This window comes from Pseudophryne corroboree, chromosome 3, assembly GCF_028390025.1.
Source record: "Pseudophryne corroboree isolate aPseCor3 chromosome 3, aPseCor3.hap2, whole genome shotgun sequence".
Taxonomy (NCBI): domain Eukaryota; kingdom Metazoa; phylum Chordata; class Amphibia; order Anura; family Myobatrachidae; genus Pseudophryne; species Pseudophryne corroboree.
Window position 1 is genome coordinate 76,813,301 of NC_086446.1, and position 144,179 is coordinate 76,957,479.

The 144,179-nt window shown below is 47.5% G+C and overlaps 3 protein-coding genes across 4 annotated transcripts in view; 2 read left to right on the forward strand and 1 right to left on the reverse strand.

Moving 5' to 3' along the window:
* Positions 1–15,259: 15,259 nt before the first annotated feature.
* On the forward strand, positions 15,260–85,136 carry LOC135054793 (dentin sialophosphoprotein-like). Its single transcript, XM_063958129.1, has 21 exons — positions 15,260–15,275; positions 18,663–18,747; positions 38,596–38,748; positions 43,124–43,246; positions 46,156–46,266; positions 46,403–46,519; positions 63,290–63,403; positions 63,630–63,743; positions 64,570–64,686; positions 64,951–65,070; positions 67,464–67,577; positions 68,341–68,457; positions 69,693–69,809; positions 73,359–73,475; positions 74,432–74,548; positions 75,362–75,484; positions 76,091–76,201; positions 78,611–78,679; positions 80,967–81,021; positions 83,577–83,625; positions 84,895–85,136. Exons 2-21 carry the CDS (start codon positions 18,719–18,721, stop codon positions 84,909–84,911), a joined length of 2,004 nt encoding a protein of 667 aa, XP_063814199.1. The 5' UTR covers positions 15,260–15,275; positions 18,663–18,718; the 3' UTR covers positions 84,912–85,136.
* A 24,647-nt stretch (positions 85,137–109,783) lies between these two features.
* On the reverse strand, positions 109,784–127,764 carry LOC135054795 (zinc finger protein 12-like). The gene is made up of 5 exons (XM_063958131.1): positions 127,226–127,764; positions 120,139–120,233; positions 119,411–119,602; positions 118,482–118,605; positions 109,784–117,702 (listed from the first exon to the last, which is right to left on the reverse strand). The coding sequence occupies exons 2-5, from the start codon at positions 120,214–120,216 to the stop codon at positions 116,108–116,110; spliced, it is 1,989 nt and encodes a 662-aa protein (XP_063814201.1). The 5' UTR covers positions 120,217–120,233; positions 127,226–127,764; the 3' UTR covers positions 109,784–116,107.
* Positions 127,765–138,133: 10,369 nt separating this feature from the next.
* LOC135054790 (oocyte zinc finger protein XlCOF29-like) overlaps positions 138,134–144,179 on the forward strand; it is a 9,549-nt gene continuing 3,503 nt past the window's right edge. For both annotated transcript variants that reach the window (XM_063958119.1, XM_063958120.1), the window contains exons 1-3: positions 138,134–138,220; positions 141,565–141,948; positions 143,582–143,746. In XM_063958119.1, the coding sequence (XP_063814189.1) occupies positions 141,571–141,948; positions 143,582–143,746 (543 nt within the window). In that variant the 5' untranslated portion in view covers positions 138,134–138,220; positions 141,565–141,570. The remainder of the gene's footprint in view (positions 138,221–141,564; positions 141,949–143,581; positions 143,747–144,179) is intronic.

Consider the following 144,179-nt stretch of genomic DNA (forward strand, 5'->3'; position numbering starts at 1 on the left):
CCTCCTCGCATTATAACAAAAGGTCATAGGTTGATTCATACAGGTGGGCTGTGACGATTTCCAACTGCTCAGGTGGGTGGGAAACTAGGTTTCCCGCCGCATGGATAAGTAAGTGCAAATAATAGTAAATGGACATAAACTTCTTATGTCCATAACTATTCGCACGAGCGATTAATTCGCTTCAAACCAACACCGGAATATTGCTAATTAAATACTCTTCCGATGGATACTAAACACCACTGTATTACTCCTGTCTGACCCTTCGTATCAAACAAAGAGGGATTTCTCCGTACATGAACATTCTACATTAACCAAACTTTCAGATTCTATCAAAGGGACCATAATCTACAAAATACATTATATAGTAAAAATATGTAACGAAAGAGTCGCCCGCTAGACGCATACAATCTCTACTGTAAATGCGCATACCGTGCGCCTGCGGGTGCCCGCAACAGCGAGTATGCGCACGCACGGGAGAGCGCACGCATGCGCAGCAGGGACACATATGAGGTGCAAATATGGCAGTGTGCATCGTGATATTTTTCTGACTTTGACACAACCATCTGAGATAGTGGGCGTTTATGAGACCCTGACGGCCTCTGAGTCGCCTGGGCAGGCCCGGGTTGAGACCCCGGCTGTCCCAAGGCTGCAGCGTCATCAAACCTTTTATGCAAGGAGCTTACATTATCATTTAAGACCTTCCACATATCCATCCAATCAGGTGTCGGCCCCGACGGCGGCGACACCACATTTATCCGCACTTGCTCCGCCTCCACGTAACCCTCCTCATCAAACATGTCGACACAGCCGTACCGACACACAGCAGACACACAGGGAATGCTCTGACTGAGGACAGGACCCCACAAAGGCCTTTGGGGAGACAGAGAGAGAGTATGCCAGCACACACCACAGCGCTATATAACCCAGGGATATTCACTATAATAAGTGATTACCCAATAGCTGCCGATTTTATGTCTTTTGCGCCCAAATTTATGTGCCCCCCCTCTCTTTTTTACCCTTCTTGTACCTGGATACTGCAGGGGAGAGCCTGGGGAGCGTCCTTTCAGCGGAGCTGTGAAGAGAAAATGGCGCTGGTGTGCTGAGGAAGAAGGCCCCGCCCCCTCAGCGGCGGGCTTCTGTCCCGCTTCTGTGTGAAAAAAATGGCGGGGTTTTTTACATATATACAGTGCCTGACTGTATATATGTATGTTATGCCAAAAAGGTACTTCACTTGCTGCCCAGGGCGCCCCCCCCCCCCCCCCCCCCCAGCGCCCTGCACCCTGCAGTGACCGGAGTGTGAAAGTGTGCTGGGAGCAATGGCGCACAGCTGCGGTGCTGTGCGCTACCTTAAATGAAGACAGGAGTCTTCAGCCGCCGTTTTCGCCGTCTTCAAGCTTCTGTTCTTCTGGCTCTGTGAGGGGGACGGCGGCGCGGCTCCGGGAACGGACGATCGAGGACAGATGCCTGTGTTTGAACCCTCTGGAGCTAATGGTGACCAGTAGCCTATGAAGCACAAGCTAGCTGCAAGCAGGTAGGTTTGCTTCTCTCCCCTCAGTCCCTCGTAGCAGTGAGTCTGTTGCCAGCAGTAGCTCTCTGAAAATAAAAAAACCTAACAAATACTTTCTTTTACTAGCAGGCTCAGGAGAGCCCACTAGGAGCACCCAGCTCTGGCCGGGCACAGATACTAACTGAGGTCTGGAGGAGGGGCATAGAGGGAGGAGCCAGTGCACACCAGATAGTACCTAATCTTTCTTTAGAGTGCCCAGTCTCCTGCGGAGCCTGTCTACTCCCCATGGTCTTTATGGAGTCCCCAGCATCCACTAGGACGTTAGAGAAACCTGGTTTGTTACGGTGGTATGAGGACCGAGTTTGTGAGCCACTGCATTAGTGCATGGATTAACTGTATCTGCAGTACCACATTAGCTCAGTAGGTGGTGCTGGGTACTGTCTAGACATCCTAGCAATTCTATACACACCTGATAGACACAGCCAGCTATCTTAAGGCCCATACAAACTTGCCGATAAAATGAGCGGCGTCGCTCATTTTCCCCCTCCCTGAGTGACGTCGCTCATTTTATCGGCAAGTGTGTATGCCGCCAGCGACCAATGATGCGCGGCCCCGCAGGTCTGTAACGATCGTCGCTGTCAGCAATGCATGCATGCTCTATCTGGACGGTCGTCCAGGAGCTGCATGCACGGCCGGCGGAGGCGTGACGTCACTGAGCGATATGAGCGGTCATATCGCTCAGTGTGTACAGGCGGCCACCGGCCGGGCTGGGAAGGGGAAACACTGCACGACGTCGCTCACAGAGCGACATCGTCTAATGTGTATGGACCTTTACAGAACAAGCTTCATAAAACAACCGATGGAGCACGCTAAGGGGCTCATTAATCAACAAGTGATAAAACTCATTGTGAATGATACAACGGGTTGAGTATAATAGATGGTGTTCCAGCCAATCAGCTCCTAACTGTCATGTGTTAGAAAAAAGAGTTGGGAGCTGATTGGCTGGAGCACCATTTCTCATTCACAACGAGTTTTATCACTTGTTGATAAATTACCCCTTAAGCCTGTTATCATCACACTTTGTCACCACCAAGTTCCAGCGCCAAAATGCCATATTCTAGGGAAAGACAGATCTGGCCAAGTAGTGTCCAATTCAGTATAGGACGGACACCGTTTGCGTTCGTATTAAGAGATCCATCCTCAGAATAAGGCCCATAGGGGGTCATTCCGAGTTTTTCGTTCGCTAGCAGTTTTTAGCAGCCGTGCAAATGCTAAGCCGCCACCCTCTAGGAGTGTATTTTAGCTTAGCAGAAGTGCGAATGAAAAATGTGCAGTTTCAGAGTAGCTCGAGACTTACTCCTAGCTAGCGATCACTTCAGGCTGTTTCGTTCCTGGTTTGACGTCACAAACGCGCCCTGCGTTCGTCCAGCCATGCCTACGTTTCCCCAGCCACTCCTGCGTTTTTATCCGACACGACTGCGTTTTTACACACACTCCCCGAAAATGGTCAGTTACCACCCAGAAACACCCACTTCCTGTCAATCATTCTGCGGCCAGCAGTGCGACTGAAAAGCGTCGCTAGACCTTGTGTGAAACTACATCGGCTTTTGTGAAAGTACGACGCGCATGCGCACTGCGCACCATACGCATGCGCAGAAGTGCCGCTTTTTCACCTAATCGCTGTGCTGCGAACGAAAGCAGCTAGCAATCAACTCGGAATGAGGGCCATAGTCCCTAACACTACATTACATCAACCGGTAATGGTAGGTGCAGTATATTTATAGCTCCAACAAAGTAAAAGACTTGGTAGCTTTTAATGTGCCATGGGGGGTCATTCCGAGTTGTTCGCTCGTTAGTTTTTTTCGCAACGGAGCGATTGGTCGCAAACTGCACATGCGCAATGTTCGCAGTGCGCCTGCGCCAAGCAAATTAGCACAAAAGTTTGGTATTTTACTCACGGCGTAACAAAGTTTTTTAATCGTTCTGATGATCGTAGTGTGATTGACAGGAAGTGGGTGTTTCTGGGCGGAAACTGACCGTTTTCTGGGAGTGTGCGGAAAAATGCTGGCGTTTCTGGGAAAAACGCGGGAGTGTCTGAAGAAACGGGGGAGTGTCTGGGCGAATGCAGGGCGTGTTTGTGACGTCAAACCAGGAACGAAACTGACTGAACTGATCGCTATGTGTGAGTAAGTCACGAGCTACTCAGAAACTGCTAAGAAATTTCTATTCGCAATTCTGCTAATCTTTCGTTCGCAATTCTGCTATGCTAAGATACACTCCCAGAGGGCGGCGGCTTAGCGTGTGCAATGCTGCTAAAAGCAGCTAGCGAGCGAACAACTCGGAATGAGGGCCATGGTTAGTTGACTTGCTATATAAACTTGTATAAAAATGTGGCAGCTGTCCAAGGTACCTGCTGCTTTCCCACGAATAATAGATCTGTGAATATAAATGCAAGGGGTTGGCGTACATCCAGTGCTGTATTGCTTAGGCCATGCAGCCAAATGACTACACACTAAATAATGATAAATATAATTCTGATATTAGAAACACAATTGACCTAGACAGTCTTCATATACTCCTGGATAGAGCAGCAATATAACAAAATATAAACGTCATGTTGCAACAACAAAAAAAAGATTAGTGTTAACTGTAGGTAAATGTACCGGCAATTGCTTATATAAGTGCTGAGCAAATGGCCAACCTCCTTGGATTAATTCCCAGTCTAGTAGCAGTTTTGCGAAAGCCTCAATAAGCAATAATCCTGGCCTTCCTCCCATAGGCTATCCTTAACCCACCCACTAGTGCATGACGCTGGCCTCCCTCCCATAGGCTATCCTTAACCCTCCCACTAGTGCATGACGCTGGCCTCCCTCCCATAGGTTATCCTTAACCCTCCCACTAGTGCATGACGCTGGCCTCCCTCCCATAGGCTATCCTTAACCCTCCCACTAGTGCATGACGCTGGCCTCCCTCCCATAGGTTATCCTTAACCCTCCCACTAGTGCATGACGCTGGCCTCCCTCCCATAGGTTATCCTTAACCCTACCACTAGTGCATGACACTGGCCTCCCTCCCATAGGCTATCCTTAACCCTCCCACTAGTGCATGATCCTGGCCTCCCTCCCATAGGCTATCATTAACCCTCCTCTAGTGCCTAACCCTGGCTTCCCTCCCATAAGCTATCCTTAACCCTCCCCTAGTGCCTAACCCTGGTCACCCTCCCATAGGCTATCATTAACCCTCCCACTAGTGCATGACCCTGGTCCCCTTCCCATTGGATATCCTTAACCCTCCCCTAATGCCTAACCCTGGTCTCCCTCCCATAGGCTAGCCTTAACCCTCCCCCTAGTGCCTAACCCTGGTCTCCCTCCCATTGGATATCCTTAACCCTCCCCTAATGCCTAACCCTGGTCTCCCTCCCATAGGCTATCCTTAACCCTCTCCTAGTGCATAACCCTGGCCTCCCTCCCATAGGCTATCCTTAACCCTCCCCTAGTGCCTAACCCTGGCCTCCCTCCCATAGGCTATCCTTAACCCTCCCACTAGTGCATGACCCTGGCCTCCAAGTCTACGGCGGGGGACACTCCCTAAGCCAGCCCAACCAAACCACCCCAAGGCACCACATTAATGAGAGATAGCAAGTGAAGTTTTAAAGAGTGTTCTCTTAATTTCTAAGCAATCTGAGAAGATTGCTTACAAATTTAGAACACATCGCTCAGTGTGTAGGGGTGCCGGCGACAGCGATCGCCGGTGCTAGTTTGGCCTGGGTGAAATGAGTGCCCCCCCCTCACTCAGCTCACATCGCTCTGTGCTGGGCGGGATGAAAGATGTATGCTGAGAGGTCTGTGCTCACCCACCACGACATGGTAACCTCATCATCGGATAAGTCCCTAACATTCTAAGGGTTCAAGTCTAGAGTGTAGGACACCCCTAAACCAGCTTTTTCAGAGCATGAAATCTTTTTTCCTTATGCACTTATAGGAAAAAGGGGGTGACTTGGTCTGCACACCTTAATTTTAAACATAAGAGGTGCTACCGTGCTTATTTTAGAATTGTCTGTTCATCTAGGCTTTTGGCATAACACTGATGGAATGGGATCTGAAAAGGCTGCACCATACATATTAAAGATCAGCTGATTTATAACGCTTTACTAATGTATGTTATCTTTGACTGATCTACCTGGAAATCCAAGATATGAAAACTATATTCCTGAAAAGAGGAGTTTTATTGGTTTTCTCTGTATTTAGGCGTCTTTTTATTTTCATAATATCGTGCTGAGTTTTCATGACAAATTCTCTTTAATGAAATCACCAACACAAAGTTTAGATACCTGGATTGATGCCAAGATTGTGTTTGGGAGCTGCCAGTTCTTGTTTTTGGCTGTTTGGGAGGTCCGACCTAACCAGTTCTCTATTTCCATCTCTTTGCTCCGAGCCAAGTTTCACACTATATATTATTAACATACCTTTCATTCTCTCTATTCTCATACTAGGATCCACCACCTTCACTCTTCCTCTCTTTGGAACTTCACCCATTCCCGGTGACTGCTAAGACCCAGGTAAGACAAAAGTCCAGTCAGGATAATTGGAGATATGGACAAACTAGAAGATATATAATAGGTATATTCACTGTATGTGGTTAATAATATATGTGTTAATATGCAGTATAGATGCATGTTACTCTGTCCACTGCTCACCCCAATATCAGCATAAGTGTCAGTGTCTTGCAGGTTTCCTAAGGAGAGATGTGGAAGATATTATGCTGTGCAGCCCTCTTTGGGGTCTTTGTCCCACCGATCAGCACACAGAAATGGGACCTGGATAACATGACACGATGTGAGTCATTAATATTGGGCACTATACTCTATATGTACATCAGGGTAATTACATTTAGACTTGGAGTCTTGGTCTTCAATAAGACCAATTTTATACAGCTAAACTAATGACCTTAACATGAACAATGTGGAATACCATAGCCGGGATTACTAGCTGGTGGAGGCTCTGAAAAATGTGGGATACCATAGCCGGGATTACTATCTGATGGAGTCCCTGAATGGTGTGGGATACCATAGCTGGTGGAGCCCTAGTGTGGGATACCATAGGCAGGAATACTATCTGGTAGAGCCCGTAAATGGTGTAGAATAGCATAGCCAGGATTACTATTTGATGGAGACATTGAGTGGTGTGGGATACCATAGCTGAGATTACTAGCTGGTGGAGTCTGTGAACAGTGTGGGATACCATAGTTGGGATTGCTAGCTGGTGGAGTCCCTGAGGGGTTTGGGATACCACTGTTGGGATGACTAAATGGTGGAGCCCTAATGTGGGATACCATAGCCGTAATTACTAGCTGGTGGAGCCCCAGTGTTGGATACCATAGTTAGGAATACTATCTGATGGAGGCTAGCCCCTGAGTGGTGTGGAATAGCATAGCCAGGATTACTTTCTGGTGGAGCCGCTGAGTGGTGTGGAATACCATATCTGGGATTGCTATCTGATGGAGCCACTGAATGGTGTGGGATACCATAGCCGGGATTACTAGCTGGTGCAGCCCTAGTGTGGGACACCATAGCCGGGATTATTATCTGGTGGATCCCCTGAGTGGTGTGGGATACCATAGCCGGGATTACTAGCTGGTGGAGCTGCTGAGTGGTGTGGAATTGCATAGCCGGGATTACTATCTGGTGGAGCCTGTGAATAGTGTGGGATACCATAGCTGGGATTACTAGTTGATGCAGTCCCTGAATGGTGTGTGATACCAAAGCCGGGATAACTATCTGGAGGAGCCCGAGCGGTGTGGGATACCATAGCCGGGATTAATAGCTAGTGCAGCCCTAGTGAGGGATACCATAGCCGGGACTATTATCTGGTGGAGCCCTAGTGTGGGATACCACAGCCAGGATTATTATCTGGTGGAGCCCCTGAGTGGTGTGGAATACCATATCTGGGATTACTAGTTGGTGGAACCCCTGAGTGATGTGGGATAGCATAGCCGGGATCAGGGCCTGATTAAGGGTTCCAGCTGCCCTAGGCTAATACAGAAGTGGCGGCCCCCACTTCCCCACCACCAATTTATTTTGCTCACGTTCAGCTAAGAATCTGTAACAGATTTGAGCCTCACCTCCATTCATATTGCCACTTAACACCCTAGCAGTGCTGGCAACTATGGCAGTGGCATCAATCACAGCCTCGGAGACGGAGTTAGATGCAGAGGAGACAGGATCCCCTCTTCCTAGCGTTCCTGCCTCGGTGACGCTGGCAATCACAGCAGGCACCGCTGCTCCCACAGTTCTCAGGAGAGATCTCATGAGACCTTGCTCAGCCCCAACTCCAGCGGCATCAGGAAGCGCTCCCATCCCAGCGCAATTTATTGTGCCGGTGCTGTGCCCCCCCCCCTCCCCCCAGGACCCAGCACTCCAAGCTGCAGCCTAATCAGCCTATTGGTTAATCAGGCACTGGCCGGGATTACTATCTGGTGGAGCCGCTAAGTGGTGTGGGATACCATAGCCGGGATTACTAGCTGATGGAGCCCCTGAATGGTGTGGGATAGCATAGCCGGGATTACTAGCTGGTGGAGCCCTAGTGTGGGATACCATAGCCAAGATTATTATCTGGTGGAGCCCCTGAGTGGTGTGGGACACCACAGCAGGAATTACTATCTGGTGGAGCCTATGAATGGTGTGGGATAGCATAGCCAGGAATACTAGCAGGTGGAGCCCTAGTGTGGGATACCATAGCTGGGAATATTATCTGATGGAGCCCCTGAATGGTGTGGGACACCATAGCCGGGATTATTATTTGGTGGAGCCCCTGAGTGGTGTGGGATACGATAGCCGGGATTACTAGCTGATGGAGCCATAGTGTGGGATACCATAGCTGAGATTATTATCTGATGGAGCCCCTGAATGGTGTGGGACACCATAGCTGGGACTATTATTTGGTGGAGCTCCTGAGTGGTGTGGGATACCACAGCAGGGATTACTATCTGCTGGAGCCTGTGAATGGTGTGGGATAGCATAGCCGGGATAACTAGCTGGTCATAGGCAAACGCAGGGGGGGGGGGGGGGGGTTCCGGTTGCACCGAAACCCCCTCCTCTTGGCAAGTGGCTCAAAGTATGACAACAATAGCAATGGTATATAATACTATTACTAGAGCTGCCACCACTTCATGCAGTGTAAGGGACAGAGCAGAGCTGCTGCACATGCCCAGTGGTAGCAGCTTCTTCTACCAAGTTTGCTGTGTGTGTGGATCTGAGTCCTCAATCAGTGCACTGGACAAGAGAGAGCAGCTTCCAGGAAGAAGAGACAGGAGCCTTATCATGAGGTGGGGAATGTGTGATTAGAAAGTGCAGAACTGGTTCTATTTAGAGATGTGCACCGGACATTTTTCGGGTTTTGTGTTTTGGCTTTGGATTCGGTTCCGCGGCCGTGTTTTGGATTCGTACGTGTTTTGGCAAAACCTCCCTGAATTTTTTTGTCGGATTTGGATGTGTTTTGGATTCGTGGTTTTTTTTCAAAAACCCCTCAAAAACAGCTTAAATCATAGAATTTGGGGGTCATTTTGATCCCATAGTACTATTAACCTCAATAACCATAATTTCCACTGATTTCCAGTCCATTCTGAACACCTCACACCTCACAATATTATATTTAGTTCTAAAATTTGCTCCGAGGTCGCTGGATGACTAAGCTAAGCGACCCAAGTGGGCGGCACAAACACCTGGCCCATCAAGGAGTGGCACTGCAGTGTCAGGCAGGATGGTACTTACAAAAATTAGCCCCAAACATCACATGATGCAGAGATAAATAAATAAAAAAAGAGGTGCAAGATGGAATTGTCCTTGGGCCCTCCCACCCACTCTTATGTTGTATAAACAGGACATGCACACTTTAACAAACCCATCATTTCAGCGACAGAGTCTGCCACACGACTGTGACTGAAATGACTGGTTGGTTTGGGCCCCCACCAAAAAAGAAGCAATCAATCTCTCCTTGCACAAACTGGCTCTACAGAGGCAAGATGTCCACCTCCTCCTCATCGTCCGATTCATCACCCCTTTCACTGTGTACATCCCCCTCCTCACAGAGTATTAATTCCTCCCCACTGGAATCCACCATCTCAGGTCCCTGTGTACTTTCTTGAGGCAATTGCTGGTGAATGTCTCCACGGAGGAATTGATTATAATTCATTTTGATGAACATCATCTTCTCCACATTTTCTGGAAGTAACCTCGTACGCCGATTGCTGACAAGGTGACCGGCTGCACTAAACACTCTTTCGGAGTACACACTGGAGGGGGGGCAACTTAGGTAAAATAAAGCCAGTTTGTGCAAGGGCCTCCAAATTGCCTCTTTTTCCTGCCAGTATACGTACGGACTGTCTGACGTGCCTACTTGGATGCGGTCACTCATATAATCCTCCACCATTCTTTCAATGGTGACAGAATCATATGCAGTGACAGTAGACGATATGTCAGTAATCGTTGGCAGTTCCTTCAGTCCGGACCAGATGTCAGCTCTCGCTCCAGACTGCCCTGCATCACCGCCAGCGGGTGGGCTCGGAATTCTTAGCCTTTTCCTCGCAGCCCCAGTTGCGGGAGAATGTGAAGAAGGAGCTGTTGACGGGTCACGTTCCGCTTAACTTGACAAGTGTCTCACCAGCAGGTCTTTGAACATGTGCAGACTTGTGTCTGCCGGAAAGAGAGATACAACGTAGGCTTTAAACCTAGGATCGAGCACGGTGGCCAAAATGTAGTGCTCTGATTTCAACAGATTGACCACCCGTGAATCCTGGTTAAGCGAATTAAGGGCTCCATCCACAAGTCCCACATGCCTAGCGGAATCGCTCCATTTTAGCTCCTCCTTCAATCTCTGCAGCTGCTTCTGCAAAAGCCTGATGAGGGGAACGGCCTGACTCAGGCTGGCAGTGTCTGAACTGACTTCACGTGTGGCAAGTTCAAAGGGTTGCAGAACCTTGCACAACGTTGAAATCATTCTCCACTGCGCTTGAGTTAGGTGCATTCCCCCTCCTTTGCCTATATCGTAGGCAGATGTATAGGCTTGAATGGCCTTTTGCTGCTCCTCCATCCTCTGAAGCATATAGAGTGTTGAATTCCACCTCGTTACCACCTCTTGCTTCAGATGATGGCGGGACAGGTTCAGGAGTGTTTGCTGGTGCTCCAGTCTTCGGCACGCGGTGACTGAATGTCGAAAGTGGCCCACAATTCTTCGGGCCACCGACAGCATCTCTTGCACGCTCCTGTCGTTTTTTTTTAAATTCTGCACCACCAAATTCAATGTATTTGCAAAACATGGGACGTGCTGGAATTTGCCCACATGTAATGCACGTACAATATTGGTGGCGTTGTCCGATGTCACAAATCCCCAGGAGAGTCCAATTGGGGTAAGCCATTCTGCGATGATGTTCCTCAGTTTCCGTAAGAGGTTGTCAGCTCTGTGCCTCTTATGGAAAGCGGTGATACAAAGCGTAGCCTGCCTAGGAACGAGTTGGCATTTACGAGATGCTGCTACTGGTGCCGCCACTGCTGTTCTTGCTGCGGGAGGCAATACATTTACCCAGTAGGCTGTCACAGTCATATAGTCCTGAGTCTGCCCTGCTCCACTTGTCCACATGTCCGTGGTTAAGTGGACATTGGGTACAACTGCATTTTTTCGGACACTGGTGACTCTTTTTCTGACGCGGGTGTACATTCTCGGTATCGCCTGCCTAGAGAAGTGGAACCTGGATGGTATTTGGTACCGGGGACACACTACCTCAAGAAATTCTCTAATTCCCTGTGAATTAACGGTGGATACCGGACACACATTTAACACTAACACAGCTGCCAAGGCTTTGCAGCAGGATGACTGCTGTGATATTTCATCTTCTTCGCAAAGGACTGTTGGACAGTCAATTGCTTACTGGAAGTAGTACAAGTGGTCTTCCGACTTCCCCTCTGGGATGACAATCGACTCCCAGCAGCAACAACAGCAGCGCCAGCAGCAGTAGGCGTTACACTCAAGGATCCATCGGAGGAATCCCAGTAAGGAGAGGACTCGTCAGACTTGCCAGTGACATGGCCTGCAGGACTATTGGCGTTCCTGACTAAGGAGGAAATTGACACTGAGGGAGTTGGTGGTGTGGTTTGCAGGAGCTTGGGTACAAGAGGAAGGGATTTAGTTGTCAGTGGACTGCTTCCGCTGTCACCCAAAGTTTTTGAACTTGTCAATGACTTCTGATGAATGCACTCCAGGTGACGTATAAGGGAGGATGTTCCTAGGTGGTTAACGTCCTTACCCCTACTTATTACAGCTTGACAAAGGCAACACACGGCTTGACACCTGTTGTACGCATTTCTGTTCAAATAATTCCACACCGAAGAGGTGATTTTTTTTGTAATTTGACCAAGCATGTCAATGGCCATATTTATCCCACGGACAGCAGGTGTCTCCCCGGGTGCCTGTCTTAAACAAACCACCTCACCATCAGAATCCTCCTTGTCAATTTCCTCCTCAGCGCCAGCAACACCCATATCCTCATCCTGGTGTACTTCAACAGTGACATCTTCAATTTGACTATCAGGATCTGGACTGTGGGTGCTCCTTTCAGCACTTGCAGGGGGCGTGCAAATGGTGGAAGGCGCCACCTCTTCCCGTCCAGTGTTGGGAAGGTCAGGCATCGCAACCGACACAATTGAACTCTCCTTGGGGATTTGTGATTTAGAAGAACGCACAGTTCTTTGCTGTGCTTTTGCCAGCTTACGTCTTTTCTTTTTTCTAGCTGGAGGATGAGTGCTTCCATCCTCATGTGAAGCTGAACCACTAGCCATGAACATAGGCCAGGGCCTCAGCCGTTCCTTGCCACTCCGTGTCGTAAATGGCATATTGGCAAGTTTACGCTTCTCCTCAGACGCTTTTAATATAGATTTTTGGGTCATTTTACTGAAATTACATGCTCTCTACTATGATATTGGGCATCGGCTTTGGCAGACGACGTTGATGGCATTTCATCGTCTCGGCCATGACTAGTGGCAGCAGCTTTAGCACAAGGTGGAAGTGGATCTTGATCTTTCCCTATTTTTTTAACCTCCACATTTTTGTTCTCCATTTTTTAATGTGTGGAATTATATGCCAGTAATATATCAATAGCAATGGCCTACTGTAATGTACTATATATGTATACTGCTGGTCAACAAAATGCTGCACTGTCCTACTATATACTGCTCACAATAATGCAGCACAGAGATAGTATACTTGACACAGAGCTGCAAGATACAGCAATGGCCTACTGTACTGTACTATATATGTATACTGCTGGTCACCAAAATGCTGCACTGTCCTACTATATACTGCTCACAATAATGCAGCACAGATATGGATAGTATACTTGACACAGAGCTGCAAGATACAGCAATGGCCTACTGTACTGTACTATATAGGTATACTGCTGGTCACCAAAATGCTGCACTGTCCTACTATATACTGCTCACAATAATACAGCACAGATATAGTATACTTGACACAGAGCTGCAAGATACAGCAATGGCCTGCTGTACTGTACTATATATGTATACTGCTAGTCACCAAAATGCTGCACTGTCCTACTATATACTGCTCACAATAATGCAGCACAGATATGGATAGTATACTTGACACAGAGCTGCAAGATACAGCAATGGCCTACTGTACTGTACTATATATGTATACTGCTGGTCACCAAAATGCTGCACTGTCCTACTATATACTGCTCACAATAATGCAGCACAGAGATAGTATACTTGACACAGAGCTGCAAGATACAGCAATGGCCTACTGTACTGTACTATATATGTATACTGCTGGTCACCAAAATGCTGCACTGTCCTACTATATACTGCTCACAATAATGCAGCACAGAGATGGTATACTTGACACAGAGCTGCAAGATACAGCAATGGTCTACTGTACTATACTACTATAATTATATACTGGTGGTCCCCAGTCCCCACAATGCAGCACACAGAGCACAGATATTTGCAGCACACTGAGCACATATATGGAGCGTTTTCAGGCAGAGAACGTAGATATTTGCAGCACACTGAGCACAGATATGGAGCGTTTTCAGGCAGAGAACGTAGATATTTTCAGCACACTGAGCACAGATATTTGCAGCACACTGAGCACAGATATTTGCAGTACACTGAGCACAGATATTTGCAGTACACTGAGCACAGATATGGAGCATTTTCAGGCAGAGAACGTAGATCTTTTCAGCATACGAAGCACAGATATTTGCAGCAAACTGAGCACAGATATTTGCAGCACACTGAGCACAGATATGGAGCGTTTTCAGGCAGAAAACGTAGATATTTTCAGCACACTGAGCACAGATATTTGCAGCACACTGAGCACAGATATGGAGTGTTTTCAGGCAGAGAATGAAGATATTTACAGCACACTGAGCACAGATATTTGCAGCACACTGAGCACAGATTACGGAGCTTTTCAGGGTGAGAATGCAGCCACGTCCTCTCCGTTCAATCTCCAATGCACGAGTGAAAATGGCGGCGACACGCGGCTCTTTATATAGAATATGAATCTCGCGAGAATCCGACAGCGGGATGATGACGTTCGGGCGCGTTCGGGTTAACCGAGCAAGGCGGGAAGATCCGAGGCTGCCTCGGAACTGTGTAAAATAGGTGAAGTTCGGGGGGGTTCGGATCTCGGAGAACCAAACCCGCTCATCTCTAGTTCTATTATGTTTGTGTATTTATTTATTATGGTATGTTAAACCTTTTCTTGACCACTTCTCTTATTTAAATATATTTGATACAGCCTATACCCTAGTTAGAAATGAATACTGTACTCCATACAGTGTCCAGTATATAAAAAGTCCAATGTTTACATTAATGTCCAGGGTTATTAATATTACCAGGTTCTTCTAACACTCCCCCAGACTCCCGCACTTGCTCCAACGTTCCACAGAGTGGGAGATTGTGGATTGCATTTGGAAATCCCCCTCTAGAAATCCTGCGTTTGTCACTGCTGGTGGATCCCTAGTGTGGGATGCCATAGCCGCGATTATTATCTGGTGGAGCTCCTGTGTGGTGTGGGATACCATAGCTGGGATTATTATCTGGTGGAGCCCCTGTGTGGTGTGGAATACCATAGCCGGGATTATTATCTGGTGGAGCCCCTGTGTGGTGTGGGATATCATAGCTGGGATTACTATATGGTGGAGCCCTAGTGTGGGATACTGTGCATAATGGACACAGTGGAGAAACATATGAGGTGATATGTAGGGGTGCCGGCAACAACGATGCGCGGCCCAGCGCATCGCTATCGCTGGTGCTAGATTGGCCTGCATGTAGGCACAATCTAGCAGGTTGCTCATTTCACCGATGGGTGAAATGAGCGGACCCCCGTGTCCGTTTCCCCTCTCGCTCAGCACACATCGCGCTGTGCTGAGCGGGGGGAGAGATGTGTGCTGAGCGGTCTGTGCTAGACTGCTCAGTCAGAACACATCTCTGGGGAAATCTCCCTGTCAGCACAGACACATCTCTGGGGAAATCTCCCTGTCAGCACAGACACATCTCTGGGGAAATCTCCCTGTCAGCACAGACACATCTCTGAGGAAATCTCCCTGTCAGCACAGACACATCTCTGAGGAAATCTCCCTGTCAGCACGGCCCTTTAGAGGGAAATGTGTGTTATTCCTAAATAGCATACACAGGATAAATGTGCATATACACCCATATGCAGGCATGTATACAAGATTTGTCTACAAACAGGTATATTTTCACTCACATACAACTCTGCCTAGCCTGCATTCCTGTGGTCATGCCCTCACTGATCAGCCTATGTGAAAATAATATAAACCAGCCAGTTAATTTGATGTTTTTGCTTATTGTTTTTGTGTGTTTTTTGTGTTTTTGTTTGTGTGGGTTTTTTTATTCTGTTTCTCTTTTGAGGTTTTTTTTCCCTCTTGTGGGAGGCTAGAATTAGATTAGAGAGTAGGATGAGATGATGAAAGGGTTTCTATGTACTAATGAAGATAAAGCAGCTTTGTTTACGATAGCGGAGGAAGGCAATGGTACTGGGGAAGGTGATTGAGGGAGAGTTAAGGGGGGTACACATGGAGAGATCCGTGCTTAATTTTAGATTGCTTAGAAATTAAGCACGGATCTTTCCGTGTGTATGCCCCAAGCGATAGCGATGCGCGGTCCCGCGCAACACTATCGCCGGAACTAGATTGGCACAATCTAGTGTCATCGCTCATTTCACTGCTGGGTGAAATGAGCGTTCCCCTGCCCCCCCTCCCCTTTCCCTCCCTCAGCACACATTGTGCTGTGTGCTGAGGGGGGGAGAGATGTGTGTGGAGCGTTCGTGCTAGATCGCTCAGCACACATCTCTGGGAGAAATCTCCCCATCTGTACGGCCCTTTAGGCAGGTCAGCCCAGGGCCGGCTCGAGGCATGTTCGACTCGAGCGGCCGCGCAGGGCGCCACCCTTAAAGAGCGCCGCGCGCTGGCGCCGCCATGTCGGAGCCTGGAGCCGGCCCTGATCTCCCCTGCTGTCCTCCCGGCTCCCGCTGTGTGCGCCGCCGCTGTGTGCGCTGTATGGCGCCGGCGTCTGATGTCAGACACCGGCGCCGCACAGCGCGCACAGACAGCGGCGCGCACAGCAGCACTACCAGCAGCACTCCCCCTCCCTCGGCACAGCAGGTACTGGGGGCATATGTGACACTGTGGGGGGCATTTATCTGGCACTGTGGGGGGCATTCATTTATCTGGCACTGTGGGGGGCATTCATTTATCTGGCACTGCGGGGGGGGGGGGACATTTATCTGTGCACTGTGAGGGGGCATTAATGTATCTGGCACTGTGGGGGCATTTCTGGCACTGTGGGGGCATATCTGCGCTGTGGGGGCATTTCTGTATCTGGCACTGTGGGGGCATTTCTGTATCTGGCACTGTGGGGGCATATCGGCACTGTGGGGGCATTTATGTATCTGGCACTGTGGTGGTATATCTGCACTGTGGGGGCACTTATTTATCTGGCACTGTGGGGGCATTTATTTATCTGGCACTGTGGGGGGCATTTATTTATCTGGCACTGTGGGGGGCATTTATTTATCTGGCACTGTGGGGGGCATTTATTTATCTGGCACTGTGGGGGCATATCTGGCACTGGGGGGCATTTAATGTATCTGGCACTGTGGGGGCAAATCTGGCACTGGGGGCATTAAGGTATCTCTCACTGTGGGGGCATATCTGGCACTGGGGGCATTAAGGTATCTGGCACTGTGGGGGCATATCTGGCACTGTGGGGGAATATCTGGCACTGGGGGGGCATATCTGGCACTGGGGGCATTAATGTATCTGACACTGTGGGGGGCAATAATGTATCTGACACTGTGTGTACACTTAAGCATCTGGCACTGGGGGCATTTATGCATCTGGCAATGTGTGGGCATTTATGTATCTGGCACTGGGGGCATTTATGTATCTGGCCCTGTGGGGGCATATCTGGCACTGTGGGGGCATTTTTATATCTGGCACTGTGGGGGCATTTTTATATCTGGCACTGTGGGGACATATCTGGCACTGTGTGGGCATTTTTATATCTGGCACTGTGGGGGCACTTATGTATCTGGCACTGTGTGGGCACTTATGTATCTGGCACTGTGGGGGCATTTATGTATCTGGCACTGTGGGGGGCATATCTGCACTGTGGGGGCATTTATGTATCTGGCACTTTGGGGGCATTTATGTATCTGAACTGTGGGTGCATATCTGGCACTGTGTGGCCATTTATGTAGCTGGCACTGCTGGGGGGCATGTCACGTGTAGCTGGCACTGCTGGGGGGCATGTCACGTGTAGCTGGCACTGCTGGGGGGCATGTCACGTGTAGCTGGCACTGCTGGGGGGCATGTCACGTGTAGCTGGCACTGCTGGGGAGCATGTCACGTGTTGCTGGCACTGCTGGGGGGCATGTCACGTGTAGCTGGCACTGCTGGGGGTCATGTCATGTAGTGTTCCCGCTAGGCGTCTGTGGCTAGGCAATGTGTCTCAGTGCTCTCCCTGGTGCAATGTGTCTCAGTGCTGTGCCTGGCGCAAAGTGTATAGGAGGTTCTACCTGGTGCAGTGTGTATTAGCTGCACTACTGTGTGGTGTAATGCAAATTGCCACTATTATGTAGCCACGTACCTTCCCCACGAAGTAACTCCCCTTAATTTTTGCTGCGCGCCTTCGGCGCGCACTGTCCATGCTTTGACATATAGGTATGGGAACAACAAGCAGTATGTACATCATTTTGCCGTCCTAACTTAAAAATGTGCCCTCCCTGTGATCAGCACCATGCCCTAAAAAGTGAACACTATCATGTGTAGCTGGCACTGCTGCGGGGCATGTCATGTGTAGCTGGCACTGCTGCGGGGCATGTCATGTGTAGCTGGCACTGCTGCGGGGCATGTCATGTGTAGCTGGCACTGCTGGGGGGCATGTCATGTCTATCTGGCACTGCACATTATGTGTATCTGGACCTATACTGGAGACATTGTGTGTAAGGAACACTACTGTGGCTATGTGTAAGGCTGCTAATTGTGTGAAAATATATTTATAGTTTGATGATATGAAGTTACGAGGCCACGCCCACTTTTCAAGAGGCCACACCCACTTTTCCGGGAGCGCGCGCACCTTCGGCGCGCGCATGCGGGGGGGGGGCGCTTTTACATTTTCTCGCTCAGGGTGCTAGTAGGCCTGGAGCCGGCCCTGGGTCAGCCATCAGGGGGGCTGCGGGGACTGGAGTCCCGGGCCCTTACAGAGAGGGGGGCCCAACCCTGGTTCCTACCACTGATACCTGGAGATCTACACCAGGCTGCGCAACATCATCTTAAAACAAGCCTTCCCTGTGCATCAGCTCTCTGTGAATCATTCCTGTATATCCGCAACTCTCTACCTATATGTAACGTCACGATGTGTGACATCACATGGGGGGGAGCAGTGCGGCAGAATCTTTTTTCTTTACTTTTTTGGGTGGGGGGTGTGGGGCCTGTCTATTTTGACAGTCCCGGGTACCACAATTTCTGATGGCAGCCCTGGAGGTAGGTGGCCGCCGTGAGGTAAATATTGGCTATCTTTTGTGGTTCACCTAATTTTACAGGCTTTATCTTCCAGGTTCATGTGCAGATGACGCGATACGAAGCTTCTCCGCATCGGTGGCCAACAGTACTATGAAAAAATACAATGGGCAGAAATCCCAGTAAGTACCAACGGGAATGTGTGACCAAGTGTGAGCAATCATAATATCTCTATTGAGGAGGCGCTTAGGGCGGCAGATCTGGGGGTAAGAAGAGTTTAGAGGACGGAATAAAACTAGTCTAAGAGCATTCTATCTACCGGGTTATGCCTACTTTTACTCATAATCACTATTTTAAATATATAACAAATAAAAGTTAATTTTTAAACTTGATAACATGTGACATGTTCACCTAGATTATATCCGCCACAGAGAGCAGGCGGCGCCTGGTGTACGAGAAAGCTCCTACACTACTTATTACCGAATCATTTTGAAATAAACATAATTAAATGAAAAATTTAGTAATATATATATATATATATATATATATATATAGATATAGATATATATATATAGATAGATAGATGTGGTTCAGTAGCTCTACAGTAAAAAGATAGACAGTCATTAGGTTGACCCCAAATGGTCAACATGCAAAAGGTCGAGATGAAAATTAATGGAAATGTGTACCCTCGCTTTGCTCCCCACGCTTTGGGCAAGATGCCTTGCTGCTCTTGGCACGGGTTACTATTCCCATTTGTAGTCCACGTGGATGGTAAATAATGACAACAATTAAAAAACTTGTGTCGACTATACAGTATGTGTCAACTATTGTCATGTCAACCTTTTGAAACTGTCGACCTTTTGTACTTGTCGACCTTAAGCACTGTGTACATTTAACCTGGCGACCTTTTGACCCTGTCGACCATGTGGGGTCGTGGGGACGACCTATTTACTGTTTATCATTTTACTGTTGTTTAAAATTTAAATTTTAGTACACCCTATAATAACATGACATATGTATAAAATATTGCAATTTTATTTCAACCATTTTCATAAAACGTATAATTCCGTACAATACACAATCACTTTCTCATACGTCCTAGAGGATGCTGGGGTCATCATAGAACCATGGGGTATAGACGGGATCCGCAGGAGACATGGGCACTTTAAGACTTTGAAAGGGTGTGAACTGGCTCCTCCCTCTATGCCCCTCCTCCAGACTCCAGTTTTAGAATTGTGCCCAGTGAGACTGGACGCACTACAGGGAGCTCTACTGAGTTTCTCTGAAAAAAACTTTTTTGTTAGGTTTTTTTATGTTCAGGGAGGCTGCTGGCAACAGTCTCCCTGCTTCGTGGGACTTAGGGGAGAGAAGTATGACCCACTTCCAGTGAGTTCAAGGGCTCTGCTTCTGGCTACAGGACACCATTAGCTCCTGAGGGTGCTGATCGCTGGGTACGCCTAGATGCTCACTCCCGCAGCCGGCCGTCACCCTCTTTCAGAGCCAGAAGTCAGAAAACAGGTGAGTAACCGAAGAAAAGAAGACTTCAGCTTCACTGACGGCATTTTCTGAGGTACCGCGCAGCGGGCAGACGCTCCGCGCCGAGCTCCCACACACAGCACTACAGGGTGCAGGGCGCGGGGGGGAGGGGTGCCCTGGGCAGCTAAAATCATCCTCATTATTCCACTGGCAAGAGGGGACATTAGTGCCACGGCACTGTCCTAACCCCCCGCCAGTATAAATATCAGAAAAAGCGGGACAGAAGCGTGCCATTAAGGGGGTGGAGCTTCTTCCTCACAGCTCACAGCGCCATTTTCTCTCCGCAGGCTGCAGAAACGCTGGTCCTCCTCACACTGACAAGTACCAGGGGTACAAAACGGGGGGGAGGCAGGTCAATTGGTGCAATATATATGTGATTGTAAAAGCGCTTTAGGTCTGAGGCAAATTCTTGGTGATTTCAGACCCATTGATTTAGCGCTGGGTTGTGAGTTGGCAAATCCCTTCTGTGTCTCTCTGACAGACTTTACTGTGGGTCTGTCCCCTATATGCCAGGTGTGTCTGTGGGTGTTTGGTGCACGTGTGTTGACATGTCTGAGGCTGAAGGCTCTTCCCAGGAGGAGGCTGTATTAGGGACACAAACGGCTGCGGGGGTGACCCATTCGGCACCGCCGACGCCGGATTGGGTAAATGTGTTGAACGCCTTGAATGCTAATGTGGCTCTTATTAGTAAGAAGCTAGATAAGTCTGAGTCTCAGACCCAGGCATGGAAGAAATCTGTAGAAGATATGTTATTGCAAAGTCAGGTCCCCTCAGGGTCGCAGAAACGTACGCTGGCCCAGTTGGCAGACACTGATACCGACACGGACTCTGATTCCAGTGTCGACTACAGCGATTCCAGACTAGATCCAAAATTGGCAAAGAGCATTCAGTACATGATTGTGGCGGTTAAAGAGGTATTACATATCACTGAGGACCCGGCTTTCCCTGATAAAAGGGTCTGTATGTATAAGGAAAGGAAACCTGAGGTGACGTTTCCTCCCTCTCATGAACTGAACACGCTATTTGAAAAAGTCTGGGAAGGACCTTACAAAAAGTTTCAGATTCCCAAAAGAATTACAGTAGCTTATCCGTTTCCCTTGGCGGATAGGGAAAAGTGGGAGTCACCCCCCACTGTAGACAAGGCCCTGTCACGTTTGTCTAAAAAGGTGGCTCTCCCGTCACCTGACACGGCGGCCCTTAAGGATCCTGTGGATCGTAAACAAGAAACTACGTTAAAGTTCATTTATGCGACCACAGGTACGCTACTCAGACCTGTCATTGCGTCTGCGTGGGTGAGTAGTGCTATCGAAAAGTGGGCAGACAACTTGTCTTCTGAAATAGATAACCTAGATAGGGATAGCATCCTATTAACGCTGGGTTATATCAAGGACGCTGCAGCATACCTTAAGGAAGCTGCGAGAGATATTGGTCTTTTGGGATCAAAGGCCAATGCCATGGCAGTCTCAGCTAGACGAGCGTTGTGGAGTCACCAATGGAATGCTGATGCTGATTCCAAGAAAAGTATGGAGTCTCTACCATATAAAGGTAAGTCCTTATTTGGTGACGGCCTTGATGATTTGGTATCTACAGCTACCGCGGGTAAGTCATCCTTTTTGCCTTATGTTCCTCCACAACAAAAGAAAATGCATCACTATCCCATGCAGTACTTTCGGCCCAATAAATACAGAAAGGGCCGAGGTTCTTCCTTCCTTGCTACTAGAGGAAGGGGAAGAGGTAAACGATCACCAGCCTTGTCAGGCTCCCAGGAGCAGAAGTCCTCCCAGGCTTCAGCCAATTCCACCGCATGACGTTGGGGCTCCTATGCGGGAGTCCGCACCGGTGGGGGCACGTCTCAAACTCTTCAGTCAGTTTTGGGTTCATTCGGACCTAGACCCATGGGTTTTACAAATATTATCCCAAGGGTACAAGCTGGAGTTTCAAGACGTTCCCCCTCGCCAGTTTTTCAAATCGGCCTTACCAGCTTCTCTTCCGGACAGGGAGGTAGTTTGCGACGCAATACAAAAGTTGTGTCAAAATCAAGTTATCGTCATGGTTCCCCAGTCACAACAGGGAGAAGGTTTTTATTCGAGCCTGTTTGTGGTCCCGAAGCCGGACGGCTCGGTCAGACCAATTCTAAACCTGAAATACCTAAATTTCTACCTAAAGAAATTCAAATTCAAGATGGAGTCTCTCCGAGCAGTGATCTCCAGTCTGGAGGAAGGGGATTTTATGGTGTAAGTGGACATAAAGGATGCCTACTTACATGTTCCCATTTATCCTCCGCATCAGGCTTACCTGAGGCTTGCAATTCAGGATTGTCATTACCAATTTCAAACGTTGCCGTTTGGTCTGTCCACGACTCCGAGGATTTTCACCAAAGTGATGGCGGAGATGATGGTTCTCCTTCGCAAGGAAGGAGTCATGATTATCCCATACTTGGACGATCTCCTGATAAAGGCGAGATCCAGGGACCAGTTGGTGCAAAACGTTGCACTCTCCCTGACGGTTCTTCAGCTACATGGTTGGCACCTAAACTTGCCAAAATCACAGTTGATTCCGACGACGCGGTTGTCGTTTTGGGAATGATATTGGACACAGAACTACAGAGAGTCTTTCTTCCAGTGGACAAGACTCTGGAACTTCAGAGTCTGGTCAAACAAATTTTGAAACCAGAAAGAGTGTTAATACATCAATGCATTCGGTTGCTGGGGAAGATGGTAGCGGCCTACGAGGCCATTCAGTTTGGCAGGTTACATGCCAGAGTGTTCCAGTGGGACCTGTTGGACAAGTGGTCCGGGTCCCACCTACACATGCACCGGAGGATAATCCTGTCTTCCAAGACCAGGGTATCACTCCTGTGGTGGCTGCACAGCTCTCACCTCCTAGAGGGGCGCAGGTTCGGGATACAGGACTGGATCCTGCTGACCACGGATGCAAGCCTCCGAGGCTGGGGGGCAGTCACAATGGGAGAAAACTTCCAAGGAAACTTGTCTCCACATAAATGTTCTGGAGTTAAGGGCCATTTACAACGGCCTTCTGCAAGCGGAACATCTTCTTCGAGATCTGCCTGTGTGTTAGGATCTCCTGTTCTGTACTGCCACGTCGCCATGGCAACCGGGAGGCAAGTGTTAGCGAAGTAACCTGAGCGCAGCTGATACTCCGGTCTGGGTTTTTACTGTGTAGTGGTTACAGGCTCTGTGCACGGCAGGGAATCCGGCGCTGGTTTTGTGCTCACAGTCTGTGAGGTCTGAGTGGGGCGTGGACAGCACCTGCTATATAAACCATCCTCTCAGGCTAGGCAAATGCTGCTGAATCTTTGTTTGTTAGTCAGTTCCAGAGAGTAGCTAGTATTGTGTGACTTTGTATTTACTTGTTGCTTACTGCGAATAGGCCTTGGGATTCGGTACTTCATTCTGCCAATCCGGACCTAGCAGTAAGACTGGAGTAAGTTGTTTAACCTGCTGGGGTTCTTTTGCTATTCTGTGAACCCAGCAGGTTTGCGGCTGTACTCTCAGACCTGCTTGCTTAATCCTCCCTCACTGTGCAGGGCGTCCAGGTGTCAGTTTAGTGGCAGTAAGCTGAACCTGTGCCCTGCAAGTGGGGGTTAGGATTGTGGATACTCTCCTTGTGTCTATATTTCTATCTCTGACCAAGGAGTTTATTCCCACACCCGTTGGTAACCCTTTGGGGTTTTTCCTGTTGCTCTTAGCAACATCATTTTGGGTGCTCCACATGTTAAATCACTACATCTCGCTTCATTGTCCGCTCCATTCCATCTGAGCATTCCTGACACTAGGGAGACACCCAATTCCTGAGCCTTTGGGCTTCCCCGTTCATTTTGTGTTTATTAGTTATTCCATTACCTCCTGTGTATGTTGTGTTATACTGTCTGTGAGTTCGTTTTGCCTCGCATCCCTCTCTGTTCATACACCAGTATACTCCTGTTAGCACTGGTGTGCGTAACATATTCAGCAGCCCTACTCCTGTTGAAATTTTGTGGGAATATGGAGCATACCCCTCAAAATACTTTGCAACAGGTGGTCGATCAGGTGCAGGTCCTGACTCGACAATTTAATGAGATGTCCATTAAAATGAACACCCCGCAGGCCGCTAGCGGAGCTCCTGCAGCAGCAGCGGCAAGTTTAGGGGTTAAGGAGCTGAAAGTAAATCTCCCGGATCGTTTTTCTGGAGATCGCTCGCAGTTTTTTTGTTTCAAGGAGAGCTGTAAGCTATATTTCAGGCTTAGGCCCCAGTCTTCTGGGTCGGAGATTCAGCGGGTGGGCATGGTGATTTCCTTGCTACAAGGAGACCCACAGGTCTGGGCATATGGGTTGCAGCCTGACTGTCCGTCGCTTAAAAGTGTTGATGCTTTTTTTACGGCACTGGGCATTTTGTATGATGACCCTGACAAGATGGCTTCAGCCGAGGCTCAGATTACGGTCCTAAAGCAAGGGCGACGGCCAGCTGAGGTTTATAGTACGGAGTTTCGGAGGTTGGCTCATGATACCCAGTGGAATGACCCAGCCCTGAGAAACCAGTACCGAAGGGGCCTTTCTGACCAGATAAAGGACCAACTGGTACAATATCCCTCGCCTGATAGCTTAGATCAGCTCATGCAGTTATCCATCCGGGTGGATAGACGGCTGAGAGAGCGTAGGCTTGAAAGGGAGACCGCAGTTTCCTTTTTTCCCAAGGGTACCTCAGACTCTGAGGAATATTCCGAGGAGCCTATGCAGATTGGGGCTACCCGCCTCTCCTCGCGTGAGAAAACGCGGAGGAGACAGCAGGGTTTGTGTTTGTACTGTGGGAATAAAGGTCATGTCGTAGTATCATGCCCAGAAAAGCCGGAAAACTTCAGGGCCCGAGGGTGATGGGAAATATCCTGTCAGGCCAGAAGTCAGATTTTCCCAAAAAGACTTTTCTCATTCCGGTGACTTTGGAGATCCTCGGTCAAACTGTTAAGACTGAGGCCTTTGTTGACAGTGGGGCCGATGGGGTTTTCATGGACCGTCAATTCGCCCTGGAACACTCTGTTCCCTCAGTACCTTTGGCATCAGAGATTGAGATCTGTGGGTTAAACGGGGAACCATTGTCCCAGGGTAAAATTACCTCCTGCACCAGCCAAATTCCTTTGTTTATTGGAGCCACACACTCTGAAAAATTGTCTGTTATGAGCCACGGCTGTGGCTCATTCCTGTTTTGCAGTTTTGTTCTGTATTTCATGTTATACTTTTGTTTATGTTCCCCGTGGGTGTCATGGGGTGCTCGGAGCTCACCCTTAAGGAGGGGATACTGTTATGAACCACAGGTAGTGGTTCATTCCTATTTTATGTTTATTTAGTTGTCTTGCATGCCAGGATTTCCCATTGCTCTGTTTTGGATTACTCTTGTCTGCTGCCGCTGGTGAGTCTGTGCAATTGCAGCTTGTTCCCATGTGTTCAGCCTCATCTGGCTGCTGATTGCATCTTGTCAGCTTAGTCGTGCAGCAGGCCAGCTGCTAGAGATAATTAATTAGGCCTCTCTGATATATGCTGGCTCACGGCAGTTAGCAGATGCTGATGATATTCCTTGGTTTGCAGTCTGCTTTAAGTTTGAGCTGGTTCTTGTCAGTCCCTGTGTGGATTCCTGTGTCAGTCCCTGTGTGGATTCCTGTGTCAGTCCCTGTGTCTGATCCCGTGTCCTACCCTGAGTTCCAGTGGATTCTGCCTGTCCTCCAGTTCTGAAAGTCGGTGTCGGCAGCTTCCTGTTTGCCTGTATCTGTTGCAGAGAGTGTTTCCAGTCCTGCTCTATTCGGTTGTTCCTGTCCTCAGAGATCCTGTACTCGGAAGTTACCATCTGTTCCTGGAGTCTGACCGAGCACCTTTAACATCTGGTGGTGTTCGTGAGTCGCGGCGCAGCCGTGTGTTGCGGCTTGTCCGCTTCTGTTTATTATTTTGTTTAATTGTGTTCTGGAGCTTTGCGGAGGATTCCGCTTCCACAGATCCACTCTGGTGTCCGGCGGTGCCGGATAGGAGTGTCGGATCAGTGGATCCTTGGTTGTCCTTTTTCCTGGCGGCTAGTCCGCACATACCTTTTGATTTAGTTAGTTAGCTTGTAACCCCTGGCCTGGTTGCTTAGTCAGAGGGCCCCTTGTTATCACCCTGTCTCGGACTTCCCCTTGTCTCCCATTAAGACCTGCGGGGGCATCGGGGTTGGGCAGACATAATCCGCCCTTCGAACGCGGCTGCCATGGGCTCAAGCAACCATAGTCTCGCAGGGGATTTCTGATAACACGGGCGAGACAACGGAGTTAGGGCGCCAGGGGTTACTAGGCTATCCAGCTCCCACAACCAGCTTATTTTCCTGTACTCAGATCCCTGCCATAAGATCTCCTCCGGTCTGGAGTACAGGAATCATAACATTATCATCAGCCATACCACAAAAAAGAAATAAAACTTTTTTTTTCTTTTTTGGCCCAGTCCAGTGTCTAGTTTAGAATCCAGTCCTGTCTAGAATTCGGTGTTTAGAATCCAGTCCGGTGTTTAGAATCCAGTCCGGTGTTTAAAAAAAAAAAAAAAAAAGTCTTGTTTTGTTTAGCAAAATTTAGCCTTGCCTTGCCTTGCCTTGCCTTGCCTTGCCTTGCCTTGCCTTGCCTTGCCTTGCCTTGCCTTGCCTTGTCTTGCCTTGTCTTGTCTTGTCTCGTCTAGTTTTAAATCCTCCTATGTCTACTATGCATGCCCTGCAGGCATCTCTCGCAGCTCTGAACTCTGTATTCAGTGCTTTGAGACCAGAGCGACTAGAAGTTTTGCAGCAATCCCTAAAGCAACTGCAAAACCTTCTGACTAAAATCTTGCTCATTTTGCCAGAAGTCGTTGAGAGTACATCTATCTCTAAAGAGACTCTTGCTCACAGTATGGTGACAAGAGAATCCTCTGGTCTAATTGAAGAGAAAAGGTTTAAAAGTTTTCTGCGGCCCAGGCTCTCAGAAGAGGAGCGTCTGCGTCGCAGAAACTTAAACTTATGCCTATATTGTGGGGGTTTAGGCCATTATCTGCAGACCTGTGAGTTGCGCAAGCCAAAGTGTGGTGACGAGTCTTGCCCTCTGGCCAAGTTGAGTCATGATACAAGACCTACTCCTGTCTCTACTGTGGCAGAGGTACTTGTCACACAACCCACACAAAAAAGCTCTCTGTCCTATAATTGGGGTCCTTGGGCAAGGGAGCCCCATTATAGATTCAGGAATCAAAAGAGAATGTTTCTCTCCTCTCTTGAGGTTCCTGTGGAAGCGGAGTTGCAAGTCCCTGGAGTGGTGCCCGTAGCCCAGGGTCCTGGAGTGGTGCCCGTAGCCCAGGGTCCTGGAGTGGTGCCCGTAGCCCAGGGTCCTGGAGTGGTGCCCGTAGCCCAGGGTCCTGGAGTGGTGCCCGTAGCCCAGGGTCCTGGAGTGGTGCCCGTAGCCCAGGGTCCTGGAGCGGTGCCCGTAGCCCAGGGTCCTGGAGCGGTGCCCGATGCCCAGAGTGCTGGAGCGGTACCCGATGCCCAGAGTGCTGGAGCGGTACCCGATGCCCAGAGTGCTGGAGCGGTACCCGATGCCCAGAGTGCTGGAGCGGTACCCGATGCCCAGAGTGCTGGAGCGGTACCCGATGCCCAGAGTGCTGGAGCGGTACCCGATGCCCAGAGTGCTGGAGCGGTACCCGATGCCCAAGCTTATAGAGGGACATCAAATATTGTAGCTCAGGTTTCCATACCAGATGGGGTCTCAGAAGCTGTTACCCCAGGTAGGGATTTGAAAAGCGCAATCCCAGAAAGGGTATCTAAAACCATAGTTCTTGAAGGGAACTCGAGAAGCAAAACCCCAGAAGGGATCTTTGAAGTAATATCCCCAAGTGGGGTCTCGAGAGACGCAGCCCCAAAGAAGGGTCTAGAAGTCGCTTCCCCAGGAAAGAACTTAAGAAGCATAGCATTAGTGGAGGATCTGAACGTTATTGCTTCAGCAAAAGTCCCGGAAGTCATAGTCCCGGGAGAACTTTCGATAATTATCGACTCAGAGAGGGAGGCCGATGGCCCGATCCCAGTCAGGGAGGCCAACGGCCCGGTCCCAGTAAAAGAATCCGAGGTGCTGACCCCAGCGGGGTTCCCGGAGGCCACTGCCCCAGCGGGGTTCCCGGAGGCCACTGCCCCAGCGGGGTTCCCGGAGGCCACTGCCCCAGGTGGGGTTCAGAAAGCCACTGCCCCAGGTGGGGTTCAGAAAGTCACTGCCCCGGGTGGGGTTCAGAAAGTCACTGCCCCGGGTGGGGTTCAGAAAGTCACTGCCCCGGGTGGGGTTCAGAAAGTCACTGCCCCGGGTGGGGTTCAGAAAGTCACTACCCCAGGTGGGGTTCAGAAAGTCACTGCCCCGTGTGGGGTTCAGAAAGTCACTGCCCCGTGTGGGGTTCAGAAAGTCACTGCCCCGTGTGGGGTTCAGAAAGTCACTGCCCCGTGTGGGGTTCAGAAAGTCACTGCCCCGTGTGGGGTTCAGAAAGTCACTGCCCCGGGTGGGGTTCAGAAAGTCACTGCCCCGGGTGGGGTTCAGAGAGTCTCAGCCTCAAGTAAGGGCAATAGTGACCAGGTCCTAGCAAAGCACTTCAGTCAGTCAGATGGGAAGGAAACAGATCCTGACTCTGATATCTCAACATCCATAATCTTTGATGGGGACTTAGCCCAATTTCTGGCGCTTTACAAACACTATTACATTATTATGTTGTCTAGACCATTTCTGGGCATCACTCCAGAGAACATTGTGCTCTATCTTATTTATTCTTTTAAAGGAGAGCCTTTTGAGTGGGCGACCAGCCTAATGAAAGCTGAAGATCCCATTCTTCAGGATCCCCCAGCATTCAGTGATGCAATTATTAAAAGATATGGTTCCAAAGAAATTGGTTCAAGTTCCTCTAAATCACCCGTCTTGTCTGCTGAGAGTCCACAAAATACTGTAAACTCGGCACAGGAGTCTCAGCCCGTTGTTGTGACTGCAGGATGTGCTTTTCTGACTACTTCTTCTAATAATAGTACTTTACCGGAAAGTTCAGCTCCCAAGGGTAAGAGACCTGTCTCTGATTTGAACGCAGCCTTGCTGGGTGGTACCATCAGTTCAGACAATGTTTGGGGAATTACCTTGGTCAGACCTAAAGAGCCTTGTAAAAAGAAGAAGAAGAAAAAGAAATTAATTTTTTGACTCTTGCCTTGATAAAAAAAAAAAAAAGATTTTTTTTCCCTTGTCTTGTGTCCAGTGGCCACCATCAAGGGGAGGGCACTGTTACAAGCTGTGGTTGCAGCTTGTTTCTGTTTTCGTGTCTGTTAGACCAATGTGTCAGTTTTTTTTTTTTTTTTTTTTTTTGTATCCCTTGTTCTGGATAGTCTGAATTTTGGGGTCTTTTGACCCCTCCTCAAGGGGGGGGTACTGTTATGAGCCACGGCTGTGGCTCATTCCTGTTTTGCAGTTTTGTTCTGTATTTCATGTTATACTTTTGTTTATGTTCCCCGTGGGTGTCATGGGGTGCTCGGAGCTCACCCTTAAGGAGGGGATACTGTTATGAACCACAGGTAGTGGTTCATTCCTATTTTATGTTTATTTAGTTGTCTTGCATGCCAGGATTTCCCATTGCTCTGTTTTGGATTACTCTTGTCTGCTGCCGCTGGTGAGTCTGTGCAATTGCAGCTTGTTCCCATGTGTTCAGCCTCATCTGGCTGCTGATTGCATCTTGTCAGCTTAGTCGTGCAGCAGGCCAGCTGCTAGAGATAATTAATTAGGCCTCTCTGATATATGCTGGCTCACGGCAGTTAGCAGATGCTGATGATATTCCTTGGTTTGCAGTCTGCTTTAAGTTTGAGCTGGTTCTTGTCAGTCCCTGTGTGGATTCCTGTGTCAGTCCCTGTGTGGATTCCTGTGTCAGTCCCTGTGTCTGATCCCGTGTCCTACCCTGAGTTCCAGTGGATTCTGCCTGTCCTCCAGTTCTGAAAGTCGGTGTCGGCAGCTTCCTGTTTGCCTGTATCTGTTGCAGAGAGTGTTTCCAGTCCTGCTCTATTCGGTTGTTCCTGTCCTCAGAGATCCTGTACTCGGAAGTTACCATCTGTTCCTGGAGTCTGACCGAGCACCTTTAACATCTGGTGGTGTTCGTGAGTCGCGGCGCAGCCGTGTGTTGCGGCTTGTCCGCTTCTGTTTATTATTTTGTTTAATTGTGTTCTGGAGCTTTGCGGAGGATTCCGCTTCCACAGATCCACTCTGGTGTCCGGCGGTGCCGGATAGGAGTGTCGGATCAGTGGATCCTTGGTTGTCCTTTTTCCTGGCGGCTAGTCCGCACATACCTTTTGATTTAGTTAGTTAGCTTGTAACCCCTGGCCTGGTTGCTTAGTCAGAGGGCCCCTTGTTATCACCCTGTCTCGGACTTCCCCTTGTCTCCCATTAAGACCTGCGGGGGCATCGGGGTTGGGCAGACATAATCCGCCCTTCGAACGCGGCTGCCATGGGCTCAAGCAACCATAGTCTCGCAGGGGATTTCTGATAACACGGGCGAGACAACGGAGTTAGGGCGCCAGGGGTTACTAGGCTATCCAGCTCCCACAACCAGCTTATTTTCCTGTACTCAGATCCCTGCCATAAGATCTCCTCCGGTCTGGAGTACAGGAATCATAACATTGTCTTTCTATGTGACTGTCTGTTCTTTTGCCCCATTGGTTTTGGGGTTACCCTGGTTAAGGGCCCATAACCCTCAATTTAACTGGGTCTCTGGGGAGATTCTTAGTTGGGGTAGTGATTGTTTCAGGAGTTGCTTGAGCCTTCCAGTCAGGCTCTCGCAGCTAAGTTTGCCAGGATTGCCAGGATGTTATGCAGATTTTGCGGATGTGTTCTCCAAAAAAGTTGCGGAGGTACTACCTCCCCATCGCCCCTATGACTGTGCCATTGATTTGTTGCCGGATGCTAAGCTTCCCAAGAGCAGGTTGTACTCCCTGTCACGTCCTGAGACTCAGGCTATGGCAGAGTACATTCAGGAGAACTTGGCTAAGGGATTTATCAGACCCTCACAGTCCCCAGTTGGGTCGGGGTTCTTCTTCGTGGGTAAAAAGGACGGTTCGTTGCGACCCTGCATCGACTTCAGGGAATTGAACCGTATCACGATTAAAAACTCGTACCCACTGCCTCTCATTTCGGTTTTGTTTGACCAGCTTCGTACTGCCACCATTTTTTCTAAGATTGACCTACGCGGTGCTTACAATCTAATCCGAATAAGAGAGGGGGATGAATGGAAGACTGCCTTTAATACCCACTCAGGGCATTATGAATATTTGGTGATGCCTTTTGGGCTCTCTAACGCCCCGGCAGTCTTCCAGGAATTCATGAACGATGTGCTCAGGGAATATTTGGATAGATTTTTAGTTGTTTATCTAGATGACATCCTAATCTTCTCCCATTCCCTGGAGGAACATCGGAAGCATGTACGCTTAGTCCTCCAGAAACTCAGAGACCACCAGCTTGGGGCGAAGCTGGAGAAGTGCGAATTTGAAGTCCAGCAAATCGCATTTCTAGGGTATATTATCTCCTCAGAAGGTTTCCAAATGGAGGGTTCTAAGGTACAGGCAGTCCTGGATTGGGTGCAGCCCACTAGTTTGAAGGCGCTTCAGCGTTTTCTGGGCTTTGCGAATTTTTATAGACGGTTCATCGCTGGATTTTCGTCTATAGTGGCCCACTTGGTGGCACTCACTAAGAAAGGGGCGGATGTTGCTCACTGGTCTTGTGAGGCCAAGGCGGCCTTTGCCCATCTCAAAAGGGCATTTGTCTCGGCCAAGGTGCTGCGACACCCAGATCCAGAGCGTCCTTTTGTGGTAGAAGTGGATGCCTCTGAGATAGGTATTGGGGCAGTGCTCTCTCAGATGGGTCTGATAATCGCCTTCATCCCTGTGCTTACTTTTCCCGTAAATTTTCGTCTGCCGAGATGAATTATGATGTGGGTAACCGGGAATTGTTGGCTATAAAGGATGCACTCGGGGAGTGGAGACACTGGCTTGAGGGGGCTAAGTTTGTGGTCTCAATTCTCACCTACCATAAGAATCTGGCATATTTAGAGTCAGCGAAGCGGCTCAATGCCAGGCAAGCACGATGGGCTTTGTTTTTTGCTTGCTTTAATTTTTTGATAACATATCGCCCTGGGTCAAAAAACATCAAGGCTGATGCGCTCTCGCTGAATTTTGCTCCAGTCCAAGAGACCACCGAGGAGCCATTGCCCATTGTGTCCCCATCATGTATTAAAGTGGGCATTACCCAGGACCTCTTGTCATTAGTCCTTAGAGCACAGGAGCAGGCTCCTCCAGACCTTCCGGTAGGTCTCTTGTTTGTGCCTCCTAGGTTAAGACAGCGAGTGTTCCTGGAATTCCATGCCAAGAGGTCGGCAGGGCATCCGGGTATTGCCAGAACTCGGGAGTTGCTGTCTAGGGCGGTGTGGTGGCCCTCGGTGGCTAGGGATGTGGATCAGTGGGTTCGGGCATGTGACGTTTGTGCCCGAAATAAAACTCCTAGAGGGGTTCCTGTCGGTCCATTACATCCACTCTCTATTCCATCTAAGCCATGGACCCACATTTCCATGGATTTTGTGGTGGACTTGCCCAAATCCTCGGGGATGACAGCCATTTGGGTTGTCGTTGACAGGTTTTCGAAGATGGCGCATTTCGTTCCACTGGTTGGGTTGCCATCGGCCAGACGCCTGTCTGAGTTATTTATGCAGCATGTTGTGCGCCTCCACGGGTTGCCACTTGATGTGGTCTCTGACCGTGGATCCCAGTTTGTGGCCAAATTCTGGAGGGCATTTTGTTCTGATCTCCAGATTTCTGTGAGCTTGTCGTCAGGCTACCATCCACAGTCTAATGGGCAGACTGAGAGGGTGAACCAGTCCTTGGAGCAGTTCCTCAGGTGTTATGTCTCCAAGTGTCATACTGACTGGGTTGCTCATCTGTCCATGGCGGAGTTTGCCTATAACAACGCGGCTCACTCTGCTACAGGGATCTCTCCCTTCCTTTGTGTGTATGGGCATCATCCTAAGGCCAATTCTTTTGACCCCCTGGATTCCACGCCTGGTGGTTCCTCTGTGGTTTCGGCCCTTAGGGGTATTTGGAGGAAAGTTAAGAAAGCCCTTGTGTCTGTGTCATTAGTGACCAAAAGGGTTTTTGATAAGCGGAGAAGACCCTGCAGCTTTAAATTAGGAGACTTCGTCTGTTTGTCCACCAAGAATTTGAAGTTGAGACAGCCATCTCATAAGTTAGGCCCCCGGTTCATCGGCCCTTATAAGATCACCAGGGTTATCAATCCGGTGGCATTTCAGTTAGATCTGATCCGTTCATTGGGTATCAATAAAACATTTCATTGTTCCCTTTTAAAACTGGCGGTTAGTAATCCTTCTTCCAGTGGAAGACCTTCTCCTCTTCTGATACGGGGTCAGAGGGAGTTTGTGGTTGAAAGGATTCTTGACTCCAAGATGGTACGGGGTCGGCTGTAATTTTTGGTGCACTGGAAGGGGTATGGCACGGAGGAGCGGTCGTGGGTGCGCGGTTGTGATCTTCATGCCCCCAGACTGATACGCTCTTTCTTCTCGCAGTTCCCCGATAAACCCGGTGGTAGGGGTTCTTTGACCCCTCGTCAGAGGGGGGGTACTGTTAGGATCTCCTGTTCTGTACTGCCACATCGCCATGTCAACCGGGAGGCAAGTGTTAGCGAAGTAACCTGAGCGCAGCTGATACTCCGGTCCGGGTTTTTACTGTGTAGTGGTTACAGGCTCTGTGCACGGCAGGGAATCCGGCGCTGGTTTTGTGCTCACAGTCTGTGAGGTCTGAGTGGGGCGTGGACAGCACCTGCTATATAAACCATCCTCTCAGGCTAGGCAAGTGCTGCTGAATCTTTGTTTGTTAGTCAGTTCCAGAGAGTTAGCTAGTATTGTGTGACTTTGTATTTACTTGTTGCTTACTGCGAATAGGCCTTGGGATTCGGTACTTCATTCTGCCAATCCGGACCTAGCAGTAAGACTGGAGTCAGTTGTTTAACCTGCTGGGGTTCTTTTGCTATTCTGTGAACCCAGCAGGTTTGCGGCTGTACTCTCAGACCTGCTTGCTTAATCCTCCCTCACTGTGCAGGGCGTCCAGGTGTCAGTTTAGTGGCAGTAAGCTGAACCTGTGCCCTGCAAGTGGGGGTTAGGATTGTGGATACTCTCCTTGTGTCTATATTTCTATCTCTGACCAAGGAGTTTATTCCCACACCCGTTGGTAACCCTTTGGGGTTTTTCCTGTTGCTCTTAGCAACATCATTTTGGGTGCTCCACATGTTAAATCACTACATCTCGCTTCATTGTCCGCTCTATTCCATCTGAGCATTCCTGACACTAGGGAGACACCCAATTCCTGAGCCTTTGGGCTTCCCCGTTCATTTTGTATTTATTAGTTATTCCATCACCTCCTGTGTATGTTGTGTTATACTGTCTGTGAGTTCGTTTTGCCTCGCATCCCTCTCTGTTCATACACCGGTATACTCCTGTTAGCACTGGTGTGCGTAACATAGTGCTGATCCAGTCGGACAATGTAACAGCAGTAGCATACATAAACCGTCAAGGCAGAACGAAAAGCAGAGCGGCAAAGGCAGAAGCCACAAGGATTTTCTGCTGGGCGGAAAAGCATACAAGTGCTCTGTCAGCGATCTTCATTCCAGGAGTGGACAACTGGGAAGCAGACTTCCTCAGCAGGCACGATCTCCATCCAAGAGAGTGGGGCCTCCACCAAGAAGTCTTCGCAGAGGTGACAAGTCGTTGGGGAGTTCCTCAAGTAGACATGATGGCATCTCGTCTCAACAAGAAACTTCAGAGATATTGTTCCAGGTCAAGGGACCCTCAAGCAATTGCAGTGGATGCACTGGTGACACCGTGGGTGTTTCAGTCGGTGTATGTATTCCCTCAACTTCCTCTCATTCCAAAGGTTCTAAAGATCATAATAAAAACAAAGATCCGGGCGATCCTCATTGTCCCAGACTGGCTAAGGAGGGCTTGGTATCCAGATCTTCAGGAATTACTCATAGGAGAACCCTGGCCTCTTCCTCTGCGCGAGGACCTGTTACAACAGGGGCCGTGCGTGTATCAGGACTTACCGCGGCTACGTTTGACGGCATGGCGGTTGAGCACAAAATCCTAGCCCGTAAGGGTATTCCCAGTGAAGTCATTCCCACACTTATTCAGGCCAGAAAAGGGGTAACGTCTACGGTATTTTCACTGTATTTGGAGAAAATATGTTTCTTGGTGTGAATCCAAGGGGGCTCCTATGGAAGAGTTTCGGCTAGGACGTTTTCTACATTTTCTACAAGCAGGTGTGAATGCGGGCGTAAAGTTGGGCTCAATTAAGGTACAGATTTCGGCCTTATCGGTTTTCTTTCAGAAACAATTGGCCTCCCTTCCAGAAGTTCAGACTTTCGTGAAAGGCGTGTTGCACACCCAACCTCCGTTTGTGCCTCCAGTGGCACCATGGGATCTTAATGTGGTGTTGCAGTTCCTTCAATCACATTGGTTTGAACCTTTACGGACGGTGGAGATGAAATTCCTCACTTGGAAAGTGGTCATCCTGTTGGCCTTGGCATCTGCAAGGCGGGTGTCTGAGTTAGCGGCCTTGTCTCACAAGAGCCCTTATTTGATCTTCCATGAAGATAGAGCTGAATTGAGGAAACGTCAACAATTTCTACCGAAGGTGGTTTCCTCTTTCCACATGAACCAACCTATTGTGGTGCCTGTGGCTACTGACGCCTTCGCTGAGTCAAAATCTCTGGATGTGGTCAGAGCTTTGAAGATTTATGTCGCCAGAACGGCTCAGATTAGGAAAACAGAGGCTCTGTTTGTCCTGTATGCTCCCAACAAGGTTGGGTGTCCTGCTTCCAAGCAGATCATTGCACGCTGGATCTGTAACACGATTCAGCATACTCATTCCACGGCTGGATTGCCGTTGCCAGAATCGGTGAAGGCCCATTCTACTAGAAAGGTGGGCTCATCCTGGGCGGCTGCCCGGGGGGTCTCGGCATTGCAACTTTGCCGAGCAGCTACTTGGTCTGGGTCAAAAACATTTGCAAAGTTCTACAAGTTTTACACCTTGGCCGATGAAGACCTTAAGTTTGGTCAATCGGTGTTGCAGAGTCATCCGCACTCTCCCGCCCGTTCTAGAGCTTTGGTATAACCCCATGGTTCTATGATGACCCCAGCATCCTCTAGGACGTATGAGAAAATAGGATTTTAATACCTACCAGTAAATCCTTTTCTCTTAGTCCGTAGAGGATGCTGGGCGCCCGTCCCAGTGCGTACTGTATCTGCAGTTATTAGTTGTGGTTACACACATGTTGTGTTACGGTTTTGATCAGCCTGTTGCTGAAATTGTTCATGCCGTTGGCTTGTGTTCTGTTGAATGCCACGTTCTGCGGCATGCTTGAGGTGCGAGCTGGTATGAATCTCACCTTAGTTTAACAATAAATCCTTTCCTTTAAATGTCCGTCTCCCTGGGCACAGTTCCTATAACTGGAGTCTGGAGGAGGGGCATAGAGGGAGGAACCAGTTCACACCCTTTCAAAGTCTTAAAGTGCCCATGTCTCCTGCGGATCCCGTCTATACCCCATGGTTCTATGATGACCCCAGCATCCTATACGGACTAAGAGAAAAGGATTTACCGACAGGTATTAAAATCCTATTTTTTCTTGATTCTTTGCACTAAATTGCTGGAGTCCTATGGGGTAAATTTACTAAGATGGGAGTTCTATTTAAGATGAGATATTGCCCATAGCAGCCAATCACATTCCAGGTATTATCTTCTAGAAGGTGCTAGATAAATGAGACTTAGAATCTGATTGGCTGCTATGGGCAATAAATAGAACTCTCATCTTAGTAAATTTACCCCCTAGTGTCATTTCATCTGTCAGAGGAATAATGCATAATTCTTATACTTTTGAGGTCCTAGAAATCTCTGCCTTAAGTCATTATTACATATTGGGCAGTAAATTCTAAGAAGATGAGGGCTTATGTGCAGCGCCCGTCCTACGCACGCGCCCATCCTGCACATGCACCCGCATTTTCTGTGGGGGGCCGCAGAAACTGCGATCTCAGGCAGAGGCGGCCGCGGGGTGGGGGTGGGCAACGCTCCTTTTCCAGGGAGGAGACGGAGCATTGTGGGGGGCGGTTCGGCGTGAACGGGGAGAGAGGTGGCCAAATGGGGGGGTGTCGGGGGCATGATCACGGCGGCTGCTTGACGACACAGGCAGCTGCCGCGATCAAGAACATGGCGGTCAGACTCCTGCGGGCGTAGCTAAGCTGCGCCGGCAGGAAGCTTCCTCAGTTTCTGCTAACAAGCAGAAATTGCGATGCGTTTGCAATTTCTGCTTGTTCAACCGGGGGAGGTGGCGGTCAGTATGCTGGGCGGCCTTGCCCAGCGATGGGCGGCCCCCAGCATGCGCTCCGAAGGATTGCAAATTCTGCTAATTAGCAGAATTTGCAATCCTTACTGGATTAGGCCCATTATTCAGTTAATCTATGTCTGCCAACACTATGGGGGAGATGTATTAAGCCGGGAGACGTGATAAAGCAGTGATAAGTGGAAGGTGATAACGCACCAGCCAATCATTACGGGTTTAAAAAATGACAGGAGCTGATTGGGTGGTGCGTTATCACCTTCAACTTATCACTTCTTTATCACTGCTTTATCACTTCTCCAGGCGTAATACATCTGCCCCATTGTGCTATAGTGATTGCCTATATTTCATTGTGAGGCTTTAGTAATCTCCACCTTATCACCCTGATCAGAGTGGCAGATTTCCCCCTAGGCTAGTGAGGCATGTGCCTAAAGGCAATGCTTGCTTGGGGGTGGCAATGCAGGACCCCCGCATCAGAGTCCTGGTGGGTTGCTGGACTGATGGGGACGCCCGGAGGCATTTTGTTTTAGTTTTTTTGGGTTTCTGTCAATATAACTTAATTTTTTATTTTGCAACCAGCAGGAAGTGGGGTGTCGCAGGCACTGAGTTATGGTGCAAGAGGTAGAGGGTGAGGTTAGGACTCCCTGCAACGGGACCAACACCATTATAAACAGGCAGAGCTGGCAGTGATATGAGGTTGGGGTGGTGGGGGAGGGGCATTGTGTGTGTGTTCAGGGTATGGCCAATAATGTTGTGCCTAGTGGCAGCCTAACGCCTACATCCGCCCATTACTTATTACATTCAACTCGGTGTGTACCACCACATACCAGGTTACAGGCATATATACTGTACTGTAGGTGCCAAGTGGTTTATGCCTTTGACCTGCAATGAGTAAGTTCCCGTAAGTTGCTTACAGGGAATCAGGAGGGGATTCCGGAGTCAACCACTGTTGAACCCTGCTGGCATCTACAGCCTGGAGAGGGAACACAACACAGGTGGAGGAATCGCATATAGGAACATAAGTAAAGGTGCAATTACCCTAACAGTGAGGTTTGTTTCCCCCTCTCCCTACCAGGTGTAATGAGACACTCGACGGTGCAGGGGCTACATACAAGCTAAGTTTAATGCAAGGAAGACGTGAAGACTGCAATACTTTCATTCAGAATGGCTCACCAGGGAAAATATATATTTATATGAATTATTTTGGAGAGCTAAACAATGGCTACCCGTAAGTGAGATTGATTTTGTTTTATATGTAATATTGTGCTTTAACTTACAAGATAAGACATTTCAGCAAATACTGGGGCCCAGTGATTGATGTGGAAGGCTGTGTATTACTGATCCATATAATATAATATACATGAAACAGTTGGAATGTTTATACTTACCTAAACATTCCCACCATGGTGCCATAGAATGATTGACACCTTGGCAGAATTGCACTGTATGGATTGGTTGATTCATACACAGGGGTGGAGCCAGTGACTTCACAATGACTCATACGCCCTTCAGGCTCATTTTCATGACCTGTATCAGATTCCAATAGGACATATGATATGGGAGGATCATATGTGTGGTATGTGATAAGTTTACATAGAAGGCTTTGGAGAGGCTTTGGGGAGTTTTTAGGGTTTAGATTTGTTTTTTTGGTAATTTTCACCATCTCTATTTAAAAACTTACTATGGGTAAACTAGGTTCCCCCAATAGGCATTATAACCTGGTGATTCGTACTATCACCAGGCATTAACCACTACACTACAGGAACATCATGAAGTCCAGGGATGGGAGCATCTAGTTGTAGATACTTATACTAGGAAGGTGCTGGTGCAGGCCATATGGGATTCACAGGTCAGTATCTCAAATGAAAATGGTTAAAGTGATGGGAGGTAAAGCAAATGCTTGAGGGTAAAGAAGGTTCAATGTCTAGGCAGAGATATGAGCAAATGGCTATCAAAAGAATGGTCAGGGTTTCAGGTAAAGATCAGGGCACGTACCTAGCAATAGAATGCTCGGGTACAAGCCAGGGTCAGGGCAGGCAAATAGCAATATAATGGTCAGGTCCAAGAGGAGCTCAAGCTGGGCAGCTAATTATTAAACTATCAGGGTTCAGGCAAAGGTCAGATCAAAAGACTAACAGTAAAATTGTCAGGGTCCCAACAGTAGGCTTGTGGAAGAGCCATGAATAATGCAAGACCACTGAGCACAGTATACTGAGATTATCATTGGAAAGGTACAGCTTCCTGCACAAATGTAGGTGCAGTCGGACAAACAGTGCTCCATTACATGATCATTCATTGAAATCACCTGACAGGCCACCCAGAAACCTCCTTAGTTACCAAATGACCAGTTGAAGGAACAACACCAAGCAATGGAATGCCCCTGTGCCCACTGTTCCTGCCACCCTATATCTCCAGTTATGAAAGGGTTCTTTACGGTCAGAGCAGTGAAACTATAGTATGCTCTCCCAAAACAAATGGTATTGGCAGGCACTGTAGATAAATGTAAGATTGAACATTTTTGAACATAATATGTAGAGTACTGGCTTTGGTTATACCAAAAATGATGTTAATTTGGGGTATTGCTAAAATAATATCAGGCAGAAAAATGAATTACCCCTTTAATAAGGTATAGCAGACTCTGCCTGTAAGGGGGTTATACTATTTCTGGTAAATTAATTTAGATTAGGAAATTTATATTTCTGTATCTCAAAAGCAAGCATAACATATTATTTGCCATTCATAATTTGATACAACATAAGGTCATTAAGGAGTAAAATATATCTAGTTAATAAGATAAAGGGGGACTCCGCTATCGGATAATTCCACTGTCCGGGTGGATCTGTTTAGTCTGAATACTAATATACAAGAAGTGATCAGCTCAGTCTACGTATTGGATACAGTCTTCTCTTCATAGTAGATCTAGAGTCATATGAAATGGCAGTAACAAAACAATAAAATACATTAATGTAGGTTCAGCACCTTTATTTTTACATAGTTTTCTGTTGACCTTTTAATATGCTTTATTCTACGGAGTAGTAATATGAAGCCTTGTAGCATACATGCCGACATCCTGGCTTCTCTCTCCGGGAGAGAGCAGCCAGGTCGGCTCAGCAGGGGGGCGGGGTTATGACACGGATAGGCGGGGCGGAGGCAAAACAGGGGCGGGCGGAGGCGGAACAGGAGAGGGGTTATCGCAGCACTTCATTTAAGCCACGCCCCCTGCTATGTAATGCCGCGATTACCGGCATTATACAGCAGGGGGCGTTGCTACGATGACGCGATTCAGCAAGAATCGCGTCATCGACTGCCCGGACCGCCCACTTTACTCACTAAGTGGGCGGCCGGGCAGGGGGGCCCCTAAAAAATCGGGAGACTTGCCTGCTCTTCCGGGGGGGCGGGAGGGTCACCCGATTTTCGGGAGCCTCCCGCCCATTCCGGGAGAGTAGGCAAGTATGCCTTGTAGTAATCCTTGACTCCTCTCTCTCCTCCAAGCCGCACAATCAGTACCTTTTACAGTCCTGCCATTTCCCTCTCAAATATATTTCTAAGATCAGACCCTTTCTCACCATGGATGCTAATAAGACCCTCATCCACTCACTGGTCATCTCCAGATTGGACTACTGTAACCTACTCCTATCTGGTCTACTGCTCCCTTCCTCCTCCATTTACATCTCTGACCTTGGGGGTAATTCAGATCTAATGCTGCTGTGCTGTTTTCGCACAGCGGGCGATCAGATCTGAACTGCGCATACATATGCACCGCACTGCGCCGACGCGTCGCACGGCTGCAACGGGCATTGGAGCCCTGCGATGGAATGTTGCGAAGAATCTATTCGCATGGTCGTTCACAAGGAGATTGACAGGAAGAGGCCGTTTGTAGGGGGCAACTGACCATTTCCAGGGAGTGTCCGGAAATATGCAGGTGGGTCCAAGCGTTTTCAGGGAGGGTGTTTGATGTCAAATCCGGTCCAATCAGCCTGATGTGATCACACTGTAGGATTAAGTCTGTGATCACACTGTAGGATTAAGTCCTGGGCTGCGCAGAGACTGCACAAAATCAGTTTGTGCAGCTCTGCTACACATGCGATCGCACACTTGCACGGTGAAAATACACTCCCCCTGTAGGCGGCAACTATCTGATCGCAGGGCAGCAAAAATCGCTGCCTAGCGATCAGATCTGAATTACCACCCTTATCTCCCTTCACACTCCCACCCACCCTCTTCAAATGATTTTGCCCATGCTGCTCCCTACCTCTGGAATTCTCTACCTCTTCCCATCAGACTCTCCACCTCTCTACAAAACTTCATACGGGCTCTCAAGACCCATTTTTTCATCAGAGCCAGCCATCTCTCATCCTAACCCTCTGTCCCATGCTCACTGTGTACCCCATCTGTGTCACCCCATTCTGTCTGCCAATCCCCTTTAGAATGTAAGCTCTCTCGAGCAGGGCCCTCTTCCCTCATGTGCTTTTCCTTTTCTTACGTAGACCATCATCTACTCCATACTCCCTACAACAGCACCCAAACCCCTGGTTGCTGCCGCCTTGGTGCTTATTCATGTGTTGTTGTTTTTTTTTTTTTACTTTTCTTTTTATTGAAGCAATAAAAGTGAAGTACAACAAATATATGTGTATAATTGTAAATCCATTAAACACAAGAATAAAGTACATCAGAGAGTTCAATACAATATATGTAGAGAGAAGAAATCAAATATTGTAGATATTATACATATAATATATTATGTAGATGAAAGGTCAAAATAAGTATAGTAAATATATGTGCGGTAAGAGGAACCAGAGACCACGGAAATGCAATCAATCTTATCAAATAGTGATAGGAGGGTCCCGAAGGAAGACATGAGTTTCATACCATATGGTGTCACGAAAGCATTTAACAATGGTTTCTTTAGTGGATATAGGAAGAACCTCAATGAAACTCTCCCAAGTAACAAAATAACTTTCAGTACGGGTTTCTTTTTGGAGAGAAGCCTCTAACCAGTCCATGTGACAAATAAAAAATAGTTTATCTGTAAACATGTCTAAAGTTGGTGTCGAACTTTGTATCCACATATGTAGGATTGATTTACGGGCTGCAGATGATATTGCCAATAATAATTTCTTAACCGGTTTGGATACTCGAATGTTTGGTGGTAATAGACCAAATATTGCCCACTCCTATTCATGTGTTGTTAATGCTGATGTAGCTGTTTATATACTATGTACTTATCCTGTGTTGTCTTAGGCTCGTAGGGCGCTTGCCACATGTTCTATTCCCACTCTATGGGTGTCATGGTCACCCACAAGTGGGAATAGAGCCTGTGGGTCGGCATTCCATCGGCCGGCATTTTGAACGCTCAGGATTCCAGCGTCGGCATGGTGACTGCCGGGATCCAAGCAGCGGTCACATGACCACATCCCATTGTCTTGTATTGTAAGTCACTGTTTTCTTGTTCTGCTCATATGTACTTTGTTAGGCGCTGAGGAACCTTGTGGCGCTATATAAATAATAATAATAATAATAATAATAATAATAATAGCAGACTTTAGCACAGCAGTGCAGGTACTTGTATATTATACAATGCTAATGGTTTTATATGTCTCTAGGTCACAAGTTCAGGCTGACACGAAGACAGGGAAGAATAAGCAAAACTCGGCTAATTTGGAATACACCTATACACTGGATGTGAGCACAGGCATACTCACTGAGACCTCAGCCCCTATTGCACAGTGAGTATTGGAGATTATACATATCAAAGTGTAAAACTTAGATAGGCATTATAGCTATAATTGATTGGTAATTAGACACTAACGCTCCCCTCTCAGCAGCTGATTTAAAGGTGGACGCTGTGCAAGGTTATGTTACAGCCGCAGGAGGCTTCTTAAGTAAAAAGACGCAACTGATGTCTTCTCTAATAAGCTGCGACATCTGGGAACGCAGCATCGGATGAACTGCGTGACCATCGGACATGTGACTACTCAGGATGTCCGGACACATCACACTTGTGGGTCAGTGAAGCTGCGTCCCAAGGATGCTAGTGCAACCACTGTCTTCGGTGCGCCCAGAAAACGGGGACAGCGCACCCCCATTTTCTGGAATGCCAGCAGCATATCAATTATGCTGCATCCCTTCAGGCACTGCAAGTGACATGGCATCCCCAGATCTGCGTATATAATGTCTATAGCTTCCACCTCTAAATCAGCCCCAAAGACAATTATACCAAAACAGTGGCTTAAAGCTGGATATACACTGCCCGATTTGTCACGCAACCATGGTACCTACGTCCATTCTGCACTCCCATTGTGTAGTATGTACAGAATTTATCGTTTGATGAATTGCGTGGTTGCAACAGTCCATCTGGCGGGCTGCACATCAGGTGGGAAGATGATGAGGTGTAGTTGCATTAAACATGTAACGATACATCGCATTGTTGCATCGCTGGGTCTCCGGATCGATGAGGTGTGTACCCAATTGTACCTACTCTGTGCTGCTCAGCCACACTTAAGAGGTGCCCTGCCTCCTCCTCACATAACATAAACTAATGGGGCATGTGTGCGTTGCTTCAGCACCAGCTGATGGTGTATCAGGTGAGAGATTAAAAGGTGTTGTATGCGGAACCTTAGGCAGGAGGAGGTGAGCGATTGTGATGAAGCAAGATTGTAGGCTTGGGGGGAGGGAGAATGAAGGGGGGGAGGGATTGAAAAAGAGGGGTTATTATTACTATATAATGCTATACATTTATTTTCTTCATATATTTTTATTTAATTTTTTAAAGGATGTTGTCACATAGAAAGCATGTAGTAATCAAAACTCCCCTTTAGTACATCATTGAAAAGACTGAAAAAAGAACAAGTTAGGAAGCTGTCTGGGGACCATGATAGCACAGAACCAACATGAGGATAAAGCGAAGGGATAAGACAAGAGAACAGACTGTACCAGGTGAAAGAGAAGAGGAAGAGACATGGGGGCAGATGTACTAAGCCTTGAAAAGAGATAAATGTCACAGTGATAAAGAACCAGCCAATCAGCACCTAACTTTCATGTTATAGGCTGGGTTTGAAAATTGCCAATTAGTAGCTGATTGGCTGGTACTTTATCACTGTGAAATTTATCATTTTTCAAGGCTTAGTACATCTGGCCCATGGAAAGAGGGAATGTTAGAAGAGGAAAGGGCAGAGAGGAGCCTGCTGGAAACCGGTGTGAGATGTAGGGTCACATAGAGTGGTATATCAGTGTTGGAGTCAGGTGGTGACCTCGTAATGGAAGACCTGGGGAGCCCAGATGTTATGAAACCTGTTGTAGCATTCACAGAGTAAGTATACTAGTGCAGTCACCCTTATATTTCTGCATCCAGCACCAAAACCCAATAGAGGACAGACCTTTCAATTGGCCAGATGGATAGGGTCAACAGCTTTACCGGTGATAACAGCTTGGCCACCTTGGGTGAAACCCACTTGGCTGAAAACAATGTGCAAATGACCCGGGATAGCCTGGAGGCTAGAGTTTTAGCAAAAAATGTTTAACCTAGATTCGAAATCAGATTGGTCTATAGATATAGGCAGTGTAACATATTAATGACAATCTCCCCTTTGTCAGTGGCCTTATCAAACTTGCAGTTATAAAGAATCACATTAAATAGATTGCAGAGAATTGGGATGAAGTTTCCATAGAATAAGGCAATAAAGCCACCGGGGCTCCCAGCTGAGGAGGACTTAATGGATTTCATTGCTGACTCCAGTTATTCACGACAGTTCTGTTTATTCAGGTCTGGGAATCTGTTTGAGATCACTTGGGGGTCATACAATAAGGAACCATTAGAATCCTTGAGAGGTAAGGTCCTGTTTCTGGTGCACCTGGACCTGAGTTTTCAGTTCAAGTTGGTGTCTGCCTTGTCACCTTGTCCATAATAGTGCTGTATGAGTCACCTAAAGGTGCAGGTGGCCTTAGAGGAAAAAAGATAATTAAGTTGACTTCCAAAGACTTGGATCTGGTGAAGGAACTTACGTTTAGGGAAACGTTAACACTTCGTAGTCAGTTAAGCAATGCATTTTTCATGAGATTCAACATCTAGTCTTTTAGCTGTCTTTGTGGGGGCAGAAAGCTGGATGAAGGTACCCCAGGGTGTAGCTGATTAGTTGCGATGGGGCTGCTTGTCCACTCTTTTCACTGCTTGATACATCAATTCCCAGTGTTTCTTGAAGAAGTGTTTTAGGTAATATGGACTTGTTGACTTTTAAGATATTGGAGTGACATGCTAATGGGCAGAGTTGAGGCCACTATTGTTTAAGGAAATTAATTAAACAGCTATGGGAGACTGAACATCTGAGAGTTTCAGAAGAAATGAGGGAGCCTAATATTGTAGGGTACCAGCAGGGGAGGAAGAGTGGAGAGTGGAGGAGAACTAATGAGAGACAAGGAAGAGAGGGAGATGGAGAGAAAAGATGAGGGAAAGAAAGGAAAAAGAAAAAGAAAGGGAACAGTCAAGTATGTGCTGAAGGCCGGTAGGTGAGTGAAAGATACTGGTATTCGAGAGGTTCACAGCTCCAAGATCCTTAGTTAATTGGTGCAGGGACAGTATAATATAAATCAGTAGAAAAAATCTCCGCCGATGTGGTTAGATTTCTATATATGTCTCCAGGTCAGAAGATCTCTACGGCACGAAAACTGTAAATAAGGACACAAACACTGTTAATACGGATAACTCCTACATACTGAATGCGATCAGAGGAACCATTGCCCCACCTGCACAGTGAGTACTGGAGATTATACATATAAAGGTCTAAGACTGAGGAGAGAGAATGAAGGGTGGGGGCCAGAGAAGGAGAAGGAAAGAGGGGAGGGTCAAGTATTATAACTGTAATGTGACTGTGATCATGTATCTCTAGGTCAGATGGTCTTGATGACACGGAGACAGGAAATGAGGACACAGACGCAACTGATGTGGAAATTTCTTACCATGAATTGGATATGGAGTTAACACTGAAAGACAACACAGCCCAAGAGTGAGTACTGGAGATTATACATGTAAAAGTCTAAAACTTTGATAGGTATGGGCAACTGTTATATATTCACATGAGCAGTCTGGGGATAATCGCCCCGTTTCATGATAATCAGCCATTGCGTACAAACATGACTAAGGCCCGCAGTTCCCAGCCAGACAAATGAGGTGTCCTGCATGCTCACGTTATATAAACGCATGCGTATGTGTGTGATGAGTCAGGAGAGAGACCAGCAGGTGTTGTATGGGTGACCCTCGACTGGAACGTCTAAAACTGGTATAGGCACGGACAACCAGAGTCGTAAGTAGACATTTTGGAGCCCTGTGCAGAAAGACACAGCAGTCAGTGTCTCCTTACTGTATCCAATGGGAGTCTCGGGGGCGGCGGGCAGATACAGGAGATACACCTTGCTTGTGGGAAGTGGGTCCCTCCTCCACGGCCGGCGCCATCTTCCCAGTGAAATTTGGGATGATGGCGCATGTGCACTAGAGAGTAAAAACAGTGCCAGAGTCTTTGCTTTCAATGTGTGGGGGCCATCTTCCCGAAGATATCACTGGAAAGATGGTGCCGGCCTTAAGTATAGGTATACCCGGGAGGGGGGGGGACCAACGTACACTGGTAATAGATAATAAATATTGGTGTTTTAGGCACTAACACTCACAGACAATCAGAGCCGTAGCTAGAGTTTATGGTGCCCTGTGCCAATTTTTTCAATAGGGACATAAGGTGAATGACAGAATTGATTCCAGAGAAAGCCCATGCTATGATAGCCCCTTCCCACATTTTTATATATATATATATATATATATATATATATATATACAGTATATAAACACCACAATAATCATCCTATATTGCGCAGATTACTATATGATCTCCATAATAAGCGTATGTCCCAGAATGTTCTGTGCAGCTCTCCTCTTTATGGCCCTTCCAGCAGACACATCTATAAACTAACAACACAAAACAGAGGAGGCGCACAATGGTGAAGTACGTTTTAAAACCAAAGCTTTACTTCAAAGGATTAAAAATCACTCACATAGGTATTTGTGATATAACCAAATATCACAAACAGCGCATATTATAATAAGAACCTTTTGGTCCAAGCATATCCACCGGCACCACTGGTGTCCGCACCGCGTCTGTGAAACTCGCTTCTGAGTCCTTATGATGTCACCACGTCCCAGCGTCAGCTGGCCCCGCCCATATGCGTTTTGTCACCGGTAGACACCCACTGATGGCGGATATGCTAGGTCCTTTTATAATATGTGCTGTTTGTATATATATCTATATATGTTATACACACACATGTATAGACCACTGCAAGAAAATGTATTTGGACACAAATCCTCTTTAAACCACATGTATGCACTTAACTTGAGAGCTCGTTTGTTATTCAGTTACAATACCCTTTATTAAATAACACATTTCAATATACTGCCATACCCAGGATTCAAACCCATAACCTGTTGAACTCCAGTCAAGCACCCTACTCATTGAGCTATCTGATGAAGCTAGTTGCACTTTGTAAAAAAAATAAATCAGCATTGCAATTCAGAAGATCTATGTGCAGCCACACATCCAGTCCCTTGCAGCCACACACTACATAGATCTGCTCAGTTACAATGCTGATCATTTTTTTACAAAGTACTGTACATGGTAAGCTTCAAATATTTAAAATTCTCTAGCTTTCTGTGTAAGGGCAGATAGCTGAATGAGTGTCTGACTGCAATGCCACAGGTGATGGGTTAAAGTCTGATAATGTCAAATATTACCTTAAAACATGAAGCTATATACCAATACCGTGGAGCCGTTATGGCCGCTAGACCACGTGCACGTGCTACGCACTTTGTACGCTATTTGTGTACAGAGTCCCGCACGTGGTACGCATTACACACAGCGGGCGCACACACAGTGGATAACCTTTAAACCTTGCTAATAAAACACAGTGAGAATATACTTATACTTTAAACCTTAATAACTAAGTACCGAAAAGCAATTGAGTCACTAAGAAAAGCCTTTTGCAATAAACAGTGAAAACACAAGACCTGGTTTGTATTTAAAACCGCAGAAGTTCTAACACTGCCGTGGATTATTTAGAGAAAAAGGGGAAACACAATACAAGTTATACACTACAAACTAACAGGGAAATCTAAACAGAATAACAGAATACACATGAACAATAGCAAACGATCGCAAACAAGAGCGGACAGAATGAGAACACAATGAGAACAAATGGCGAACAAAATGGATAACAAAATGGCTACAGAGAATAATACATACGTGGGGATGATTCGCAAGCGCGTCCTGGATCCAGCCCTCAGCATTCAGAGAGAAAGCCTTCAGAGAGAGTGAGTGACTGGACAGGCAATGGTGGTCTTTATATACACAACGTATATTCACAATACAATGGTCCCTACAATCTCATTGTTCATTGGACACAGGAATGTGTCTCCACATTATAGCAAAGGTCATAGGTGGATTTGAACAGGTGGGCTGTGTCTTTCTCCAACTGCTCTGGTGGGAGGTATCCTCAGGATTCCCGCCGCATGTGTAATTTACAGCAAATACAATATATGTTCATAAATTACTTTCGCACATAACTATACGCAGGAGCGAGCGATCCTTTCCTAACTAGCATTGGAATGTTACTCATAAAATACCCTACAGCTGGATACTAAACACCACCTTTCAACCTTTGTCTGACCCTTCCTATCATACAAAAAGGAATCTCTCTGTCCAGGAACAGTTTAAACTAAACATACTTGCTGACATTGTCTAGGGGAATATTTACTACAATATACGCTATTTGGGTTAAATATGCTATGATCGAGTCGCACGCTAGACGTTTACAAACTCTACCGTAAATGCGCATACACCGCGCGTGATCGCCGGAGCGATCTTACGCAAATTGCGGATATGTGCACGCACGGCAGAGCGTGTGCACGTGCAGCGGGCATGTGCATGAGGGGTTAGTACAAGGCATATGTATCAGGATATTTTTCGACTTTGACAAGTCCCAGGTATGTCAGCATCTTGAAATATAATAAAGGACAGTGTGACTGAATTACAAAGAGCTGTAAGTTGAATGTTGTATAGGTATTAGGAAGGGGTGGGGGTAGGAGACAGGGGCGGTCAGGAGATGCTGGGCTTCAAAAAGGGGGGAAGCCACAGGTGAAAGTAATTAAAACAGATAATTGACGAACTCCTGGCCTGCTGCATCTGGGGTGCTGTCTGCCTGCCTGAGGCCCGGGACTGTTGGCTGTGAGTGCGGGGACCCGTGTGCTCTTGGAGCTCCCTGTTGCTGAGTGTGCGGCTGGTGGCCCCTGCTACCTGAGCACTGCACCACTCCTGTACAAGCTGACACCCACGAGGGCTCCCGCTGACTGAGGCCTTATACAGACACCTGAGAGCGAGGGGACCCGCGTACATCGCTGCTGGAGAGCCCCGCTGCCGACTGCTGGCATCTAAGATGAGGAGAAGCTATTCAGTGGCCCCTGCTTTAGACCCTGGGCCCCCTTCTTCACTCCCCACACTACCCACCAAGCTATTTCTATTGGACACATTAACACAGACATTGCCGGCATTTACTGTTTATGAAAGATAGCATGGCTATACTTCATCTCTCATCTATACACCTTGCTTAGAGGTTACGCCGCCCTAAGTCCATCCACTCTGGACAATTTCTGCAGTGTCTCTACCTACCCCTGGGTTTATCTCCAGCCCAGTCCCTCCACTACCAACTACAGACCGTGAATATATCATAAGTACAGCCCTGCAGCAGTTACTTTATACTTACTTCACCGGTTAAGCTTTGGAGCCTTATTTAATCTACTATACTGCTATCACTGCAGCCGCATTATAAAGCAGTCTGTCCGGTGACCAGGCATACTCTTTCTACATTAATCCCGACAGACCCTCATGCTCTACTGAGCACGCCTCAACCCTGCCCTCCAGTGGTCCTTTCTCTGGCCATCTTGCCTGTTCATTCACACCAACTATTCCAGCGTTTTGTTTAACCTTTTCTATTCTGACCAAACTGCCGGGGTGCAACCATGTCTAAATCCTCCACGAATGCCAGAGAGCTTGCTGGAATGGACATTTCCCAACACTTCACTAAAACTGACAAAAGTGACAAACCCTCTTAACTCTCGGGCCCTCCTTCACCTAGCTTATCCTCATCGGATAAGGATGACCCGTCTTCCTCACCCGCCCTATCGACCAAAGAAGATATCCTGGCCTTGAAATCGCTCATTATGGACTTTAAAGAATCACTGGAGTCCAAGTTGGACAGAGCGGTCACCTCAATCAGGTCGGACGTTTCCTCTTTGTTCTCTCGAACCTCCAAATTGGAATCCACACAAGACACTCTTCAAAAGGAACAAAACGAGACTATCAGAGATATCGACCATCTTATCCAAGACATATCGGAACTACGCGCCAAGAACGAAGATTTGGAAAATCGTGAAAGGAGAAATAATCTCAGAATACGTAATATCCCACAGTCTATTCCTCCAGCGGCCCTTGAGGCCTACCTGCATAAGCTCTTTTCTACCTTAGTGCCGAATCTAGGACTTCGGGAAATGCCCTTGGAAAGAGCTCACAGGGCCCTCAGACCCAGACCACGTGACAGTGCCCCGCCCCCCCCCAGAGATGTTATTATGCGCATCCTCAACTTCAAGGACAAAGAACTGGTTCTTCATCCGACCCGTGGCAAACCGTACATATTATTGGAAAATTCCAAGCTGCAGTTTTTCCAGTACCTGGCTCCCTCTACAATAATTAAAAGAAGAGAACTCAGGGATTTAATCTCCGCACTTCGTACGCGCGGGATCCGATATCGCTGGGGATTTCCTTTCAAGTTGATGGTCGATTACAATGGTAAAACGGTTGTTATCAAGGATCCAAGAGAGGGTGGGGACTTTTTGTCGCATTTGGAGGACTCTGACCCCCCATCCGGGGCAACTCCCGACCCCCGACCAGCCTAACCGCTCCCGATTCTGAGGTTATTTGTACTTTCTTCTCGTTGTCATGTTCTAGATACCACACAGATCGTTTGAACTGTTCCAGTCTGCTATTCTTGTTATTGTTGAATGCCTACCATATATTGTCTGCCCCCCCCCCCTTTTTATTTTGTTATTTTTTCTATCAGACTGTTTTCCTTGTTTTACGCATTATATTCTCTTGACTGTGTCCATCTTAATGGTATCACTTAGACAAGTCGCTGCAATTAGTTCATCCATATTTCTAAACAAGTTGTGTACTATTTTTCTCCCTATTCTGGTCCTAGATGTCTCGTTGCGGATGTCTTGGTCATTTTGATCTCACGGTACTTAATGTTGCACTGTCACTGTTATTGTACTGTTCTTTTATATGCTATATTTACGTATATAACCCAGGATGCCTCGATGAGACTTATGGTAACTTTCCTGTTAATCTTACTACAGTATTACTATTAATGCTACCAATGTTGGGCTCCTCCCACTAGATTGACATATGTCCAGTCGCTTTTGACACTATTGTTTTCTTACTCTCACAATTACTACTCTTTTCTACTCTGTGTCTTCTACCCCTTGGCCATTACCAATAAATTTGTATACATCACCACTGGAGGGACGCGTTCCCCCATTACCTTCTCCTACTCCACAAATTCGCATTATTGATCTTTAGGGGTGGTATTCATGTGACCGCCGGTCAGCTGACCGACAGTCACATGACCTCCTCCGTGAGCCCGACGGCTCACTATCCGAATGGTCGGCATGCCGACCAACAGGGACTATTTCCACTCGTGGGTGTCCATGACACCCATAGAGTGGAAATAGAACCCGTGGCGACCGCAGGTCGCCACCGAGTCCGCAGCGTGGCGAGTGCAGCGAGCCCGCAAGGGGCTTTCTGCACTCGCCCCTCCCCGCCGGGATCCCGGCGTCGGTATGCTGCCGGGATCCCGGCGTCGGTAAGGTGACCGGCGGTCAGGAGACCGCCGGTCACCAGTACTACACCCGATCTTTAGACATTAAGCCCGTTCCTCCACCATTTTCCTTCCTTAGAGGGAGTGCGGTTGACACCCAACACTCCCCCACCTTGGATCAGTTGATCCTAATTTCTGTGCCTGTTCCTCTTCGCTGGCCGTGAGGAACCCCTGCACAGACCCCTCCCCTTCCTAACACTCCCTCTCCGTACCTGTCTCCCTCTTTTCTTTTCTCTCCCCTCTGACGAGTCGGGGTCCTCTCCTCATTTCCTTTCCCCCGCCTCTTTAATTAATACTCACGATGCCCCTGGGAAGCACATAAAGCTGTTATAAAAGGACACATCATTAGCTACGCCTCACATAGAAACAGGGAACATAAAACGAGTTTTATGGTAAGAACTTACCTTTGTTAAAACTCTTTCTGCGAGGTACACTGGGCTCCACAAGGAATGGACAATGGGGTGTAGAGTAGGATCTTGATCCGAGGCACCAACAGGCTCAAAGCTTTGACTGTTCCCAGAATGCATAGCGCCGCCTCCTATATCACGCCGCCTCCCTGCACAGGATCTCAGTTTTTAGTTAACCAGTCCAATGCAGTAGCAGGAAAAGAGACGACAACGGTTAGTAGCCACAACACCGCATTCTCACGACAGGAGACGTGTCAGCGGCTAATGCCATACCAACCCAAAGAAGCTAAGTGCATCAGGGTGGGCGCCTTGTGGAGCCCAGTGTACCTCGCAGAAAGAGTTTTAACAAAGGTAAGTTCTTACCATAAAACTCGTTTTCTGCTGCGGGGTACACTGGGCTCCACAAGGAATGGACAATGGGGATGTCCTAAAGCAGTTCCTTATGGGAGGGGACGCACTGTAGCGGGCACAAGAACCCGGCGTCCAAAGGAAGCATCCTGGGAAGCGGCAGTATCGAAGGCATAGAATCTTATGAACGTATTCACGGAGGACCACGTAGCCGCCTTGCACAATTGTTCAAGGGTCGCACCACGTTGGGCCGCCCAAGAAGGTCCAACAGACCGAGTAGAATAGGCCTTAATGTGATCAGGAGCAGAGAGACCAGCCTTCACATAAGCATGTGCAATCACCATTCTAATCCATCTGGCCAGAGTTTGCTTGTGAGCAGGCCAGCCACGTTTGTGAAACCTAAACACAACAAAAAGAGAATCAGATTTCCTAATAGGAGCAGTTCTCTTCACATAGATACGGAGAGCCCGTACCACATCCAAAGACCGCTCTTTGGGAGACAGATCAGGAGAAACAAGTGCCGGAACTACAATCTCCTGGTTAAGGTGGAACGAAGAAACCACCTTAGGTAGATAGCCGGGACGAGTTCTAAGAACCGCCCGGTCACGGTGAAAAATCAGATATGGGGAGCTACAGGACAAAGCACCCAAATCCGACACACGTCTAGCTGAAGCAATAGCCAGCAGAAACACCACCTTAAGGGAAAGCCACTTAAGGTCAGCTGAACCAAGAGGTTCAAACGGAGACTTTTGCAACGCCTCCAAAACCACTGACAAGTCCCAAGGAGCCACAGGCGGGACATAGGGAGGTTGGATACGCAACACACCCTGAGTAAAGGTATACACATCAGGTAAGGTCGCAATTTTTCTCTGAAACCACACCGACAAGGCAGATATTTGAACCTTGAGGGAGGCCAGACGCAGGCCTAATTCCAGGCCCTGTTGAAGAAAGGCCAACAACTTGGCTATACTAAATTTGGAAGCGTCATAATCGTTAGATGCGCACCAAACAAAGTAAGAATGCCAGACCCTATAGTAAATCCGAGCCGAAGCCGGTTTCCGGGCCCGCAACATTGTTTGAATTACCGCCTCAGAAAACCCTTTAGCCCTTAAGACAGAAGCTTCAAGAGCCACGCCGTCAAAGACAGCCCGGGCTAGGTCCTGGTAGACACAGGGGCCCTGAACGAGGAGGTCTGGGCGTTGTGGAAGTAGAATTGGACGCTCTGACGATAGGTCTTGCAGGTCTGAGAACCAGTGCCGTCTGGGCCACGCTGGAGCTATGAGAAGCAGAATTCCTTTTTCTTGCTTGAACTTCCGAATTACCCTGGGCAGGAGTGACACCGGAGGGAACACGTACGGCAGCTGAAACCTCCACGGTACCGCCAGCGCATCCACGAATGCTGCTTGAGGATCCCTTGTCCTTGCTCCGAAGACCGGAACCTTGTGATTGTGTCGAGACGCCATCAGATCTACGACTGGAAGGCCCCACCTTTCCACTAGGAGTTGAAACATTTCTGGATGGAGGCCCCACTCGCCGGCATGTACGTCCTGACGACTGAGAAAGTCCGCTTCCCAATTCAGGACTCCCGGAATGAATATTGCCGAAATGGCCGGTAGATGGCGTTCTGCCCACTGTAGAATCCGTGAGACTTCCTCCATTGCTAGGCAGCTTCGAGTGCCGCCTTGATGATTTATGTAAGCCACTGTGGTGGCGTTGTCCGACTGTACTTGAACAGGACGGTTCTGAATTAAATGCTGGGCTAGGTTCAATGCATTGAAGACCGCCCGCAACTCCAGAATATTGATCGAGAGGAGGGACTCCTCCTTGGTCCACCGCCCCTGAAGGGAGTGTTGCTCCAGCACCGCGCCCCAACCTCTTAGACTGGCATCTGTCGTCAACAGGACCCAGTTGGATATCCAGAACGGACGGCCCCTGCACAGTTGTTGGTCCCGGAGCCACCAGAGCAGCGACAGACGGACCTCCGGAGTCAATGAGATCATTTGAGACCTGATCCGGTGAGGCAGGCCGTCCCATTTGGCTAGAATCAGCCTCTGGAGAGGGCGAGAGTGAAATTGAGCGTACTCCACCATGTCGAATGCTGACACCATGAGGCCCAGCACCTGCATCGCCGAATGTATCGACACTTGCGGACGAGATAGGAAGCAACGAATCCTGTCCTGAAGTTTCAGGACTTTCTCCTGAGACAGGAACAACCGCTGGTTGTGAGTGTCCAATAGTGCTCCCAGATGCACCATGCTCTGAGCAGGGATCAGGGATGGCTTCTTCCAGTTGATGAGCCACCCGTGGGCTTGCAGAAAACCGGACCGTCACATCTAGATGACGCAGGAGAAGTTCTGGGGAATTTGCCAGGATTAACAAGTCGTCCAAATACGGCAGTATCCTGACCCCTTGACGGCGAAGTACCACTGTCATCACCGCCATGACTTTTGTAAAGACTCGCGAAGCCGTTGTTAAACCAAAAGGTAACACCCGAAACTGGTAATGGCAGTTGCCAATCGCAAATCTCAGGTATTGCTGATGAGACACTGCTATAGGAATATGCAGGTAAGCATCCTGTATATCCAGGGAGACCATGAAGTCCCCAGGTTCCAAGGCCAGAACTATAGCGCGAAGGGTTTCCATCCGGAACTTGGAAACCTTCACAAACCTGTTCAATGCCTTGAGGTTGAGAATGGGCCGGGAGGACCCATTCGGTTTCGGGACTAGAAACAGCGGAGAATAGTACCCCCGGCCCCTCTGAGCAAGGGGCACCTGTACTACGACTCCTGTATCCAGGAGGGTCTGTACCACCGAATGTAGAGTGTTTGCCTTTGTATTGTCCAACGGGACATCTGTCTGGCAAAATCGATGAGGGGGTCGGTATTTGAAGGCTATGGTGTAACCTCGAGTGACGACTTCCCATACCCAGGCATCTGAAGTGGTCTTCAACCATTCCTGGGTATACCCTAGAAGCCGGCCCCCCACCCTGGGATCCCCCAGAGGGAGGCCCATCCCGTCATGCGGCCGGCTTATCTGTCTTGGAAGCTGGCTGATGGGCCGCCCAGGCTCTTTTGGGCTTAGGCTTACCAGGTTTGGAAGTGCGGGCCTGCTTGTTATACGCCTGACCTTTTGCTTTACCTGATGGACGAAAGGGGCGAAAGGAAGTACCTTTAGCCTTCGACACAGAAGGAGCAGTACTTGGCAGACAGGCAGTTTTGGCAGTAGCCAAGTCAACCACAATCTTATTTAAATCCTCCCCAAACAGAATATCTCCCTTAAAAGGGAGTACCTCCAGGGTTTTTCTAGAGTCCAGATCCACAGACCAGGATCTCAGCCACAATATCCGGCGAGCCAGGACTGACGTAGTAGAGGCCTTGGCTGCCAGGATACCAGCATCAGAAGCCGCCTCTTTAATATAACGAGAAGCTGTGACAATATAAGACAAGCATTGTCTAGCATGGTCAGAGGAGATTTCAGTATCTAACTCCAAGGCCCATGCTTCAATGGCCTCAGCAGCCCAAGTAGCTGCAATAGTGGGCCTTTGTACAGCACCCATGAGGGTGTAAATCACTTTAAGACGTTTATCCGTAGGCTCTTTTAGAGACGTGACGGTAGTGACCGGTAGAGCTGAGGAAACCACCATCCTAGCCACATGTGAGTCCACTGGAGGAGGCATTTCCCAATTCTTAGACAGCTCCGGCGCGAGGGGATAGCGAGCCAGCATCTTCTTTTGAGGCACAAACTTCGTACCCGGGTTTTCCCAGGGTTCCTGACGTATATCAATTAGGTGAGGTAAAACTTGTTTAATCACCTTCTGACGCTTGAACCTATCTGGTTTTTTAGGAGGAACGGATGGCTCGGGATCATCCGTAATCTGTAAAATTAACTTAATAGCCTCCAAAAGATCAGGAACATCCACACGTGAACCACCCTCCCCATCAGCCGTATCTGAGTCAGAACCTGTGGGGTCAGTGTAAGTGCCGTCTTCATCCGACGTAGCTGCAGGGACCACAAACGGTTGTACCGGCATTGGGTGTCCCATAGGGGGTGTTAGTTTATGAACTAGCGTATGCAGAAGCGTGGAAAAAGCAGCCCACGGCGGGTCATTATTTGCCCCCGTTGCCACCGTCCCACTGGGGGGCAAGGAGCCCCCAGAACCAGAGCCCAAAGCTGCTATATTCTCCTCATAGGTATCTGCGGCTTCAGCAACACCAACAGTGTGTTCAGCCCCAGAACCGTTACCCTCAGAAGCAGACATGATATAACTAGCAGTATCAGGTAACACAGTACAATTATTAGCAGCACTATATCCCTAAACCCAAACCCCTGCGCAGTGTAGTCAGCACCAGCAGAGATAAAGGAGAGATATGGTGACTAAATCACAGAGAAAAATACGTAATACAGTATATCTTTGTGAAAATCCTATATCAGATAAAACCTGACGCACCAAGCCCCCTCAGGTTATAGAATATAGGAATAGCAGGTTGAGTGAAAGACACAAAATGGACATCACTCAGCTATCAAATGCACACACAAATAGTCACAGTTTGTACAATGCAGAGGTTATTACTAACAATAATACTGCACTGGACTAGCTTACACAGCTATATAACAATAGATATAACAGTACACAGTAAGAACTGGATGTATATCACAGGGTAATTGTACTAGGAAACCCTGACTAAATGCACTCTTTCTTAACTAACACTGACTAAAAAGGCAGGTAGAATACTTAAGTGTCTTGTAAAGTCACAGCACTGGCAACCAGGCGGCTTTACACAGTAGGATTTGCCCAAGCATTCCCAGGAACAGTGAGCTGAGAGATAATGGCGCTGCAGACACTGCCAGGGAGTGAGGGAGAGACAGATATGCAGCTCCAGGGCGGGAACATTTGCAGAAAATGGCGCCCTGGGGCTGGGCGAGGGGCTTCAGGTCCAAGCTCTATCCCCCTGCTGGCAAAATCACCGGGTACTGCGGGCTCTAATAAAACGGTTTATAGAGAAAACCTGACCTGTCCTATGCCCTGGTGATCTAGTGGGATCGCCTATACTGCCACAGTGTCCACCGCCAGCGCGCGCGGCCCGCCTCCCACTAACCACGACGGATCGCGATAAAAACTGGGTCCCGCAAGCGGGACCCACTTACCACCTCCCGAAGCGCGGCCACGCGATCCCGGAGAGCCCCCGTCGTGTGTGCCTGACAAGAAGAAAAGCGGAGCCTCCTGCTGTAGTTACCCGGCAACCAGGGCTCGGGAGTGTACAGCGCCACTGGGGAGAGCCGGAGCTGCAGCCGTGAATGTCCACTGACATGTAACACTGCTGTTGCCCTTGAAGTCTTCACTTTTTTTCCTCAGAAAAAAAAGCTCTTCTTAGGGCTGCCTGGAGCAGCCCCTCTGTTAAGTGCCTGCTACTGCAGCACCAACTACAAAACTGAGATCCTGTGCAGGGAGGCGGCGTGATATAGGAGGCGGCGCTATGCATTCTGGGAACAGTCAAAGCTTTGAGCCTGTTGGTGCCTCGGATCAAGATCCTACTCTACACCCCATTGTCCATTCCTTGTGGAGCCCAGTGTACCCCGCAGCAGAAACAAAAGTTATCATCCCTTACAGACGAAGTCCACACTCTGGAAACCCAACAAAAAAAACGCTCTCTATATACCCAACTCACAACCACTAGGGCGGCCTTGAACGCTTTATTAGCCGAAAAAACTGAGTACTGTTGGTTAAAACAAAAATTCTATGAAAAAGAGTAACAAAGCTGACACACTATTAGCCAATAGACTGAAAGCTCGGAAAGCGCAAACTGCTATACCGGCTATAAAAGATGAAAACGGCTCCCTCCAATATAACCATGCCGCTATTAATTTTCTTTTTAAGACTTATTACGAGCGGCTTTACAATCTACGTGAAGTCCTGCTTCCTTTAAACATGACCCACCCAACAACCTCTGATTATCTAACATCCTCTGATCTACCTCGTATAGACTCAAACACCTCTTCGGACCTCGATAGACCTATTACCGACGAAGAAATCGATCTTGCCATCAAATGTCAGAAACCGTCTAAAGCACCAGGCCCGGACGGCTTCCCGATGTCTTATTATAAAACTTTTCAACCCTCACTACTTCCCCACCTCACAACAGTATTTATTTAATCATATATTAGACGCTTCTCCCTTTTACTCCCAAACCACTAAAGCTATTGTTACTGTGCTTCCAAAACCCAACAAAGATCCTCAACTAATCTCTAACTATCGGCCTATATCACTTCTGAATTCCGATCTGAAAATTTTCGCTAAAATACTGGCTAATAGACTTAATCCTATCCTTCCCTCACTAATACACCCTGATCAGGTGGGCTTTGTCCCGTCCAGACAGGCGCTTGACAACATCAGACGCATTGTCGATATCATTCATCACATTAATCTTAAAAAAATCCCATCTCTGGCGCTTGCTCTGGACGCGGAGAAGGCCTTCGACAGGGTCTCCTGGCCTTTCATGCTACAAACTCTGCAGCGCTTTGGCTTTCAAGGTAAATTTCTTCAGGTCATTCAGGCCCTATACCATAACCCTTCAGCATCGGTACATTCTAACGGCTTATTGTCAGACCCCTTCCCTATTTCTAACGGAACCCGACAAGGATTCCCGTTTTCTCCTCTCATCTTCGCACTTGTAATTGAACCCCTCGCAAGTCGCATTCGGGCCAACCTTGACATCTCTGGGGTCTCTATCAACCGCCCCCAATACACCATTTCCCTATTCGTTGACGACATTCTCCTTACATTGACGAACCCGACTATTTCCCTTCCGAATCTCTTTCGAGAATTATCCATATACGGCAATATCTCGGGATATAAAATTAATCAGACGAAATCCGAGGCCATATCCCTACATATCCCCAAACACGCTAAGTCTCAACTACAAACAAATTTTGAATTCTCCTGGTGTAGACATTCGCTCAAATATTTAGGGGTCTTCATCACTAAATCCTACAGCTCTCTCTATCAAACTAACTATCCTCCGATCATTAACTCTATCCTCAAAGATGTCCATCAATGGGAATCACACTTTCTCTCGTGGGTAGTGCGCATCAATGCAATAAAAATGAATGCACTCCCCAAACTCCTATATTTATTTCAGGCGCTCCCAATTCCGATCCCCCCGTAAACTCTTAGTACCCTCTAATCTTCACTATGTAAATTAATTTGGAACCACAAAAAACCTAGACTCCGATGGGATATCTTAGCCAAACACTCTCAGAATGGCGGCTTGGGCCTTCCCACCCTCCAGCGTTACTTTGATGCGACTAGGCTGAGTCAATTGGTCGCCTGGCACGCCCCGAGGCACACTAAAAGGTGGGTTGACTTAGAAAGTGATCTAATAGGCATCCCATCGATTTCATACCTACCTTGGCTTTCTCGAAAACATTACCCTCAATTTCATTCCCCTTCACCCACAGTAGAACTGATGCTTAGAAACTGGGAGAATCTGAACAAAAAACTGAAATTATCTACTTACCCCTCTCCTCTAGCTCCCATCTGGAACAATTCAGCATTCCCCCTGGGGCTATCTCAAGGAATAGCCCGCCCTTGGATTTCTGCAGGTGTCACTAGAATCCACCACTTTACAGGGACCCATGTCGTCAAATCGTTTTCTGACTTGCAAGATACATATGGTTTACCCAACTCTTTGCACTACCAATATCTACAAATCCGTCACTTTATCTCCTCTCTGCACTTGTCATACCCACTACCAGTCCACTCCCCTCTTGAGAGGCTTTACATATATAGTCCCTCTGATAGAGGCGCCATCTCTCTCCTATACAAATCCATCCTGAATCCCGAACCCCCCCCCCCCCCTTGAACCACAAAAACTGGCCTGGGAAACAGACCTAGGGCAACACCTTGAGGACGAGGAGTGGGACACAATTCGCACCACGATCTCACGATGTTCCATCAGTGTGGCTATCCGTGAAAATTCATATAAAATATATACAAGATGGTATTTAGTGCCGGAACGATTGCACAGAATCTATCCTGACGCCTCAAACCTCTGCTGGAGGAACTGCGGACAAGCGGGCACGTTCTACCATATCTGGTGGTCCTGTCCAATAATTGCTCGATACTGGGCGATGGTCCGCATGCTCTCACTCAGTTAATTGATTTGGCAGTGCCTCTCTCACCTGCTAACCTTCTCCTTTGTGCCACACCTGATCACATCTCTAGAGACTCAAATAAATTGATTCTCCATGTCTCTTGCGCAGCCAAATACCAAATAGCGTGCAACTGGAAAGCCCCAGAAGCACCCATCCTCCAAGCACTAATGAATAGGGTTTGGTTTATCGCAAACATGAAATACATCACTAGTCTCCAACATAACACGGTACAAAAATGTCACTCTCAGTGGCAAACGCAGGATTTGCATGGGGGGGTTTCCAGAACTGGGCGGAGCCAATCACGGGGGTGGGGACTGAGGTGACCCAGTATATGCTGGGTCCGTAAAACTAGTGTGTCGGTGTGTGTGTGTGTATATATATATATATATATATATCTACACATATATATATATATATATATATATACACATATATATATATATATACATACATACATACACACACACATACATATACACGGGTGGTCTTCAGTATGCCGGCGGTCGGGCTCCCGGCGACCAGCATACCGGCGCCGGGAGCCTGACCACCGGCATACCGACACTTATTCTCCCTCGTGGGGGTCCACGACGCCCCTGAAGGGAGAATAGAATAGTGTGGCGCGCGTAGAACGCCACCGTGCCCGTAGCGTGGCGAGCGCAGCGAGCCCGCAAGGGGCTCATTTGCGCTCGCCACGCTGTCGGTAAGCCGGCGGCCGGCCTCCCAGCGCCGGTATGCTGGTCGCCGGGAGATCGTAGTGAACCCATATACACATATACATAGCATATTAAACATGCATACATATACATATATATATATATATATATATATATATATGTACACACACATACAGTACACAGATATATACACATGTATATATATATATCATGTGTGTGTGTGTGTTAATATGTATGTTTGTATGTATGTATATATATACATGTGTGTATATATGTATGCACATGGATATATATGTACTATAATTAAAATAAAGTAAACTTTTATTGCACTTGCAAGTGCCACCAGGAAGACAGCAGGCTGCAGAGGACGCTAGACAGTCATTAATAATACTCATGCAGCTAAAAAAAAAAAAATTTTTTTTTTTTTTTAGTGGAGGGGGGTTTCTGGGTACTCGGAAACCCCCCCTGGGTGCGCCACTGACTCTATTTGGCTCTCCTGGTACAGACACCATAATTCCCCCCTCCCAGGTCTACACTAAATACAAGTCTCGACTAACAAATACTATTCCTCCCCCTTATCCCCCCCCCTTTTTATTTTTTTATTTTTTTTCTCTTCTCTCTCTCTCACTTTCCTTCTCTCTCCGCCTTTCTACCTCTCAGGCTCTTGACTCGGCAGAGGTTTCTTTTCCCTTTCTTTTCCCCCTCTTTCTTCTTCTTCTTCTTCCGATCTTTCTTCCTTTTCTCTCCCCTCCCACCTTGCTTAATACTTTTTGACACCATTACAACGTGGAAATCAACAGGCTCACGCATTTTTTGATGTTCTGTCTTATTGTTTATTACAAATTTCTTTACTGTTATGTCTCGGGTCTCTTCACTTGATGATATAAAACTACATACTCTCCCCTTTTATTTTTATTTTTTTAATTTTTTTTTTAAATATATAAGTGTCCGATTTTCTGTTGACCTTTCTGTAACATGTTCACCGATGGAATATCTTCCATACTGTTTCATGTTGTTATGTATGCATCTACTCCTTAATAAAATTTCACGATTTAAAAAAAAAACCAGATAATTGACAAGTGCCGCCAACAGCGCGCCCTACCCTGCATCGTTTTTTGCGGTGACACACTCCGCACACACCAAGTTACGGCCCTGTACCAAACAATACCTATAAAAAGGGGATGGATTAAAAATATATAATGACAGTGTTTTTAAATATCTCTAGGTCAGGTGGTTCTAATGACACGGAGACAGGAAATGAGGACACAGACACTGCTGACTCCTATCCACTGGATTCACAAGTTGAAATAGGCAATGACACCGAATTATTTTTTCTGCCGTGAGTACTGGATATTGCATATATAATGATAAATATAACAGAGCAGCACGGTTGGTGTAATGTTCAGCATTACTGCCTCACAGCACTGAGGTCATGAGTTGTATGGGCGACCTTGGGCAGGACGTGAGCGAGTGTACAAGATGAAAGGGGGGAGGGGACAAATAAAGGTGGAGGGTGAATTATTATACTGTAACTTTATAGTGTTTGTGATTTTATATATCTCTAGGGCAGGAGATCTGAATGACACAGATACGGGAAATGACACTAACAGTGAGGATTACACCTACGCACTGGGTGCCAATCCAGGAATACCCGCAGCCGCCACAGCCCCCGCTGCACAGTGAGTTCTGGTGATTATACATAAAGGGCCTGACTATGGGCCAGATTCAGACCTGATCGCTGTTGTGCAAATTCGCACAGCGGACGATTATCGAAAGACTGCGCATGCATATGCATCGCAATGCGCAGGCGCGTCGCCAAACAGCGACAGGATGGTGCAAAAATTTAGATCGCAAGGGGTTCGCTGGGTGATTGACAGGAAGAGGACGTTTGTGGGTGGTAACTGGCCGTTTTCTGGGAGTGTCGGGAAAAACGCAGGCGTTCCCAAGCGTTTTCAGGGAGGATGTGTGACATCATCTCCGTTCCCGATCAGCCTGTTTGTATCGCACTGTAGAAGTAAGTCCTGGGCTACACACAGACTGCACAGACTGGAAAAATCATCCGATGGTGAGTGAGTTGCGAACGGATTTGCAGCTGTCCGCTGTCTGGCGGAATTTTCGCACGGCATACACATGCATTCGCACACTTGCACGGGGTGGGTTTTCACTCTCCCCGGGCGGCAACTATCTGATCGCAGACCCAGAGGTCAGCATACGATAGCCATGTAGCTTTGTTGCTTCAGTTGTAGGCGCAGCTGAGTCGCATAAACCCTGGCGCAGCGGGAGGGGCCACAGTGTATAAGGTCACAGCTGTAGATGCTGAAACTATCGTCTATTTGGGATTCAGCCTCATAAAAAAATGTAAAACTGGGATAGCAATGGACAACTATAATATATTGGTATTTGGATGCTAGCGATCACAGACAGGTGGGATAGGGAGGGGGGGAGCAACAAAAGAGGGGTCAATTATTATAACTTTATAGTGTTAGTGATTTTATATGTCTTTAGGACAGATGGTCTTGATGACACGGAGACAGGAAATGAGGACACAGACGCAGCTGATGTGGAAATGTCTTACCATGAATTGGATATGGAGTTAACACTGAAAGACAACACAGCCCCAGAGTGAGTACTGCAGATTATACATGTAAAAGTCTAAAACTTTGATAGGTATGGGCAACTGTTATATATTCACATGAGCAGTCCGGGGATAATCGCCCCGTTTCATGATAATCAGCCATTGTGTACATACAAGACTTAGGCCCGCAGTTCCCAGCCAGACCAGCAGGTGTTGTATGGGTGACCTTCGACTGGAACGAAACAAGATTGCAGAGTTGGGAGGGGGTGGCGGGGATAATAAATATATAATGACAGCGTTTTTTTCTCTAGGTCAGATGATCTTAATGACGCGGAGACAGGAAATGACACAAGCACTGCTGATTCGGAACTCTCTGATGAATTGGATTTGGTCACAGAGATACTAAGTGGCGCCGCAGATCTTATTGCACAGTGAGTACTGGAGACATAAACGTCTAATACTGGTATAGGCGCGGACAACTAGAGCCGCAAGTAGACATTTTGGAGCCCTGTGCAGAAAGACACAGCAGTCAGCGTCTAATTACCGTATCTGCCAGGACTAGCCAATGGGAGTCTTGGGGGCGGCGGGCAGATACAGGAGATACACCCTGCTTGTGGGAAGTGGGTCCATCCTCCGCGACCAGCGCCATCTTTCCAGTGATATTTGGGATGATGGCGCATGTGCACTAGAGAGTAAAAGACTATGTCACAGTGCCTATATTGCGCAGATTACTATGTGATCTCTATAATAAGCGTATGTGCCAGAATGTTCTGTGCAGCTCTCCTCTTTATGGCCCTTCCAGCAGCCACATCTATAAAATAACAACACAAAACAGAGGAGGCGCACAATGGTGAAGTACGTTTTAAAACCAAAACTTTACTTCAAAGGATTAAAAATCACTCACATAGGTATTTGTGATATAATCAAATATCACAAACAGCGCATATTATAATAAGAACCTTTTGGTCCAAGCATATCCAGCAGCACTACCGGTGTTCGCACCGCGTCTGTGAAACTCGCTTCTGGGTCCTCATGATGTCACTACGTCCCAGCGTCAGCTGGCCCCGCCCATATGCGTTTTGTCATCGGTAGACACCCACTGATGGCGGATATGCTAGGTCCTTTTATAATATGTGCTGTTTGTGTATATATATATATATATATGTTATACACACACATTTATAGACCACTGCAAAAAAAAGGATTTGGACACAAATCCTCTTTAAACCACATTCATGCACTTAACTTGAGAGCTCGTTGTTATTCAGTTACAATACCCTTTATTAAATAACACATTTCAATATACTGCCATACTCAGGATTCAAACCCATAACCTGTTGAATTCCAGTCAAGCATCCTACTCATTGAGCTATCTGATGAATCTACTTGCACTTTACAAAAAAAATACAAAAATCAGCATTGCAATTGAGAAGATCTATGGGGGTCATTCCGAGTTGATCGCTCGCTGCTGATTTTTGCAGCGCAGCGATCAGGTTTCTACTGCGCATGCGTATGCACCGCAATGCGCACGCGCGTCATACGGGTACAAAGCGGGTCGTTGCTGAGCGATGGATTTAACGAAGAATCCATTTGCACAGTCGATCGCAAGGAGATTGACAGGAAGAGGGCGTTTACGGGTGTCAACTGACCGTTTTCTGGGAGTGGTAGGGAAAACGCAGGCGTGTCCGGCCGTTTGCAGGGCGGGTGTCTGACGTCAATTCCGGCACCAAAAAGACTGAAGTGATCGCAAGGGCTGAGTAAGTGCAGAGCTACTCAGAAACTGCACAAAATGATTTTGCAGAGCTCGGCTGCACAGGTGTTCGCACACTTGCAAAGCAAAAATACACTCCCCAGTGGGCGGCGACTATGCGTTTGCACGGCTGCTAAAAGTAGCTAGTGAGCGATCAACTCGGAATGACCCCCTATGTGCAGCCACCTATCCAGTCCCTTGCAGCCACACACTACATAGATCTGCTCAGCTCCGATGCTGATCATTTTTTCACAAAGAACTGTACATGGTAAGCTTCAAATATTTAGAATTCTCTAGCTTTCTGTGTAAGGGCAGATGGCTCAATGAGTGTCTGACTGCAATGCCACAGGTGATGGGTTCGAGTCCCAGGTATGTCAGCATCTTGAAATATAATAAAGGACAGTGTGACTGAATTACAAAGAGCTGTAAGTTAAGTTCATGGATGTTGTATAGGTATTAGGAAGGGGTCAGGGTAGGAGACAGGCAGTCATGACATGCTGGGCTTCAAAAAGGGGGGAAGATACAAGTGAAAGTAACTAAAACAGATAACTGACAAGTGCCGCCAACAGCGCCCCCTACCCTGCAGCGCTATGTGCGGTGACACACTCCGCACATACTGTACCTAGTGACGGCCCTGCAGACAATTATACCAAACAATACCTATAAAAAGGGGGCATATTATAAATATATAATGACAGAGTTTTTATATATCTCTAGGTCAGGTGGTCCTAATGACACGGAGACAGGAAATGAGGACACAGACACTGCTGACTCCTATCCACTGGATTCACAAGTTGAAATAGGCAATGACACCGATTTATTTTTTCTACCGTGAGTACTGGAGATTGCACATATAAAATCCTGAAACAGGGATGAGCACGGATAACTACAATAGGGCAGCACTGTTGGTGTAATGGTCAGCATTACTGCCTCACAGCACTGAGGTCATGGGTTGTATGAGCGACCTTGGGCAGGACGTGAGCGAGTGTGGAAGGGGGGGAGGGGACAAAAAAAGGCGGGTGGTGAATTATTATACTGTAACTTTATAGTGTTTGTGTTTTTATATATCTCTAGGGCAGGAGATCTGAATGACACAGATACGGGAAATGACACTAACAGTGAGGATTACACCTACGCACTGGGTGCCAATCCAGGATTAGCCGCAGCCGCCACAGCCCCCGCTGCACAGTGAGTTCTGGTGATTATACATAAAGGGCCTGACTAAGTCGGCGCAAGGAGACTGCTGTTGGGTAATGGGTCTATTTACTAAGCCCTGGATGGAGATGAAGTGGAAGGTGATAAAGGACCAGCCAATCAGCTCCTAACTGCCATGTCACAGGCTGTGTTTAAAAAATAACAGTTAGGAGCTGATTAGCTGGTACTTTATCTCCATCCAAGGCTTAGTAAATAGACCCCTGCTAATATGAGATACCGTGGGGCTAACACAAGGTTCCGCGCAGCTTCAAGTAGGAAGCTGCTCCGCCTGCTGTCTCTCCATGCACAGCCACAATCAATCTACGTCTGTCCTCGCACAGGAGTTGGTGTAACACACACTGAGGAAGCATAGCGGAACCTGGCAGGAGGAATAGCTGCGAATCGGAACACTTCTTGCACAGATCTGAGACTCACTCGCACACAGATGTACCGCAAGCCCCAGCGGTCAGCGTACGATAGCCATGTAGCTATGTTGCTTCAGTGGAAGGTGCCACTGAGTCGCATAAACCCTGGCGCAGCAAGAGGAGTCACAGCGTATGAGGTCACAGCTAAAGATGCTGAAACTATCGGCATTCCGGAATCAGCCCCATACAAAAATGTAAAACTGGGATAGCAATGGACAACTATAATATATTGGTATTTGATGCTAGCACTCGCAGACAGGTGGGATGGGGGGGGGACAAAGAGGGGTCAATTATTATAACTGTATAGTGTTAGTGATTTTATATGTCTCTAGGACAGGTGGTCTGGACGACACAGATACAGGAGATGCGGGTACAAGCGATGAGGATTACACCTACACGCTGGGTGCCAACCCAGGAATAGTCACAGCTGCCACAGCCCCTATTGCACAGTGAGTCCGGGTGATTGTACATATAGGGCCTGATTCTGAGTGGGAACAAGGTGACTGATGCTTGAAGCCGCAGCAGCCTGATTAGTACCTTATGCTGATGAGAAACAGTCAGATATCCCTTCTGCTGATAATTGGTAGAAGTCACTATCTGTGTGCGGGAAAATAGACCCGTCTGAGTCAGGGCTAGCCCCATAAAAGTGTAAAGCTGGGATAGGGATGGACTACTCTAATACATTGGTATTTCTGTTTCGGAGAACACTCTGCATTGTCTCCTCTTATTTGCTGCATCCCTGTAGCAACTGAGGTGAGCCACTGCACATGCGCGACGTCCGACCTAATGCACCGACTGAGCATGTGCGCCGTTACTTTGCGTCTTCCTCTACCGTCCTCCGGATGTTAAGGACGTGCCCCTGAGTTACTTCCAAGAAAGTACCATAGACACCGCTATGTACATCTAAGGCCCTGTGTCACCACCGCCCGCCACCTGCATTAGCCCGCTCCTGGATGGATCTGCCTTATAGTGTATAGTCCTATATGGTATCCGGTTTTTAGGTCGACAGTGAATAGGTTGACCACATGCACTACGATCGGGAATAGTGTCCTGCCCGAAGCATGGCGAGGGGACACAGTACACTAATTGGTGGTCCATGTGCTAAAAAATAAAAATTGACACCCCAAAAACCTTAAAAATGCATGTCAACCTTTTTATGCGTCGTCCATTTTCATGTCGACTGTTTGCTCATGTCGACCTTTTTCTTATGTTGATCTTGTGCAAGTCAACTTTTTGTGGTTGACCTAGACCAGGCCTGGCCAACCTGTGGCTCTCCAGATGTTGTGAAACTACACATCCCAGCATGCCCTGCCACAGTTTTAGCATTCCCTAATAGCAAAACTGTGGCAAAGCATGATGGGATTTGTAGTTTTACAACAGCTGGAGAGCCACAGGTTGGCCAGGCCTGACCTAGACACTGTTGACCTTTTTACTGTCGACCTAATGGACCATACCAATCCTATATTGTGTTGCATAACCCTGTGTTGCTTCCTACCCTGTTGCCCGACCTGGTTAATGTGCCGGAGCCTACGGCGCTGCGGATAGGAGGGGGCCCTCCTGGAGTCTGCCCACGGGCCCCCTCCTGGCATCATGCAAGTGTTGAAGGAAAGGAGAGGGGCACTACAGGGTGGGGAAATGTATTATACAGTCTCTATATAATGTCTATATTTGTATATATCTCTAGGTCAGGTGGTCTGGGCAACACAGATACAGGAAATGATGACACAAGCGATGAGGATTACACCTATACATTGGGTGCGAACCCAGGAATACTCAAAGCCACCACAGCCCCTATTGCACAGTGAGTCCTGGTGATTGTACATATAGGGCCTGATTCTGAGTGGGAATAAGGTGACTGATGCTCAAAGCCGCAGCAGCCTGATTTACTACCGTATGCTGATGAGATCTGGTCAAATACCCCTCCTGCTGATGAATTGGTAGAGATAGCCCTATAAAAGTGTAAAACTGGGATACGGATGTGATAGCCGGGGAGGGCCAGGTCACTCAGTGATTTTAAAGCATTGCACGCCAGGCCGTCTCATCACATAAGGCAGCAGTTTATTCACAGTTCAGACAGGATTATCACGACAATAACATTTAATTTCTTGTTCTACTCCATCCAGCATAATATTCATATGGGTTACATCAGATTACATTTCTTTTAATTCGCTTCACTGGCAATAACATCCGCAAACTGAGATTCATTTCGGTGCGTTCTCCCTTATTCGCTGGGGGCTTTATCTAAACAGGATATCTCATGGACACGTCACTGGGGGCCTTCTGCCACACATGGTTTCCTACCACTCACACAGATAGTCCTCTCCCAAAGACTCACACCTCCCGTCCTGCTTCTTGGGTACCCCTGAAGGTGGGGATCCCCTTTGTTCCTGGTTCCTTCCACTGTACTCTGCATACGGTGGTTCTCACACTGCAATCTCCATCTCTCACTGAAGCTGCTGGCTCTCCTGTTACACTGCAGATAGGGGCTCTCCCTCTCTTCATAGCAACACCCACACGCTGCTCTTCTCTCCATAATGCCAAGGACTGTGGAGTACCATGCTTGTTCCACAGTCCCCAGACTGCATTTCTCCTGGTCACTTAGCCTGTGCCCTCCATCTCAGTCCTCAGCTCACACAGAATTCTAGCCTGTGTTTCTTCCTTATCCTCTAAAACCCCCTACATGTGGCAGGGTGGTCTGCGAGAACTGGTTTAACTGGTTTTGGGGCCATAAACTCCTTCACTCACTGATAATAATTAAATGGCTTTTGGAACTTTTCAATATGTGTTAACATTCCAGTATGCCACACGGATGGACTACTATAATACACTGGTGCTTTTGTTGAGGAGAGCACTCTGCATTGCCTCCTCTTATCTGCTGCATCCCCATAGCAACTAAGTTGAGCGACCTCCGACCTAATGCACCGACTGAGCATGTGCACCATTACTGTGTATCTTCCTTTATCGTCCTCCGAATAGTAAGGCTGTTTCCCTGAGTGACTCCCAAGAGGAGAAAGTACTATAGACACCGCTGTGTACACAGAGCCGGATTAAGGCAAGGCACAGGAGACACTGTACCCCTGGTCCCCCTCTGTCAGAGCACACTGATATCACCAGCTCTCCCTCTTGTGCACCAGTAGAAGGAAGAACCTGGCAGCCAGAATGCAAGCAGGACAGCACAGTGCTTCCCAACCAGAGGAGAGAGAGGAGGGGGAGAGGGCTGTAAGTGACCCAGGAATCCCAGCTTATTCCCTATGCCACCATACACAGCAGGCTATGTGTAAGAGTATCTGGGACTGGAGAGTGAGACACACACAGAGTCCACCTGAGTCTCGTCCCAGTGTGTAATGAGTACAGAGGCTGCTGATATTCTTGTATGTGACAAGATAGATGATACAGTAGATTTTATTTTTCTATGTGTATCTTAAAAGTTTTTAAAGCTGTCTTTGCTCCACTGCAAGAACTTAATAAAATAGTTATCTCTCAATTATGTAGATCTTTAAACAGTATCCAGGCATTTGTAAGCCATTAGTTTAAAGCTAAAATACACCATTGGTTTAACTTTGTTATACTGTACAGAATTTAATATACACTACCCAAGCTACAGTCCCCAGCACACTTCTGCACTTGCACTGTGCAGTCCCATAGTGGGGACGGACAGGATGAGAAGTAGAGACGGTGCTGACAAGATATGGAGGGCTGGAGGTGTGGTGCCGGCCAGGGGGGTCTTAAGTGCCCCCAACCCCTCCGAAGGCTTAATCTGGCTCCGTGCATACATCTATGGCTGTTATGTCACCACCACTAGCCTTTTGGTGTATTCCACCTCCCGCGACCTGCATTTACACACTCCTGGCTGGATCTGCCTTATTGTGCATAGTCCTACATTGTACTGCATTAACCTTGTGTTGCTTCCCACCCTGTTGTCCTACCTGGTTAATAAACCAATCCCTGGTTACGCTATTCATCGTATGGACTGATCTCCATTACACACCGCTGACACCTATCCACATAGGTTCTGGCAGTAATATAGACACTAAGGTGGATATTAACTAAGCAGTGATAAGAGCGGAGAAGTGAGCCAGTGGAGAAGTTGCCCCATCAACCAATCAGCAGCTCTGTATAATTTTATAGTATGCAAATTATAGATGTTACGTCAGTGCTGATTGGTTGCCATGGGAACTTCTCCACTGGCTCACTTCTCCGCTCTTATCACGGCTTAGTAAATGTTCCCCCTTAGGGCCTGGTTCCGAGTTGCGGCTGAAGGCGCACGCAGCAGTGCAAATGGCCTACAGACTAATTCCCAGTCAACATCCGTGAGGATGAATTTGTAAGGCATGGGCGTATCTAGAGAGGAGGGGACCCGTGTGCAGTCTCCAGGTGTGGGCCCCCTCCTCTCCCGTCCCATAGCCGGCAGCAGCGCTGTTAGCGCCCTGTCTGAGCACTAGAGACTCTGGCACAGTGCCAGAGTCTACAGCGCATGGGCAAGTCTCCAAGAAAATGGCGCTGCTGCTGGCTACGGGACGGGAGAGGAGGGGGCCCACGCACGGACACCAGAAAGGTAAGTATAGAAAAAATGGGTGCAGTGTGGGTCCTCTCTGGACCAAGGGGCCCGTGTGCACCCATTATAGATACGCCACTGGTGTTAGGGATGAGAGCTCCCGTGATACTGGTTGGTGCATCCTTATACTCCACTGTCTCTTGCATCATGAAAACCTGAACAGCCCTATGGCAGGTGCAGCGTCTCAGTCTGATAGCAGCCTCCTATGGCTGCGGAGGTGCCGCTGGGAATGCAGCCACATGCACTGACATCATACGCCCACTGGAAGGGCCATTTTTGCGTGCACCACTAGCCACCCTGCAGTCACTGCCCAAGAATGCCCATGACTGTTCCACCACTATGCTGACACCGTCTGTCCCATTCGCAGCAGCGCCGTTGTACACATACTCTATAACATACGAGCTGAGGGGGGTTTGCAGAAATTTTGACGCGTATGCAGTTGAAAACTATGAACGTCAGCATTGCGTTGGGACTGCATACAGCTCAGAATCAGGATCTACCACTCACAGACAGCCCTGTAATAACTGGCCGACACTCTCAGCTGCTCAGCCCCACATAGGAGATGTCCTGCTTACTTGCATAATATACATGAATGGGCGACATGTGTGACGCTTCAGCAGCAGCTTGTGTATCAGAAGAGAGAACAGCGGGTGATGTGTGTGCACCCTTGTGTAGGAGGACAGTGACTGTGATGATACAGCATGGAAGTGTTGCAGGAAAGGAGAGGGGCATCAAAGGGTGGGGAAATGTATTATACAGTATCTATATAATGTCTGTATTTGTATATATCTCTAGGTCAGGCGGTCTGGGCAACACAGATACAGGAGATGCGGACACAAGCGATGAGGATTACACCTATACATTGGGTGCGAACTCAGGGATACTTACAGCCGCCACAGCCCCTATTGCACAGTGAGTCCTGCTGATTATACATATAGGGACTGATTCTGAGTGGGAACAAGGTGACTGATGCTTGAAGCCGAAGCAGCCTGATTTACTACCTTGTGTTGATGAGATCCGGTGAAATATCCCTCCTGCTGAGAATTGGTAGCAGTCGCTATCTGTGTGCGAGAAAAGAGACCCATCTGAGTCAGAGATAGACCCATAAAAGTGTAAAGCTGATATAGGGACGGACTACTATAATACATTGGTATTTCTCATGAGAAGAACACTCTGCATCTCTGTATTAATTCAAGTGAGCTACTGCACATGCGCAACCTCTGACCACATGTGCCGACTAAGCATGTGCACCATTACTGTGCATCTTCCTTTACCGTCCTCAGGATAGTAAGGACATTCCCCTGAGTGACTCCCAAGAGGAGAAAGTACCACAGAGACGGATTAAGGGGGGGGGGGGGGGGGGCGCAGGAGACACTGAACCACGGGTTCCCCTCTGTCAAGGGGACACCCCGGCCAGAGCATACTGACATCACCAACTCTCCCTCTTGTGCAGCAGTAGAAAGAAGAACCTGGTAGCCAGAATGCCAGCAGGATAGCACAGTGTTTTCCGGTCAGAGGAGTGATAGGAGGGGGAGAGTGCTGTAAGTGACCCAGGAATCCCAGCTTATCTCCCCTTGCCCCCATACACAGCAGGTTATGCATAACCTGTTATCTGTGAGCTGCTCAGTCCCACATAAGAGATGCCCTGCTTCCACGCATAATATAAATGAATGGGCGACATGTGTGACGCTTCAGCAGCAGGTTGTGCATCAGTAAAGAGAACAGCGGGTGATGTATGTGCACCCTTGTGCAGGAGGACAGTGAGTGTGATGACACAGCATGGAAGTGTTGGAGGAAAAGAGAGAGGCACTAATGGATGTAGAAATGTATTATATCTATATAATGTTTGTGCTCCTATATATCTCTAGGTCAGGTGGTCTGGGCAACACAGGTACAGGAGATGCGGGCACAAGCAATGAGGATTACACCTATACATTGGGTGCGAACGCAGGAATACCGAAAGCCACCACAGCCCCTATTGCACAGTGAGTCCTGGTGATTATACATATATGGCCCGATTCTAGGGTTGCTGGACCATCCCTTATAATAAGGCACACACATGGATTACACAGGTTCTGGGGCTGAATAAAAGCCAGGTGAAATGCAGGCTTGAAGTCAGCCAGCCCGGAATCTGTTTAAAGGGCCCCATACACTTATACACGGTCCGTCATGTCATATAAGCTTTCCTCCATGTCATATAAGATTTCCTCCTCCCCGCAGCCTCCCCGTTGGCAGGATAGTATTAGATATTTTTTTTGCATACGATATATCTTTTACTTTCCCATCCATTTACTGCGGGATCCGACATATACTGAGTGCAGCACTCGTGATATGTCGGATCTAGGGGGATCTGATCCGATGCACACGGGAACGCGCATCGGATCGGGGGGAAAGCACACCGAAAATGCCCGATTTCACCCAATATATCGGGCCGAATGCCCGAATTGGGCTGAAATCGGGCATTATCGGTCTAGTGTATGGGGCCCTTTAGTCATATGTGTCCACATTGCTGAAGAGAGCTGAGCCAGGCCCAGGTACTTAAGGGGGGAGGGCTAATCTTGGGAGGCCAGGTCACGCCCCCTTAGGGAAAACCTAGAAAATATTTGCAGCGCTGCAAAGCAACACTGTGCGCTGAATAGGGGGCAGCATGAGCTGGGGGCAAATCCAAGGGGTGTGATCAGTGTGGGGACTGCAGACAGAAGGGGCCACAGCCCCACTGCAGCCCAGCATACACAGGCATATACAATGGGGGAGGGTTATAACTATATAATGACAGTGTTTTATATATATATATCTAGGTCAGGTGGTTCTAATGGCACGGAGACAGGAAATGAGGACACAGATAATGCTGATTCGGAAGACTCTTATCCATCGGATTCACACGTTGCAATAAGCAATGACACCGATTTCTTTTTTCAACAGTAAGTACCGTAAAAGCCTGAAACAGGGATAGGCACAGAGAACTATAATAAGGCAGCACAGTTGGTGTAATGGTCAGCATTACTGCTTCACAGCACTGAGGTCATGGGTTTGATTTCCACCATTGCCCTAACAGTGTGGAGTTTGTATGTTCTCTCCGTGCTTGGGTGGGTTTCCTCCAGGTACTCCGGTTTCCTCCCACACTCCATAAACATACTGGTAGGTTAATTGGCTCCCAACAAATATTAACCCTAGCGTGTGCACACGGAGGTAGGGACTGATGTGAATGGGCAAATATTTTCTGTAAGGCGCTGCGGAATATGTGTGCGCTATATAACATAACTGGTCATTACTAAATATTAGTGCTTAGACACTAACGCTTACACACAATTATTCCTGTATTAGCTGAGCCACACATAATATACACTAATACGGCATGTGTGTGACGCTGCAACAACAGCTGGTTGCGTATCAGACTTACAGGTGTTATATGGGCAACCTTGGAGGAGAGTGACTGTAATGACACAAGATTGCAGGGTTGGAAGAGGTAGGCAACTCAAAAGGGGGAATTATAACGATATAATATTATTGTTCTTCTATATCTTCAGGTCAGAAGGTCTTGATGACACGAATACAGGAATTAAGCCAAACTCTGCTAATGTGTCCTCCTCCTATATGAACGCAGATACAACCAGTGGCAGCACAGGGCATGTTCCACAGTGAGTACCGCTGATTATGGATAGAATAGTATAAAACACAGTGTGCAGTGACCGGACCTCTTCCTTTATCTGATCTTAATTTCCACAGCTGCCGAAACAGGATCAGTATCATTTACCGACGGACACAAAACCAACGCTCATATTCCCGACAGCCATTGACTAACAGTTAGAATACTGACATACTGACACGGTCAAAATACTGACATTCATTATGCTATGTTCAAAATGCCGACATAGTCAGAATACCGACATTTGAAATGCCAACATGTCAAAATACTTACATGAGTTTTTCTGGGGGGGTTGTCAATGTCAACATATGTCGACAAGGACACCGTCTAAGTGTACCGCATTCCCTCGCAGCTTATTATATTCCCGCTCCAGGTCCACTGGATGGTAAAGTATGAACAAGTCTGTTTTTAGGAAAAAAAGTACTTAAAAATGCATGTTGGCATATTTGTCATGTCGGTATTCTGACTATGCCAGCTTTGTGGACATGTCGGCATAATGAATGTCGGGATTATGAGCGTCGGGATTGTGTCCGTCGGTAAATCTACTGCTACCCGCTAAAACAAGACGATATTCATGAAATCACTTTATGAATAAATAAATGAAGTAGCTGCACACTTATAACCCTTTCACACCAAAATCCAGGGTCCGATCCGGGTTAGTGAACATGGGGTTTCAGCCCGTTACACCAATAAGCACCATTTAAACATAACCCGGGCCGAAATACCTGTACAACCCCCCTTTTACACATCGATATGTCCAGCTCGTACCCAGGAATCTCCCTGGTAATGATCTGGGTTGCGGATCCAGCACACACATAACCCAGGTTGACCCTTCCACACCAACACAAGAGCCTGGTTTACCCGGCAATTTCCCGGCTCAAATGCTGGATGTGAATGGTGTATTAGAGTGTGGAAGCCACAATTACGGGGTATCTAGATGTATGAAGGGGTGTAGTATTGTATGCCGGCGGCTGGGCTCCTGGCGACCAGCATACCGGCGTCGGAATCCCGACCGCCGGCATACCGACAGCGTGGCGAGCGCAGATGAGCCCCTTGCGGGTTCGCTGCGCTCGCCACGCTGCGGGCACAGTGGCGCGCTATTTATTCTCCCTCCAGGGGGGTCGTGGTCCCCCAAGAGGGAGATAAAGTGTCGGTATGCCAGCTGTCGGGATTCCGGCGCCGGTATACTGTGCGCCGGGATCCCGACAGCCGGCAAACTGAAGACCACCCGTATGAAGCAGTGAAAAGAGTGGAGAAGTGAGCCAGTGGAGGAGTTTCCCATGGCAACCAATCAGCAATGAGACCAATCAACATTAATCAAGTGCATTCTATAAAATTATAAGTAGCAGCTGATTGGTTTCCATGGGCAACCAATCAGCTGCTACTTCTCCACTGTTTTCACAGTGGATCCTAACCAAAGCCACCTTCTCTAGGGAGGGTGTGACTCACTTCTCCACTGTTTTCACTGCTTCACGCATCTATCCCTGCTCAGTGTATCTTGTAGCAACTTATAATTTTAGGTGAGCCCCCGCCATCTTTTCTACATAGAACAAAGGCGCTGGGGGTAGACATAGACCACTACAGAAGGAGCCCTCCTCATCTATCCCTTTAATAGGATTAATTGAGCAAGAGCAGTCGGACTTAATCCCCTGCTGTGTTGTTCTCTCTGTATTGTATTGCAGCTGAGAACAATAGATGAAAGACTTATGCTAATAAGCCTTGGTGCACCTAGGCGCAGTAGAGAAGCCAAGATGAGTGAGGTTCCATCTGTATAAGACAGAGCTGACGTGTGTGTGGCACACACAGGGGAACCACGGTTGGGTAGTGGAGAGTATATATATTTAACAGATCTTGGATGTGACTAGTCAAGATATTCAAGTTAATTGTATTAGATTCAAGTATGCCCTAAGAAATAAATGACATAATAATAGGTCACAGATAACATGATGCTGACAACGCCGATGAAGCTTTAACTGATGCAGTAACAGAATCTCGGCCACGCGTTTTACTGCAGTGCGGGTGAGGAACGGAACAGCGCAGTGATGAGCCTAACCAAAGCCACCGTCTCTAGGTAGGGCGTGAGATGGTCACGTTAGGTCTTCAGCCGGTCAGTCACCCGGCCAGGTCTCCGTTATAGATGCATGTAATCCCTGTGTACATGGATCTGTCACGCGGTCGCATCTATGCCTGGTACCTAAGACTTAATGCATCTACAGAGCTTTTCCTTTTATTTCATCCACTGACACTTTGGCAAAGCCGTTCTGTCATGGATGAAACGTTTGGCAGAAGCGCAAAAGCCGTCAGTTAGCAATCATGGTGTTTCCTATGTAATGTGTTATCGACAGCAGAAACCTGCATCTCCTATACTCTAATAACACTTATTTTATTATTTTTCCTTCAGGTCACACTACAGACGGAAACGGGAACTCATGCCCTTCCAAGCAGTTATCTTTGATATAAAGCTTGTAGTGTAAGTACTGGAAGTATTCGGAATATTAGATGCTGAGCAGCAAGTGGTCATAAGCCAGCAGAGACTGAGATAATGTTATGGGAAGTATAGTGTGCGGAATATCCCCCGCAACTCGGGTCTGGCGTAACATAGGGCAAAGGTCGCACTAGTGGCACCACATTCCCTTCTGCAGGCGTGCAATGTCCTAAAGCCTTGAAGAGTGGTAAATAGCACATTGATAAAGTACCAATCAATCAGCTCCTGGCTGCCATTCTACAGGCTGTTTGATAAATGACAGTTAGGAGCTGATTGGTTGGTACTTTATCACCGTGCAATTTATCACTCTCCAAGGCTTGATAAATCTGGCCCACGGTCTGTAACATGGCAGCCATGTATCAGGACAGGCACTAGTTTTGGATCTAGAGCTTGACTGAGAGTTGGGTGTGGATTAGATCTTGGGCTAGGGGTATGGTTAGACTTGGAGTAGACCATGAGGTATAGATGGTCTAACCTTGGCTTTATTCATCTTGGATAAGATTTTGAGGTGGATTATAGTTAACTCTGGAGCGTAGTGAATGGTTAGGCTTTCAGCAGAGCAAGAGAGAGGGTTGTGGTTAGGCTTGGATCAGTAGTTGATATTTATGGTTAGGATTGGCTTAGGTCTTTACTGAAGTTAATGTTTAGTCTTAGACTGAGATTTATGGTTAGGATTTGGGTTAGGTCTTGGTCAGGGCCGGTGCAAGGTTCTTCGGCACCCTAGGGAAAACATATGCCTGCTGCACCCCCCCCCCCCCCCCCCCCCCTCCCAAAAAAAAAAAAAAAAAAAAAAAAACCTCACACAGCCTCTAAAAATTATATTTAAAAAAGCCACTATGTGTGACATTTTGCGGGGACCCCCAGACAGGCTACAATGTGTCTGGACACCGTAGGATAGATTACTCCTGAGTGCGGCCGAACTGAAGATTTATACATTCAATGCCATGCAGTATATATATATATATATATATATATCTATATATATACACACACACACACACACACACACACACACACACACACACACACACACACACACACACACACACACACACACACACACACACACACACACACACACACACACAAGTAGAGGAATGGAGCACTGACAAGGAGCCCCAGTAAAGCAAAGAATTCTGCCCATAAAAATGTATAATAGGGACCAATCCGAGGCGACTACATTGCAGGCTGCAGAAGACAGGGAACAGCAGCGGGGGAGCCGCCTGCAGTCTACTCCGCAGTGTAGCACCAGTCCCTCACTTAGCACAACATAATTATCCCTGCAGGACTCCCATATGCAGAGTGTGTTCTTGTGGTGCGGGGCGGGAATATGTCGGCGCGGAGAGGAGCAGAAGAACTGTAACAATTACCGGCAGCACGCTGCATACTCTATGTTCATAGAGTATTAGAGCCGCTGCCGATGGGTTACACTCACACTGACAGCGCTGCAGGGATGCCGCGGCCGCCCAACTGTTATCAGCTTCCCGCCAGCGCTGTCAGTGTGAGTGTAACCCACCGGCAGCAGCTCTAATACTCTATGCACATAGAGTATGCAGCGTGCTGCCGGCTATTGTAACAGTTCTTCTGCTCCTCTCCGCGCCGACATATTCCCGCCCCGCACCACAAGAACACACTCTGCATACGGGGCGTGCTGCCGGCTAGTGGTACGTACAGTTCTTCTGCTCCTCTCCGCGTCTCCGGTAACGCTTGAAATATTCCTCCTCTTAAGAGGAGGAGCTGAGCAAGAGTAAGCGTGACCTGCCGCCCTCCAGTGGCCGCCGCCCCATAGGCAGCTGCCTAAAGCTGCCTAGTGGTGGCGCCGGCTCTGGTCTTGGTTGAGGTTAATGGTCAGGCTTGGATCGGAGTGTTAGAAATGTTTCTGGTTATGTTTGGGTTAGGTTATAAAGGAGAATTATGGTTAAAATAGGATTAGAGTTTGATTAGATACTGAGCCACGTCGCAGAGGTCGGAAAATCTCTGTACAACCGCGGCGATCCCAGGCCTTTTACCTCACCCTAATCTGCGGTGACGCGCCTCCATTTGGACTGTCAAGCACTGATAGTCTGATACTGGACTGCATGCTACGTCGCAGGACCCTTTTGCGTACACGCAGAACGGGTCCTGCACATATGCTAGCCCCCATTGTGCTGCATATCTACAGTTTCTATATCCAAGCTCGCCTAATCCGGGTCACCTGTATCTGAGCTGCCTCCTGGTGAGTAATGAGGAATCAGGTACACACTATGTAATCACCCTCTGTCTTCTCTTGCAGTGTTTGCAGCCAAAATTCCGATGCCTCTGCAATGAGAGATTCGATTAACTGTTTGGTAAAGTATCACATTCTGAACAGAGCTCTACAGTTCTAGTAATATACAGCAATATAGTAATGTATTAGCCATGCATTAATGTGTAAAGTACCTTAGAGCAGCCCCCTCTCAAAAAAACAATAAACCATGCAACCCATGCACAGCTAATTGGGAACCACCATCACTCATTCCCGGGGGAACCGGACCTTGGCAGATGCTGGTAATGACTTCTGCAGTGAATGTCCATCCAGAGAGCTTCAAGAGTACTCTACTGTAGAGTTACAGACGGGCGTCCTCTACCGCTACCGAAAAAAGTAACTCTAACCAGCGCTTACCCACTTACATTTTCTTTATGATGTGGGCATGCTTTACTGAGGAGGAACTGGTCACCCGGGGGCAACTCCTTAAAAATTACAAAGAATTGTAAAGGATGTATTTTACGTTCTTGTGACTAAACAAATGAGGATCTGAGCCACTTTGGCGGTGTACACAGGGTCTGATTCAGAATTGTACGGTATTGCACAGCCGCAACACCATACAGCTAATATGGGGAGGTAGTTACATGACCGGTGGTCAGAAGACCATCGGTCACAATACCGACGCCGGGATTCCGCCCCCTTACAGTCCCGACAGTCAGTATTACAGTCCACGACACCCATAGAGTGGGAATAGAACCTGTGGCGAGTGAAGCGAACCCGCAAGGGGATTCGTTGCGACACACCGTTTTGAGGAATGGACCTAGTCACCGCTCCCTCCCCACTGCCAAACACCCTCAGCCTCTCAATTGAAAAAGAGGAATAAAGTGATGATTTGATCAAACTTCAGAGCTATTGTTTTGTATTTTTAGTTAGTGCCTCTGTGATGGAATACCTGCCACCTCTAAAGGTCCAAAGCCGTCATACCCCAAGACTAGGGAGGGCCCAAAGTACTTTACCAAAATAGTTCCCATCCGTCCAGACTGACCTAAACATATCAGACATACAAGGGGTCCAGCTAAGACAGCTTTCTCAGATAATGGCTCTGGTCATCACTGATGTTTGTCGGAGTTGGTAGAAAGTGAAGGAAATGTATTTGCCAGGAAACCCGGCCTGGCTGTGTAGGGGCAGGTTATAGAAAGGGGACAGGACTGAGTAGAAGGCACCTCATCATTCTGCTTCCTGAGGTACCAGCCCTTTCACACACTGCCATACACCTCTAATACTGGGCTGGCATGTTTGAAAGACATAAATATCCCTCCACTTGTAGAGGGTTTCCTCACTGTGGGCACTTCTGCTGAGAGGATGATGCCCTTTTTCTACAGTGATAATGATGACAAAGAGGTTTACGCTATAGGGTGCGCGATGTGGAAAGCAGCGCAATTTCAGAAAAAATGTAAAGGGCAATGCAGACCTGGGCCCAGATTTATCAAGCCTTGGAGAGTGATAAATAGCACGGTGATAAAGTACCAGCCAATCAGCTCCTACCTGCCATGTTACAGGCTGTGTTTGAAAAATGACTGTTGGGAGCTGATTGGTTGGTACTTTATCACCATGCTATTTAATACTCTCCAAGGCTTGATAAATCTGGGCCGTGGTTTTGTCTTTTGCATTATTGCTGCTTTATATCAGCAGTCGAGATCATAGAAATTGCGCAGCTTCGCACCTCTCGTGCCCTATTACATAAGTGCCAAAATGTTTGGGGATCATTATTAACAAAGTCCTCACGGAGTAACATTGCATCCAACGGAGTAACCGACCATTACCATTGAGGTTTGATCTACATGAGAAAAGGTGGAATAAGTGCTCATCTTTCATTGGCTGAGGGGGAAAGATGTTAGTTGGCAGCTTCTGAGATGACGAATCTCTAAGCCAGGCTTGGCATACTATAGGAATTAAGATGTCCCATATTTATATACTAGCAGATACATGCAAGTCACCAAGTCAGTAATAACTGTTATAAACATGAATTATACGAAATCTGTAATTGGCTGCAGCTTGAACTTCTAGAAACATTTATTCTGAGGCCCAGCAGCCATCGATGCGTTCCCACCATCAGTAATCCGCCATCAGGCTGTAACGTGTGTAGGCGGCATCGGTGCATATGAATAGCTGGGCCAGTGCTCATCATAAGGGATCGGCCACCAATAGTTTATCAGCAGCATCCCGTCAATGATGAAAACACTTGCTGTCAGACTATCGATGTTTGATAACCACTCCTACTTTAATTTACTATTTGTATCCCTTAACTAACTAGAACTCCGCCCCTATTTTCTTAAATTTAGGTATCTATTTATTAAGCCTTAGAGAGAGACAAAGTGGACGAAGAAAAAGTGCCAGTCAATCAGCTCCTAACAGCCATGTTGCAGGTTGAGTTTGAAAAATGGCAGTTGGGAGCTGATTGGCTGGAACCTTATCTTGGTCCACTTTACCTTTCTCCAAGGCTTAGTAAGTAGACCCCTTAATCCAAAGTAGACTAAAAGTCCCTCCATCCTAGTAAACACCTCTCATTAATGCTTCAGTGCGTTTCCATAGGAACTAAAATTAATTGACAAAACTTCTAAGTTATATGAAAATTAAAGTTTCTGTTTCTTTTTCTAGATGAGGAAGGGACTGCAGGATTACTGGACGAAAATGACCAACTGTTTACGTAAGAACAGTAACTAGCAATAATAAATTACATCCATTTTAGCTATTGTGGATCTGACAATGAAAAGTCTTCAGTGACCTCATCAGAGTAAGAGGTCACATTATGGGGCTGATGTAGCGTTGGCGGCAGTAGCGTAACAAGCACTTTGCCCAGGGTGCTATGTCAGAGGGAGGGCACCGCCAGTCCTACCCGAGTGCAGTGTGCACTGTGCCAACGGGCACCTGAGTCCAGGGAGTCCCACACCGCACATGCTGTACCCAGTTTTGACCTCCAAAGTCCCACGTTGGACACCCTGGGCGCCAAAACCCCTTGGTGATGCAATGCGTGCAGGAAAGGTGAGATGCATCCAGGTGCAGATCCGCTCATCACTAGTCACAAGTGTGTATACTTACACCTAGTGTTGGTCTGGGGCATGAAGGGCCCACCAGGTGCCCAAGCTTAGGGGTGTGGCCAGCCTCCTGTACCAGATTAATAGAAGCAATGCACTGTACAAAGTGCACCATAGTCCTGTGTAGTATATTGTAACATATGTATAATATATAATTCAAATGTACAGTCTGGAACCTGATCCCTAGGACAGGGGGTGGGCCGCCAGGCATTGAGGCCCACTGGTGGTTTCCCCTGTACCGCTGGGGGCCAGTCCTACCACTGCTTACACCCAACTTATACCGTAATGATAGCCCAGGTGCTTCATACAGATGTGGTGTAACACTGCTCATAGTGACGTTGCATTACCCTATGTGTACACAATATAGTAATCCAATGATGTATCCGATACACTATGCGCGTAGTCTTATGGTACAGAAATGTGTATCATACACAGAACTTCAAGCGTACACCCAACTTTACATGAGCCCCTATGTGACCGCCAGGGACTCCAAACGCTTCTTATTTTGCTCTTACTAGTATCATTGTGTTATGTATCTCTAAGAGAATGGGATATATGTATTTATCTATACTGCATGGTCCTTACAAAAGCTTTGGGACCCTCCTGTGTGATGCAGGGGGTACTCGCGGGCTACAGCTAATGCCCCCTCCCGCAATGAAATGTAGGCGCTGGATAACTGAGAACAGCCGTAGAGTGTACATGGAGCCCTACTGTAACGCTATTGGTAGATAGCAGTGTGTACCACCCCCCCTTATTATGAGCCGCCCCCAACCCCCTTATTGGTACAAATGAATTCATGCAATTCACCATATATTGTTGCTGGTGCTTTATACATCTCTCAGTGTAATGATGTCACAGTGTCTTTGTTTTTCCTCCCACAGTTGACGTTGTGGAATAATGTGCCCCAGTGGGAGCAGTGGCCCCAGTTTTAGGCAAATCTCTGAAGGGAACCTTGCACCACCTCCCCATTGGTCGCATGATGCAGAGCCTGGACAGAGTGATTGGCGTTTGGCATAAAGACGAGTTGTTGCGCCCGCCACGACCATTATTTGTAGTAACACCTAAAGGGGAATGTCTGATTGTATACAACATGAAATAAACTGACTTCAGACATAAGAAATAATAGTTTTCTTTTATTTTCCTGCCTGGTGCACATATTGGGAGATTAGAGCGGGAGCAGGGCGTCTCTATGCCCCATGACACCCGATGTGGTGTAAGTTCCCTCTGTGCACGCCGAAGGTGCGCATCAGTAAAAAGGAAGGCGTGGCCTCATGAGAAGGGGCATGGCCTCACGGCCCGACCCCCACTTTCATCACTCAAGGGGTCCAGGAGATGCTGGGCTGCCCACGGAGATTGGCTGCACTGTTGGCTCCTGCACTGTTACAGGAGTCGAGCGCTGCACGTAATGTTACAGTGCAGCACCCGGCTCCTGTCACCGAGGAGGAGCCAGTGTCTTGGTGTAACACCACGAAGGGATGCCACTGAGATGTATCAAAGCTTGCAGAGTGATAAAGTGGAGAGAAATAAAGTACCAACCAGGGGTGTTTCTAGAGAGGAGGCCTGTGTGCAGGCTCCATCCGGGCCCCCTCCTCTCTAGCCGGCGGTGTAGAGATTCTGGGCACTAGGGTCCCTAGCGCTGTCCCAGAGCCTAGGGCGCATGTGCAGATCTCTGGTAAAATGGCACAGCGGCCATTTTCCCAGTGATTTTCCTACTGCGCATGCATGAAACACCGGGGAAATGGAGCAGCTCCATTTTCCCAGTGAATTGCTGCTGTGCCGCGGGACTTCAGAGGGTGAGTATTAAACATAATGGGTGCAGAGTGTGCGGTGTGGGCCCCCTGGACCCCCCGGTGGGTCCGTGTGCACCGCACACACTGCACCCATTATAGATACGCCAGTGGTACCACTCAGTCAGGTTTTACAGGCTGTGTTTAACAAATGTGTCACTTCATCTGTACAGACATATGGCCATAAGGCCTCAGCTACAGCGAGAGAAGTTTACAAGCTCAGGGGTAGACAAGTGGTGGTGTAACACTTCCACTTTCATTTTTAGAACCTTTAGTAAATCTCTCGGTAAAAATGTTGTGTGATAAATAGCAGTCATAGCGGGGAATGGATGACTGAAATCACTCAAAATAGTCAACACAGTGGGTCTCTCTAGGCAACAAAAGGAGGGTACTGGTCACAGTACTACACCAAAGTTCCAGGTGCCACCAAAATAGGAATATGGTGGGTGCAGACAGGAGGGGAACGTTATGCAGCAGAGGATATGGACAGCGCTATAGCACGGTGTGGAATCGGTGGCCCTTTCACCCAAATGGAGACAATAAAGGGAAGCAGAAGCACAGAAACAATGGCTTAGACCAGGGTTGGGGAACCTTTGGCCCTCCAGCTGTTGCTGAACTACACATACCAGCATGCCTTGCTACAGTTTTGCTATTTGGCAATGCTGAAACTGTTACAGGGCATGCTGGGATGTGTAGTTCAACATCAGCTGGAGGGCAGCAGGTTCCCCACCCCTGGCTTAGACCATAGGGGGAAATGTATTACCCCTTCTAAAGAGCGGAGAAGGGAAGAAGTAGCCCTTGGCAACCAATCAGCTTGTAGCTAGCATCTATTAAGAACGGGATGTACTCACCATTTCAACATTCAGTATATTGACACCATAACGTCAACCCGTTTATTATGTTGACGTGGATCCTGTTGACATCTGCAGAATGCCAATATGTTCTGAAATGTTGACATGTGAAATGCTGAAACGGCAGACTGCCGACATTAGATATAGGATTAGGTTACAGGAGGAGGGTTGGGCTTAGGTTATGGGGTCAGGGATATGGGTTACGGTACTGCTGGATCAGATGACTCCTCTGGAACTCCCCATCAGCTGCCACCGCCAGACTAGAAGACACCCCACACCAATAGGATCACTCAGCGTGGTCAGGGTGCAGGAGTCGGCATGTCTACATGAGTAGTGACACAGAGAGAAGCATGATAACCCTGACAGGGGGTAACAATACTAAGGGGGTGAGGCATGAAATAACAGATCATACATACCAACATTGGAGGGCTAATCTCCAGGCGGTCTGGAAGGGACCAGGTGGGCAGAATGGGGATATTACAAAATGAATGGCATCACTGTGCACCCTGCAGTATTTTGCTGTAATTACTGGCGTTCCATTGTAAGAGGCTACGTTTACGCGGTTCATAGCAAATCGCTCCATCACTGCTTCCTGCCCTGTACACCTCACATGAGAATTGGTGGCATGTGGGAGGGTTGTCCTCTATCCAGGGAGTTGGGAGACTCTTCACCTGCAAATTCTGGGGGAGTCAGCATGTATGTAACAACGAGTAACAAGAAATAAAGGGTCCAGTGGTAGCCCTGGAAGAGGTCGGAGGAGTGTGATAGTCTGCGAGTTTCGACTGGTGTTGTGACTTCTTCAGATTAGCATGAAATTTAAAACAAGTAATTAATTTAGCCCTTTATTGGGTAATGCGGTTCCTAAGCAACACGAATTCTGTATCCCATGTATACAATAGTGTTTAAATGCTTGCCAAATAACGTGTTAAAACCAAAAGCAACCAATTGTCGTTCTAAATATTACTACTAAATCACCAAAATTTCTGCACTTGCAAAAGCTCTCTGGCTATATTTGGCCCCGGGGCTGAATCCCAGTATCTCAGTCTTGAAGCTGCCGGGGTCAATTTTGGGAAATCCAGATGATAAAAGAACTGATTGCAGTATCAGTATTAGTCACTAGATGGCAGCATAGCATAGCAGATGAGTGGCGTGTATAGAGAACAATGAAATTAATTAATATATTATTGTGGTGACCAATAGGGTATCGGACCCCTCCAGCAGCCAGGGCTCGGGTAATTTGTACTTGCTCCCCCCCTCTCTATGCCACTGGGCATAATTCATATGTGGACTGAGATGCTATCGCTGCTGCTGCTGCTTATATGGAAGCAGCAGCAGCGATGCACTAGTATGGTAATGCAGTAGGAGAAGTCTGATATAAGTAGATGCCTCCTGCATGCATATGTGGCCAGTGCTGCATCCTCGGATGTCCTGGCCTCGACACTCCCCCAAAACAGAGGCGGCATGCCTCCACTTTGAGAAATAGCTTCCATTTGCCGCCCCCTCCCAGCCCCCAAATGGCTGCAGACTGTCGCTCTATTGACATCTGCAGCCGTAGTACATCCACACAGGTAATCAGCAGTGTGGCTGCTGTGCATCCATATACAGATTGCTGCTGCAGTCCCAGTGGGATGGGGTAGGGGGCTGTACCTGTGCTAGCCTAGTGACACACCGGTTGTGGATTGTAACTATAACACTATGGGGCCCATTTATCATTGTATACTTGTGGCTATATTTAGCCACAAATATTAAGTATCCCCCAAATGTAAGAAGGAGAGACCGCAGCCCTCCATTGCGCCCGCAGCCGTATCAGATGCATTCCCAATATTGGTCTCCGCACCCTATGGGCTACTCACTGCACTTGTAGCCAACAGAGGGTGCCTCTCCCTTCCCTGAACCTTCCCCGGAAGTGGGCTCTGGCTTGAGCAGGCTTAGCTGACCGGACATGCGCAGCACCTGCGGCAGCCGTCACAGCACATCGCAGGGATGGGCTTCTTTTGGAGCCCCTGTACCTGCATTATACAATCAAGGGATAGGATCGCATATCCTGGGAAGTAAGATCCCAGCCAGATAGCATTAAATATGCATTCCTTGATAAATGGACCCCTAAAACACTACACACTAATAATACCCCACCCTATAACACTGGACACCAATAACACCCCACCCTATAACACTGGACACCAATAACACCCTACACTATAACACTGGACACCAATAACACCCCACCCTATAACACTGGACACCAATAACACCCCACTCTATAACAGTGGACACCAATAACACTCCACCCTATAACACTGGACACTGATAACACCCCCACCCTATAACACTGGACACCAATAACACCCTACACTATTTCTGTGTACAGATCATTTTCCCGGGTATGTCCCAGGAATGGAGAAATTATCTAATAACCCAGGACAGATCAGACCACTTTTCCCGTATGTTATAATCAGGGGTTAAAGTAGGCGGGAAGGAGGTGGAACTGAGTTCCACCACCTGTAATGGTAGGGGGAACTAGTTCCACCTCCTCCATTGCCCTGCACAGTAATTTCAACAGAAAAGCCCACCCCACAGACGCACTAGTGTTACTGATGAGCTGCAGCCACCTACTCCTTCCTCAGGTCCTTGGTGCCTCCATGGTCCTCCTCCACGAGTTCCACCACCTCACCAGGACCACTTTAAGCCCTGGTTATAATACGTTTGTCTTCCGAAAGATCATTCACTCCCCTATTATATATATATATATATATAGTTTTATATATATATATATATTATTTTTTTTGCATGTCAAAAAAAATAGCTTAGCAAACACTGGAAGACGCAGAGCCACATGGGGATTGTTGTCACAGAGACACACGCAGACAGCTCCCACTGTAAAGGGCCTGCTACAGATGGCTGCAAGTGCTGGTCATGACATAATGACTAAGGTGTTAGACCAAGGCAGCATCCATTACTGATCCCTATCATCAAGGACTGAGCTTCTCTGTGGACAAGTAGGTGGAAGGAAACCTATTATTGTGTCTTATATACATAAACTTAGGGCCTTGCTAACATCAGCAGCTCTGCAACTGCATTTGCGTACAGACGTGAATCAGACCCTTGCCTCAAGCACCAACCAGCCGAGGAGTGTACCCAGTTGTAGAGATACCCTGGGGATTGGCTCAATGGCTAAAGTAATACATAGAATATTTATTCAGGCGTGAAACACGTCCCACTTATACAGAATTTGGGTTTGTATTACAGACTGATGTGTCACAGTAATCGCTGAGATGGGGCCACCGTGGTCACTGGGTAAGACTGAGTGATGTGTAACCAGACGATATTTCGGCATCTCTGATCCTAGGTACACATCAGAACAAGCTAATGAAGAATGGAATGATCACTGTTCTGTCCTTCATAAGCATACACCATGTTGCTAGCGATATCGCCCGGTTGGCCGTGAAGCACGGCTGACATTGCTAGCGACTGCAGACACCCGCATATCGGATATACACATTTCACTCCTGATATGTTGTTCTGATTCGGCCAATATCGTCTCAGTGTTTACCCTGCTTAAGACTCTTCCCCAACATCTAATACTTCAAATGTTCCCTCAAACCCCATCTTCCTAGCCTACTAGATCCAAATGCTCCCTCCTCCATCCCTAATCCTATATCCTCAATGACTTAGCCTATCAGATCTCTGCCCGATCCAGTGCTCCCTCTTCCATCCATAATTTCATAGCCCCCATGAATCAAACTTGCCTCTGCCCGATCGGGTTCCGTCCTCCTTCCCTAAAACTCCTTGACTTATCCTGTCCTACCATATCTCTTCCTGATCCAGTACTCCCTCCTCCATCTTCATCTCTCATGTAACTCCACCTTCCCTATTAGATTGTAAGCGAGCAGGGCCCTCCTCCTGTTTCATCCCTCGCCTTAGGCTCATTAGCTCAGCCAATAGGTATACACTGTAACTATCCCTACACTGGTAATTATGGAAATATGGTAGTTTTAGTACTGTTTTGCATTTTGTATCTTTTCACTGTCTACGGTGCTGCAGATATTTTTTGCACCTTACTGTATATATAGATGCTATAATAATCCGGTAATGGTAAGCTTGCTCTACGCTGCGAAGGCTAGAGCACTCTGTTTTACACTAGTATTACTCTCCTCCTATATAAGATAACCTTTGATAGAACCTATTGTTGAACGTCTTTGGTGTGACAACGTGCGCACTGGTACAGCTACACGGATATGCTTCAGATGGATGTGTGAGTGGTTGAGAGACCATTTACTGCTGGTATAACCAGTCATTGCCAGGTTACGTTGCTGTTGCCACTTGGCACAGTACATAAAGGACAAAGAAAAATGGATCAGCAAATGAAAGGTAAAAAAAACAAAAAAAAAAACATCTAATCGATAAAAAAAAAAACACAAATTTTTTTTGTTGAAAAGATTTTTTTCCCCCAAAAGTTACATTAAAAAAAAATAAGAATTTACTCACCGGTAATTCTATTTCTCGTAGTCCGTAGTGGATGCTGGGTACTCCGTAAGGACCAAGGGGAATAGACGGGCTCCGCAGGAGACTGGGCACTCTTTAAAGAAAGATTAGGTACTATATCTGGTGTGCACTGGCTCCTCCCTCTATACCCCTCCTCCAGACCTCAGTTAGGGAAACTGTGCCCGGTAGAGCTGACACTACAAGGAAAGGATTTGGAATCCAGGGTAAGACTCATACCAGCCACACCAATCACACCGTACAACTCGTGATAACTATACCCAGTTAACAGTATGAATAACAACTGAGCCTCACTGCACAGATGGCTCATAACAATAACCCTTTAGTTAAGCAATAACTATATACAAGTATTGCAGACAATCCGCACTTGGGACGGGCTCCCAGCATCCACTACGGACTACGAGAAATCAAATTACCGGTGAGTAAATTCTTATTTTCTCTGACGTCCTAGTGGATGCTGGGTACTCCGTAAGGACCATGGGGATTATACCAAAGCTCCCAAACGGGCGGGAGAGTGCGGATGACTCTGTAGCACCGAATGAGCAAACTCAAGGTCCTCCTCAGCCAGGGTATCAAACTTGTAGAATTTTGCAAACGTGTTTGATCCCGACCAGGTAGCAGCTCGGCAAAGTTGTAAAGCCGAGACCCCTCGGGCAGCCGCCCAAGAAGAGCCCACCTTCCTTGTGGAATGGGCTTTGACTGATTTAGGATGCGGCAGTCCAGCCGCAGAATGTGCAAGTTGAATCGTGCAACAGATCCAGCGAGCAATAGTCTGCTTAGAAGCAGGAGCACCCAGCTTGTTGGGTGCATGCAGGATAAACAGCGAGTCAGTCTTTCTGACTCTAGCCGTCCTGGAAACATAGATTTTCAGGGCCCGGACTACGTCCAGCAACTTGGAAGCCTCCAAGTCCCGAGTAGCCGCAGGCACCACAATAGGTTGGTTCAAATGAAACGCTGATACCACCTTAGGGAGAAATTGGGGACGAGTCCTCAATTCTGCCCTGTCCATATGGAAGATCAGATAGGGGCTTTTACAGGACAAAGCCACCAATTCTGACACCCGCCTAGCCGAAGCCAAGGCCAAAAGCATGACCACTTTCAACGTGAGATATTTCATCTCCACGGTCTGAAGTGGCTCAAACCAATGTGATTTTAGGAAATCCAACACATCGTTGAAATCCCAAGGTGCCACTGGGGGCACAAAAGGGGGCTGAATATGCAGCACTCCCTTAACAAACGTCTGAACTTCAGGCAGTGAAGCCAGTTCTTTTTGAAAGAAAATAGACAGGGCCGAAATCTGGACTTTAATGGATCCCAATTTTAGGCCCATTGTCACTCCTGACTGTAGGAAGTGCAGAAATCGACCCAGCTGAAATTCTTCTGTTGGGGCCTTCATAGCCTCACACCAAGCAACATATTTTCGCCATATGCGGTGATAATGTTTTGCTGTCACATCCTTCCTAGCTTTTATCAGCGTAGGAATGACTTCAACCGGAATGCCCTTTTCCATCAGGATCCGGCGTTCAACCGCCATGCCGTCAAACGCAGCCGCGGTAAGTCTTGGAACAGACAGGGCCCCTGCTGTAGCAGGTCCTGTCTGAGAGGCAGAGGCCAAGGGTCCTCTGAGATCATTTCTTGTAGTTCCGGGTACCAAGTCCTTCTTGGCCAATCCGGAACGATGAGTATAGTTCTTACTCCTCTCTTTCTTATTATCCTCAGTACCTTTGGTATGAGAGGAAGAGGAGGGAACACAGAAACCGACTGGTACACCCACGGTGTCACTAGAGCGTCCACAGCTATCGCCTGAGGGTCCCTTGACCTGGCGCAATATCTTTTTAGCTTTTTGTTGAGGCGGGACGCCATCATGTCCACCTGTGGCCTTTCCCAACGATTTACAATCAGCTGGAAGACTTCTGGATGAAGTCCCCACTCTCCCGGGTGGAGGTCGTGCCTGCTGAGAAAGTCTGCTTCCCAGTTGTCCACTCCCGGAATGAACACTGCTGACAGTGCTATCACGTGATTTTCCGCCCATCGGAGAATCCTTGTGGCTTCTGCCATCGCCATCCTGCTTCTTGTGCCGCCCTGTCGATTTACATGGGCGACCGCCGTGATGTTGTCTGACTGAATCAGCACCGGCTGGTTTTGAAGCAGGGGTTTTGCCTGACTTAGGGCATTGTAAATGGCCCTTAGTTCCAGAATATTTATGTGTAGGGAAGCCTCCTGACTCGACCATTGTCCTTGGAAGTTTCTTCCCTGAGTGACTGCCCCCCAACCTCGGAGGCTTGCATCCGTGGTCACCAGGACCCAGTCCTGTATGCCGAATCTGCGGCCCTCGAGAAGATGAGCACTCTGCCACTACCACAGCAGAGACACCCTGGCCCTCGGGGACAGGGTGATCAGCCGATGCATTTGAAGATGCGATCCGGACCACTTGTCTAACAGATCCCACTGAAAGATCCTTGCATGGAACCTGCCGAATGGAATTGCCTCGTAAGAAGCTACCATCTTTCCCAGGACTCGCGTGCAGTGATGCACCGACACCTGTTTTGGTTTCAGGAGGTCTCTGACCAGAGATGACAACTCCTTGGCCTTCTCCTCCGGGAGAAACACCTTCTTCTGTTCTGTGTCCAGAATCATACCCAGGAACAGCAGACGCGTTGTAGGAACCAGCTGCGACTTTGGAATATTCAGAATCCAGCCGTGCTGTTGTAGCACTTCCTGAGATAGTGCTACTCCGACCAACAACTGCTCCCTGGACCTCGCCTTTATAAGGAGATCGTCCAAGTACAGGATAATTATAACTCCCTTCTTTCGAAGGAGTATCATCATTTCGGCCATTACTTTGGTAAATACCCTCGGTGCCGTGGACAGACCAAACGGCAACGTCTGGAATTGGTAATGGCAGTCCTGTACCACAAAACGGAGGTACACCTGGTGAGGTGGGTAAATGGGGACATGTTGGTAAGCATTCTTGATGTCCAGTGATACCATGTAATCCCCCTCTTCCAGGCTTGCAATAACCGCCCTGAGCGATTCCATTTTGAACTTGAACTTCCTTATACAAGTGTTCAAGGATTTCTAATTTAGAATGGGTCTCACCGAACCGTCTGGTTTCGGTACCACAAACATTGTGGAATAGTAACCCCGTCCCTGTTGAAGGAGGGGAACTTATATTATCACCTGCTGGAGGTACAGCTTGTGAATTGCCGCCAGCACTACCTCCCTGTCCTGGGGAGTAACTGGCAAGGCTGATTTGAGGTAACGGCGAGGGGGAGACGTCTCGAATTCCAGCTTGTATCCCTGAGATACCACTTGTAGAACCAAGGGATCCACCTGTGAGCGAACCCACCGGTCGCTGAAGTTCCGGAGACGGGCCCCCACCGCACCTGGCTCCACCAGTGGAACCCCAGCGTCATGCGGTGGATTTAGTGGAAGCAGGGGAGGATTTTTATTCTTGGGAACTGGCTGTATGGTGCATCTTTTTCCCTCTACCCCTGCTTCTGGGCAGAAAGGACGCGCCTTTAACCCGCTTGCCTTTCTGGGGCCGAAAGGACTGTACCTGATAATACGGTGCTTTCTTAGGCTGTGAGGGAACCTGAGGTAAAAATGTCGACTTCCCAGCTGTTGCTGTGGAAACGAGGTCCGAGAGACCATCCCCAAACAATTCCTCACCCTTGTAAGGCAAAACCTCCATGTGCCTTTTAGAATCCGCATCACCTGTCCACTGCCGAGTCCATAATACTCTCCTGGCAGAAATGGACATTGCATTAATTCTAGATGCCAGCCGGCAAATATCCCTCTGTGCATCTCTCATATATAAGACTACGTCTTTAATATGCTCTATGGTTAGCAAAATCGTATCCCTGTCGAGGGTATCAATATCTTCAGACAGGGTATCGGACCAAGCTGCTGCAGCACTACACATCCAAGCTGAAGCAATTGCAGGTCTCAGTATAGTACCTGAGTGTGTATATACAGACTTCAGGATAGCCTCCTGCTTTCTATCCGCAGGCTCCTTTAAGGCGGCCGTATCCTGAGACGGCAGTGCCACCTTTTTTGACAAGCGTGTGAGCGCCTTATCCACCCTCGGGGATGTCTCCCAACGTAACCTGTCCTCTGGCGGGAAAGGGTACGCCATCAGTAACTTTTTAGAAATCACTAGTTCCTTATCGGGGGAAGCCCACGCTTCTTCACACACTTCATTCAACTCATCTGATGGGGGAAAAACCACTGGTTGCTTTTTCTCCCCAAACATAATACCCTTTTTAGTGGTACCTGGGTTAATGTCAGAAATGTGCAACACATTTTTCATTGCCGTAATCATGCAACGGATGGCCCTAGTGGAATGTACATTAGTCTCGTCCTCGTCGACACTGGAGTCAGACACTGTGTCGACAGCTGTGTCTGCCATCTGAGGTAGCGGGCGTTTTTGAGCCCCTGATGGCCTTTGAGACGCCTGGGCAGGCACTGGCTGAGAAGCCGGCTGTCCCACAGCTGTTATGTCATCGAACCTTTTATGTAAGGAGTTGACACGGTCGTGTAAAACCTTCCACATATCCATCCACTCTGGTGTCGACCCCGCAGGGGGTGACATCACATTTATCGTCACCTGCTCCGCCTCCACATAAGCCTCCTCATCAAACATGTCGACACAGCCGTACCGACACACCACACACACACAGGGAATGCTCTGACTGAGGACAGGACCCCACAAAGTCCTTTGGGGAGACAGAGAGAGAGTATGCCAGCACACACCACAGCGCTATATAATCAGGGATTTACACTAACACAAAGTGATTTTCCCTATAGCTGCTTTACAAATACAGATTGCGCCTAAATTTAGTGCCCCCCCTCTCTTTTTTACCCTTTGAGCCTGGAAACTGCAGGGAAGAGCCTGGGGAGCTGTCTTCCAGCAGAGCTGTGAAGAGGAAATGGCGCCAGTGTGCTGAGGGAGATAGCCCCGCCCCCTTCTCGGCGGACTTCTCCCGCTCTTATATTTATATTATGGCGGGGGATTTTTGCACATATATAGTTTATTAGACTATATTATGTGCTGTTCGCAATGTAAGGTACTCTAATTGCAGCCCAGGGCGCCCCCCCCCAGCGCCCTGCACCCATCAGTGACCGGAGTATGTGGTGTGCATAGGGAGCAATGGCGCACAGCTGCAGTGCTGTGCGCTACCTTAATGAAGACCGGAGTCTTCAGCCGCCGATTTCCAGGATGTTCTTCTTGCTTCTGGCTCTGCAAGGGGGACGGTGGCGCGGCTCCGGGACTGGACGACCGAGGCTGGGCCTGTGTTCGATCCCTCTGGAGCTAATGGTGTCCAGTAGCCTTAGAAGCCCAAGCTAGCTGCAAGCAGGTAGGTTCGCTTCTCTCCCCTAAGTCCCTCGTAGCAGTGAGTCTGTTGCCAGCAGATCTCACTGAAAATAAAAAACCTAATAAATACTTTCTTTACTAGAAGCTCAGGAGAGCCCCTAGTGTGCAACCAGCTCGAGCCGGGCACAGATTCTAACTGAGGTCTGGAGGAGGGGCATAGAGGGAGGAGCCAGTGCACACCAGATATAGTACCTAATCTTTCTTTAAAGAGTGCCCAGTCTCCTGCAGAGCCCGTCTATTCCCCATTGTCCTTATGGAGTACCCAGCATCCACTAGGACGTCAGAGAAAAAATTTTAAGATTATCCAGCAAGATGGTGTAATTTTGGGTCTTGACCAAAACATGTTGCTCTGAAGGATAGGCGCAAGTACTGTGGACACGATTAGAGGTGAGAGGAGGGCGAGTCCTAGCTGAACTCAATGTTGAAATTAAGCTGTCCAGTATGTGTGTGCTACATGCAAAATTTCATCGCAACACGGTATGTCCATGTGCAAGTTTGCACTTTTTGGGGCTGATTTTGACTTTATGTTAATGCTGGTATCAGTCCATTCTCTGGTGTACAGCCGTGTGTCTGAATGTGGAAGGGCTGGGACGCCCACTTTAAACAGCTGCAGTTACAGCCATTGGGACTTACACCAGGCCCATGCCGGGTGCAGAGCCTCCGTCAGAGCATGGCCTCCAGTGTGAGCAAATAAGCAAATGAGTACGGAACCACTCCTGCTACACTCCCTCAGCACGCCCATGAGACAGAAGTTCTCTGTGCGGCTGCACAGCTACCTCCTAGTCACTGCCCAATACATTCCAGAGTCCACGTGGCTCAACCGGTCCAGCCACTCTGTATGCAGACATCGTGGGACGCATACGCCGTGCAACTTTTTAGGGCTTCGGTACATCTTATGTGCACATTGGCACTGGATCCGACTAAAAATCAGGCCCTTTGGCGTGATTTGTTGGTGTATGTGGATTAACAGATCAACAGTCACGAGGTTGACAAGCAAAAGATCGACACCACATGATCAGCATTGTGGCCAACGTAGACAAAAGGTCAACAGGGTCAAAGGACAACAGGTGAAAGGTTGACAGTGATTAGGGCCAAAAGGTTGACAAGTTCAAGAGGTCGACAAGGTAATGGTCGACACAATAAAGGTCGACACAATTTTTTAAATATATTTAAGCCCAAATCTAACCCTACCCTAGTGCCTAACCCTAATGAATGGTCTTCCTAGTGCCTAACCCAAACTGTCTCATCCGGCAGCCTAATCCTAATGTTGAAAAAACGTGTCAACCTTAATCACTTGAATATATGAAGTCTTTCCTGGACACGTACTTTTCTCACACATGTGAATCTGTCGGTGCACCACCAACCCTCTTTTGTCCGCAAACCGGTCTCCTCAACACTGGAATGGACTTTCTCCAGTGTGAGTCCTCTGATGGATAACAAGTGTGGATTTGTCTCTAAGATGTTTCCCACATTAAGGACAGGTGTACTTTTAATGCCAGTGTGAGTTATATTATGTCTGTCTAATGCCCCACTGTCTGCAAACCGTTTCCCGCATTCGGAGCACTGAAATGGCTTCTCCTCTCACGTGTAAGTTCTAAGATGGTTGACTAATGTCTGTTTCCATGCAAACCGTATGCCACATTCGGGACATTGGAAAGGTTTCTCCCCAGTGTGAGTTCTCCAGTGGCTGCTTGAGTTTCTTTTGTCTGCAAACCGTTTCCAGCATTCGAAGCACTGAAATGGCTTCTCTCCAGTGTGAGATCTCAGATGGCGGGCTAGTCTCCATTTTTCATGAAATTTCTTCCCACATGGAGAACATGTTAAGGGTTCTTCTTCTACGTGATTAACCTGATGTCTGACTAGCCTCCGCTCCTCAGTAAACCGTTCACAACAGAGCATTCAAATGTGTTTTTCACTTCTGGGTGAAGCATTTGAGGTTTCATCAGCACCTTTTCTTGGCGGGATCCGGTCTCTAGGTCGACAGTAACCATGTCGACCACTATTGGTTGACAGTAACTAGATCGACAGGGTTTCTAGGTCGACAGGTCAAAAGGTCGACATGAGTTTTTCACAAATTTTTTCTTTTTTTGAACCTTTTCATACTTAACGATCCACATGGACTACAATTGGGAGTGGTAACCTGAAGTATGGTGAGCGAAGCGAGCCATGCAAGGGGACACGGTGCACTAATTGGGGTTCTCAGTCACTCTACAAAGAAAACGACACAATCCCGCCCCCCATAAAAACTCATGTCGACCTTTTGACTTGTCGACCTAGAACATGTCTACCTAGTGACCCTGTCGACCTAGTTACTATCTACCTTCCATACCACACCCTTCTTTGCAAAGCATTTCCCGCATTGGGAGCACTGATATGGCTTCTCTCCTGTGAGAGATCTATGATGTACAACCAGTTCATAATTGGACGGAAAGTATTTCCCACATTCAGAACAATGAAAGGTTTTCCACCTGTGGCGAGTTATCTGGTGGGTGATGAGTTGGGCTTTCCTCAAAAAATTTTCCCCACACTTAGAATACTGCAGGCTTTTCTTCTTCTTTTGCTCAAATCCGACATATAGTCTCAGTAGGATGTGACCACTCCTGTGTAGCATTATCCATCTTGCGCTCCAAAACTTGATATTGAGGAGGATACATTGAAACAACTGAGCGTTCTTGACTACTAGAAGTAATATTTATATTACCTACGGTGGGTGAGGTTTGGTGAATCAATTCCACGGGTTAATCCAATTTAAGGTTTTCTGTTACCAATACAATGTTTTGTTTAATTTCACTGACAGTATGACATGATGTAAATGTGTAATCTGAAGGTGTATAACTATCACAGACTGCAAGGTCTCCTCCCTCTCATGATGCCGATTTTCCATAATATGAGTAGATGTATACTGTGTATACTGTGTGGGTGTATATATGTCAGTGTCTGTGAGGTCTCCTCCATCACGAGACAGGTTCCTCCTTAATATGAGTAGATGTATACGGTGTATGATATGTGGGTGTATACATGTCAGTGTGTGTGAAGTCTCCTCCATCATGAGACAGGTTCCTCCTTAATATGAGTAGATGTATACTGTGTATGACCTGTGGGTGTATAATTGTCAGTGTGTGTGAGGTCTCCTCCATCACATGAGTCAGGTTCCTCCTTAATATGAGTAGATGTATACTGTGTTTGACCTGTGGGTGTATACACGTCAGTGTGTGTGAGGTCTCCTCCATCACATGAGACTGGTTCCTCCTTAGTATGAGTACAGGAACACAGTGTGTGATCTGTGGGGGTAAACACGTCAGTGTAGGGCAGGCATTCCCAACCACGGTCCTCAAGGCACACTGAAGGCCCATACACACGGCGAGATTTGGGCTATGCCCGATTCTCACTATGCGACAGGGGCTAGGTCGGCACATAGTATCGCAAGCACACTCAGTATGTACTTGCGATACTGACTATGTGCGATTTTGGCTAAGTGTCAATTTTGACTATCTCTTCTATAGATAGCCTGCAAAGTGTATCTATTCTTGCGATGGAGACCGCGCGGGACCGCGCATCGGCATTGAATCGGGATCGCAAGCTGACTTTCACCTTGCGATCTGCACTAACTTTTCTTACGCTTTTGACTATATAGTCAAAATCGTAAGAAAAAATCTCACCGTGTGTACACACCATAACAGTGCAGGTTTTAGTGATATCTAGGCTTCAGCAGATTATTAAATCAAAATAATTGAGGTACTATTTAAGTCACCTGTGCTCAAGCATGAATAGCACTAAAACCTGGGCTACTGGTGTGCCTTGAGGACCGAGGTTGGGAAAGCCTGGTGTATGGAATATGCTTATCTTCATTTGATGTTAACGCCTCAATTCAAGTAAATGAATATTTTGTATGTCCATGTGTGATCAGTGCATAGACGTCTGCGTCTATATTTCCCTTGTCTAATAATGGATATTTTTGACATATCTGCAGTTTTTGTGCATGTTCCGCTTCACTAGATGAAATTTTCTCTCTGTACAATCTGTAGATGTATCAGGGGCAGTGATCTTTCCACACTGACTGCATTAAAATGGCTTCTCTCCTGTGTGTGTGTGTTCTCTGATGGATGATGTAAGCGGATAGTTAATATCGACCATTTTAGATATACGTATTTCTCACAGACTTCCTAGTTATACAATATGGATGTATGAATATACTGTAGATGCATACGTGTTTTAAGGTTGAATAAACTAGCAGCTATGGAAACGTACAGTAGGAATGCAAACCAGAATAATTACTGTATGTTTAATCAGAACTGGTTGACATTTGTTCTACACCGACGGTCAGAAAATGGATCCATTTGATGACAATATGCGAACTGTGATTGTCACCTAGCTTCTTGGAGGTTAAGTTCAAAAGACATCTGGCAATACCTCATTGCACTACAAAGAGTGAAGTCTATAATCATAGAGCCTTGATCTAATCTAAATTAGGGTTCCTTGTAGTAATGAAAGGATGCTCGTTTGTGTATTTTACAAGGCTGTCAATAGCATATCCTGGATCTCAACACACTGAGAAAAAGCCAGCTACGTATATGCTAGGAGGTGTAAATATTAGGCTTTTCTCTGCAGTTTAGGGATGGCCATCAGTGTGTCTGCCATCGATGGCAAAACTGTGAGTGACCATTGATGGTCACTAACTATGCTATGGGAGACCATCGATGGTTTCACTTATCGATGGCCATCCCTGTTATTGCTGTGAATGACCCTTGGGCCAATCACAGCCTGGGGGTGGGGCTTCGTGGGTGTCGGGGGTGGAGCTGTGCTCCGTGCTCGGCATCTTGTAAAATATATACACTGCTCAAAAAAATAAAGGGAACACTAAAATAACACATCCTAGATCTTAATGAATGAATTCTTATTAAATACTTTGTTCTTTACATAGGCCCTCATTCCGAGTTGTTCGCTCGGTAAATTTCATCGCATCGCAGCGATTTTCCGCTTAGTGCGCATGCGCAATGTTCGCACTGCGACTGCGCCAAGTAAATTTGCTATGCACTTAGTAATTTTACTCACGGCTTTTTCATCGTTCTGGCGATCGTAATGTGATTGACAGGAAATGGGTGTTACTGGGCGGAAACAGGCCGTTTTATGGGCGTGTGGGAAAAAACGCTACCGTTTCCGGAAAAAACGCAGGAGTGGCCGGAGAAACGGGGGAGTGTCTGGGCGAACGCTGGGTGTGTTTGTGACGTCAAACCAGGAACGACAAGCACTGAACTGATCGCAGATGCCGAGTAAGTCTGAAGCTACTCAGAAACTGCTACGAGGTGTGTAATCGCAATATTGCGATTACTTCGTTCGCAATTTTAAGATGCTAAGATTCACTCCCAGTAGGCGGTGGCTTAGCGTGAGCAACTCTGCTAAAATCGCCTTGCGAGCGATCAACTCGGAATGAGGGCCATAGTTGAATGTGCTGACATCAAAATCACACAAAAATTATCAATGGAAATCAAATTTATTAAGCCATGGAGGTCTGGATTTGGAGTCACACTCAAAATTAAAGTGGAAAAACACACTACAGGCTGATGTAAAGTCCTTAAAACAAGTCAAAATGAGGCTCAGTAGTGTGTGTGGCCTCCACGTGCCTGTATGACCTTCCTACAACGCCTGGGCATGCTCCTGATGAGGTGGCGGATGGTCTCCTGAGGGATCTCCACCTAGACCTGGACTAAAGCATCCGCCAACTCCTGGACAGTCTGTGGCGTTGGTGGATGAAGCAGACATGATGTCCCAGATGTGCTCAATTGGATTCAGGTCTGGGGAACGGGCGGGCCAGTCCATAGCATCAATGCCTTCGTCTTGCAGGAACTGCTGACACACTCCAGCCACATGAGGTCTAGCACTGTCTTGCATTAGGAGGAACCCAGGGCCAACCGCACCAGCATATGGTCTCACAAGGGGTCTGAGGATCTCATCTCGGTACCTAATGGCAGTCAGGCTACCTCTGGCGAGCACATGGAGGGCTGTGCGGCCCCCCCAAAGAAATGTCACCCCACACCATTACTGACCCACTGCCAAACCGATGACCGGAGGATGTTGCAGGCAGAACGTTCTCCTTGGCGTCTCCAGACTGTCACGTCTGTCACATGTTCTCAGTGAGAACCTGCTTTCATCTGTGAAGAGCACAGGGCGCCAGTGGCGAATTTGCCAATCTTGGTGTTCTCTGGCAAATGCCAAATGTCCTGCACGGTGTTGGGCTGTAAGCACAACCCCCACCTGTGGACGTCGGGCCCTCATGGAGTCTGTTTCTGATCGTTTGAGTAGACACATGCACATTTGTGGCTTGCTGGAGGTCATTTTGCAGGGCTCTGGCAGTGCTCCTCCTGTTCCTCCTTGCACAAAGGCAGAGGTAGCGGTCCTGCTGCTGGGTTGTTGCCCTCCTACGGCCTCCTCTGCGTCTCCTGATGTACTGGCCTGTCTCCTGGTAGCGCCTCCATGCTCTGGACACTACGCTGACAGAAACAGCCAACCTTCTTGCCACAGCTCGCATTGATGTGCCATCCTGGATGAGCTGCACTACCCGAGCCACTTGTGCGGGTTGTAGACTCCGTCTCATGCTAACACTACAGTGAAAGCAGCGCCAGCTTTCAAAAGTGACCAAAACATCAGCCAGAAAATAAGATTTTACTTACCGATAAATCTATTTCTCGGAGTCCGTAGTGGATGCTGGGGTTCCTGAAAGGACCATGGGAATAGCGGCTCCGCAGGAGACAGGGCACAAAAAGTAAAGCTTTTCCGATCAGGTGGTGTGCACTGGCTCCTCCCCCTATGACCCTCCTCCAGACTCCAGTTAGGTACTGTGCCCGGACGAGCGTACACAATAAGGGAGGATTTTGAATCCCGGGTAAGACTCATACCAGCCACACCAATCACACCGTACAACTTGTGATCTAAACCCAGTTAACAGTATGATAACAGCGGAGCCTCTGAAAGATGGCTTCCTTCAACAATAACCCGAATTAGTTAACAATAACTATGTACAATTTATGCAGATAATCCGCACTTGGGATGGGCGCCCAGCATCCACTACGGACTCCGAGAAATAGATTTATCGGTAAGTAAAATCTTATTTTCTCTATCGTCCTAGTGGATGCTGGGGTTCCTGAAAGGACCATGGGGATTATACCAAAGCTCCCAAATGGGCGGGAGAGTGCGGATGACTCTGCAGCACCGAATGAGAGAACTCCAGGTCCTCCTTAGCCAGAGTATCAAATTTGTAAAATTTTACAAACGTGTTCTCCCCTGACCACGTAGCTGCTCGGCAAAGTTGTAATGCCGAGACCCCTCGGGCAGCCGCCCAAGATGAGCCCACCTTCCTTGTGGAGTGGGCCTTTACAGATTTAGGCTGTGGCAAGCCTGCCACAGAATGTGCAAGTTGGATTGTGCTACAGATCCAACGAGCAATCGTCTGCTTAGACGCAGGAGCACCCATCTTGTTGGGTGCATACAATATAAACAACGAGTCAGATTTTCTGACTCCAGCTGTCCTTGCAATATATATTTTTAATGCTCTGACAACGTCCAGTAACTTGGAGTCCTCCAAGTCACTTGTAGCCGCAGGCACTACAATAGGCTGGTTCAGATGAAATGCTGACACCACCTTAGGGAGAAAATGCGGACGAGTCCGCAGTTCTGCCCTGTCCGAATGGAAAATCAGATATGGGCTTTTGTAAGATAAAGCTGCCAATTCTGACACTCTCCTGGCAGAAGCCAGGGCTAGAAGCATGGTCACTTTCCATGTGAGATATTTCAAATCCACCTTTTTTAGTGGTTCAAACCAATGAGATTTTAGGAAGTCCAAAACCACATTTAGATCCCACGGTGCCACTGGAGGCACCACAGGAGGCTGTATATGCAGCACTCCCTTAACAAAGGTCTGGACTTCAGGGACTGAAGCCAATTCTTTTTGAAAGAAAATCGACAGGGCCGAAATTTGAACCTTAATAGATCCCAATTTGAGACCCATTGACAATCCTGATTGCAGGAAATGTAGGAATCGACCCAGTTGAAATTCCTCCGTCGGAGCACTCCGATCTTCGCACCACGCAACATATTTTCGCCAAATTCGGTGATAATGTTGCACGGTTACTTCCTTCCTTGCTTTAATCAAAGTAGGAATGACTTCTTCCGGCATGCCTCTTTCCTTTAGGATCCGGCGTTCAACCGCCATGCCGTCAAACGCAGCCGCGGTAAGTCTTGAAACAGACAGGGACCCTGCTGAAGCAAGTCCCTCCTTAGAGGTAGAGGCCACGGATCTTCCGTGATCATCTCTTGAAGTTCCGGGTACCAAGTCCTCCTTGGCCAATCCGGAACCACTAGTATCGTTCTTACGCCTCTTTGCCGTATAATTCTCAATACTTTTGGTATGAGAGGCAGAGGAGGAAACACATACACCGACTGGTACACCCAAGGCGTTACCAGCGCGTCCACAGCTATTGCCTGCGGATCTCTTGACCTGGCGCAATACCTGTCCAGTTTTTTGTTGAGGCGAGACGCCATCATGTCCACCATTGGTCTTTCCCAACGGGTTACCAGCATGTGGAAGACTTCTGGATGAAGTCCCCACTCTCCCGGGTGAAGATCGTGTCTGCTGAGGAAGTCTGCTTCCCAGTTGTCCACTCCCGGGATGAACACTGCTGACAGTGCTATCACATGATTCTCTGCCCAGCGAAGAATCCTTGCAGCTTCTGCCATTGCCCTCCTGCTTCTTGTGCCGCCCTGTCTGTTCACATGGGCGACTGCCGTGATGTTGTCCGACTGGATCAATACCGGTTTTCCCTGAAGCAGAGGTTCTGCCTGGTTTAGAGCATTGTATATTGCTCTTAGTTCCAGAATGTTTATGTGAAGAGACGTTTCCAGGCTCGTCCATACTCCCTGGAAGTTTCTTCCTTGTGTGACTGCTCCCCAGCCTCTCAGGCTGGCGTCCGTGGTCACCAGGATCCAATCCTGTATGCCGAATCTGCGGCCCTCCAATAGATGAGCACTCTGCAACCACCACAGAAGAGACACCCTTGTCCTTGGAGACAGGGTTATCCGTAGGTGCATCTGAAGATGCGACCCTGACCATTTGTCCAACAGATCCCTTTGGAAAATTCTTGCGTGGAATCTGCCGAATGGAATCGCTTCGTAAGAAGCCACCATTTTTCCCAGGACTCTTGTGCATTGATGTACAGACACCTTTCCTGGTTTTAGGAGGTTCCTGACAAGCTCGGATAACTCCTTGGCTTTTTCCTCCGGGAGAAAAACCTTTTTCTGAACCGTGTCCAGAATCATCCCTAGGAACAGCAGACGAGTTGTCGGCATTAACTGGGATTTTGGAATATTCAGAATCCACCCGTGCTGTTTTAGCACTTCTTTGCTAATCCCATCTCTAGCTGTTCTCTGGACCTCGCCCTTATTAGGAGATCGTCCAAGTATGGGATAATTAATACGCCTTTTCTTCGAAGAAGAATCATCATCTCGGCCATTACCTTTGTAAAGATCCGAGGTGCCGTGGACAATCCGAACGGCAGCGTCTGAAACTGATAGTGACAGTTTTGTACAACGAACCTGAGGTACCCCTGGTGTGAGGGGTAAATTGGAACGTGGAGATACGCATCCTTGATGTCCAAGGATACCATAAAGTCCCCCTCTTCCAGGTTCGCTATCACTGCTCTGAGTGACTCCATTTTGAACTTGAACTTCTTTATGTACAGGTTCAAGGACTTCAGATTTAGAATAGGCCTTACCGAGCCATCCGGCTTCGGTACCACAAAAAGAGTGGAATAATACCCCTTCCCTTGTTGCAGAAGAGGTACCTTGACTATCACCTGCTGAGAGTACAGCTTGTGAATGGCTTCCAACACCGTCTCCCTTTCGGAGGGGGACGTTGGTAAAGCAGACCTCAGGAAACGGCGAGGTGGATCTGTCTCTAATTCCAACCTGTATCCCTGAGATATTATCTGCAGGATCCAGGGATCTACTTGCGAGTGAGCCCACTGCGCGCTGTAATTTTTGAGACGACCGCCCACCGTCCCCGAGTCCGCTTGAGAAGCCCCAGCGTCATGCTGAGGCTTTTGTAGAAGCCGGGGAGGGCTTCTGATCCTGGGAAGGAGCTGCGTGTTGCTGTCTCTTCCCTCGACCTTTGCCTCGTGGCAAATATGAATAGCCCTTTGCTCTCTTATTTTTAAAGGAACGAAAGGGCTGCGGTTGAAAAGTCGGTGCCTTTTTCTGTTGGGGAGTGACTTGAGGTAGAAAGGTGGATTTCCCGGCTGTAGCCGTGGCCACCAAATCTGATAGACCGACTCCAAATAACTCCTCCCCCTTATACGGCAAAACTTCCATATGCCGTTTTGAATCCGCATCGCCTGTCCACTGTCGCGTCCATAAAGCTCTTCTGGCCGAAATGGACATAGCACTTACCCGTGATGCCAGTGTGCATATATCCCTCTGTGCATCACGCATATAAAGAAATGCATCCTTTATTTGTTCTAACGACAGTAAAATATTGTCCCTGTCCAGGGTATCAATATTTTCAATCAGGGATTCTGACCAAACTACCCCCGCACTGCCCATCCAGGCAGTTGCTACAGCTGGTCGTAGTATAACACCTGCATGTGTGTATATACTTTTTTGGATATTTTCCATCCTCCTATCTGATGGATCTTTAAGTGCGGCCGTCTCAGGAGAGGGTAACGCCACTTGTTTAGATAAGCGTGTTAGCGCCTTGTCCACCCTAGGAGGTGTTTCCCAGCGCTCCCTAACCTCTGGCGGGAAAGGGTATAATGCCAATAATTTCTTTGAAATTATCAGCTTTTTATCAGGGGCAACCCACGCTTCATTACACACGTCATTTAGTTCTTCTGATTCAGGAAAAACTATAGGTAGTTTTTTCATACCCCACATAATACCCTGTTTAGTGGTACCTGTAGTATCAGCTAAATGTAACGCCTCCTTCATTGCCAAAATCATATAACGTGTGGCCCTACTGGAAAATACGGTTGATTCGTCACCGTCACCACTGGAGTCATCGCCTGTGTCTGGGTCTGTGTCGACCGACTGAGGCAAAGGGCGTTTCACAGCCCCTGACGGTGTTTGAGTCGCCTGGACAGGCACTAATTGATTGTCCGGCCGTCTCATGTCGTCAAACGACTGCTTTAGCGTGTTGACACTATCCCGTAGTTCCATAAATAAAGGCATCCATTCTGGTGTCGACCCCCTAGGAGGTGACATCCCCATATTTGGCAATTGCTCCGCCTCCACACCAATATCGTCCTCATACATGTCGACACACACGTACCGACACACAGCAGACACACAGGGAATGCTCCTAATGAAGACAGGACCCACTAGCCCTTTGGGGAGACAGAGGGAGAGTTTGCCAGCACACACCAAAAGCGCTATATATATATCAGGGATAGCCTTATAATAAGTGCTCCCCTATAGCTGCTTTGTTATATAAAAATATCGCCATAAATTTGCCCCCCCTCTCTGTTTTACCCTGTTTCTGTAGTGCAGTGCAGGGGAGAGACCTGGGAGCCGTCCTGACCAGCGGAGCTGTGAGAGGAAATGGCGCCGTGTGCTGAGGAGATAGGCCCCGCCCCTTTTCCGGCGGGCTCGTCTCCCGCTATTTTGAGAAATCAGGCAGGGGTTAAATATCTCCATATAGCCTCTAGGGCTATATGTGAGGTATTTTTAGCCTTTATAGGTACTCATTTTGCCTCCCAGGGCGCCCCCCTCCCAGCGCCCTGCACCCTCAGTGACTGCCGTGTGAAGTGTGCTGAGAGGAAAATGGCGCACAGCTGCAGTGCTGTGCGCTACCTTTAGAAGACTGCAGGAGTCTTCAGCCGCCGATTCTGGACCTCTTCTGTCTTCAGCATCTGCAAGGGGGCCGGCGGCGCGGCTCCGGTGACCATCCAGGCTGTACCTGTGATCGTCCCTCTGGAGCTTGATGTCCAGTAGCCAAGAAGCCAATCCATCCTGCACGCAGGTGAGTTGACTCCTTCTCCCCTCAGTCCCTCGCTGCAGTGATCCTGTTGCCAGCAGGAATCACTGTAACATAAAAAACCTAGCTAAACTTTCTCTAAGCAGCTCTTTAGGAGAGCCACCTAGATTGCACCCTTCTCGGCCGGGCACAAAAATCTAACTGGAGTCTGGAGGAGGGTCATAGGGGGAGGAGCCAGTGCACACCACCTGATCGGAAAAGCTTTACTTTTTGTGCCCTGTCTCCTGCGGAGCCGCTATTCCCATGGTCCTTTCAGGAACCCCAGCATCCACTAGGACGATAGAGAAAGCATAGGAGCTGAGAAGTGGTCTGTGGTCACCACATGCAGAACAACTCCTTTATTGGGGGTGTCTTGCTAATTGCCTATAATTTCCACCTGTTGTCTATTCCATTTGCACAACAGCATGTGAAATTGATTGTCAATCAGTGTTGCTTCCTAAGTGGACAGTTTGATTTCACAGAAGAGTGATTGACGTTACATTGTGTTGTTTAAGTGTTCCCTTTATTTTTTTGAGCAGTATATATATATATATATATATATATATAAACATTTGTTTAAGCTAAGCCATCGATGGAGGGAAACCATCTGGTTCTCTCCCATCGATGACAAAACCATTTGACATCGGCCTTAAGCCATCGATGATTTGGAATCATCGATGGTCGATGGCCATCCCTACTGTAGTTTAATTAAGCGTGTACTAAATGTAGGGTGAAGATGGAGGAGACACGCAAGGTTGTGGAGATGGAAAAGGGATTGTGTGGAAATTCCCTATTGGCAGTAACGAAGCAGCTGCTGTCCTCTGTCGTGGTTATACCCTATAACCAAAATATGAAACTCAGGAAAAAATAAAAGTAACAGAGAACTTGCGCGCTAAGGTTCTAAAATCACCCAAAAAGTGCAACACATTATTTGTACAGGGGTTACTTATCTCAATGTAGTTTTGATTTGCTGTATCAAATGTATTCCTGTATATTCGATGTTAGCGGATATATGGAAAAGAAAAAAATCTCCAAATAGTGTAATACCATTTGACTCAATAATAATGGGTGCAAAATGCTCCAGTGCTCAATATAACCACTCCTTAGTTTATCCACCAATTAAGAGAAATGGAGGCTTTACCAGGTAAAATTGTACTTCAAGCATCTAGATGGACAATCCTGATCGATTGTTCCAAACCAACTCCACTGGTTCTCATTAGCACGCACACATGCAGAAAAAGAGAGTGATATTCCACATAGTGGGATTCCGTATACAAAATTTATTCCATAAACAATGACATATAAAGCGATTAAAAAATAAGGTAAGAAATGGAGGCGTTTACCAGATGGAGATGCAACAAGAGCATGTAGGTCTAAATGTGAGTGCCGGATTCCGGATATCCTGGGACTCTACTCAAGTACTGAACAACAAGGTATAGCGTTTCATCCACTTCGTCCTTTGATCCACCTGTCACAGACCAATGCGTATCGAGCATGGTATAAAATAGTACATGCCCTCTTTCGGAGTTGATCGCTCGCTAGCAGTTTTTAGCAGCCGTGCAAACGCATAGTCGCCGCACACGAGGGACTGTATTTTCACTTTGCAAGAGTGCAAACGCCTGTGCAGCCGAGCGGTACAAAAACATTTTGTGCAAAACAAGACCAGCCCTGTAGTTACTTATTCTGTGCGATGATTGCTGCGACGAAGGTCCTGGAATTGATGACAGATAACCGCCCTGCAAACGCCTGGACACACCTGCGTTTTCCTAAACACTCCCTGAAAACGGTCAGTTGACACCCATAAATGCCCTCGTCCTGTCAATCTTCTTGCGTTCGGCTATGCGAATGGAATCGTCGCTAGAAGCAGTGCAAAACATTGATGCTCTTTGTGCCCATACGACGCGTGTGCGCATTGCGGCTCATACGCATGCGTAGTTTTGACAATTCTTTTTAATGATCACTAAGCAGCAAACAACGGCAGCTAGCGATTAACTCGGAATGAGGGCCAATATGAGGAGGGAAAAATAAACTCTCCTTTCTCTAACGTCCTAGAGGATGCTGGGGTCCACATTAGTACCATGGGTTATAGACGGGTCCACCAGGAGCCATTGGCACTTTAAGAGTTTAAGAGTGTGGGCTGGCTCCTCCCTTTATGCCCCTCCTACCAGGCTTAGTTTAGAAAATGTGCCCGGAGGAGCCGGTCACAGCTAGGGGAGCTCCCCTGAGCTTTACTATTAAAGTTTAGTTTTAAAGTTTTTTATTTTACAGGGAGACTGCTGGCAACAGCCTCCCTGCAGCGTGGGACTGAGGGGGGGGTGAGCAGTGCGGGGTCTGAGCCACTGACTCCGCTGACTGGACACTGAGCTCCAGAGGGGCTGATCGGTCTCCGCCGCAGGGGAACCGCTCACCCCAGCAGCATGCTGCCACCCCCTTAAAGAGCTGAAGCAAGTGGTGAGTTAGTCACCGACCCCCCTAGCAAGCTGGGTGCCGGTGTGAAGATGGCGGCAAGAGTGGTTGGAGATGGTTCCAGAGGCACACTGTGGGGCGCTGTGAGGGGAGCCCTGGGCCAGCGCCTACCCCTCACTATTGGTCAGCAAGCCTGTCGGGCCCCAGTGATCCCAGCCAGCACAACTCCTCAGACCATTTTCAAACTCAGATGAGTGGGAAGACAGCGCCATGAAGGGGGCGAAGCTTCTCCTCAGAGCGGACCCTGCAGCATTCCAGCGCCATTTTCCTGCATGCTGTTTGCTGAAGGAAGATCCTGGTCCCTCCACAGCAGCTCCAGATTACTGTACCAGGGGGTTGTAGAAGGGAGGGGAGGCTAATTGTTTGACTCTGTGTCCTATTAAGGTGCACAAGTCAGCGCTGGTAAGGGGCTTTTCTCCTGTTGTTAAGCGCTGGTGTGGGTTGGCTCCAATCTCTGTCTCTCTTGCCATTCTTGGGGGGGGGGGGGGGGGGGGGGTGATCCCATTCCATGTAATCAAGATAGCACTGGTTTAGCACAGATTCCAGCAAGGGAACCAGAGTGGTTTTCCTCTATCAGGACTTGGATAACTCAAATTTCTGACAGGGTTTCCAGTAATGAGTCGGCAACCCAGGTATTGCAGTCCTCTATGACTGTGTGGCCCTTGTCAGGTACCTCAGGTCACCCCTCTATATACCCCCACAAACGTGCGCTTGTGCAGGTAACACAAGACGACACGGATACCGATTCTGACACTACAGATGGTGATGGGGATGTATTGCAGGGGTCCGCATCTCTTGCAAAAGGGGTGCAGTTGTTGATAGAGGCTATCAGGGATGTGTTAAATGTTAATGATACCACACCTGAGCAGGTTGAGGAGGCTTTTTTCACGGAAAACAAGAAAGCCTCACTAACCTTCCCTGCGTCAAAAGAGCTGAATGCTATATTTGAAAAGGCCTGGGTAAAACCTGAAAAGAAGTTTCAGATCCCTAAGAGGATTCTGGTAGCTTTTCCTTTCCCTGAGGAGGATAGGAAAAAGTGGGAAAACCCGCCAATTGTTGACGCATCTGTATCTAGACTCTCAAAAAAGGTGGTTTTACCGGTACCCGGGATCTACTGCCTTAAAGGAGCTGGCGGATAGAAAAATTGATAATACGCTAAAATCAGTGTACACTGCTTCAGGGGCTATATTACGTCCCACTATTGCTAGTGCTTGGATTGCTAAGGCTATAGTGAGGTGGTCGGCTGCCTTGATGGAGGATTTGGATACGATGGATAGGGATGATGTTGCATTGTATTTACGCAACATTCATGATTCTGCAGATTTCATGGTAGAATCAATGAAAGACCTGGGTTCCATGGCTGCGGGAATTTCTTCCATGTCTGTTTCAGCTCGTCGGGGACTGTGGCTCCGTCAGTGGTCGGCCGACACAGAATCCAGAAAAAGTGTGGAGTCGCTGCCCTATACAGGTCAAGCTCTCTTTGGGGAAGCCCTAGACGCGTGGATATCTCCCGCTACAGTGGGTAAGTCTCCATATCTTCCCTCAGCAGCTCCTGCTCCGAAGAGGTCCTTCTCCTCAGCTTCGCAGCAGTCCTTTCGGCCCAGCAAGCCCAGAAAGGCCAAATCATCCGGTACTTTCTTCAGGGAAGGTAAGGTTAAGTCCAAGAAACCTGCCGCTGCAGGTTCCCAAGAGCAAAAGCCTGCTTCAGGTACCCCTAAGTCCTCCGCATGACGGTGGACGGGACGGCCCGGTGGTGGGGCCCGTGGGAGCGAGACTCAGACAGTTCAGTCATGTCTGGGTCTTCTCCGCGCTGGATCTCTGGGTGGTGGATGTTGTCTCTCAGGGATACAGGCTGGAATTTCTCCCTCCTCATCGTTTTTTCAAGTCGGGCTTACCAACTCTGTTGGAGGACAGCACAGTGCTACAAGAGGCTGTTCAAAGGCTGGTAGAGACACAAGTCATTGTGCCAGTACCCCCGCACATGCTGACAAAGGGTTACTATTCGCACCTTTTCGTGGTACCGAAACCGGATGGTTCGGTCAGGCCCATCCTGAACCTAAAATCACTGAACCCCTTTCTAAGGGAGTTCAAGTTCAAAATGGAGTCTCTCAGGGTGGTGATATCAGGTCTGGAAGAGGGGGAATTCCTGGTATCCCTGGATATCAAGGATGCGTACCTTCACATTCCGATCTGGCTACCGCATCAGGCTTATCTCCGATTCGCGTTGCTGGACTGTATTTTCAGTTCCAGGCTCTGCCGTTCGGCCTCTCCACAGCACCAAGGGTGTTTACCAAGGTGATAGTGGAGATGATGATGCTACTCCGAAAACAGGGCGTGAACATCATTCCTTATCTGGGCGATCTCCTGATAAAGGCATTGTCCAGGGAAAGGTTGCTGCAATCCGTTGTTCTCACAACACGGCTGCTTCAGAGTCACAGGTGGATTCTGAATTTTCCAAAGTCACATTTGGAACCGACTCGGAGATTGTCGTTTCTGGGAATGATCCTGGATACGGAAGTACAGCGGGAGCTCTTTCCACGGGACAAGGCGTTGGTGATCCAATCATGGTCAGTGTCAGTTCATCAATGCATTCGCCTATTGGGAAAGATGGTGGCCTCCTACGAGGCTCTCCAGTACGGGACGTTTCATGCTTGGACCTTCCAACTGGACCTCCTGGACAAGTGGTCGGGTTCTCACCTCCACATGCATCAGAGAATTCGTCTGTCGCCAAGGGCAAGGATATCACTCCTCTGGTGGCTCCAATTGCCTCATCTCCTGGAAGGCAGCAGGTTCGGAATTCAGGACTGGGTCCTGCTAACGACGGATGCGAGCCTCCGAGGCTGGGGAGCAGTCACTCTAGGGGTGACCTTCCAAGGAAGATGGTCGAGCCTGGAAGCCGGCCTGCCCATCAACATTCCGGAACTATGAGCTGTCTACAACGGTCCTCTTCAGGCGGCCCATCTTCTAAGAAACAGGGCCATTCAAGTACAGCCGGACAACGTAACTACAGTGACTTACATAAACCCGACAGGGCGGAACGAAGAGCAGAGCAGCGATGTCAGAGGTTCACCAGAATACTCCTCTGGACGGAAAAGCACGCGTTGGCGCGGTCAGCCATCTGCATTCCGGGAGTAGACAACTGGGAAGCAGACTTCCTCAGCAGTCTCCATCCAGGAGAGTGGGGCCTCCATCCGGAAGTGTTCAAGGAGGTAACAGATCTTTGGGGTCTACCCCAAATAGACATGATGGCCTTTCGTTTCAACAAGAAGCTTCAGCGTTATTGTTCCAGGTCGAGGGACCCACAGGCAGTGGGTCTCCGTGGGTGTTCCAGTCAGTGTACGGGTTTCCACCACTCCCACTCATCCCAAGAATCCTAAAGCTCATAAGGAGCACAAGGGTTCAAGCGATCCTCATTGCCCCAGACTGGCCAAGACGGGCTTGGTATGCGGACCTTCTGGATCTACTGCAAGAAGAGCAGAGGCCTCTTCCTCTTCAGTAGGACCTGCTGCAGCAGGGTCCGTTCGCCTATCAAGACTTACCGCGGCTACGTTTGACGGCATGGAAGTTGAGCGTCTGAATCTTGCTCGGAAGGGTATTCCGAAAGAAGTGATTCCTACCCTCATACAGGCTAGGAAAGGGGTAACGTCTACACATTACCATCGTAATTGGAAGAAATTTGTCTCTTGGTGTGAGTCCAAGAAGTTTCCTGCGGTGGAATTTCAACTGGGACGTTTCCTCCTCTTCCTGCAGGCAGGAGTCGATATGGGACTGAGATTGGGATCTGTGAAGGTCCAGATTTCAGCCCTGTCCATTTTCTTTCAGAAACAATTGGCTGCCCTCCCTGAGGTTCAGACCTTTTTGAAGGGAGTTCTGCATATCCATCCTCCCTTTGTACTGCCTACGGCGCCATGGGACCTTAACGTGGTGTTGCAGTTTCTCTAGTCGGATTGGTTTGAGCCTCTACAGTAGGTGGAGCTCTAATTTCTTACATGGAAGGCGGTCACTTTGTTGGCCTTAGCTTCTGCTAGGCGTGTCTCTGAGCTGGGGGCTTTGTCATGCAAAAGCCCTTAATTGATCTTCCATGAGGATAGAGCTGTGCTCCGGCCTCGTCAGCAGTTCCTTCCAAAGGTTGTGTCGGCATTTCATATCAACCAACCTGTTGTGGTGCCAGTGGCTACTGACTCCCCGATTACTTCAAAGTCCTTGGATGTCGTGAGGGCTCTGAAGATTTATGTGAAGAGAACTTCTCGTCACAGGAAGTCGGACTCTTTGTTTGTCCTATACGATCCCAAGAAAATTGGGTGTCCTGCTACTAGGCAGTCTATTTCTCGCTGGATCAGGTTCACTATCCAGCATGCCTATTCTACGGCAGAACTGCCGTGCCCAAAATCTGTTAAGGCCCACTCTACTCGTAAGGTCGGGTCTTCCTGGGCGGCTGCCCGGGGTGTCTCGGCAACGCAGCTTTGCCGAGCGGCAACTTGGTCTGGGTCGAACACGTTTGCAAGGTTCTACAAGTTTGATACTTTGGCCTCTGATGATCTGAAGTTCGGTCAATCAGTTCTGCAGGAGCCTCCGCACCCTCCCTCCCATTCTGGGAGCTTTGGTACATCCCCATGGTACTAATGTGGACCCCAGCATCCTCTAGGACGTTAGAGAAAATAGGATTTTGGTACCTACCAGTAAATCCTTTTCTCGTAGTCCATAGAGGATGCTGGGCGCCCGCCCAGCGCTTCGTTTTCCTGCATATATTTGGTTCAGTACCACTTCGTTTAGTTGCGTACTGCATAATTACCGAGTAAGTAATGTTTCAGCCGTTTGCTGATTAGTTCAAGCTAGTTGACTTGACGTGCCTTGTATGTGTGAGCTGGTATGAATTTCACCACTATCTGTGTTAAGTCCTTCTCTCGAAGTATGTTGTCTCCTCAGGCACAGTTTCTAGACTGAGTCTGGTAGGAGGGGCATAGAGGGAGGAGCCAGCCCACACTCTTAAACTGTTAAAAAGTGTCAATGGCTCCTGGTGGACCCATCTATACCCCATGGTACTAATGTGGACCCCAGCATCCTCTACGGACTACGAGAAAAGGATTTACCGGTAGGTACCAAAATCCTATTTTTTCAGATGACAAGGTGACTACTGCACAGAAACCGATTCCCGCAGTCAGGGCAAGGGAACAGCTTCCCTTCAGTGTGGATTCCTTTATGTATGACTATTTTGCCGTTATCCGGCCAACATTTCCTACGCTCGGAGTGTTCATTTAGATTCTGTCTGTTGTGAGTTCTTTGATGGGCGGCAAGTTGGTCTTTTCTCAGAAAATATTCTCCGCACTCCGAGCATTGTGGGGTCTTCTTTTTAGAGTGAGCTCTTTGATACTTAGTGAGATTTGAGATGTCGCCAAATGTGGACGGTGCAGGATTTTGGTGAATGATTTTACTTTCGTTCAGTGTGTTGTCCAAGTTCTTTTCTACTGTTTGAGCTGTAATAACGTGGCCTGTAACTAAATCAATACTGGCATCAGTGCATTTTACTTTATCAGATATCTCCTTAACATGATTAAATGTATACGGTGCACGATATGTGGGTGTATACATGTCAGTGTGTGTGAGGTCTCCTCCATCACATGAGACTGGTTCCTCCGTAGTATGAGTAGAGGTACACAGTGGGTGATCAGTTGGGGTATACATGTCAGTGTAGGGAACACGCTCATCTTCATTTGCTGTGAAACCCTCAATTCGAGTAAATGAATATTTTGTATGTGCATGTTTGATCAGTGCGTAGACGTCTGCGTCTATATTTCCTTTGTATAATAATGGATATTTTTGACATATCTGCTCACGTTTATACACTTTTTGTGCATGTTCCGCTTCATTAGATGAACATTTTGTCTCCGTACAATCTGTGGATGTATCAGAAGCAGTGATCTTTCCACACTGACTGCTTTCAAATGGCTTCTCTCCTGTGTGCGTTTTCTGATGGATAACAAGGTGACTATTGCACAGAAACCGCTTCCCGCAATCGGGGCAAGGTAACAGCTTCTCTTCAGTGTGGCTTCTTTTATGTACAACTAGTTTGGCCTTATCCGGCCAACTTTTCCCGCTCTCGGAGCATTCATATAAATTCTGTCTGGTGTGAGTTCTTTGGTGGGCGGCAAGTTGGTCTTTTCTCAAAAAATATTCTCCGCACTCCGAGCATTGTGGGATCTTCTTTTTAGAGTGAGCTCTCTGATACTCAGTGAGATATGAGATGTCGCCAATTGTGGACGGTGCAGGATTTTGGTAAATGATTTCAATTTCGTTCAATGTGTTGTCCAAGTTCTTTTCTACTGTTTGAGCTGTAATAATGTGACCTGTAATACTGGTATCAGTACATTTTCCTTTATCAGATATCTCCATAATATGAGTAGATGTATACTGTGTATGATCTGTGGGTGTATACATGTCAGTGTGTGTGAGGTCTCCTCCATCACATGAGACTGGTTCCTCCTTAATATGAGTAGCTGTATACTGTGTACAATCTGTGGGAGTATAATTATCAGTGTCTGTGAGGTCTCCTCCGTCACATGAGACTGGTTCCTCCTTAATAAGAGTAGATGTATACTGTGTATGACCTGTGGGTGTATACATGTCAGTGTCTGTGAGGTCTCCATCACTTGAGACCAGTTCCTCCTTAATATGTGATGATGTATATTCTGCTTCATAATTTATCCGAACTTCTAAAAAGAATATATAAACATAATTAAATTTCAGTAACAAACGTACATACCACTTGCATTCAAAAAGGCAGTTAAATACTGTAGGCCTAATTCAGATCTGATAGCAGCAGCAAATTTTGGGTGGTCTTCAGGTTGCCGACTGTCGGGATCCCGGCGCACAGTATACCGGCGCCGGAATCCCGACAGCCGGCATACCGACAGATATTCTCCCTCGTGGGGGCCCACGACCCCCCTGGAGGGAGAACAAATAGCATGGCGCGCCAACGTGCCAATAGCATGGCGCGCCAACGTGCCCGCAGCGTGGCGAGCGCAGCGAGCCCACAAGGGGCTCATTTGCGCTCGCCACGTTGTCGGTATGCCGGAGGTCGGGCTCCCGGCGCCGGTATGCTGGTCGCCAGGAGCCCAGCCGCCGGAATACCATACTACACCCGCAAATTTGTTCTCCAATGGGTATAACCATGTGCACTGCAGGTGGGGCAAATGTAACATGTGCAAAGAGAATTAGATTTGGTGGGTTATATTGTGTCTGTGTCTGTAAAATGTAAAATGTTGTGTCTGTAAAATACTGGCTGCTTTAGTTTTACACTGCAATTTAGATTTCAGTTTGAACACACCCCACCCAAATCTAACTCTCTCTGCACATGTTACATCTGCCCCCCCTGCAGTGCAGATGGTTTTACCCATTAGAGAACAAATTTGGTGCTGCGATCAGGTCGGAATTAGGCCCTGTATTTGGTGACTTCTTGAAGTAAACATTAACATTATTAAAGTCCACTTACTCGGTGATGACAGTGTCTCCTGATTTTCATTAATCACATCCTTGTACAGATCCCTGTGTCCTTCTATATATTCCCACTCCTCCGTGGAGAAATAGACAGTGACATCCTGACACCTTTTAGGAACCTGACACACACAATGACACAGTCATCACCCAGACACCTCCCCTGGTGTTACTGTATAATGCCCCATTCCCAGCAGTCACCTCTCCAGTCATCACCCAGACACCTCCCCTGGTGTTACAGTATAATGTCCCATTCCCAGCAGTCACCTCTCCAGTCATCACCCAGACACCTCCCCTGGTGTTACAGTATAATGTCCCATTCCCAGCAGTCACCTCTCCAGTCATCACCCAGACACCTCCCCTGGTGTTACCGTATAATGTCCCATTCCCAGCAGTCACCTCTCCAGTCATCACCCAGACACCTCCCCTGGTGTTACTGTATAATGTCCCATTCCCAGCAGTCACCTCTCCAGTCATCACCCAGACACCTCCCCTGGTGTTACTGTATAATGTCCCATTCCCAGCAGTCACCTCTCCAGTCATCACCCAGACACCTCCCCTGGTGTTACTGTATAATGCCCCATTCCCAGCAGTCACCTCTCCAGTCATCACCCAGACACCTCCCCTGGTGTTACAGTATAATATCCCATTCCCAGCAGTCACCTCTCCAGTCATCACCCAGACACCTCCCCTGGTGTTACTGTATAATGCCCCATTCCCAGCAGTCACCTCTCCAGTCATCACCCAGACACCTCCCCTGGTGTTACTGTATAATGCCCCATTCCCAGCTGTCACCTCTCCAGTCATCACCCAGACACCTCCCCTGGTGTTACTGTATAATGCCCCATTCCCAGCAGTCACCTCTCCAGTCATCACCCAGACACCTCCCCTGGTGTTACTGTATAATGTCCCATTCCCAGCAGTCACCTCTCCAGTCAGCAGCTGAATGATCTTGTTGGTGAGTTCCAGGATCTTCTGCTCATTGTCTCTGTCATGTATCATTGAGTGAGGTGGAGGCACCATGATGGGGCTTTGGGTCCTGGTCTGTCCTTCTGACACAGAGGGGTGGATTCTGGGTGTCACACGCTCACCTGTTGTTTCATTCACTATTGTGTAAGCCTGTGTATTGAGAAAGATACTGTCAATGCATACACTTCTCGTTAGGCCACTATTTTAGTAGTAGGGATGTCACTGTGACACTCCCAGACTCCCTCACCTCCCCAGTCAGGTCCCTGTGTTAGTAATAGAGATAAGAGTGATGTCACTGTGACATTCCCATGACCCCCTCACCTCTCCAGTCATGTCTCCGTGTTAGTAATAGAGATAAGAGTAATGTCACTGTGACACTCCCAGACTCCCTCACCTCCCCAGTCATGTCCCCGTGTTAGTAATAGAGATAAGAGTGATGTCACTGTGACACTCCCAGACTCCCTCACCTCCCCAGTCATGTCCCCGTGTTAGTAATAGAGATAAGAGTGATGTCACTGTGACACTTCCAGACTCCTTCAGCTCCCCAGTCAGGTCCCTGTGTTAGTAATAGAGATAAGATTGATGTCACTGTGACATTCCCAGACTCCCTCACCTCCCCAGTCAGGTCCATGTGTTAGTAATAGAGATAAGAGTGAAGACACTGTGACACTCCCAGACCCCCTCACCTCCCCAGTCAGCAGGTAAATGATTTCCAGGGTGAGATTCAATATCCTTTCAGTCATCTCATTCCTGTATTTCTCCATCGTATAATTTTTCACTCCTGAAGGTAAAAGTTCCTATATTACTGCCAATATAATATAATATACAGTAACATGTAATACAGATCAGTTATTATATTGCATATAAAAAAGTTATAACATTGCAGTGTGAATATATTACAGTATGTGAGTTATGGTATGAAAAGAAGTATTACACATACATGTGGCGCTCAAGGACAAATTAGTCTCCCATGTGTCATAATGGATAATAAAACAATAATCACCCTAGATATTCACAGTATTGATGATCCACTGTTTCTTTTGTCAACCTAGGGAAAAGGGGTGACCACCTCCACACAATGATTGTTAGCAGTGGGGTCAAGGATGAAAAGAAATGGATAGTGCGGTGATCCTTTTTACAGTGGATTAAGTTTATGCAAATGTAACCATGGACATATGATGCTATGTGCTGCATTCGAGATGATAGCAGGATCAGCGCTATCATTAACATGGACTTCCGGCTTTTGGAACGCACATGACGCACTTCCGGACCGAAATGGAACGCAATGCCGGCTTCCGGAGAAACCGCGCATGCGCGGAATGTCCGGGACGCCGGGAAAGAGTAATCATCACACACAGCTGTGTTGATTACAAGGAATATAAAGAGGACTATCAGGACAAACAGGCTACACTTCTGACGAAGGACTTTTAAGTCAGAAACGCGTTAAGTGCCTGTTTTTCTTACAAGGAAACTCACCAGCTTCAACACCATTACCCTGAGGGCATTTCCTGATCTCCTGTATCCGGACCTAGAGATCTTCTGCTGGGAACTGCGGGTCTGTGGGCTGTATGCTGAGTTGATGTACCTTCCTTTGGATTTATATACCATGCCTTTGAATCATTTATGTCTGTAAGTGCATTTTTTGTATTAAATGTGTGTTTTTACAAAAACTACTGCACTATATTCTTTCACTTGCACTCCTTCCTACCATACGGAGGCAAGTACATTCTATCTTACAGATTTAAACATCTCATATGCCAAAGAGATCTGAAAGCTCGCCTTCTACACCAGTGGAACCATCTTTGAAATGCAGATTTTTTTCGTATGTTTGTAAGTGCATCATTTGCATAAACTTAATCCACTGTAAAAAGGATCACCGCACTATCCATTTCTTTTCATCCTTGACCCCACTGCTAACAATCATTGTGTGGAGGTGGTCACCCCTTTTCCCTAGGTTGACAAAAGAAACAGTGGATCATCAATACTGTGAATATCTAGGGTGATTATTGTTTTATTATCCATTATGACACATGGGAGACTAATTTGTCCTTGAGCGCCACATGTATGTGTAATACTTCTTTTCATACCATTTGATTTCAGTGTCTGTGGATGTACACTTTTATTGCACTCACTTGGGCTGCACTCTGGTCTTAATTGCGCACTGGAATTCTCATTTTTGCTATTATCTTAGTATGTGAGTTATACTAGTGACACACCAGCTCCAGTCCCCAGCTTCCCCTTCCCTCACACAGAAGGCTCTCTCCTGCAATCAGGAACCTGGACCCTTCTAATCAAGCACCCAATTCGGTCCCGGCAACTTCAATTCTGGATGCAGTCCTGGAAATTGAGGGTGTTGAAAGATACACAAGTGGCTGCCACACTTCCAGCCGGTTGCTCCCAGCCTACTCAAGTCCTCCGGTACCTGTGACTGCTCTTTCGTCCCGGGAAACTAATAGCTGAACCTTCGTTCCCCGCGGTCTGCAGCCTGCACAAGAGTGACTTGGACATTATCCTGCTACAACGTCCTGCTACGGCCTCCGCTAATATTGGGCTTTTTGTGACGCTTTCTCCACCCTCCTCCAGAGCTCCACCTGCATGAGGAACCCTCAGCAATGCCTGCCCTGCACTGCAGGCAACCTCAGCTGGGGTTACGGACCATGTGATGTTACTGTATTGCTGTGTATATATATACTGTATGTAGCTTTGATGTTTGCTCTCTTCTTCCATAACTTTTTGCCACATTGTGTATCCCACTCATGCTCTGTAACTGTGATGTCTGTATGTTTACCTCATGTACCACTTTGTGGTACCTCATTCATAAAAGCATAATACAGATCGGTTATTACACTGCTGTGTGTTTATATTACAGTATACAGTATGATGTATGTTTATATAGTGTTCAAGCTCGCCTGCCAGGTGCCGCCCCGGGCGGGCGGAGGCTGCTGATCGCTGTCTGTGTGTCGGCACACAGAGGAAGTGGCCCCACTGATTTGTAGGGCGGAGAGAAGGATATGAGGATACGAGGAGGTCACAGGATCATTGTGGTGGTGCTTGGTCAGACTGGAGGGAGATGAACAGGGGAGTGACTGATACAGGAGCTGTGTGTACGTAGGAAGCGTGTGGCAGGAATGTAAGGGGCAGCAGTTGTGTGATCTGGCAGCACCAGGTTCTGCTGTGTGCATCAGTAGGTCACTCAGTACGTAACACACAACAAAAAGATATAGCGGATGACCCAGGCAATGCCAGGCACAACAGCTAGTGCAGTGTAACACAGATACACAATTATTACACTGCTGTGTCTTACAGCATACAGTGTATAGTAGTCATATGCTATATATAACGATTCACAGCAGGCATGTCCAAACTGCAGCCATCCAGCTGTTGAGAAACTACACATTCCAGCATGCCCTGACACAGCTTTAAGCATTCTCTGACAGCAAAACCGTGTCATGAAATGCTGGGATATGTAGTTTCACAACAGCTGGAGGGCCGCAGTTTGGACATGCCTGCTGTACAGAGTGAGATATGTGCAGTGGGAGTATGTCTTACTCGGCCCACTTCCCACCAATAGCTCCCAATGCGGGGGCAGAAAGGGAACACTGGAAAAGTGCAGCTGGGGTAAATAAATTCAGGAGGGGTGGAGTGGCCAATATCTATAAACATCTATGGTCTGGTCTGTCCAGTGGCGTCATGAGGTGGGTGCGGGGGGTGCGGCCCGCACCCGGGTGTCACCCGTCAATAGGGTGACACCAAAATGAGCCGCACACTCACACGCACCCCCATTCCCTGACATGAAAATGCCTGGTCCACGGCTGCGTCCACACCCCCTCCTCCCAGGCCCCGCCTCCTAAAGCCCGACACTCTCACCTGTCAGTGAGATCAGCAGGCAGCAGCCACAGACCCGTGCAGGCAGTGCACTGGCCACCCCTCCCCTCTCCTCCAGCGTCCACTCTCTCCTCACTCCGGGTCCTGACTGAGCCTGACACACGCAAGCTCCGCCCCCAGACTGTAACTACACGAGCATGTAGTTGCTGCTGATGTTGCTGCATGATGCCAGGTAACTTCTATAGTGGCTCTCCATGTCCATGATGAGCAGAATCGATTTCTGATGTGTGTATGTGTCTGTATGGTGGTGAATGTGGGATGTATAAATTGTTGGATTACTGAGTGCTGTGGGGGATGGGGGATGGGGGATGGGGGGGGGGCTAATTTGGGCTGTGTGAGCGTACTATGGGTGCAGTTCAAGTGTAGTATGGGTGCTGTGTGACATAGTATGGGTGCTGCTGTGTGAGTGTAGTATGGGTGCAGTTTGAGTGTAGTATGGGTGCTGCTGTATGACGTAGTATGGGTGCTGCTGTATGACGTAGTATGGGTGCTGCTGTGTGAGTGTAGTATGGGTGCTGTGTGAGCGTAGTATGGGTGCTGCTGTGTGAGCGTAGTATGGGTGCTGCTGTGTGAGTGTAGTATGGGTGCTGTGTGAGCGTAGTATGGGTGCTGCTGTGTGAGTGTAGTATGGGTGCTGTGTGAGCGTAGTATGGGTGCTGCTGTGTGAGTGTAGTATGGGTGCTGCTGTGTGAGTGTAGTATGGGTGCTGTGTGACATAGTATGGGTGCTGCTGTGTGAGTGTAGTATGGGTGCAGTTTGAGTGTAGTATGGGTGCTGCTGTATGACGTAGTATGGGTGCTGCTGTATGACGTAGTATGGGTGCTGCTGTATGACGTAGTATGGGTGCTGCTGTGTGAGTGTAGTATGGGTGCTGTGTGAGCGTAGTATGGGTGCTGCTGTGTGAGCGTAGTATGGGTGCTGCTGTGTGAGTGTAGTATGGGTGCTGTGTGAGCGTAGTATGGGTGCTGCTGTGTGAGTGTAGTATGGGTGCTGTGTGAGCGTAGTATGGGTGCTGCTGTGTGAGTGTAGTATGGGTGCTGTGTGAGCGTAGTATGGGTGCTGCTGTGTGAGTGTAGTATGGGTGCTGCTGTGTGAGCATAGTGTGGATGCTGTTTGAGCATAGTATGGGTGCTGCTGTGTGAGTGTAGTGTGGATGCTGTGTGAGCATAGTATGGGTGCTGCTGTGTGAGTGTAGTGTGGATGCTGTGTGAGCATAGTATGGGTGCTGCTGTGTGAGTGTAGTATGGGTGCTGCTGTGTGAGTGTAGTATGGGTGCTGCTGTGTGAGCGTAGTATGGGTGCTGCTGTGTGAGTGTAGTATGGGTGCTGCTGTGTGAGCGTAGTATGGGTGCTGCTGTGTGAGTGTAGTATGGGTGCTGCTGTGTGAGCGTAGCATGGGTGCAGTTTGAGTGTAGTATGGGTGCTGCTGTATGAGCGTAGTGTGGATGCTGTGTGAGCGTAGTATGGGTGCTGCTGTGTGAGTGTAGTATGAGTGCTGCTGTGTGAGCGTAGTGTGGATGCTGTTTGAGCGAAGTATGGGTGGTGCTGTGTGAGTGTAGTATGGGTGCATTTGAGTGTAGTATGGGTGCTGTGTTACGCAGTATGGGTGCTGCTGTGTGAGCGTACTGTGGATGCTATGTGAGCGAAGTATGGGTGCTGCTGTGTGAGGGGAGCGTTATGTCAGCTGATAGGGTGGGTGGATTAATGTGCTAATGGGTGTTGCAGTGATCGTGCACAGCAAAAAAAATTGTGGGTCCCAGGGACTCCTCACTTTAAAAAATTGGGGTATTACTCAACTATTTCTGTGTCCTATCACATATTATGGGGTGTGGGGGCAGGCAGTACTGGGGTTTTTAAGGGGGTAAGGGTAGATAGAAGTTTGGGCAGTACTAGGGGAATGGAGGCGGGTAGGGATAGGAAATACTTGGGCAGGGGGGTTAAGCAGGCAATAGGATCTCTGTGACATTGCACTGGGTGTATACATATTATGATACTGGGTGTATATTATACACACACACACACACACACATTTATATATATATATATATATATATATATATATATGTATATATATATGTAGCTTATGGTTCGACACTCCGTTAAACAGAAAAACTGTGTCCGGTGCCCTCACAAACTATATTCATAGCATATTCAAAACAGTGCGGCACTTCTGGCTATAGACAGATGACACTTGACACAGGCAGTGGGAGAGCGATTCTCCTACTGCCCAGAGCAGTAAGGGGGAGCCGGCGTTGGGGAATAATCAGGAGTAGTGGGAAGCAATGCTCCCGCTACCCGTAGTTTTTGCAATAATGTTTAGGCCGCTAGCGGGTGTGTGTGTATGCAGCATCCATGACTGTTGGCATAGCTATGGATTTTGGGCCTAATTCAGCATCAGTAGTAGTTTTGCTAAAAGTAGCAAAACTACAACTGCTTACTCTAGCATGAGGGGGGGCCGTCCAGCACAGGGCAAGGCCGCCCCACATACCAGGACCGCTCCCCCGCTGATAAGCAAGCGCATTGCTATACAGAGATGCGCTCGCATTTTAAGGGTAGCCCCCTGCCTCCGCAGTCTAGCTGTGAAGGCAGTCGCCAGGCCGCCATCTTTTGGGTCACAGCGGCTGCATGACGGAATGGTCCGAAAACATTGACTCCCCATCACCACGGCCCCCTCCCCCCCCTTCACCAGAATTCCGTGTGGTGTGATAGGGGAGGAGGTCCATGGGGGGTGACACCATGAATTACCACACCGGGTGACACCAACGCTAGTGACGCCTCTGGGTCTGTCCCATCTAGGACGACACGATCCCCCCCCCCCCCTTCCTTCCCCACCACCAATGGCTGCCACTGCTGCGCCTGGGCGGGACTGACCACTGCTCTGGGGGAAGATCCACTGACTGCGCCAGGAACGTACAAGAGGAGCGGGACAGGACGGGGTCTGGAAGAGGGCAAACTGAGGTGACCCGACATTGGCTGAGTCCCCTTACTCGCATTAGTATAATACACACCCATTATTACATTGCCGTGTGTGTATATATGGGATGCAATCAATTTACCTCCAATCAAAATCCTGACGGTCGAAATCCCGACAGCAATTGACCGACGGTCAAAATCCCGGCATGGACAAAACATCGACATTTAAAATACAGACAAGGTAAAAATACCGACATGTAAAATGCCGACGGGTCAACATGCCAACATGAGTTTTTCATTGAAACCGACTTGTTCATACTTTACCATCCCAGTGGACCTGGAGGGGGAATGTAATAGTGTGCCCGAAGCAGCGAGCCATGCGAGGGGACGCGGTACACTTATATGGTGTCCATGTTGACCTATGTCGACATACACACAAAAAAACAATGACAACGCATGTCTGTATTTTGACCTGTCGGCATTTTACATGTCGGTATTTTGACCTTGTCGGTATTTTAAATGTCGGTATTTTGTCCATGTCGGGATTTTGACCGTCGGTCAATTGCTGTCAGGATTTCGACCGTATGGATTTTTATTGGAGTTATTTCACACCGTTCCCGTATATATTACAGTGTATGATGTATACCGGTGATATGTCGTAGTATAATAAAAATCAATTATTGAATTGCTGTATGTATATATTACAATATACCAGGCATATTAGTCATATTATGAAGAATTTAGATCTGCTATTACCTTGTTAGGAGTATATATTGTCGTTTACGCAGTATACAATATGCACATTACACTATGGGGTGCATATTACTATTAGATGGTGTATATAGATATAGATATATATAACACCATCTATGTTATAGCATGACTATGTAAGCTTATTACAGTATATGGTGTATATTACTGATATAAGAGGCACAATATCTGAATATAGCAATATATAGCACGGATAATACATCACCTCAGGACATTCCCTGCTGCACCAATCTGTGACTATTATCCTGGTCCCCGGCCGTATTTCTTTATCTGTGGGCGTTTGCATTGAATATCACATGCGCTAGGACGATAGGAGACAACTGTGTTAAATTGCTGTCTTCCGTTTGGGCTACAGCAAAATGGCCGCCGCTCATCGTTTTTTACCTCCCGCTTTGATCCAGAAGTAGACTACCTGGGAGACCAGCGAGGTATTGGCAGCAGCTCAAGCAGTATCTGCTCTTTACTTAAAGTAACGTGAAATTAAGTACACGTCTGTACAATAGTGCCTTTCACCTCTGGTCTACAGAAACATGGCCACCTATCTACAGCAACATATATATCATACGGTTGATTCTATATCGGAGTGGGAGAAGGGACCTTCTGACGTACCTGGGGGAGGAGACACGTCACCAGGGGGAGGAGCTACGGGCGAACAGGGTACCCGAAAAGTACGCTCGCCACGCTTCGGGCTCGGTGGCGAGCGGAGCGTTCGCTCGCCACCTGATTACTTTTAGGTAATAGTTGGTGGCGTGGATAGGAGAGCAACTGTTCTGCTGGCCTAGCTCCTCCCCTTTGTATCGTGGCTCCTCCCCCTTACGGAAAAGGTCCCTTAGGCCACTGGGATCTAGCATCAACCGAGAAGTCAGTTCTGGGGTGCACTCATGTCCCTCCAACAAAATAAATTAATAAAACCAAATTTTATTAGGTGTAGATTAAAATTGATGTCAGTACTAATATTTCTGCAACAGGGTACATTGTGTTCCACAGGGAAACATCGGGGTGTAGAGCGGTTCTTGATCTAGAGGTACCAACAGGCTACCGCTTTAGGCTGTCCCAGGATCTACTGGGGCCTTCTCTATAAATCCCATCTCCAGGCACTGGAGCTCAGTTTTGAGTTGGTGCCTGCAGCAGCAGGTCACTTAACAGGGGGGCTGCGCTGGGCAGCCCTGAAAAGTTTTCTAAGAAGACTACAAGGGCCGCAGCGCTGATATGTCAGTGTGACATTTTGTGCTGCGGCTCCATCACCTCCCAAGCGGCGTCACATACTCACGCGGCCTGTTCCCGGGTAATTGCGGCGGAGACGCTCCGGCTTTAGGCACACGTCACAGACGCTCTGCTGGTTCACGTGGCTGCTAAGGGGAGGAGGTAAGAGGGTCCCCCAGGCAGGATCCACCATTAAATCGCGTTCCTGTTGCGATGTAGGGAGACGGGCCGCGACGCTGGCGTGGACACTGTCACCGAGCAGGGACCCCACTAGACCGCCAGGGCATAGGAGTACAGGTCGGGTGTACTAACGCCCATTTTAATAAGACTCCATAGTCCCGCCGGTGAGGACTAGTATAGGGGAGCCGGCGCTTGACCTGTAGCCCCTCCCCAGGCCCAGGGGGCCATCTACTACAGATTTTCCTGGCCTGGAGCTTCCTCACACTCTCCCTCACTCCCTGACTGAGACACTGGGCGCCATCTTCTAAGCATAGCTGCGGCTGGTCTCCAGGACTGCAGGGCAAGGTCGCCCTTGTAAAGCCACCTGTATACAGTGCTGTGACTTTACAAACACTTGAGTATTCTACATGTCTTTATACAGACAGCGTTAGTAAAGAAAGAGTGTACCAATTACAGGATATATTGTACAAGTATTCTGATATATTCCTTCGGTCTAGGACCGTGCTGTGTTTTATATATATATAGAGAGAGAGAGAGAGAGAGAGAGAAAGGAAATTGAGCACTCACCAGTCTTTTCTTGATTAAGTATCAAATAGAAATTTTATTTCCCAAACAGCATAGCACGACTAATCACTGCAGTCCAATGTAGTTACATAAAAGCCCAAACGTTTTCGGTCATAGACCGTCATCAGGGGATACAAAGGTCATTAGAGAGCTGTCACATCGTAGTTGGAATACCAGCAGTCTAACTGACCCTGCCTCACCGGCTCCTTATCTACCCACCTTTCAAAAAACGCGCCAAAATGGCGTCATAATGTGGGCGGAGTCAGCCCATCATATTCAAAACACTGTATGAAAAGAACAACCATTGTAACAATCCACATATGTATATCTCAGGTCGATATCAACAATATTACACATATTAGGTGTTCAGGGTACAACCTACCCTAATCCGTCTCCATGTCAGACAAATATAGGCCGGCGGGGATCACGTCCCACCGCGGTTACCTAGCAACCGCAATAGAGGCCATCCCCTGTCCACCAGCCACCAATAGGTGCATAGGCGGAAGTGACGTGTGTCGGAGCGGTTGCCAGGCAACCGCCCGAACACCTCCCCGCATACGTCCTAAGGTAGACGGTGGTGACGTCTCCCACCGGCTGCCAAGCAACCAACCCGGCACCTCCCTCAATCCAACATCAAGTGCGGGCATAGATAGCGTCTCCAGGCAGTTGCCAAGCAACCGCAGCCGGAGACCCCCAGGGTACACCAGCACAAGGATCACATTATAGGATAGTTGCTAAGCAGCCAATTAATCACTAGTTCATGATTGAGTGATTCACAAAGTTAAGAATCATAGAGACAGCACAAATGTTGATTTTAAAGCTAGAAGTTAATCACATTATCAGGGTAATTCAATCGTAAAAAAAGGGCCAAAGGGGCAGAGTAAAATCCCGGCACCACCTCCTAGATAAGCTAAGTTGTAGATCATAGATAGCTCATTATGATTGTTCAAAATATAACTTGTGGGTAGTAGTAGCCGGTAAAGTACGGAAGACAGTGTATCATGACACATAACAACAACAAGACTCACATATACAACAAACATATATATATATATATATATATATATTAAAAAAACACAAAAATAATTTTTTCACACAGTGCATTGGTCCCAAAGGACAAAAAAATGTCCTTTACCTGAGAAAAATACCTAAAGGATTGTTCTCATTAAGCCCATTAGGGGCTAGAGTTCCCAGTTTGAAGATCCATCTTGCTTCTAATTTCCTCAGAATAAGAGCACGGTCTCCACCTCTCTCGGGATCCGGTACCCAATCTATGATGCGGCATCTGAGTGCTGATACCTGATGTCCTGCTTTAAGGAAATGTTGTGCAACTGGTTTATCTGACATCCCAGATGTAATCGCTTGATGTATTGAACTCCTGTGATTTGCCATACGTTCTCTGAATGTGCAGGTCGTCATCCCAACATATGCCAGGCCACATGGGCATAATAGCATATAGACCACGTAGTTCAACCTACAGTGAAGCTTGTATCGGATGTTAATCAGTTTACCAGTGTGAGGATGTGGGAAAGAGGTACCCGGTAGCAACGAACGGCACGTCACACACCCCACACATCTGTAGCATCCTGGTTTCTTAGAGTTTAGCCACGTGATGCTTTCTTTGGTCACAAGACTTCGGGCCGGTTGCATAACGATCTGCTTCAAATTTCTACCACGCCTATAGGCCATCATTGGTGGATTTTCAAGTGTACCTTTAAATTTTGGATCAGATTTCAGTAGCGGCCAATGCTTTTTAATGGTTTTGGAGATAACAGGAGCCATATCATCATATTGTGTCACAAAGATCATCCGATCTTGTCTGTGATCACGTTTCTGGTGAAGTCTCGACCTAGCTTTAATAAGACAGCTCTCAACCACATTTTTTGTGTATCCCCTCTCGAGGAAGCGCTCTTTCATTTGCGTAATTTGAGCCTCCGCGGTATCAGAATTGGTGTTATTGCGAAGGACCCTCATAAACTAGGAAATGGGTAGACTTGATTTGAGAGTAGGTGGATGCTTACTGGTCGCATGCAGGAAGGTATTTCTGTCCGTCTCCTTCCTGTATAGTGTGGAACCCAATTTTGTTCCATCCCGGAATACAGTTACATCCAAAAAGTTGATGGAGTCACATTCACAGGCCCCAGTGAAGCGGACCGTGGATTCTAAGGTGTTAAGTTCATTCAACATAGAATGAAATTCCTCCTTGGTGCCACTCCACAGCAGGAATATGTCATCTATGAATCTCTTATAATAAGTAATCTTGTTACCAAATTTAGGATAAATATTCCTGGACTCATAATCATGCATGAAGATACCCGCGTACATCGGGGCCACATTAGAACCCATCGCGGTCCCCGAGCACTGAAGGTAATAATCACCCTGATAAGTAAAATGATTATGTATCAGTATTAACTCAAGCAACTCAAGGATAAATTCACATGGGAGATGCATATTATCATGCCTTATCATCAATTTCCTAACCGCCTCAATCCCATCAATGTGGGGAATGATGGTATACAAGGATGATACATCCAAGGTTGCAAACAACACATTTTCATCAAGTTCCTCAAAGGCCAAGATATTTTCCAAGAAATCACTTGTATCGCGAAGGTAACTTGGTATAACTTGGCTCAACCCAGCAATATCCCGGGATATATTTGCGATGTGAAAGGGGTGTAAATGATTGCCACTTTAAAAAAAAAAAAAAAAATATGCAAAACCTTACCAAATCTCTCACTTGTTGAAACCCTCACTCTATTACATTTGGCCCTAGGTATTAGAGGTGATACTGTTGAAGTCCAACTTCTCTTAGACTCTTCTTCAAGGAAACAATTATAAGAGTATCAGTAGCCCCAGATATAAGTTTTGTTGTTGGAAAGTTCCTTAAATATCTCCCAGACACTGATTATCACATGGAAGGGGTTCTGGCGGTTATGTGCATTACCTCTCACTAAGCTGCTCTCTGCTGGCAGCCTATCGGGGCGCAAAAGGGAATCAGCTACTGTAATGGGCAGATTGTGTGTAATCTAATCTGCCCCACAGACCAGGAGACAGGATAAGGAATAGGTATCCTCCCTCTCCTCCACTGAGGCTCATACTATCTTTCTCTTCCACTCGGTCCGCCAAAACGTCTGACGCCCCAATTGCTCAACCACTTTGCCAACCGGCTGTCTTACTGTGCATCCAATGACCTTCCCATAGCCATACTTGGTGGTATCAGTAGATGTATTGATGAGCACTGCCACTGAGTCCCCGCCTCCAATTCCTTACCTCTTGCACTGACCCTCTGCAATCAGGCTTCCACCACTTCCATGTGACTGAAATTCTCCTTCGCTAAGGGGATCCCCAATCTTCTCATAGCCAAACTGAGGGGTCACGCTCCATTCTCACCCGCCTGGCTCTCCCAGCACTACTAATCAGTTCTTCTGCAGAGACATTAGTGATATACAGGTTGAGTATCCCATATCCAAATATTCCGAAATACGGAATATTCCGAAATACGGACTTTTTTGAGTGAGAGTGAGATAGTAAAACCTTTGTTTTTTGATGACTCAATGTACACAAACTTTGTTTAATACACAAATTTATTAATAATATTGTATTAAATGACCTTCAGGCTGTGTGTATAAGGTGTATATGAAACATAAATGAATTGTGTGAATGTAGACACACTTTGTTTAATGCACAAAGTTATAAAAAATATTGGCTGAAATTACCTTCAGGCTGTGTATGTAAGGTGTATATGAAACATAAATGCATTCTGTGCTTATACTTGGGTCACATCACCATGATATCTCTTTATGGTATGCAATTATTCCAAAATACGGAAAAATCCGATATCCAAAATACCTCTGGTCCCAAGCATTTTGGATAAGGGATACTCAACCTGTATTATACTATAATGCTAATCAGCTGTTACACTGCTGTATATGATAAATACTGGTGATATCCTATATAATAAAAGGCTAATGCTGCTCCTCACACCTATGGGGGGAATTCAAGTGTTTTGCCGGCGCTGACATTACTCTTATGTTGTTCCGTCATTTTGACGGGCTGGTAACTAGTAATAATATACATATAGTATAATACAGATCAATTATTACATTACTGTGTGCATAGAAACAACAGTATATTTTAAATGTCAGTGTTATAATACAGCTCTGTTATTACACTGCTGTACGTTTATATATCACAGTATATAATGTATATTAGTGATCTAATATAGGGTATAGCTCAATCAGTTATTATATATTGCTGCCTGTATATATTACAGTATATGGTGTATATATCATATAACAGAGATCAGTTACTACATTGCTGTATAGCTTGATACTTAAACATCAAATATCAGTGGCGCACGCAGGTGGTGGGGGGGGGGGGTTCTGAGTACCCAGAAACCCCCCTTGATGAGCTGAGGTCTTTATTTTTGTGGACTGTGATAGCTGAGCAGCTCTTCACAGTGATTGCGGCAGGATCGGAGACACCGTGTCCTGCGCCTCAGAGAGTTCAGTGATGACATGGGGAGCTGCGGGCACTTGGCGGTGGCGGGAGGCGTGAGGGATCGGCTGTTACTTGGCGTCCGCGGCAGTCACTCAAGACGGGAGAGGTGGGAGCAGTAGGCACACTTGGCGGCGCTGACATTCAGAGCCACAGTACAGACACTATTATGCAGTCAGCAGAAGAGGTCTTCCATCTCCAGGTGCTTAGGCGGATATGCACAGTAGTTGTATGTATGAGTTGTATGCGCACTGTACAGTTTGTATACATGCATAAATGTGTGTGAGAATATATATATAGAATATATATATATATATATATTATACAGTATATCTTTTATATATATATATATATATATATATATATATATATATATATATAAAATGGAGGTGTATCTGCACACTCACAATTGACCAAAAATAATTATTTTGGAACCTAAGTTCCTCTAGAGAACCCCTATCACTTATTGGTAATTACCATTTGTATTGGGGGTGCTACCAACTACAGCTAGAATGAATACCAACACGAAAAGAAAAAAGGGCTGTATTGTCAGTGCACATAGGGAGTAGTGGATTGATTTCCACTCTACCATAAAACTTAACCTTTATTATTATTCTCTTAAAACAATGAATTATTTTTATTTAAACTACAAGGTGAGGCGAAACATAGAGGTTAAAATCATTGACATAGACAAACATATAGAGTGCAATAGAATTTGATAGATGTGAATAAAGATTTAAAAATATGTGTGTCGGCGTACTTTGTTCTAATGTCCACAAATAATTTGAAAGTATTTATCCTATGTTAAGCCAGCATCCAATTTTCTTTAATATTCATATATTTATGAGTATAGATCTCATTATATATTCATTGTGAGATCTTAATTAGAAGGAAAAGATATGTTAGATCTTATTAGATCCAAGATCACAGCACTTTATGATGTCAGACACTTTTAATCGTTATCTCATAGGTAGTGATGATACTATTGATATAGCATGTGTGTTCGGCGTCTTCTCTATGTCCAAATCCAATAACCAAATCGTTATTTAGCCAGCAAAGAATTTAACATACAGAATGGAAGTTAGATATTGATGTGAAATGTAGCTAGATAGTCAGACCACAGCACAGAAGATAATTATTTATATCACATTGAGTACTCAGTATCTAAGTAATAGAATGGGAGTAATGTGTGAATAATGAGATAGACACGTGGTATAGCCATCCCCAGAAGGATGCAACAAATGTTTCAGCTCTAATCTCCTGCATTATTTAAATGAATGTGTAGACACCACTGTTGCCAATAATTCATTGTTTTAAGAGAATAATAATAAAGGTTAAGTTTTATGGTAGAGTGGAAATCAATCCACTACTCCCTATGTGCACTGACAATACAGCCCTTTTTTCTTTTCGTGTTGGTATATATATATATATATATATATATATATATATATAATAGCAGTAGGAATGGCGGCATTCTGGTCCTCGTAAAATAATACTCACACACCTCATGTGTGCAGTCAATGTTTCAGCTCTTTATTAAAGCTTTTGTCAAGAAGTTTACAGCATTCTTGAAAAAAGTTTGACCAAAGAACTGAAATGTTGACTGCTCACACGAGGTGTGTGAGTATTATTTTACGAGGACCATTCCTACTGCTATTGTATATACCAGAAGCACATCTGGCATTGGTGGAGGGCACCTGGCAAGTAATCAGGAGGCTGCTGGAGTGCCGGGACTATTTGATATATATATATATATATATATATCTAGATAGATATATACTGTATATCTACTGTATAGATATATATATATAGAAATATATATCTCATCAATGTAGCACTCTTGGCATAAATCAGTACCACATCACAGTGGCATTTCATTTCAAAATATGTCAGTGTGAAGTGATAACTATAAATATGTAGTACATATCTGGAACCCCCCTTTAAAATCCTGCGTTTGCCCCTGGATATCAGGCACAATCAAATCCTCATTCTTTCACTTGAGGAACATAGCCAGAATCAAGCACTCAATTATCTGCCAAAAGTCATACATGCATTGGTATCATCTCGATTAGACTACTGTAATGCCCTCTACCTTGGTCTACCAGCAAAAGAATTGCACCGCTTACAGCTGGTACAAAACACAGCTGCCAGGCTGTTAACCAACCAGCCCCGTTCTAGCCACATAACACCCATCCTCTACTCCCTTCACTGGCTGCCTGTAAAATGGCGAATCATCTTCGAGGTTGGCTTACTGAGTTTCAAAGCCCTACACAGAGCCGGCCATAGGCATGGGCAAATTAGGCAATTGCCTAGGGCATTTGATATGCCAAGGGGCATCAGCAGCTTCTGCTGATTAAAATGATATGCGGCATGCCTATATTCTGTGTGTAGCATTTCTTATGCAGATACAGCCACAGTCTCACACAGTATATAGGCATGCTACATATCATTTTAATCAGCAGAAGCTGCTTGTGCATCCTAGCCACATAGCAATGCAAATAAGATGCATTTTCATAAAAAAAGGTGCCCGACGTTAGCATTGAGGCAAGATTTATGAGGACACATCAGTATCCAAGCAGAGGCAGAGGTCACAGTGTTAGTGGAAGTGTGAGTGCTGTGTGCATGTGAGTGGGTTGGTTGTGCAGTAGTGTTCGGAATATGTGTAAGGAGCATTATGTGTGTCATGTAAAAATGCATTAATAATATGCAACATATGTGTAAGGGGCACTATGTGTGTCATTATGTGTATAAGGGCATTAATAATGTGCGGCATATGTGTAACAGGGTACTACTGTATGTGTATCATTATGTGTATATGGGCACTAATAATGTGCAGCAAATGTGTAGGGGGCACTATGTGTGTCTATGTGTATAAGGGCATTAATAATGTGCGGCATACGTGTAAGGGACATTATGTGTAAAAGGGCATTAATAAAGGTTGTCATAATGTGTAAGGCGCATTATGTTTATAAGGACATTACTAATGTGTCTCATATGTGTAAGGGGCATTACTCTGTGGCATTATGTGTATAAGGTGCTCTACTATGTGGCGTTGCGTATAGAAAGGGCACTACTGTGACGTCTAATGTTAATAAAGAGCAATAGGGTGTAGTGTAATGTGAATAAGGAGCAATTCAGTGTGATATAATGTGAATAAGGGGCTCTACTGTGAGGAGTAACGTTTAAGGTAAAGTGATAATACTGTGGGATGTAATATGAATTATGGACACTATTGCATGATCAAATGTGAATAAAGTTGCAGTACTGTGTGGCGTAATTGGAATTGGGGTTACTATTGTGTGGCCATGCCCCTTGCCAGCAAAAGCACACCCCTTTTTGGGCTGAGCACCAAATGTGTGAACTGTTCCTATTTAAAATATAGGGGGCACAAACACCAAAATAAGGACTGCTATGGGTGAGGGGTGATGGTGCTGGGAAAGGGGTGCTGGGTCAGAGGCGGAACCAGCGGTGGTGCTAGGGGGCACCAGCCAAAATCTTGCCTAGGGCATCATACTGGTTAGGGCCGGCTCTGGCCCTACATAACCAGGACCCAAGGTACCTGAAGCAGCTTCTGACCCCGTACTGCCCCACTCGATTATTGCGATCTGTAGATGAAGGCATTACCTAGAATCTCCCGTAATTCATCTGGGGGTCGAGCTTTTAGTCATGCGGCTCCAACTCTATGGATCTCACTTCCCCACACAGTGCGAGAGGCCCCAACTATAGACTCCTTCAAAAGTAGACTCAAGACTTTCCTGTTTACTCAAGCATTTCCATAATGTCCCTTTAGCACCTCCATGCTCTCTGTATTGTATGAAAAGCTGTTCTGTACTTTATTATTTTCTGTACTATATTATGCTATGTATCTGTTAAGTGCCTTGAGTCCTATTGGAGAAAGAGCACTATATAAATAAAATTATTATTATTATATATTACAGTCAGGGCCGGTTCGAGGGCCCTCGGCGCCCTGGGCAGGGAATGGGGGCGTGGCTTAATACAGGGGGCGTGGCCAGTTACGCCCCCTGTACAGTAGAAGCGCCGCTTAAATGCTGAGCGGTGCGCAATGATGTCATCGCGCACCGCACAGTAAAAGGTCCTCTCCACGAAGGGAAACTAGAGGCGTAGCGTCTAGTTCCCTTCACAGGGGACCACAGCCACAGAGCCGGGGGACACAGCGGGCAGCGGAGGGCACAGCAGTGGCGGATCTTGCCATGGTGCGGCGCCCTCCGGACGGCGCCAGCGCCCTCCGGAAGGCAGCGCCCCGGGCAAAAGTCCTGCTTGCCCGTGGCAAGATCCGCTACTGATTACAGTATATGGTGTATATATCATGTAATAGAGTTCAGTTATTACATTGCTGCCTGTATATATTACATTATATGGTGTATATATTATATAATAGAGATCAGTTATTACAGTGCTATCTGCATATAATTTATACAACAGTATATGATGTATATTGGAAATATACTGTTATAGGGAATAGGGATCACTTATTGCATTGCTGCCTGTACAGTATAAATTACAGTATATGATGTATATACTGTTGTTGTTGTTGTTGTTGTTGTTGTTATTACCTCCTCCAGCTCAGTACATTTCCTGCACCATGCCTGTAGCAGATCTGTATTATTAAAGCACTGGAAGGGTTACTGGAGCTAAGGTGGGAGGGGGTGAGGGCTCAGCATGCGTCATGTGACTGCTGTACTGGTCACATGGTACGGAAGTCAGCACTGCAGACTGGTGCTGGAAGCCTTTTCAGGTCAGACACATTGTTATCATTGTTGTATCCTTTATGAAGCACTTTATATCAGGGTGGGGTGATGCTCTGCAGTGTGCACCCAGCAAGTTCCCAGGCCAGCCACTGATATCACATGGGATAGCCTGGGTGCAATCTGCAATTAGCACACATGCATGGCTGCAATGGCTAGCACCAATCCTTTACCTAGTTCAGGCTATAAAATGACAGCTGCAATCTGATTGGTTAATTCGGGTAACACCTACAATTCTTTTAAATGTTAAAAAAAAATCTGCTTGGGCCTTCACATAGAAAGGATATTCTCCATGCTGCAATAAGCCTGACCTCTTGGTATAATTTGGAAACCCTAGCGTTAGGGTAACCTACCCTTCTAGATTACTGCGAATCACATTACCATGTACACATGTTGTGCTGTTATATTGTTTATTTGGATTGTGTGTAACCACTCAAGTGCCGTATTTCTTGTGATACTAACCGACCTTTATGTTTGTTGAGGCATATTGTATTGTTCTCATTTGATCTCTGTACTATGCAACTACAGTTCTATAATAAGACATGATTAAAAAAAAATCTGCTTGGATCCAACACTGTCTTACACTCTCCAACTGTACCCTTTTTTATGGTCTGTACCGGCTAAGACGGTGTTGTACCGGGTGCTGCAGCGTCCGGATTTGTATAGAAGCGCAACGGGTACAGCACTCTGGAGATGTGGGTAGGATGTGCAGTGTGGGCCTTCCCTGGACCCGAGGTGCCTGTGTGCACTGCACATTGGCCCTCATTCCGAGTTGTTCGCTCGCAAGCTGCTTTTAGCTAAGCCGCCGCCTATTGTGGGAGTGAATCTTAGCTTAGCAAAATTGCGAACGAAAGATTTGCAATATTGCGAAAAGACTTCTCTGTGCAGTTTCTGAGTAGCTCGAGACTTACTCTGCCAGTGCGATCAGTTCAGTGCTTGTCGTTCCTGGTTTGACGTCACAAACACACCCAGCGTTCGCCCAGACACTCCTCCGTTTTTCCCAGAAACGGTAGCGTTTTTTCAAACACTCCCATAAAACGGCCAGTTTCCGCCCAGAAACACCCACTTCCTGTTAAATCACATTACGATCACCAGAACGAAGAAAAAAACCTCGTAATGCCGTGAGTAAAATACCTAACTGCATAGCAAATTTACTTGGCGCAGTCGCAGTGCGAACATTGCGCATGCGCAGTTAGCGGAAAATCGCTGTGATGCGAAGAAAATTACCGAGCAAACAACTCGGAATGACCACCCTTGTGCAGCCATTATAGATACCACTGCATTTTGCAAACTCTTTGACAACTAGTGGCTTTGAAATGTCACTGCTTAGTACATATACCCCTAAGAGATGCCTGTTGCACTTTTTGGTAGGTCTACACACAGGGAGTCAACTATGCATGGGGAAAAAAATCTTCCCCCAAGATCCACTATTTATCTCAAACACTTTAATCAGTGGCGGAACTAGCGAGCGGTGGCCCCAATTCCACCCCCATCCCATCCAAGTCCACCCCCTCACCCCTGGAGAGGATCTGCTGAGGGGGACCTGCTCAGGGCCAGAGAAATGGATACCTAGCAACAGTGCCGTAACTAGACATTTTAGCGCTGTGTGCAAGAAACGGCATCAGAGCACCCTCCCCTTCATGTAAAACAGGGGCAGTGCGTGCCGTAGGCGCGCGCAAAAAATATAGGGGCGTGGCTTCATGGGGAAGGGGTGTGGCCACAAAATAACACCAATTCATATAACAGTGCACAGTAGTCTCCATTATTCAAATTACGCCACACAGTTACACCACTACACCAGGTAGAGACCCTTTTACACCTTACTGCGGACAGATCCCCCTTTTTACACATTACGGCAGACAGCGTCCGCTTTTTACACATTACGGCAGACAGACAGCGTCCCCTTTTTACACATAACGGCAGACAGATTCCCCTTTTTACACATTAAGGCAGACAGGATATATAGATAGAAAGAAAGAATGAATGAATGAATTATACTTACTGTCTCCGCTGGCAGTCAGGCTCCGTGGTGCAGCTTCTTCTAGCAGAGATTCCGGGCAGGGAGAAGGAGGAGGAGGGAGGTGGAGGAGGGAGCCACAGCAGCGCAATGTAATTGGTGGAGGCGCTGCTGCAGCTGTCCCTGTCCTTCAGCATAGGCTATCCTCCGCTGCTGTGAATGCTGGGATGCACTTCCCAGCATTCACAGCGGCGGAGGACAGCCTATGGTGAAGGACAGGGACAGCTGCAGCAGCGCCTCCACCAATTACACAGCGCTGCTGCGGCTCCCTCCTCCCCCTCCCTCCTTCTCCTTCTCCCCCGTGGCTGCTGCGCTCCTCTCCTCGGCGGCGGCTGTGTGCTGTGGGCGGTGGTTGCCCGCAGCACACAGCGGCATGTAATGAGTCAGTTTGACTCATTACATGCCACGCTGCTTTGGGCCCCTGGACAGTGGCGGGCCCTAGTGCAAGGCACTGCTTGCACTGGCAGTAGTTCCGCCACTGACTTTAATAGTTGTGACGGTGCTGGGTGACAGCCAGATCTTGCACAGACAGTCCTCAACAGCCATGTTGGTCTCCCTAAGTATAATTAAAGAGCAGAGTTCCCTCAGAAGAGCTGGCAGGAGAAAGATTTATTATTATTTATTTATTTATTAACAGTTTCTTATATAGCGCAGCAAATTCCGTTGCGCTTTACAATTGGAAATAACAATGATATAACAAGCTGGGTGATAACAAACAGTCATAGAGGTAGGAAGGCCCTGCTCGCAAGCTTACAATCTATAGGGAAATAGCACCTTTCCTTGTGTACATATGCCTATCTATTGCATAGAATGAGAAGACATGTGAGGATATGTGTGGACTGTAAAGAGTGGATGCAATTTGATAGGAAGGCTTATGAAAGTTATGTGGGCGGTTCTGGAATTTGATATGCTTGCCTAAAGAGGTTAGTTTTCAGGGAACGCTTGAAGGTTTGGAGACTAGAGGAGAGTCTTATTGTGCGTGGTAGGGCATTCCACAGAGTGGGTGCAGCCCGATGAAAGTCCTGCAATCGTGAGTGGGAGCGAGTAATGAGTGTGGATGAGAGACGCAGGTCTTGTGAAGAGCGAAGAGGTCGGATTGGGAGTATGATGATGGAATGTTCACAGGAGAATACACAAAAAATTGCTTAACGTCAAATTTACAAGTGTTTTCCAAATAATTTACTACTATTTAGTCAAAAAACGGTCTTAAACGTTGCCCATGGTTTTCGGTGCAGCAGAGTTCCTGTTCAGTTTTGGAAAACCAGTAATTCTTCTGTATTTCATACTTCTGTCTTCTCACTGGGTTTTATCTTCCAGAATTAGATGACCACGACAATGCCAAAATGTATTGTTGACTATTGCCGTAATTATGCCGGAATGAGAAACAATATTGCCAACGTCATGCTGCATGGGTTCCCGACCACAGTGGACCGAATCAAAACGTGGCTGAGATCCATCAATCGCAGCGGGCATGTGTGCGAGAACCTGGATGATATGGCTGTGAAAATACACCAGGGCAAAAAACACGACTCGTATCGAGTTTGCTCCGAACATTTCTCCAAAAGCTGTTACTTGGTCTGCGGAGAGAAGAGGATGCTAAAGAAGGACGCTGTTCCCACAATCTTCACTAAGGAGGGAGAGCTAGCGTCTTGCGTCACTAAACAGTGCAGCAAGAATAGAAGGAGCCTCATGGGCAAACAGGTAAAGTTGTAGTTTAAAACTGAGCTGTGGTTTGACGTGGCTAGTGTCTGTGTCACTGGCTGTGGTGGCTGGGAAGAGAGTTGTGGAGCATTGGGGAATGGAATAAAAGTGGTTTGATCAGATAATGCTGTGGTTCCCTGAGGTCGGTAAGGTAGGAAGAATATGTCCTTAATTTAGTAACTCATTGCAGGGCCCCTCCTTGGGGCCATAAGCCAACCCAGAGCCACCTTACTGTTACTTAGCGAATGTCATCTTCTCCATGAGGTCCACTTCTGTCGAGTCCACCCGCTGCCACAGCTGCTATGAGCCACACCATGCCTGTGCTGCTGCACTGATTGGTCTTCGTCAGATGCAACTGGCGAGAGTTGGCCTAGCAGTGACATCATCAGGTCTTCATGAGGGGGTGAGCTGCGTTTGGCCTGTAGTTTGGCCGCCCCCTATTGACGCTCCCAAGCACCCTTTTGCTGTAAATTGCAGAGCATGTGTAAAGTTTCACTAGGAATTCAGTTAATTGGGGTCATTCCGAGTTGATCGCTCGCTAGCAGTTTTTAGCAGCCGTGCAAACGCTATGCCGCCTCCCACTGGGAGTGTATTTTAGCTTAGTATAAGTACGAACGAAAGGATCCCGGAGCGGCTACAAAGTTTTTTTTTGCAGTTTCAGAGTAGCTCAAAACCTACTCAGCGCTTGCGATCACCTCAGATCATTCAGTTCCTGTTTTGACGTCACAAACACGCCCTGCGTTCGCCCAGCCACGCCTGCATTTTTTCTGGCACGCCTGCGTTTTTATGAACACTCCCTGAAAATGGTCAGTTGCCACCCAGAAACGCCCTCTTCCTGTCAATCACTCTGCGGCAGCCAGTGCGACTGAAAAGCATTGCTATACCCTGTGTGAAACTACAACGTTCGTTGTAATAGTACGTTGCGCGTGCGCATTGCGCCGCATTCGCAGAAGTGCAGTTTTTTTTGCCTCATCGCTGCACAGCGAACTAATACAGCTAGCGATCAACTCAGAATGACCCCCAATATGCGTTCTATCATAAAGGCATCAAAACATGGATTTTTTATTTTTTTTTAAATGTTGTGTATGCAATTTGACTTTGTGGGTCATTCCGACCCGTTCGCACGCTGCTTTTTTTTGTAGCCGTGCGAACGGGTCCGAACAGCGCATGCACATGGCCACCAATGCGCAGGCGCGTCGTTGTCTGGCAACAGGTGGCGCCAGGCAGCGACGGCAACTACGAGGAAACCGTTCGCATCGGCGAACGCAACAAGATTGACAGCAGGAAGGCGTAACTGTGAGGCAACTGATCGTTTTCTGGGAGTGATGAGGCAAACCCAGGCGACTCCAGGCGTTTGCAGGGTGGGCGTCTGACGTCAAATACGGGACCTGACAGGCTGAAGTGATCGCAGTGGCTGAGTAAGTACAGAGCTACTCAGAAACTGCACAAACAGTTTGTGCACAGCTCCTCTGCAAAAGCGTTCACACCCTTGCTAAGCTAAAATACACTCCCCCATAGGCGGCGACTATCTGATCGCACGGCTGCAAAAAACTGCTACCGTGCGATCAACTTGGAATTTCCAAACCTGCATAAGAGGTACAAGTACTCATCCCTTTAATCTTTTTTCTTCTAGGCTAAGAAATATGTGAAAAGGCTATCTACTGAATATTCCCAACAGAGTTCACCTGAAGCAAAATATATATACAAAGAAAATTCCCAAACTGTCAATGATGGGGACAAGATTACTCAACTAATATTAAATCTCACCCTGGAAATCATCCACCTGCTGACTGGGGAGGTAAGGGAGTCTGGGAGTGTCACAGTGACATAACTCTTATCTCTATTATTAACACAGGGACCTGACTGGGGATGTGAGGGAGTGTCATAGTGACATCCCTCCTATCTCTATTACTAACACAGTGACCTGACTGCGGAGGTGAGGGATTCTGGAAGTGACACAGTGACATCACTCTTCTCTCTTTATTACCACAGGGACCTGACTGGGGTGGTAAGGGAGTCTGGGAGTGCCACAGTGGCATCCCTTTTATCTCTATTACTAACACAGGGACCTGACTGGGGAGGTGAGGGAGTCTGGGAGTGTCACAGTGACATCACTCCTATCTCTATTACTAAAACAGGGACCGGACTGGGGGAGGTGAGGGATTGTAAAAGTGACACAGTGATGTCACTCGTATCTCTCATTATTACCACAGAACCTGATTGGGGGCGTG

Coding starts and splice junctions, on each gene's coding strand:
- LOC135054795 (XM_063958131.1), bottom strand. CDS start 120,216: ATGGAGAAATACAGGAATGAGATGACTGAAAGGATATTGAATCTCACC. Junction 119,603..120,138: donor TTTACCTGCTGACTGGGGAG/GTGAGGGGGTCT, acceptor CTCAATACACAG/GCTTACACAATAGTGAATGA. Junction 117,703..118,481: donor GGAGACACTGTCATCACCGA/GTAAGTGGACTT, acceptor TATTCTTTTTAG/AAGTTCGGATAAATTATGAA.
- LOC135054793 (XM_063958129.1), top strand. CDS start 18,719: ATGAAAAAATACAATGGGCAGAAATCCCA. Junction 18,748..38,595: donor TACAATGGGCAGAAATCCCA/GTAAGTACCAAC, acceptor TCTCCCTACCAG/GTGTAATGAGACACTCGACG. Junction 78,680..80,966: donor TTTGATATAAAGCTTGTAGT/GTAAGTACTGGA, acceptor CTTCTCTTGCAG/TGTTTGCAGCCAAAATTCCG.